General features: G+C 40.3%; 1 long non-coding RNA gene across 7 annotated transcripts; it reads right to left on the reverse strand.

Annotated features, from left to right (window-relative positions):
* Positions 1 to 40,518: 40,518 nt before the first annotated feature.
* LOC149127452 (uncharacterized) lies at positions 40,519 to 118,362 on the reverse strand. Of its 7 annotated transcripts, none has more exons than XR_016231203.1 (4): positions 118,244 to 118,362; positions 85,391 to 85,460; positions 83,102 to 83,233; positions 40,519 to 40,719 (listed from the first exon to the last, which is right to left on the reverse strand). It is a non-coding gene; the product is annotated as an uncharacterized LOC149127452 (long non-coding RNA). The 7 variants fall into 7 exon arrangements; XR_016231205.1 differs by lacking the exon at positions 118,244 to 118,362 and adding an exon at positions 117,502 to 117,576; XR_016231206.1 differs by lacking the exon at positions 118,244 to 118,362 and adding an exon at positions 116,452 to 116,817.
* Between the last annotated feature and the right edge of the window lie 25,817 nt (positions 118,363 to 144,179).

Consider the following 144,179-nt stretch of genomic DNA (forward strand, 5'->3'; position numbering starts at 1 on the left):
AATAAAAGTTAAAAAAAAGATATCCTTTCCCTGCAATAAACATACTCTGAGTCTAAGAGCTTTCAGCGAATTCTATCTTTCTAGCAAATTTTCAAAGCTTAGAATGGAATCCTCATTATGTGCAGAACTGTGTCCAACCTCCTATACTCATATACTGAAATCCCAGCATCTCGTATTGTACCCTTATTATAATGTAATTAAAATGGGATCATACTGGAATAGAGTGAGCCTCTTATGTGACATGACTGGCATCTTTATAAAAAGGGGCAACTTGGACACAAACTCACACACAGGAAAGCAAGATATAAAGATGAAGGCAGAGATTGGAGTACTGTGTCTGCAAAATAAGAAATAGCAAAGACTGACAGAAAACCACTAGAAGCCTGAATAGAGGCAAGTTACAGATTCTTCCTCACAACCATCACAAGGAAACAACCTTCCCAACACTTCTATCTCAGAATTCTCACCTCGCAAACCGAGAGACAATAGACTTCTGATGCTTAGGCTACCAGGTCTGTGTACTTTATTCCAGTAACCCAAGGAAACTAATATTCCCCTTTCCCCCAGTCTCGCAGTTGGTGTCAGAAGCTTCAGGCAGACTAGCAGCAGGGAATATTGTGCCCTTAGCCCCACAGTCTGGCTAACTCCAGGAGATGTCTAAGCCAGATACAGAAGGAGATGATAGCACATAGAGAGACAGACAGCTACACAACAGTAGGCAAATCGATTAAAAGCTCCTGTGTGGTTAAGGAACTGTTACACTTGGAATATGAAAGAAGTGAGATGGGGAAAATGGCTACTGATGCCATAAAGATTTTGGCAATGGTGGAGTTGCTGGTGATTACAAGGTCAACTTAAGACCTGGAGAAGGGGTGGATGAAAGGGAGTGCAGGAAAACTTTCTAAAGGAGAGAGAGTAAGCCAAAGGCTGTGATGTTGACTAGGATTCTCCACATCGAGGCCAAAGTTCCTAATAACAAAAGCAGAAATAGTAGTGAATAAGGGAAAGGCCAGACACTGTTTCTAATGAGTGAGCAGAAACAACTCTGCTGTCCACAGGTGAGAGGTGGGAGAAAGGGCATTGGGTAGGAAAGTCTGATGTCACAGATGTTGGTGGAACTTGAGCAATGACTGAAGGAGGAGTTACAATGACTTGAGTGTTTCTCTAACCTGTCCCTCTCCTAGTCTTAGTGCACAGGAGGCCTGCCCTCAGTCATGTATTCATTCAACTGTGTTCATACCTTGTACACGAGGGGTAACCAAAGTGCTATTATCCAAAAGATCCCATCTTTCCTGATCAGAAGGGCTATGTGGAGACCTCAGATATCCTATATGCAAAACAGGGAAAGAATGACACCTGCTACATAGTCAAAAAGAGAAGAAGCTTAAATTCAAACTGTTCTTTGTGACACCACATATAACACCTGTCATAGTGTGTTCAAGCTGCTGTGACAAAAATACATTAGACTGCATAGTTTATCAACAACAGTATTGATCACAGTTCTGGAGGCCGGGGCATCAAGATGCCAGCAGACTCAGAGCCTGGTGGACGTCCATTCCTCACATGTGGCACCTTCCATGTGTCCTCTCATGGTACAAGGAGCTAGCACACTCCCTTCTGCCTCTTTTGGAGCCTTCGTGACTCAGTGACTTTCCCAAAGGCCCCAGCTGTTAACCTATTTACTTTGGGTATTAGGTTCTAACATGTGAATTTGGGAAGGACACCAACATTCAGTCCATGGTGATACCTTTACAAATAGAAATAAATATCATCTGGTGCCGCCGCTGTGGCGCAGCGGGTTAACGCCCTGGCCTGAAGCGCCGGCATCCCATATGGGCGCCAGTTCTAGTCCCAGCTGCTCCTCTTCCCATCCAGCTCTCTGCTATGGCATGGGAAAGCAGTAGAAGATGGCCCCAAGTGCTTGAGCCCCAGCACCCACGTGGGAGACAGGAGGAGGCTCCTGGCTCTTGGCTTCAGTTCAGCACAGCTCGGGTCATTGCAGCCAAATGGGGAGTGGACCATCGGATGGAAGACCTCTCTATCTGTCTCTTTCTGGCTCTCCTTCTCTCTCTGTGTAACTCTGACTTTCAAGTAAATAAATAAATCTTTAAAAAGAAAAGAAATACATATCATCCTTTCCTGGGGAGATTTAAACTTCCCTATGTCACTGATGTCAGGCTTTGGCCAACAATATATGACCACGACCTGCCTGGGTGTGAACACAAGTGGTTGCAGAGGAAATTTTAGGGTCTCATGTGTGATCACATGCTCTTTTCCCTCTACCCTAAGACCAGTGATGTTCCAGACAGATGCGGCTCTACCACGTTCAGTCCTAGACAAAGACAGTCTGGAGCAGAGACTCAACCAACTGCAAGTGGCAAGTGGCAATCAGCATACATGTAAAATAAACATTGGTTGTTCAAAGCCGTGGAGACTTTGGGATTCTTTATTACTGCTTCAGAACCTCACTTACCCTAACTGAAACATGGAAGGAAAAAAAATCTAAGATTACCTGAGGTTTCAGGTTGGGTTCCTAGGCAGAAAAAGGTGCCATTCACAGGGCAAGAAATGTTCTGCCCTGTAATTCTGTCTCTCCCATCCTCCACCCAGCCTGGGCTTCCTGACAACCATTTCCAAACCTTTCCACAGCTCAGTCATTCTGTGAATGAGATTTGCAGTAATGATGCTCCTTACTGGAAGTAGCCTTAAGAGTGTCCCTTTACATGCTAGCACATAGGCAGTCTTCCAGCTTTACCAAGATGGGGTGGAAGGGAGCATAGCAGAATCGCAGGAAAATGTCTTACTGCATTCCAGACGGATGGTCACAATATTCACATAACAAAAAGTGACTTTCTAGTAGCTCAGTATTATAAAGAGAAAATTCCAATAACCTGGAATAAGCTGTTGTAAGACATGCATTGTTTAGACTCAGTTCTTGACAACTTTGCTTGTTTATACTTTACTTGTTTATTCCTGTTCAATAGCCCTAAAAATAATGTGAACAGAACAATGTCTCATTTCACCTAGAGTTAGCTTCTCTTTCTTAACATTTTCCCAGCAACCATTTTCTGGTATCCTTCAGGCAAGAGTTTACCAGATTAAAGCCCCGCAAGCAGAGCCCTTACACAATGTAGCATCACCCCAATCCGTTCCTGAACTCAAATGATAGCTGCTCCTTCATTAAACTTATCTCCCAGGAACAGGAGGGAGGAACCTGGTGGTCACCAGCATATTCGGTCTTTGCTCCTGTCAGCCTCCCTTTACTTTGTTTCTTTATCAAAGGCCTGCTGGTGGAGTTGAACAGTCAAGTCCAATGTGCAATTGCTAACTGAGTTATTCCTTCTTAAATGTGGGACAGCCCATGCAGATACTGCAGCAAGAGACCAGTGGGGGCAATCCGCTCTTAGAATCCTCATTACAGACTCAGGAAACAGTTCCTTGAAGTCACTTCAGGAACGAGCTGCAGGACGCGTCAGTTTAGACTTCTACTTCCCCTGCCCTGTTCTACTGCAAAGGTAGAGACCCGACTAGTACCTACCTTTTCTACTGTAGGCATCACCCATTTCAACCTATCTGACCATCCAGACCAGAGCAAGACAGCTTATTGTCAAATGTAAATCAATAATGCTTTTCTTCTGCTTAAAATCTTCCCATGCATCCTAGTTAGGGAGAAAATAGACTACACTTGTTAGCCCTGTGAACCATACATGATGACTTGAACTGCACCATGTTACAAATGGTGCACAAATGGTGTTGTCTCCATCCCTTTTTTATATTCACAAGAAATGGAACTGTCTTACCTGAGTGCTAGTGTGCTAGTGTAGTATCCAACCTCTAAGTGATTTCATTTCTGTTCTACAGGTGTTTATTGTTCAGGGTTAGGAATTACAGGTAAGAGAGACTCCACTCTTGCCACCTGAGAGTAGGCAGAAATCTAGGGCAAACAAGCACATTCACAAGTCATCGTGCTGGGCTGATAAGCTACTTTACAGGAGGCTCATAAATCTCTCTTAAAGAAAACATCAGGCACATGAACTAGAAAACAGTTTTCTTGAGGCTATTTCTTCTTTTGTATACTCTTTGCTTCAGTACCTACTGTAGCAGCAGCAATAATGGTAATATAGTGTTGCTTAGTCAGACCATGGTCTCTTAAACAAGATGGCATGGGTATAAGTCCCAGCCAGCCCTGTGGCCTTGGATAGGCTGTTCAACCACGCCAACACCAAATTTCCTCAACTGAAAAATGTAAGAGTGAAGCTTACTTCACGGGGCTGTTAGGAGGTTCAGATTAAATGAGCAAATGCACAAAAAAGAGCATAGGGCAGTAGTTAATGTGTATTATACATGCATTAAACACTAATGGTCAGCATTTTCAGACATCAGCATTTATAATTCAATAAAATGGCAGTGTGCCACCTGCTTTACACACACAGGCATGTGAAATCTTCACCACCTGACTACACAGATAATCCTATTGTTTCCAATGAACGCTGAAGAGGGGCAAAGCAGTAGATCTCTGGGGTTCCAAATCTGAGTTTCCATCCATGGGACTACAGGAATATTATTTAAAAACTCAGTTTCCAGGGCCAGCATTGTGGCATTGCGGTGCCAGCATCCCATATAGTTGCCAGTTCCAACCGGCTGCTCCACTCCCAATCCAGTTCCCTGCTAATGCATCTTGAAAAGCAGTCAAAGATAGACCAAGTGCTTGGGCCCCTTCACTCGTGTGGGAAACCAGGAAAAAGCTCCTGGCTTTGCATCAGCCCAGCTACAGCCATTGCAGCTATTTGGGGAGTGAACCAAAAGATGGAAAACCTCTTCTTCCCCTCTCTGTCTCTGCCTCTGAAATAAATAAATAAGTCTTTAAAAAATTCAGTTTCATTCCAACAGAACTGATTTTATAAGGTTGTTTGAAAGATTACACATGATACAAAAAGTTTAGCATAATGCTGATGACATATTAAGTACTCTGAAAATGTGTTTGAAAATACTGCCACTATAAAGATATTATTACAGATTAGTATGATTACTGAGAGAGTAAGTCCCCAGTGACAGGGAAGCTGACATGTGAGCTGTGGATGGTCTGGCTAACTCAAACCTCAATTTCCAGCCCATGGCCTGCCCTCCCTTCTCAGACCAGCTCAGCCCATTCTAGAAGCCAAGGCTTAGAACAGTGTTACAGACAACAAGGCCTCTGTGGACAAGGGACCACAAGACAGCAAATCAGAAAGGCAACTCAAAAGCAGCATGCTGGGGGCTGGCGCTGAGGTGCACTAGGTTAATCCTCTGCCTGCCGTGCCGGAATCCCAGTCCCAGTTGTTCTTCTTCCAACCCAGCTCTCTGTTGCGGCCTGGGAAAGCAGTAAAAGATGGCTCAAGTGCTTGGGCCCCTGCACCCACATGGGAGACCAGGAAGAAGCACCCGGCTCTTGGCTTCAGGTCGGCACAGCTCCGGCCATTTGGGGAGTTAATCAATGATGGAAGACCTTTCTCTCTGTCTCTCCCTCTCACTGTCTGTAACTCTACCTCTTAAATAAATAAATAAAATCTAAAAAAGGGAGCACGCTGAAAGCCTTTTGCTGCCTCCATGGTGCTATAGTAAGATCCAACACCTTTCACCTCTCAACCCCATTTCATTTTCACAGTTCTGTTTCACAAAAGTTATACCAATGTTTCTTATGATATTCGTTATTCTTCTTCCGTAAAAATAAGAAGACATACAAAAAAAAATACCCCACCAAAGAGATTCCTCATTTTTGCTTACTTAAATGTTTTTCTTTTTCCTTAAGCATTAGACAAATTAAAGCATGCCCCAAGCATCCACTTCTAGACAATGCTCCCAACATTGTTTCTGTCCTGGAATTGCCATCCCTATACTACAGACTATCCCTGGGGATCCCTGGAAGATTCAAGACAATGGGGTGATCTGGCAGGTGCATGTGGGAACATGTGGCTCCCCACGGTGTCCTCAACAAGGGTTTTCAAAGTGATTCTCACAGATCTATTTTTAAGGGCCACTCTCCTCACCCAGCTACGTCCCTGGTCTTACAGCTTCAAACACCAGCTTTGAGCTATTTTTACCCTCCTGATGATGGGCTTTGGCTAAAGCCAAACTTGTCACTTGTGTGGGTGCTTTCTGTGACAGCCAGAGCTTGGTGGGCAGCTGACTATCTCGGCAGCCCAAAGGAAGCTGTCGACTTCAGAGAATAGACCTGGCACTGGAGCCTCATTAGCCTGAGGCCAGGAGTGGCAGGAGCGTGTGCCCTGCCTGCCCTACCTGCCCTGCTCCTGCTCACCCCGGCAAGAACAATTGAGATCACTTTGTGGCACCATCCTGCAGCCTTCTACCTCTCCCTAACGCTCCCAATCTTTCTGTGCTCACTCTCCATTTTCCTCTCCCCAAAGGCTGATCATAACACTACCACCTAGCAGGCTGCCACCTCAACTTGCAGATTTTCAAAAGAGCAGTTAAAGCCTCTATCAGTCTTTTTTTTTAAACTTTTATTTAGTAAATATAAATTTCAAAAGTACAGTTTATGGATTACAATGGCTCCCCCGCCCATAATTTCCCTCCCACTCACACCCCTCCCATCTCCCACTCCCTCTCCCGTTCCATTCACATCAAGATTCATTTTCAATTATCTTTATATACAAAAGATCAATTTAGTATATATTAAGTAAAGATTTCATCAGTTTGCACCCACACAGAAACACAAAGTGTAAAATACTGTTTCAGCACTAGTTATAGCATTGCTTCATATTGGACAACACATTAAGGACAGATCCCACATGAGAAGTAAGTACACAGTGACTCCTGTTGTTGACTTAACAACTTGACACTCTTGTTTATGGCGTCAGTAATCTCCCTAGGCTCTACTCATGAGTTGCCAAGGCTATGGAAGCCTTTTGAGTTTGCCTACTTTAATCTTATTCAGAGAGGGTCATAGTCAAAGCGGAAGTTCTCTCCTCCCTTCAGAGAAAGGTACCTCCTTCTTTGATGGCCTATTCTTTCCACTGGGATCTCACTCACAGAGATCTTTCATTTAGGTTTTCTTTTATTTTTGCCAGAGTGTCTTGGCTTTCCATGCCTAAAATCTCTAAGCTTACATCTAAAGTGTTTACCATATGTTTAGTAGCTTAAAAATATGTGATTTCCAGGCTGTATATTGTGTGTGTTAAATATACTTCCACTAAAATCCTGGTTGCAGAAGTAGCTGACAATTCCTAGCATATGCCTGCTATGTAACTCAATAGGCAAGGTGGTCTTTGTTGCCCAACCAATCAGCCAAAATGTTTGCATTCTGACACATAGTGTGACTTATTTTTTTAAAAAACTTCAAGCCAATACCTTAACAAGTTTCCCAAAGATCGCATTTTTGATTTTTATGTGGAAGACAAAGAAGACAGATGAGTGCCATGGATCCATCAAAGGAAAAAAAGATGTCCAGCTATGAGTTTGGAGCCAGAACCCTTGAACACTTCTTAGCTAGCACCCCTTTTCCAGAGATTCTTCCATAGATGTGTTCACTCTCAGATGGTCCCTCTGGTACCCCAGAAGTTTTCTATACCCTGGAGAAAGGGATGATAGTATAATTCAGTGCAGGTCAAGGATGTGGTCTTCTTTTAAAAGGTGGACGATGACAACTTGGAGAAGAAGAGTGGACTCTCAGGCAGAGTACCTCTAACAAAGAGGCCATGTAGAGGCTGAAAATCTAAAAAGCAGCTCCTCCAGGACCCAAATGCCCAGGTTCAAGACCTGCATACTCCCCCAGACACTTGCTGGAGCATTTCTGACCCTGTGGCTCTCCCCATGACAGTGAGATTAATTTGGGCCATTTCTTTGCTTTTTCAGGTCTCAATTTACTTTAAAGCAGGGATTATAAGACCTGCTCAGATGCTGACTTCTTGGCAAAGATTTCTGTTTTATAACCCTATAGCCCTCCTTTTTCCTTTCTGTCTTATATACTCCTACCCTCCTCCCTAGCCTGGCGTGAAGAGAGATTCACCTAACCACAGGATGGAGGAATCTGAAGCCAGACAGTCACGTGCTAAATGTCACTGTAGCCTCTCCCTCCCTCCTTCTGTCTCTGATTCTTTGCCCACTGATGGAGAGAGGTGAGCCATGCTCTTCTCCATGTTTGGGTGGGAAAAGGTCTTCTTTGTTCTACTTTAGGCCAACCATCTGAGGAGGAGCAGAGTAGGACCATCTGGCCTTGACTCTCACCAGCATCTTGCAATCCAGTTTACCTGATGCAGAATGCTCACAGGCTTCCTTTAGGGAACAAGTAAAACTAGGGTTTCCTTTCTCTCCCCTACACCCTTGCAAGTTATATTGTACCATGTTTCTTGCTTTACACCAAGTTAAATATAAAGAACAGCTTTAAATGTCATTGAGTTTTCCAACTGCTTCCATCCTCAGCTGCCATAGTCATGGCCACACATGTCAAGATGACATGTCCATCAGTCTGGGTCCCTGCTGGACTGCAATGGACATAGAATTCCTAATGGACTGCACTGGATATAAAGTAGAGGAAAATATTCTTTTCTATTAAGCCATTGAGACTTTGAAGGTGGTGTTCATCAACAAAAGGTAACTTAACCTATCCACACACACACACACACACACACACACATATATATGCTACTGTTCAAACTGGGCCCCTACCTGTCCCTGTCTATGCATTTTCATCGATGAGAAACTCATCAGTTAGTACAGAATAATTTACTGTTCAATCTGCCCCCAAATCTGTCCAAATTTTATCTACCCATCAGGAACAAGATTTCCCATACCTGCCTTAATATCTTCTTTTGCTCCCCTATCTCAAAGTTTTCTTTTTCTCCTGTGAACTATGCATCTACCAGAAGATGCAACTTGAATGCCTCCAGGAGCTAGGCAAGGAGCCTAAACATGTAATTGGGAAAACTGGGAAGGACTTCTCTGCCCTGAAGATATTCCAATTTAATTAAAGAAAAAATTCATCCTGTCAGACAAATAAATATAGCTCTGATCTTTGAGGTTATAACCTTTGTAGAATTCAAAAGAAATGCATTCATTCTCCTGGTGTTTAAAACTATTATTTTGAGCTTCTCCTTTATCCTGGCATCCCCTGGTACATAGAAACAGCAAAATATAGAGTAATGAATAAAATGTGCCTAATTGTTATGTGGATTCCTGCTTACCTCTCCAGCAAGAATATATGCTCTCTGCAGATAAGAATTGATTTGATTAAACTCGTGTTCCACATAAATTCATATACAGTGCCTTCATAAGAACTGTTAAAATTTTACTTTTTAAAAAGTTATTTGGAGATTAGATTAAAATGGCAAAGTAGGAAGGGAGCTTGCTGCTCTAGTCTAGGGGAAGATAGCTTCTAAAAAGTAGTAAGAGTGCAGCCTTAGGGAAGAGTTAGGGAGAAAATGACAGAGGAAGCTACACAAACTGGAGGGGCACAGTGGACCCACGTAGAAGGCAAGGACATGCACAACTCAGAAGAGCCTCCACAGCAGTGTTGAAGAGTGAGGTGAGACCAGACTGCAGCAGCCGAAGCCATTGACAAAAAAGCTGCAGGAAGAGCTTAGAGGGATTCCAGGTTGGAGCCCCATGGGAGATAGGGTACCTACCAAACTAGAGGAGAAAAGACAAAGGTGGGGTATGCTTTCTCTCTCCCTGATCACCCTGCAACAGCATCCTGTAACAAGCTGATATAGAGAAGGCACTATTTTGGACATATGTAACAGCTGCGCCAGCTTGTTATCCGTGCCCAGCAACCAGCCAAGTGGAGACTCCTGAGTCCGGTTGGGAGAACAGATGGGGCTGGATGCTTATGACTGTGGGAGGCTTGTGTGCCAGGATTGTGAAAACACTGAGGCTGCATGGGAGGACTCAGGGTGTGGCTGGGACTTTGGGCAGTCACTGTAGGAGGATCCACACAGTTGCCTGGAAAAGGACATTGCTAGAGAATCTGAATTACACTGAGGACTGCAAAGATCATTTGTGTGGTCCCTGGGGAAGACCAGACAAATAACACACCCACTGGAGTTAGCACCCAACCACTGGTCTCCTTTGAGGAGAGGAGTTCAGCTGAGCCTATGCCAACAGAAAAGAACAAATCTCACCCCTGATAACTAAGAGAGAGAGAGAGAGAGAGAGAGAGAGAGAGAGAGATTGATTTACCATGCCAAACCTGGGTGTGTCACCTCAGATACACCCTTCACCCTGGAGCACTGAACAGGGCTCCCTGGCCACACCCACTGCACACCTCTAGATATTCCCTGAAAACAGATACTCCACTAATCCACTCAGACATAGTCCAAAGATAAACGCCACCACAGGGAAAAAAATAAAGAAACCAATGAGTATCTCCACAAATTCCAAATAACAAATGCACCAATTGAAGAACAAGAATAAGGATTAGACAACATGACACCCACAAAAGAACACAATACTTAAATACTAGGTTGTGAAGATGATGAGACTGAAGAATTTCCAGAAATGGAATTCAAATAATTGATCATATGATTACTTAAAAATCTCAGAAGCAAATGCATGAACTAATGAAATGCATACATGACATGAAAGGAAATTTCTCCCACAAAATTAAGATCTTAACAAGAAATGAAAATGAATTCTTGGAAATGAAGAATTCAATAGAACAAATAAAAATGTAGTGGAAAGCCTTAACAACAGAATCAGTGAAGCAGAAGAAAGAATATCCAACTTAGAAGACAAAGCATAAGAAATTATACAGCTATACCAAACACAAGAAGAACTTAGAAAACTAAAAAACACTGTTGGTAATCTACAGGATACTGTCAAATGACCCAACTTATGAGTTTCAGGAATTCCTGAAGGCGTGGAAAGAGAGAAAGGATTAGAAGGCCTTTTTAGTGAAATAGTAACAGAAAGTTTCCCCGATTTGGAGAAAGAAAGGGACATCCAAATACAGGAAATATGTAGAACAACTAATAGACAAGACCAGAAAAGATCTTCACCATGACACACTATAAACAAGCTCTCAACACTAAAACATAAAGAAAAGATTCTAAAATGTAAAAGAGAAAAATGTCAGATTACTTTCAGAGGATCCCCAATTAGAATCACAGCAGACTTTTCATCAGAAATCCTACAGGTTGGGGCCAGCACTGTGGCGCAGTAGGTTAATCCTCTGCCTGTGGCATCAGCATCCCATATGGGCACAAGTTCTAGTCCCAGCTGCTCCTCTTCTAATCCAGCTCTCTGCTATGGCCTGGGAAAGCAGAAGATGGCCCAAGTCCTTGGGCCCCTGCACCCGTGTAGGAGACTAGAAGAAGCTCATGGTTCCTGGCTTCAGATCGGCCCAGCTCCGGCCATTGTGGTCATTTGGGGAGTGAACCAATGGATGGAAGACCTTTCTCTCTGTCTCTCCCTCTTATTATATGTAATTCTACCTCTAAAATAAATCATTTTTTAAAAATCCTATAGGCTAGGAGAGAATGGCCAGATATATTCCAAGTCTTAAAAGAAAAGAACTGTCAATACAGAATACTATATCCTGCAAAGCTCTCATTTATGAACAAAAGTGAAATAAAGACCTTCCATGACAAACAGAAATTGAAAGAATTTGTCACCATGCATCCAGCCATGCAGAAGATGCTTAAGGATGTGCTGCACACAGAAACATGGTATAACCAGGAAAGAAGGTAAAGGAAGGAAATCTCTCAGTAAAAGTACAAAGGAAATCCAAAGTTATAAACAGGAATATGTGTGGAAAATGGCAGGGCAAAGTCGTTAATTATCAATAGCAACCATGAAAGTAAATAGCCTCAACTTTCCAGTGAAAAGACACAGACTGGCTGAATGGATTAACAAACAAAACTCATCTATTTGCTGCATAGAAGAAACACATGCATCAACAAAGATAAACACAGACTGAAAGTAAAAGGATGGAAGAAGATATCCCATGCTAACAGAAACCAAGAAAGAGCTGTTATAGCTATCCTAATATCAGACAAAATAGACTTTAACACAAAAACTGCTAAACGAGACAAAGAAGGGCACTATGTAATAATTAAGGGATCAATTCAACAGGAAGATGTAACTATTATAAATATATATGCACCTAATTACAGGGAACCTGGCTATTTAAAAGAAATGTTAAGAGATCTAAAAGGAGATATAGAATCAAATACAATAGTGATGGAGGATTTCAATACCCCACTTTGAGCAATGCATAGATCAACCAGAGAGAAAATCAGCAAGGAAACAGTACAATTAATTGACACTACAGACAAAATGGATCTAACAGATATCTAAAGAACTTTTCATTTTACAGTTGCAGAATACACATTCTTCTCAGCAGTACATGGAACTTTCTCTAGAACTGACCACATACTAGGCCACAAAGCAAGTCTCAGCAAATTAAAAAAATAGAATCATACCATGCATCTTCTCAGACCACAAGAGAATGAAGCAGGAAAATTAGCAACTCAGAAATCTCTAGAACATATGCCAAAAATGGAGACTGAACAACATGTTCCTGAATGAACAGTGGTTCATAGAAGAAACCAAAAGAGCAATCAAAAAATCTCTAGAAACAAATGAAGATGAGAATATACCATATTAAAACTTATGGGAGACAGCAAAAACAGTGTTAAGAGGAAAGTTTATATCAATTGGTGCTCATATCAAAAAATTGGAAAGGCAGCAAATAAATGAGCTATCAATTCATCTCAAGGATCTAGAAAAAACACAGTAAACCAAATCCGAAACTAGTAGGAGAAAAGAAATTATTAAAATTAGAGAAGAAATCAACTAAATTGAAACACTCAAAAATGAGGTCAGCAAAATGAAGAGCTGGATTTTGAAAAAATAAAATTCACACAACAGTGGCCCAACTAACCAAAAAAAAAAAAAAAAGGAGAAAGAAGACACAAATCAATAAAATTAGAGATAAAAGGGAAATGTAAGAATAGACACCACAGAAATAAAAAGAATCATCAGAATTTAAGACAACAAGCTGTATGCCAACAAATTGGGACACCTAGAAGAAATGGATAGATTTCTGGACACATACAACCTAGCTAAATTGAGCCATAGAGACATGGAAAACCTAAACAGACCCATATCCAAGACAGAAATTGAATTAGTAATAAAGACCCTCTCTATAAAGAAAAGCCCAGGGCTGGATGGTTTCACTGCTGAATTCTACCAGACATTTAATGAAGAACTAACTCCACTTCTTCTCAAGTTGTTCAAAACAATTGAATAGGAGGGAATCCTCCCAAATTCTTTCTATGAAGCCAGCATCACTATAATTCCTAAACACGGAAAAGATGTAACAGAGAAAGAACTACAGACCAAATTCATTGATAAACATAGATAAAAAAAAATCCGCAACAAAATTCTAACCATTGAATCCAACAACGTATCAGAAAGCTCATTCAGCCAGACCAAGTGGGATTTATCCCTGGTATGTAGGAATGGGTCAATATTTGCAAATCAATCAGTGTGATACATCACATTAACATACTGAAGAACAAAAATAGATATGATTATCTCAGTAGCTGCATAGAACACATTTGATAAAATACAACACCCTTTCATGATGAAAACTCTAAGAAAATTGGGTATAGAAGGAACATTCCTCAACACAATCAAGGCAACTTATGAAAAACTCATGTCCAGTGTCCTACTGAATGGTAAAAATTTGGAAGCACTCCCCCTAGATCTGGAACCAGACAAAGATGCCAATCCTCATTATTACTATCCAATATAGTCCTGAAAGTTTTAGACAGAGCCATTATGCAAGAAAAGAAATCAAAGGGATACAAATTGGGAAGGAGGGAGTCAAACTATTCCTATTTGCTGATGACATGATTCTATATATAGGGGATCCAAACTCTACCAAGAGACTATTGGAACTCATGAAAGTGTTTGTAGAGTGGAATATAAAATCAATAAACAGAAATCAACACCATTTATAAGCATGCAATGCCTAGGCTTAGAAAGAACTTCTAAGATCAATCCCATTCACAACAACTACAAAAAAAAACAAACACCTTCAAATAAATTTAACAAATGGTGTCAAAGATCTCTATGATGAGAATTACAAAACATTAAAGAAATAGAAGATATAAAAATGGAAAAATCTTCCATGTTCATGCATTAAAAAAATCTATATCATCAAAATGTCCATTATCTCAAAAGCAATTTACAGATTCAATGTGATACCAATCAAAATACCAAAGACATTCTTCTCAGATCTGGAAAAAATGATGCTGAAGTTCATATGGAGACACAGGAGACCTCGAATAGCTAAAGCAATCTTATACAACAAAAACAAAGCTGGAGGTATCATAACACCAGATTTCAAGACATACTACAGGGCATTTGTAATCAAAACAGCATGATACTGGTACAGAAACAGAGCAATGACTAATGGAACAGAATAGAAACACGAGAAACCAATCCACTCATCTACAACCAACTTATACTTGATCAAGGATCTAAAACCAATTCCTGGAGCAAGGACAGTCTATTCAACAAATGGTGCTGGGAAAACTGGATTTCCACATGCAGAACTATGAAGACCCCTACCTTACACCTTACACAAAAATCCACTCAACATGGATTAAAGATCTAAATCTATGTACCAACACCATCAAATTATTAGAGAACATTGGAGAAACGCTTCAATATATTGGCACAGTCAAAGAGTTCTTGGGAAAGATCCCCAAGGCACAGGAATTCAAAGCCAAAATTAACAACTGGGATTACATCAAATTGAGAAGCTTCTGTACTGCAAAGAAAACACTCAGGAAAGTGAAGATGCAAATACAAAATGGGAGAAATTATTTGCAAACTATGCAACTGATGAAGGATTAATAACCAGGATATATAAAAAGATCAAGAAAAAAACACAACAAAACAAGCAACCCAGTTAAGAAATGGGTAAAGAACTTAGACATTTTTCAAAAGAGGAAATCCAAATGGCCTACAGATACCCTTTAAAAATGTACAGGATCACTGGCCTTCAGGAAATTGCAAATCAAAACCACAATGAGGTTTCACCTCACCCCAGTTAGAATGGCTTTCATACAAAAATCACCAAACAATAGATGCTGGCAACGATGTGGGAAAAAGGTACCCTAATCCACTGTTGGTGGGACTATAGACTGGTAAAACCACTTTGGAAGACAGTTTAAAGATACCTCAGAAATCTGAATATAGACTTACCATATGATCCAGCCATCCCACTCCTGGAATTTTACTCAAGGGAAATGAAATCAGCAAATAAAAAGAGTCATCTGCACCCCCATGTTTACTGCAGCTCAATTCACAATAGCTAAAACATGGAATCAACCTAAATGCCCTTCAACTGAAGACTAGATAAAGAAATTATAGGATATGTGCTCTATGGAATTCTACACAGCAGTTAAAAAAATGAAATACAGTTATTTGCAACAAAATAGATTAATCTGGAGAACATCATACTTAGTTAAATAAGCCAGTCCCAAAGGGACAAATACCGTATGTTCTTCTTGATCTGTGATAACTAATAGAGCACCTAAAAGAAAATCTGTGGAAGTGAAATTAACACTTTGAGAAGCAATGACTTGAATAGCCCTTGTCTTGACTGTCAAGGAACAGTTTTTTCTCTTCATACTATTTGTTGAACTCTTTACTTAACATAGAATTAATCATAGGTGTATTAAATCAATTGAAAATAGATCTCAGTAAAAAGTAAGATTAGGAATGAGAGGGAGGAATAAGTTTGTAATTGTAAAGATATATATTTCTGCACACATTTCCATAGAATTACTTTTAAGGGTATATTTTAAAAAATTGCCATGGGACCCCAAATCCCATTAAGCTGGGTGGTAAAAATGCCATCTTAAGTGTTGAAGTGACCATATTAATTGTTAAAGTGATCATATTGATAGGATTCAGTGTTAAAGGGATCATATAAATAAGATCAAGTGTCTGGTAATAATAATAGATAGGCTTAAAAAGGAGATAAATTTCCAATATGGGAAGCAGTCCACATAGCAGACTCATAGAATGACAGTTGCTTTAAATAGTACTCTTACCTCAGAATCAGCCCTTAAGGAATTCTGATCTTGCTGAAAAGCCCGTGAGATCATTTAATGCGTGCAAACCAAGACATTGAAGCAAAAAAAAAAAAAAAAGTCTGAGGCTGGCGCTGTGGCACAGCAGGTTAACACCCTGGCCTGCAGTGCCGACGTTCCATATGGGTGCTGGTTTGAGACTCAGCTGCTTCACTTATGATCCAGTTCTCTGCTAAGGCCTTGGAAAGCAGTGGAGGGTGACCCAAGTCCTTGGGCCCCTGAACCCACGTGGGAGACTCAGAGGGAGCTCCTGGCTCCTGATCAGTGTAGCTCCGGACATTGTGGCCAATTGAGGGTGGACCATTGGATGGAAGACCTCTTTCTCTCTCTACCTCTCCTGTCTTTGTGTAACTCTTTCAGGTAAATAAATAAATCTTTCAAAAAATGTCCTACATGAAGAATTTCTTTGTGAGAGACCCCAGTGGAAAGAAGAGTCCATCAAAGAAGGATGTACTTTTTCTGAAGGGAGGAGAGAACTTCTACTTTGTTCATGGCCTTGTCTACATACTGACGGAGACTATGGATTAAAAAGGCTTCCATAGCCTTGGCAGCTCATGTCAAGAGACTCAGGTGATCACTGTCGTCACACATAAGATTGTTAATTGTTAAATTAGCAACAGGAGTCAATGTGTACCTACTCCCCACGCAGGACTTCTATCCTCAATGAGTTTTATTATGAGAATTAACTGTAAAACTTGTTCTCAGTTGTGTGTGTGTGCGTGTGCAAATTGTTGAAATCTTTACTTAGTATAGAGTTGGTCTTCTGTGTATAAAGTTAGTTGAAAATGAATCTTAATGGAGGATGGGACTGGGAATGGAAGAGGGAGGAGGAGGTGGGCTGGGATGGTGGGTACGTTTGGAAGAATCATTATGTTCCTAAAGTTGTACTTACGAAATTTGTACTCATTAAATAAAAGGTTTATTTGGGAAATTATTGGAAAGAGAGAGAAAGATATATCTTCCATCTGATGGTTCACTCCACAAATGTCCACAAAAATCTGGGCTGGCCCATGCAGACACTTCGAGCCAAGAACTCAATCCATACCTCCAAAATGGGTGGCAGGGACCTACTCCTTGAGTGATCAGCTACTGCCTCCTAGGATCTGCATTAGTAGGATGTTGGAATCAGAATTGATTCCTGGGTGCCAGTGTTGTGGTACACCAGGTTAAGCCACCACCTGCAACACTGGCATCCCATATGGGTGCTTGTTTGAAATCCAGCTGCTCCACTTCTGAGTCAGCTCCCTGCTAAAACACTTGAGAAATTCTGCCTTTCAAATAAAGAAATACATCTTTAAAAAGAAAGAAAAGGAAAGGAAAAAAAAAGAAATAAAGAGGAGCCAGGACTCAAATCCAGACACTCTGATGTGAAATGCACGTATCCCCATCAGTTTCTCAATTACTATATCAAAAGAGTGCTCCCATAAATATTTTTATATAATCTACCCATCTATCTTTGATGGGAATAGAGATTACTTAGAAAATACTTCATAATTGGCATAGCATAGAAAAACATAGTTGGTCAGTGTACCCTAGCCACTAAGTCCATTTCCATCAAGGCAAAGAAATGTTCCATGACAATTATGCAGTTATCCTCCACATGCATTACTGGCCCCACCTCTTGGTGAACCAGGGTGACACAGCTGATCCCTGGCTGATGTGAACCCTCTACACATTAATTTCTTTGGGGAGTCACTGGACTTGAGCTGACACAGCATGGGCCTCCACCCAGCATAGCAGCACTTGCTGACTGACGGTGCCTCTTTGGAAACAAGAACCCAGCCTAGTCCTTATGAATTCCCTCTAACAGCAGACTAAGAAGCTTCTTTTTTGGAGGTTTTGGGAGTTCACATCTGCCTTAGTGCCTTTACCTGTCACAATCTCACTCACTCGTTTCTCCCTACCCCCCAGATAAGTAAGACACCCTTTCTTTGTGCATGCAGCCATTCTTCAGTGCTCCCCTCAACTTCAGCCAACTTTTAGTTTGTCCTCTTCCTCACCATACTACGAACAAATGAGAGTATTTACTTATTCTTTATCATTGTGTGTCAACCCTGTGTTGAATGAAGGAATGAATTAGTGAAATTCTCATGTGTTAAGAAAATAAAGTTTCTGTTATTATCCTATCATATCATAACAGCTGATTTCTCTTGGACTTCAGCAAAGTACTTTGGAAATATTTCTGAAAAACCACACACATGAAAACAAAAATCTTAAGAAAAAGGATAATTGGTGAATAGCTGAAGTCAATTGCCTGTTTCTAATTAAAAATCCCTTTAGTTGTATCCTTTCTATTGCAGAATCTTACCTCTCCCAACTGCCTTTCAAAGAACAAAACACTGAATCCCTGGGCCTGGGATCTGACAGCCTGTGAATCTACAGAGGATTCTACCTTTGGGGGTCAAAGTATTGGTGGGAAATCATTTGCTTTCTAAACCTCTATACCACAACACAGGCTCCTTTATTTATGTATTTTTTTAAATTTTTGGAAGAGTTACAGAGACAGAGGGAGAGATGGAGAAATCTTCCCATTTGCTTTTTAAAGTCACTACCAACAACACACAAAGATGCTCACAAATCTCAAGGGTCTGGCCAACCAGCAAACTGAACCACAGCAGATTTTGGACAACAGAGTCCAAATAAAAGGGGCAGTGAATGTATTCTGAATGTTACTCCTCAAGCAAAAGACTGTTTCAACTCATCTGAAGATAATCTAGACTTTGGATCATAGTTGAAAATTATCCATGGCCTTCCTGGAGCAAAAGTGCCCCCAGAAAGTCATACACTTGAATTGCAAGCAACCTAGTTAATGGGAATGGCCTCCAGCTGCAACCCAAGACCACTAATAATAGGTATCACCTTATTTCACAGGTTAGAGTAATGAGATTAATGAGCCACTTCCTTGAAGACCAGACAGTGAGGCAGAAATGAGAATACTCATATATTCTCTACTGTGGGATGCCTTCAATTTGTGTCACAGGCTGAAATAGATAAAATGGTGGTATGATGATCTGAAATGCTCTCTCCAAAACTGAAAAAATACATTATATTATCCAAAGATGCACTGAATAATCTCCTGCGTGATCACACTCGATTCTAGACAAGAAACTGTACCACGTGCCAAGTACTGCTACATCAGATACAAGGGATACAGAGGTGGGGAAGAAGGTACAAATTAATAATTATTGACAAAATATTACTAACAATGTAAATTCAGAATATTCCTAAATAAAAAATAAATAAGCTAAGGAATTTATTAAGAGATGAAATAAAATATCCATTCAAAACATCAGGCAAAGCTTTACATGGGAAGTAATTGAGACGAGCATTTGAAGAATTAATGGGGGTTTTCTAAATGGAATGGTGAGAGGGCATTCTTAGCTGGGTGACATCATGGACAAAGGCAAAGAAGTTTGAAATATTACAGTGTGTCCAGCAAAACTACAAGACTTAAAAAATTAGAACAAGGCTAAATAGAAGCTTTTTGTTCCCTTGCCTTTGGGGCATCCACAGTTAAACACATCAAATGTATAAGTGCTTGACTGGACTGCCTTGGGCCTTTGCGGCAATGAGGAGAGGAATCACCCATTTAAGAAGTTGTCGCTGTGCCTGTTCGCACAGCCATTGGATTAATGACCATCCTTGGAGAGAAAGTCCCAGAAACAGGCTAATCTAAGGCTGAGTTTTGGAGAAGGGATGAGGACTCATGATTCATCACAATGAGAGCAATAACTGGTCAAGTGGCCAGAGAACCCACTGGTGTAGGCCTATAAAAACAATGTTTCCGAGTCACCCTTCTCAACAGGAATAGTCATAGGAATTCTAGCTTATATGTGTCCTCTGTGCAGGTGGTCTATGTATACTGTACTGAAAATTTTATTTTAACCATTTTCTTTGGCTTCTGCACCAATGCCATAAAAAGATGTGCATTATACATCATTCAGAGCACCTAATCACCGAGCACTGCAATATAAGCAGAGAATATGCAATTCGCCATTATCTTTCTGATGACACGTAAGCATGAGATTTGTATGCAATAGCAGAGTCTACAAGCAGAGCCTGTGACAGGTACTATATCACCCATATGTGTGTGTATGGGTTCAAACATACTCCACAGGTAGCTCTGGGGGGTACCAGCAAACACACACATTTTCCACCATATATAATGATTTTTATTATCACTTTTAATAGGTACTAAAGAGATTTTATGCCTAAAATTGGCAACAAAAGCAGATCCACATCCGTCACCATCTCCCCCTTTGCATAGAGACCACAGTTTTATAAATAAAGAATGGTGAAAATTGCTTGCACCAACCCAGGATTTAATATTGTGTACTCTAAATCAATTGATTCACTTCTTTTTAAAGTTTTCTTACTGTCTAACTCAGCCAGTTCTCTGGAAGGGAATCTTTCTTTAGTAAAATTACAAAATGTATGCTATATTTCTAATTAATTGCCTCTCATTTTTGCTAGCCACTAAACTCAATTTTTACCTCGCCAGGTTTTCTGAGAGTTGACTGGCTTGTTATTGAATCCTGAAATTGTACCTTCAAGGGAATTGGGAGACAAGAAGGTGCAATTGGTGTATTTTTCATGAAGTGGAAAATGGTAATGGAAAAATCTCACCAAATAACAAGCTGTATTTCAAAAGAGAAGAGGAAGAAGAATGACCTTAGCCTTGCAAAACAGCTTTCTAAAAAATATGCTCTGATGTTTTCAGAAAACTTGTTTGGTTGGGAAAGGTAAGACTATGCCTCTTGCTTCTATATGCGCCTACTTTTCATCTCCTTCTGCTTCACCTTGCCTCATAAGACTAAATGAACACAATTATTTATTTATGATTATAAAAGATACACATTTCCATTTCAAAATATACTTCAAAATAAAAGAGAAATTTAAAAAAACATTAAATTTATTTTAGGCCACTGATCTTTTTGTTAAGCCAACTTGAATATTTTGGGGGTTCTGGGTTATATTATACAAACACATAACCATATCTGAGATTTGTTGCTATTTTTTAAGATGCAACTGCAGACTGTTTAACTGAGTAGTATGTAACTAGTAAATTCATAACTAAACAAAGAAAATCAACCTATATGATGCCAGAGCAACCTCAGAGACATTTTTTCTTCCAGAGGAAAACACCCTGCAGTTGCCTTCAAGCACATATTGAAATACCTTCATGCACCTGCCAAAGAACCACATGGAATTCTCTGAGGTATTTCATCTGTTTGGACTCTTGGACCTGAACCTGTGGTTACTCAATTTCAGCCATGCTTTGAATAACTTCCCAACTGGGATCTTCTGACCCAACAAGGACAATTGAACTTCATTTACATGCTAAACAGAGAACAGGGTAAAGAGAAAAAAGAGAGAGAAGGTGTTATAAGAACTCAATTTTGAACAAGAGGGCCTAGTGAGAGGGCACTGGGGTAAAGGCAAAGTACAAGGTGCCAGAAATCAGCCAGTCTTGCTGGACAACAGCAGCAGTGGTAGAATCTGCCTGATGGAACTAAGCTTGAGCTCTGGAGTCTATGGAAGGTTCAAAACGTTTAGGGAAGGCTTGAATGGTAAATAGTAGTTCATGTTAGTCAATTTCAGCTTTAATATAGTAGCAGCTACTCTTTTCCCTTGGGCAGGCCACCATGGTTCTAGAACTTTTAATATACAGCTTACAGGGCACAGAGTGAACAGAGTCAGATCTTCCACACAATGGTTATTTGCTTTCTTCTTCATGCTTCTAGTCACACAGGTGCAGAGAGAGAAGTGGGAAGCCACTGTTGCACTTCCTCTCACTACTGCAGACCCTTTCCACTCTAGCTGAATTTAATTCCAAAGGAATTAAAGAGCAAACATCCTTTTTTCCCTAAATCTGTCTGCTTTACTCTTTGGGTAGCTAGATATTAAAAACTAAGACATTTAAAAGCAACCATGTACACAGAAATTAGAAAGTCACAATGCAAGACCAGGGAAAGGCACAAGTTCAGAAAAGACTAGAAGGGACCTGAATTGATATCATAGGCTGATCACTGGCAGACAGAGAGACTGAAACCATAAAAACTAAAACAAACAAAAAGTCCAGCAAGCCCTGAGAAAGGAGATAATTTAGTTTCCAGAGTTATCACTTTCTTAGATATAAATGTCCAGTATTCAACAAAAATCACAAGGCACACAAAGACACAAAGCACGGCCCATTCTAAGGAAAAAAAATTCACAGAAGCTGTCCATGAAAAAGACTTGATGGCAAATCTATTATACAAACCTTTCAAACAGCTGTCTTAAGGGTACTCATAGGTGGGACTAGTCGTGTGGTGCTGCAGGTTAAGCTGCCACCCATGATGCCAGCATCTCTTATGAGTTCCAGTTCAAGTCCAAGCTTCTCTACTACTGATACAGCTGCCTGCTAATGCATCTGGGAAAGCAGCAGAGGATGGGCCAAGTACTTGGGCCCCTGACACCCACCCATGTGGGAGATCAGGATGAAGCTTCTAGCTCTGGCCTGGACCAGCCCTGGCTGCACAGCCATTTGGGGAGTGAAATGGAAGCTCTTGCACCTGCACATGAACTCCGTCTCTCCCTCCTCCTTTCAAATACGTAAATAAATCTTTTTAAAAAAGAATACTCAACAACTAAAGGAGAACTTGAAGAAAAACAAGAAAAAAATGTATGAACAAAATGGGAATATCATTAAAGAGGAAGCCAAAAGAAATCCCGAAATTGAAAAATTATAATAACCAAAGTGAAAATTTCACTAGAGCAATTCAAAGAGAAATTTGAATAGACCTAACAAAGAAACAGTGGACCTGAAGCTAGGACAATGAAAATCACTGAATCCAAGAAACTCAAAGAAAAATGACTGAAGAAAAGAAATCTGTAGGATAACACCCAACAGACTAACAAATGCTTTTTGTAAATTCAAGCATGAAAAAGAAAGTGGAAGAGAGAATATTTGAAAATACAGTGACCAAAACTTTCTGTGTGGTGCTGAAACCCATGAACATATTATCCAAGAAGCTCAAAAAATTCTAAGTCAGTTATACCCTAAGGCCTCAACAAGAGTCAATATAATTAAACTATCAAGAGCCAAAGCCAAGGAGGTTACAAAATTGTAGAATAGGGAGGGTGCTTGCTGATAGTCCAGGAGAAGGTAGTTTAATAAAAGTGAAGATAGTGTAGTCTCAGGGAAGAGTTAGGGAAAAAATGGCAGAGGAAACTCTTCTGTAATTAGAGGGACATGGTGGACCTACATGGAGGGCACAAGTGCCCACAGCTCAGGACTCTAGCTGCCAAGAGCCTCCGCACCAGTGCTGGAAAGAGAGGTGAGATGAAACCACAGTAACGTGAGACACTGGCAGAAAAGTGGCAGGAAGAGTCTAGAGGGAACGAGGTTTGAAGCCTTGTGGGGGAAAGTACACCAGCCTAAGTTAGAGGAGAGAATAAATAAAAGGGATGGTACAGACACAATTCTCTCTCTCCACTCACTTTACAAAGGTGAACGAGCTGGTAAAGCAGGCACCATATGTAAGAACTGCGCCAGCTTGGGGCTGCACCCAGCAAACGGCCAAACAGAAAAATCTGACTGTGGTAGGGAACAATAACAGGAGATTAATTCATAGTGTATGTGTGGAGCTCATGAACTGGGGCTGTGGAAAAAAAAAACTGAGGGTGTTTGGGAGAACTCATGGTGTGGCTGAGACATGAGTAGTCCCGGTGGGAGACATCACAAGCTCTGGTGGCCCTGGCTACCTGATGAGAGACATTGCAGGGGAATCTGAGCTTACACTGAGGACTGGACAGATCATTGTGTGGTCCTTGGGACAGAGCAAACAAATATTATACCTACTGGGGCTAGTGCTCAGGCACTGATTGCCATTGAGAAGAGATCAGCTGAGTAGAATTACTTCCCTTTTGATTAGAGAGAGAGAGAGAGAGAGAGAGAGAAGAACCTGGGTGCATCACCTTAGGCACACCCTTAACCCTGAAGTCCTGAACAGAGCTCTCTGGCCACACACACCATAAGCTTCTGGAGAGTCACTGAAAGCAGACAGTCCACTTATCTACAGAGCCATAGTATGAGAAAAGCTGCCACAGTGGAAAAAAAGAAGAAGAAGAAACCAACAAGTATGTCCACAAATACCAAACAACAAACGCAACAACCAACGAAACAAGAACAAGGAAGACAACATGACGCTCCCAAGAGAACATGACACTTTAATACAAGATTATGAAGATGATGAGATAGAAGAAATGCAAGAAATGGAACTCAAAAAAATGATGATAAGAATATTTAGAAGTAATCAAAACAAATGCATGGACTACTGAAATCCATGCAGGACATGAAAGATAATCTCTCTCATGAAAATGAAATCTTAAGGAGGAATCAAAATGAAATGAGGAATTTAATAGAACAGGAAAATGAGATATTTAAGAGAAATCAAAATGAAATGAAGAATTCAATAGAACAAATAAAAATGCAGTTGAGTGCCTTAAAAATAGAATCAGTGAGGCAGAAGAGAGCATATTGGACTTAGAAGACAGCGCACAGGAAAGTATACAGTCAAACCAAATTTTTCTAAAAAATATTGTTGGGAATCTACAGGATACTATTAAAGAAAACCAACATTCGGGTTCTAGAAGTTCCTGAAAGAATGGAGAGAGAGAAAGGATTCGAAGGCCTTTGTAGGGAGATACTAGCAGAAAACTTCCAAGATTTGGAGAAGAAAAGAGACATCCAAGTAGAAGAAGCACATAGAACCCCCAATAATCATGACCAAAAGAGAGTCTCACCATGACACATTGTAATTAAACTCACCACAGTGACACATAAAGAAAAGATTCTAAAATGTGCAAGAGAGAAACGTCAGATTACTCTCAGAGGATCTCCAATTAGACTCACAGCTGACTTCTCCTCAGAAACCATACAGGCTAGGAGGGAATGGGGAGGTATAATCCAGGTACTAAGAAAAAAAAACTGCCAGCCCAGAATATTATATCCTGCAAAGCTCTCATTTGTGATTGAAGGTGAAATAAAAACCTTTCATAGCAAACGGAAATTGAAAGAATTTGTCACCACTCGTCCAGCCCTGCAAAAGATGCATAAAGATGTGCTACACACAGAAACACAGAAACACAGCCATCAATACGAAAGAAGATAAAGGAAGAAACTCTTTCAGTAAAAGATCATAGGAAGTTCCAAGTATATATTAGAAATATCTTTGGGAAAATGGCAGGGCAAAGTCACTGCTTATCAATGGTCACGTTGAACGTGAATGGCCTCAACTCTCCAGTTAAAAGACACAGACTGGCTGAATGGATTAAGGAACAAAACCCATCTATTTGCTGCCTACAAGAAACACATCTCTCCAACAAAGGTACATGCAGACAGAAAATGAAAGGTGGGAAAAAGATATTCCATGCTAACAGAAACCAAAAAAGAGCTGGTGTAGCCATCTTAATATCAGAGAAAATAAACTTTAACACAAAAACTGTTAAGAGAGACAAAGAGGGCAACTATATAATGATTAAGGGGTCAATTCAACAGGAAGATGCATCTATTATAAACGTATATGCACCTAATTACACAGCACTGGCTTATTTAAAAGGTATGTTAAGGGACTTAAAAGGAGACTTGAATTCCAATACAATAGTACTGGGGAACTTCAATACTCTACTGTCAGCAATGGAAAGATCAACCAGACAGAAAATCAGCAAGGAAACAGCAGATTTAATCCACACTATTACCCAAATGGATCTAACAGATATATAAAGAACTTTCATCTTACAGCTGAAGAATACGCATTCTTCTCAGAAGTGCATGAAACTTTCTCTAGGATCAACAACATACTAAGCCATAAAGCAAGTCTCAGCAAATTCAAAAGAATCGAAATTGTACCATGCATCTTCTCAGACCACAATGGAATGAAGCTGGAAATTAGCAACTCAGGAATCACTAGAGCATATTCAAACACATGGAGACTGAACAACATGCTCCTGAATGAACAATGGGTCATAGAAGAAATCAACAGAGAAATCAAAAACTGTCTGGAAGCAAATGAAGATAACAACACAGCATATCAAAACTTATGGGAGACAGCAAAAGCAGTGTTAAGAGGAAAGTTTATAGCAATAGGTGCCTACATCAAGAAATTGGAAAGGCACAAAATAAATCAGCTATCAATGCATCTCAAGGATTTGAAAAACTACAGCAAACCAAACCCAAAAAGAAAAGAAATCATTAACATTAGAGAAGAAATCAACAAAATTAAATCGCCCCCAAAAAACATTATAAAAGATAAAAAAAAACAAAGAGCTGGTTTTTTGAAAAAAATAAATGAAATTGATGTACCATTGGCCAAATTAATTCAAAAAGGAGAGAGAAGAACCAAATCAACAGAATCAGAGATAAAAAAGGGAATGTAACAACAAGCACAACAGAAATAAAAAGAGTCATCAGAAATAACTACAGAGAGTTGTATGCCAGCAAACAAGGAAATCTATTAGAAATGGATAGATTCCTGGAAACATACAACCTACCTAAATTGAACCATGAAGACATAGAAAACCTGAACAGTCCCATAACCGAGTAAGAATTTGAATCAGTAAAAAAGGCCCTCCCAATAAAGAAAAGCCCAGGACCAAATGTATTCACCACCTAATTCTACCAGACATTTAAAGAAGAACTAACTCCAATTCTTTTCAAACTATTCAAAACAATTTAAAGAGAGGGAATCCTACCAAATAATTTTTCTTATTTTTGACAGAAATTCTTTCTATGAAGCCAGCATCACCTTAATTGCTAAACCTGAAAAAGATGTAGCAGAGAAAGAGAAATACAGACCAATTTCCCTGATGAACACAGACATAAAAATCCTCTATAAAATTCTGGACAATAGAATGCAACAACACATCAGAAAGATCATCCACCAAGACCAAGTGGGATTTATCCCTGGTATGCAGGGATGGTTCAACATTCTCAAATCAATCAATGTGATACACCACATTAACAAACTGCAAAAGAAAAACCATATGATTATCTCAATAGATGTAGAGAAAGCATTTGATAAAATACAACACCCTTTCATGATGAAAACTCTAAGCAAACTGGGTATAGAAGGAACATTCCTCAATAAAATCAAAGCAACTTATGAAAAACCCATGACCAGCATCCTATTGAATGGGGAAAAGTTGGAAGCATTTCCACTGAGATCTGGTACCAGACAAGGATGCCCACTCTCACAATTGCTATTCAATATAGTACTGGAAGTTTTAGCCAGAGCCATTAGGAAGAAAAAGAAATTAAAGGGATACAAATTGGGAAGGAAGAACTCAAACTATCTCTCTTTGCAGACGATATGATTCTTTATATAGGGGATCCAAAGAACTCTACTAAGAGACTATTGTAACTCATAGAAGAGTTTGGCAAAGTAGCAGATATAAAATCAACGCAAAAAAAAATCAACAGCCTTTGTATACACAGACAATACCTACATGGCTGAGAAAGAATTTCTAAGATCAATCCCATTCAGAATAGAAACAAAAACAATCAAATACCTTGAAATAAACAACCAAGATGTGAAAGAAAGAAATACAAGAGGATACCAAAAAAATGGAAAAATCTTCCATGCTCATGGATTGGAAGAATCAATATCATCAAAATATCCATTCTCCCAAAAGCAATTTATAGATTTAATGTGATACCAATCAAAATACCAAAGACATTCTTCTCAGATCTGGAAAAAATGATGCTGAAATTCATATGGAGGCACAGGAGACCTCAAATAACTAAAGCAATCTTATACAACAAAAACAAAGCTGGAGGCGTCATAATAGCAGATTTCAAGACATACTACAGGGCAGTTATAATCAAAACACCATGGTACTGGTACAGAAACAGAGCAATGACCAAGGGAACAGAACAGAAACACGAGAAAGCAATCCACTCATCTACAACCAACTTATATTTGATCAAGGATCTAAAACCAATTCCTGGAGCAAGGACAGTCTCTTCAATAAATGGTGCTGGGAAAACTGGATTTCCACATGCAGAAGCATAAAGCAAGACCCCTACCTTACACCTTACACAAAAATCCACTCAACGTGCATTAAAGATCTAAGCCTATTACCTTCAAATTATTATAGAATGTCTGAGAAACACTGCAATATATAGGCACAGGCAAAGATTTATTGGTAAAGATGCCAGAGACACAGGAAGTCAAACCCAAAATTAACAATTGGGATTATATCAAATTGGGAAGTTTCTGTGCTGCAATAGAAATAGGAAAGTGAAGAGAAAACCAATAGAATGGAAAAAATATTTGCAAATTATACAACTGATAAAGGGTTAATAACCAGAATTTACAAAGGAGATCAAGAAACTACAAAACAGGCCGGCTCCGTGGCTCACTAGGCTAATCCTCCGCCTTGCGGCGCCAGCACACCAGGTTCTAGTCCCGGTCAGGGCACCAGATTCTGTCCCGGTTGCCCCTCTTCCAGGCCAGCTCTCTGCTGTGGCCAGGGAGTGCAGTGGAGGATGGCCCAAGAACTTGGGCCCTGCACCCCATGGGAGACCAGGATAAGTACCTGGCTCCTGCCATCAGATCAGCGCGGTGCGCTGGCCGCAGCGCGCCGGCCACGGCAGCCATTGGAAGGTGAACCAATGGCAAAAAGGAAGACCTTTCTCTCTGTCTCTCTCTCTCTCACTGTCCACTCTTCCTGTCAAAAAAAAAAAAAAAAGAAAAGAAAAGAAAGAAAAGAAACTATGAAACAGCAAAACAAACCACCCACTTAATAGATGGGCCAAGGACCCAAATAGACATTTTTCAAAAGAGGAAATAAATGGCAAACAGATACATGAAAAAATGTTCAGGATCAGTAGCCATCAGGGAAATGCAAATCAAAACCACAATGAGGTTTTACCTCACCCCTGTTAGAATGGCTCACATACAGAAATCAACTAACAATGATGCTGGCGAGGATGTGGGGAAAAAGGGACCCTAACCCACTGTAGGTGGGACTATAAACTGGTAAAGCCACTATGAAAGACAGTTTGGAGATTCCTTCCGAAACCTGAATATAGCCCTACCACGTGACCCAGCCACCCCACTCCTTGGAATTTACCCAAAGGAATTTAAATTGGCAAATAAAAGAGCTATCTGCACCTCAAAGTTTATTGCAGCTCAATTCACAATAGCTAAGACATGGAATCAACCTAAATGCCCATCAGGACTGGATAAAGAAATCACGGGACAAGCACTCTATAGAATACCATACAGCAGTAAAAAAAAAAAACAATGAAATATGGTCATTTGCAACAAAATGGAGGAATCTGGAAACATCACATTGAGTGAAATAAGCCAGTCCCAAAGGGACAAATATCATATGTTCTCCCTGATCTGTGACAACAAACTGAGCACCTAAAAGGAAACCTGTAGAAGTGAAACAGACACTATTAGAAACAATGACTTGATAAGCCCTTGTTCTGACTGTCAAGGAAGAGCTTACTATTTTATTCCTATTAGTATTTTTTGTTCTACTTAATACCATTGGTTGAACTCTTTAATTAACACACAATTATTCTTAGGTGTTTAAATTCAACTGAAAAGTGATCCCTGTTACATATTAGAGTGTGAATAAGAGAGGGAGATGTATAATTTGAGACATGCTCACTCGGACTTACCCCTAATGGTAGAGCTAGATTTGTGCCATGGAATTCCAAATCAATTCCATCAAGGTGGCATGTACCAATGCCATCTTACGAGTCAAAGTGATCAGTTTCAGTTCATAATTGATCATAAAGATAGGATGAAATGTCAAAGGGACCACATAAACAAGACTAGTGTCTGCTAATACTAACTGATAGAATTAAAAAGGAGAGAACGATCCAACATAGGAAGCAGGATACACAGCAGAATCATAGAATGGCAGATGTCCTAAATAGCACTCTGGCCTCAGAATCAGCTCCTAAGGCATTCAGATCTGGTTAAAAAGCCCTTGAGAGTTTCTCAGGCATGGAAAGCCAAGACACTACGCAAAAAAATGACTTAAGTGAAAGATCTCTGTGAGTGAGATCCCAGCGGAAAGAACAGGACATCAAAGAAGGAAGTACCTTTCTCTGAAGGGAGGAGAGAACTTCCACTTTGATTATGGCCTTCTCTAAATAAGGTCGAAGTTTGTGAACTCAAGAGCCTTCAATAGCCTTGGCAGCTCAAGACAATAGCCTCAGGTGATTACTGACGTCATAAATAAGAGCGTCAATTGTTAAATCAACAACAGGAGTCACTGTGCACTTACTCCCCATGTAGGATCTCTGTCCATAATGTATTGTACTATGCGAATTAACGGTAAAACTAGTATTCAAACAGTACTTTATACTTTGTGTATCATTGTTGGTGCAATCTGTTGAAATCTTTACTTAGTCAATACTAAGATGATCTTCTGTATATAAAGATAATGAGTCTTAATGAAGAATGGGATGGGAGAGGGAGTGGGAGATGGGATGGTTGCAGGTGGGAGGGTGGTTATGGGGGGAAAAATTTCTATAATCCAAAAGTTGTACTTTCAAAATTTTATTTATTAAATAGAAGTTTAAAAAAAAGAGCCAAAGCCAAACAATCTTGCAAGCACCAAGCAAGAAATGATTGTTGCATACAAATAATATTCAATTAAGATTACCAATGGGGGCCGGCGCCATGGCACACTTTGTTAATCCTCCGCCTGTGGCACCAGCATCCCATATGGGCACCGGATCTAGTCACAGTTGCTCCTCTTCCAGTCCAGCTCTCTTCTGTAGCCCGGAAAGGCAGCAGAGGATGGCACAATTGCTTCGGCCCCTGCACCCACATGGGAGACCAGGAAGAAGCACCTGACTCCTGGCTTCGGATCTGCACAGAACCTGCTGTAGTAGCCATTTGAGAGTGAACCAATGGAAGGAAGACCTTTCTCTCTGTCTCTCTCTCTCACTGTCTATACTTCTACCTGTCAAATAAAAAAAAATTCTTTAAAATATTACCAATGGATGGGGGCTGGCACTGTGGTGAAGTGAGTTAAATCCCTGACCTTAAGTGCCAGCATCCCATATGGGCGCCGGTTCTAGTCCTGTCTGCTCCTCTGCCAATCCAGCTCTCTGCTATGGCCTGGGATAGCAGTGGAGGATGACCCAAGTCGTTGGGCCCCTGCACCCATGTGGGAGACCAGGAAAAAGCTCCTGGCTCCTAGCTTCGGATCAGCGCAGTACCAGCCCTGCGGTCATCTGGGGAGTGAACCAGTGGATGGAAGACCTCTCTCTGTCTCTACCTCTCTCTGTAACTCTGCCTTTCAGATAAATAAAATAAATCTTTAAAAAAAATTAAAAATTAAAATAATTACCAATGGATATCCCATCAGAAAATAATATGCTGATGCATTCAAGTGGTTTTTTAAAAAATAAAAACAACAAACTAACTAATAATCCTATATACAGCAAAAGTGAGAGGGTAATTGAGATGTTCTCAGCAAAATCTAAGCTGAGGACTTTTATTACCACTAATCTTATCCTATAAGAAATGCTTAAGAGAATCCTCCAGATTGAAGTGAAAGTATGGTAGCTGGTAACTTGAAATGATATGAAGAAATAAATATCTCAGTAAAGGTACATACTTGAGCAACGATACAATCTATTATTGTAACAACAGTTTGAAATGCTACCATTTTATTTTACATATAATTAGTTATTTTTAAACATCAATAAATAAAATTTTTAATTTTTTAAAGTTTAAAAAGCAGCTATTAGTGCATAAGATTGTATTATATAACTTCACATTTGGTTTTTTACATAATTCAATAGACTAATGTTTTCATTAGTATTAGTTTATGGTTTGGGATATACAATGGGTAAGTACAATTAGTGTAATTAATTGCAGGAAATCAACAACAGAAAGGAGTGAGGACAAAGATGTAAAAGAGCAGAGTTGGGGCCCGTGTTATGGTATAGCACATTAAGCCTTGGCTAGAGACACTGGCATCTCCTATCAGAAGAGCTGGTTCAGGTCGCAGCTACTCTGCCACTATGCCTAGGAAGGCAGTGGAAGATGGCTTCAATGCTTTGGTCCCTCCCACTCATGTCCAGCACCGGATGGATTTCCTGGGGTCTGGCCTTGGGCTGACCTGGTTGTTAGAGCCATTTGAGGAATGAACCAAAGCATGGAGGAGAGATTTTTCCTCTACCTTTGCCTCTTTCTCTTTCTCTATCCCTCTCTTTACTCTGCCTTTCAAATAAAAAACAACAAAAATCTAAAACAAAAGAGAGCAGAGTTTATGTATTTTGTTACACTTGTTTAAATTCAAATTAGTGTTATAACGTTAGAATCTTTATTGAAATCCCCAGTAACTAAAAAAACCTATAGAATACACAAAAAAGGCAATGAGATAGAGCCTTAAATGTTTTACTATAGAAAGTCAATCAAACATGAAAGAAGAAAGCAATGCAGGAAATGAAGAACTTTAAGAAAACTATGAGGCATACAGAAAATAGCAAAATGACAGAAGACTTTCTTTATTAGGCTCAAAAAGGAAAGAAACAACCCTGACATATGTGTCAACATGTATGAACCTTGAGGACATTTTGCTAATTGAAACAACTCAGCCACAAAGTGACAAATACTATGTGATCTCACTTACATGAGATACCTGGAATAAATAATCAGAATCATAGGAACAGAATGGTGGTTTCCAGGGTGTAGAGAGAGAGGTGAATGGAGAGGTACTGTTTAACAGGAAAAGTGCTTCAGTTTTGCAAGATGAAAACTTTTGGAGATGGCTTCTAATGACAATTGTACAACAAGGTGAATGTACTTTATACTACTGAAGTACAGGCTTAGCAATGGTTAAGATGGTAAATGCCATGGGTTTATGTACAACAATTTTTTTAAAACAGAAGAGGGACTACATACTCTGAAAAAAAATTGGGATCCATATTGGATAAGTCACAACACAAAAATTTTTTTTAAATATTTTTAATTATTTTGGAGGTTGAGTTACAGATTGAGAGAGGGAGAGACAGAGAGAAAGATTTTCCATCCACTGGTTCACTCCCCAAATGGCCATAACAGCCGGAGCCCAGCCGAACAGAAACCAAGAGTTTCTTCAAGGTCTTCATGTGGGCGCAGGGACCCAAGGACTTGGGCCATCTTCTGCTGCTTTTTCAGGCCATAAACAGAGAGCTGGATCAGAAGAGGAGCAGCGGAACACGAACCAGAGCCCATATGGAATGCCAGCACCACAGACGGAGGCTTGGCCTACTACGCTGCAGCGTCAGCCCCACAACACAAAATTTTAAAGAGTGCTTAGCTCACAAGAACCCAGTTAACAGGGATACAGGAGTGCAAAACAAACCCACATAAAAACAAGCAACAACAACAGAAAGGGGGACAGGGTTAACAAGCCTATCTAAAATCAGAGTGTCTAACCATCAAATCCCTTCACCAAGGACCCAGCATTTCAAAGCTGACAATGGCTCAGGCAGGCAACTGGAGGCTGAGAATGCCCATGTTTCAAAGACCTAAGATGCTCGCTAGCCAACAGTCATAGGCAAAGCCAGAGCCTTGAACGCGAAAGTAGGCTGGCAAAAATTCTTCTGCCTTCAGAAAAAAGAGAGGACAAGGAACGCTGCCCCATGCTCCCATAATTCTGTTAGAAATGGTGATGGTAACAATCACATTGTCTTCCCCATGTTATGAAGTGAGCATTTGCACCCCCACCCCCAAATCCAGAAATTGCAGCCCTAACCTGCAACGAGACTGGATTTTTTTTTTCTTTTTTGACAGGCAGAGTGGACAGTGAGAGAGAGACAGAGAGAAAGGTCTTCCTTTTGCCGTTGGTTCACCCTCCAATGGCCGCCGCGGCCGGCGCGCTGCGGCCAGCGCACCGCGCTGATCCGATGGCAGGAGCCAGGAGCCAGGTGCTTTTCCTGGTCTCCCATGGGGTGCAGGGCCCAAGCACCTGGGCCATCCTCCACTGCACTCCCTGGCCACAGCAGAGGGCTGGCCTGGAAGAGAGGCAACTGGGACAGAATCCGGCACCCCGACCGGGACTAGAACCCGGTGTGCCGGCGCCGCTAGGCGGAGGATTAGCCTAGTGAGCCGCGGCGCCGGCTTGAGACTGGATTTTGAGATGGAGACAGTGGAAGGTGAGTAGGTGCAGGTTAGGTCATGAGGCTGGGGTCCTGAGATGATAGGACGAATGCTTTTCTGGGAAGAGACACTGAAGACCCCAATTCCTCATTCTGCCATTTGAGAATGCAGCAAGAAGGGAGCTGTCTACAAGCTCTGAAAAGAGCCAGCCCTCCAAAGAAATCAAATAGGCTGGCTCTTACATCTTGAACTTCCCAGACTCCAGAAGTGTGGGAAAATAAATTCATGTTGTGTAAGCTGCCCAGTCTATCACAGGTAACCATTGACACACACACACACACACACACACACACACATATATATATATACTTGTATGAAATATTGACTGTTATTTCATTTTAAAAATATTAATGATAGATGCTTTAGATCATGGAGTAATGAAAACTAGATATTCAACAGCAATAACTTTTTCTTCTTGCTATCAGCCAATTGCATTTCATTGAATGACATTTAGACACTGTAATTCTGCAAAAGGAAAGACTAATAGGGGAATACATATATACAGACACACACACATTTGAGCACTCAAATTCAACTGCTTACTTAGCTTTTCCATATCTGTTTGTGTATCTATAAAATATCCCTTTCCTTAGATTAATGTATGAATTAAACAGTGTAAAAACATGTTTTGGGGGCCAGTGCTGTGGCATAGCAGGTAAAGCTGCAGCCTGCAGTGCCATATAGGCACTGATTCAAGTCCTGGCTGCTCCACTCTCAATCCAGCTCTCTGATATGGCCTGGGAAAGCAGTAGAAGATGGCCTAAGTCCTTAGGCCCCTGTATCCATGTGAGAGACCTGGAAGAAGCTCCAGGCTCCTGGCTTCGAATCCATGAAGCTCCAGCTGTTGTGGCCAACTGAGGAGTGAACCAGCAGATGGAAGACCCCACCCCCGGCCCCACCCCAGCCTCTCCTTCTCTCTCTGTGTAACTCTAACTTTTAAATAAAATAAATCTTTAAAAAATGTTTTGGAAACTATAAAGTTTAATACAAGCATAAAGGATTATTTTAACAAGAGTAGAGGTGCAGCAAGGAATTTTTATAGATTTAACTACTGTGTCATTTGCTAACTATGTGACCTTGGGGAAGTTAATAATATCTCTGGATCTCCATTCCCTCATCTATACAGCAGAAATAACAGTATCTACTTCAAAGGGTTGCTGTAAGGATTAAACAAGATAAAGGATGTGAAGAATCTAGTTTTTGTCAGGAGCCATTTCCCTGAACATTTTAAAAAATTACTCAGACTTGCTTGAACAAAAAAAAAAAGGGAATTTATTTTAAGGATCAAGGATTTCACTTAACCCCAAGAGCTATGTATGCATTTGGGCTTCCTGTAGGACTAAAACCAACAACTAGAATCAAGGTGGTACTTGTGTCAGTTCCTTTCTTTTTCTGGACCTGCACAGGCTCCCCCCTTGGCCTCTTTCTGATCCTGAACTTTTTCCTTTGCCTTGTCCCTCAGGTAGGAGAACACTGCCTCTCTCCTAAACCATGCAAAATGTCTTCCAAGATCAAGAATTAATAATTACTGACTATCCATTCACAGTCACAATTCCAAATGATCAGAGTAAATTCAGATTTAGTCAGGTGTCCATTTACCATCCAGCCATCTATGGCCAGGGACACAAGGACACAAAGTAGAAACATGGCCACTCTTTTATCCTAGTAGTACCTGACACTGCTCAGGTACTCAATAAATGAATTTTATAGTTATTACTCCCCAAAATGCCAGGACAAATAAATACCATCCAGTTCATTCCATAACCTTGCCTTCTTATACATGTGAGATTTATCTCCCTAAGATAATTACAGAAAAACCAAAGGAAATGGGTTGTTTATCATGTCCTGTAATACACTGTTGAATTCCAAAGAGTTATTCCTTTGGATGGAGTTGGAAGGCTGGATTGTGAGAATGAATCACAAACCCAAATTTGTCTACAACCTCTGAAACCACAAGACCTGCAGCAAATGCAGTTGTTGAATAGGAAGTAAATTTGCCTCACTAGGACCCCTGGAAGGAAGAAGCACTCATTGAGGAGTTGTCAATATTGTCTTCATGCTCATTGTTGGAAGGTTTTATTTGATAAACTTATTTACAGAAACATGTTGTGGAAGAAAATCTTTAGAGATGTTGCTTGGGCTGCTTAAACAAGAGTGGATAAACTCAGCAGGAACAGCAAGCAATGCAGGTTCAATATTTTCTGGGATCCTTTGGGACAATTAGAACATGTGGTGCTGGCGTGACCTGTCCAGGGACTCTGCACCACCTCCCCCCAACCCCAACCCCAACCCCATTCTCTTATCCTAGCTATCAACATCAGAAATCAAGGCCTGTTCAGGATCTACATGAAGGGATTTATCCAAAATCAATTCTGCAGAGCTACTTCTTCACAATCAGAAATGAGATGTGCAAACGGAGAGTATGTTATGGAAACAGGGTAGCTTTTCAGATACAGACAAATACAGTTTTCATTGTTTGCTCTACCACTTACAAGTTGTGTGACTTTGCATGCATTAATTAATCTCTTTAAGGCTCAGTTTCTTCATCTGTAAAATGCAGTGCATAGAATTCAACCGTGGATGGGTAGTTGTAAGGATTCAATGAATGGATATTCAGCTCCTGAGTCACTATAGGCCAGCAAAAAGAACAAGAGGGTGACACAAAGAAGCAAAGCATAGTAAATATAAGGCAATAAAAATGATGAAAATGGTGTTGGACTGGCAAATTGTATTTTTAAAAATTGTGTTTGGGGAAAGAAAATCCCACTCAAGCTCTAAGCTTGTGAACTGCCCCCTGGATCCCATCATGTCAGTTTCCTACCCTCTCCATTGCCTCATCTCTTCCTCACACATTATGCTCTCCATTTCTTCAACCATGCTAGTGATTCCTAAGAGGCTGAGCTTCAAAAACCTATAGAAGCATTTTTGATACGGCAAGAAGAGAAATCGACAGAGGTGGTGCTGGAGCCAGTGTTGTAGCTCAGAGGGTTAAGTCACTGCCTGTGATGACAGCATCTCCTATGAGCACTGATTGGAGTCTCTGCTGTTCTGATCCAGCTTCCTGCTAATGCACCTGGGAAAGCAGCAGCAGATGACTCAAGTTCTTAGACCCCTACTATCCATACGTGAGACCCAGATGGAGGTCCAGGCTCCTGGCTTCAGTTGACCTAACCCTTGCCATTGTGGTCATTTAGGGAGTAAGTCAGTGGACAGAAGTAATCGCTGACTCACTCTCTCTCTCTCTCTAAAAATCTGCCTTTCAAATAATGAAGAATCCTCCCATCCCTTCAGGTCAAATATTTCTTACAATGACCTGCATTGTACCTAGAAACACAGTATTTCTACATTTCTTTAAAAAAACATACACTGAATTCCTAACAGTGTAACTAAAAAGGGAGTTTCAGAGAAATACGCTTTGTTTTATTTGGAATTTTACCAGAAGTTCATTATTTCAGGAAAATCACGTGAATAAAATCAATGCCACTTGAGTAGCTAAGTTCCAAATGGAACATATCAGGTGAATTTTGCATTCAGTGTGATCCTTCCTCAAAGTGTAAGCATTTGACAGTTTCATTATATTTTTCAATACAGTTCTAACCAAGCATTTGCATTTTTAAATACATGTTAATTATAGATTACTTACCTTTCGTATCTTCTTTTTATTACAGGTAAACTATTAAATCAATATTTTAATAGTAGATAGATTATAGTATCTACAAAAATTTTTTTATGTGGGCCGGCACTGTGGCTCACTTGGTTAATCCTCCGCCTGTGGCACCGGTATCCCACATGGGCACCGGATCTAGTCCCAGTTGCTCCTCTTCAAGTCTAGCTCTCTTCTATGGCCCAGGAAGGCAGTGGAGGATGGGCCAATTGCTTGCACCTCTGCACCCGCAAGGGAGACCAGGAAGAAGCACCTGGCTCCTGGCGTAGCTCCGGCCATAGCAGCCATTTGGGGGGGGTGAGCCAACGGAAGGAAGACCTTTCTCTCTGTCTCTCTCTCTCACTGTCTAAATCTATCTGTCAAATAAAAAAAATTTGTTTGATGGTGGTGAAGGGGCATTACAAATAAGTTTTTATGAAAATTGGGTGTCAGCATTATTACTGAGAAATCAGTGATCTAGATTGTGGCTTCAGAACAAACTATGGAAACAGCTGCTTCAACCCCAAATGAGTAAGGTTCAAAGTGACAAAATCTTCTGCAAAACCATAAAGGTAAAGGAAATCTTTCATGAGGTAATATGGTTGAAGTGAAACAAAAGTATTAAAAGACCATTGTGTATGATTGGAAAGAGTCACCAATGCAAGGAAATAAAGATAATAATCATACCTTTCCCCATGGAATGGGGGGAATGTAAGTCATTAAGGTGAGGGATTTGTCCATTTGCTGCCTATTTGCTCTTTCTTGGAATCTCTCCTACAGCATTAATGTTATTTTAATGTCTCTCTTCCTCGATCAATTTTGAAGCTTAAATTTTTATTTAGTTATCACCTTTCTAACTAACTGCCATAATTAAAGAAAATTATATATTTAATTAAAGCAATCTGCTTATTCATGGACAGTGGAACAAAAATTGGCCACCTGTGCAATGCCTGTGTTTAATGCAGAGGCTCCATGTAATGATTCTGTAAAATAACCTTTTGAAACTGGGATTTTAATACAAAGTAACATTTATCAGTGGCACAACACATTAGGTTAAAGAAAAGTTGTTCTTTATAGGCACAAGATATGTAAGCGAGGTTCTACCACCTGGGTGGCAAGAGAAAACTTTTATCAGCACAGTAGTTATTTGGGATGCAGACTCTGAGGCTTTGCTGAATTGAGCATACTTTTGGCTTGGCTGAGCGATGCTTTGATGGATTCACCAGTTTTGACAGTAGGGCCCATCCTGGGTCCACTACAAATAGGCTGCACCTGACTTCCCATAATGGAGTCATAGAATTTGCCTTTTAATAAGTTTCCTAGATGTATGTATTCCTTTCCTAAAAACATACTGGTTGACAGGCACAGAGGATGTATAGGCTTTGCAACATTCCCAAGGGTGACATCCCTGCTCCTGGTCTTTGCTCAGAAATGTCAGCTCCAGCATCCTGTTACTAATCAAGCCCTATGTATATTTTCATAAATAATTCTTTATCAGTCACTATGGTAAGTGCTTCATATACAAAATCTCTTTTTATCTTCATAGCAATTGCATCCCATTTAAAAGATATGAATACTGAGGCATAGAGAGGCCCAGTCACCAAACTATAAAGATAGAACAAAGCTTTGAAGTTGGATATCTTTGATGCCAGAACATCCACCCATTGCTCTCTGTTGCCCTGAAGCTATGCTCTGTTCCTCCTTTCCACTAACTGAATTCCTATTGTATTTTCTCCTGCTCAAGCTCCTGGTTTGATAATCTTTCCAGAAGCACTGAAATGAGGATCTACCCTTCACTTCCTCCTCTTTTCCACAGTCCCTGATCTCTACATTGTCAGGTCCCAACCCTGTCACCTTGCTCCACCCACCTGCCAATGCAACCAGTGCTTACTGATTCTCCATAATGCAATACACCTGCCTTGGCTTTTATTTGATTTATTGTAGACTCATTCATTCAACTGACATTTAATATGTCTCACCATTACCTGGCTGCCAGGCACTAGAATGTGAAGGCATTGACCCTGTTCCAAGTTGCAACATTGCAAGGAAAGCATGAAGTATAGCCTGTGTAGAGGCTGTGAAGGGGTGGGGGCCCAGTGCCATGGGGGTGTCAGGGAAAGGTGACAGTGACCAGAGCCTGGCTTGGTATTTTACTGAGTTATGGTCTCCTCTCTTCATCTGGCCTTACCACAAAACAAAGCTGGGCCCCCATGGGCACTTGATTCCCTGACCTGAGGACTCTTCAGGCTGGTACTGTAGTATCTACAAAGTTTCACACTTGGAACAGTGATTGGATTGCTATGCAGGTGGACACTTCTTCAGGGATTACCTTTCTCATTAGTCATCCTGCCTAGAGAAAGTGATATTTTCAAATCTTATTTCACTGTTTACACAAGAATTTCACTGTAACTCTCCACAGTAGAAATCTGTAGGGTATAAATCCTTTCCTCAAGGGGATTTATTTAGTGAAGTTCCTAAAGACCTCATTATTAAAGTAGTCTTTCCTTTAAGCCAGTTGTCTACCACGAACCACATGAAGAACAAAACAGATAGGTTTCCCTGGATATTTTGAAGTTTGATTATTTATTTAAATCATAATCAATATTTCATGTTAATACCATATGAAGAAAAATGTCTTCATAAAGGTTTCTTCCTGCTGGGGCACCCACAGCATTTCTGAGATTCTTGTTTTACTTTCATTCTGGTGTGACAGAGCTGAAGTCTGTGGATTTCACCACTTCACTGTGAGTCCCTTCAGGAGAGGGCTGCTGCCTCACTCATCTTGATACTGTCCACAGCCTGGTGCCTAGCAAAGGAAACATTCCACAAGTTGAAAACAGCAAGCTGCTTGTCCCTGAGAAAGATTCTGTCCATGGAAGTGAATTTTATAACTCAGGCATTATTTTAAATTTTTGGATTTCACAGAAGTCTCCAATTTTCTGGTGAAGAAAAATCAAACCTAACAACACTGGGCCTGAGCTCCTAACTGCTTATGCCCCCTTTTAATAGTTTCTGGTAGATCCCCTCCCATTTTCCTGTATGACCCCCTGCTGGGCCAGCTGCCTTAGAGGCAACTGTATTTGTGATCACTGCTTTCAGTACTGGTTACAATGAATTATCCCTACACCTTACTCCCCTGAACCAAACCAGGCCCCAAAGCAAGAGACTATCCCAAAGAAATAGACAAATGAGCAAAATTGATTGGGAACTAGGAGGCAGAAATAGGATGAGAAGATACAGCACAGGAAAGAAGAGTCCAAACTACAACAGAATGAAGGGAAGATGACACCAGCCTTCTCCCCTTATGAGGATTACTTTCCCACCCAAGGGGCATCATCTCCTCTGCACTTTCTTGCTGTACCAAAAGATGTGGGGCTTTAGGTACAGATTTGGGAATCATCATTACATAGGGAGTAGTTGAGTCTGAGAAAGCTTAAGGTGAGTCAGCATGATGGATTAGAGTTAGGAAAGCAGTGGACTGGAGGTGGGACCTTGGGTCTCTGACATGCAGTGGGTACATAAACAATCTACAAAAGAGATGAGAATAAAGCAAAGAAGTTCAAAGGGGAACCAGGAGTTAAGGGTAAGGAAGAGCAAGAGAGCAAAGAGCTTCAAGACAAAGGTAGTTATCAAAGTTGTCAAATCAAACTAAAAATAAGATTGAAAGGAATCTACCAGAACCAAGCTCCCATTTCTTACATCAACAAGTTCAATAAGGCATTATGAGCTCAACCTTCATATTGACTTTTCTCTCAGTTCCCTCACACCTCTTCCTAGGAATCACACCCAATATGCCACCTGCCCCCAAGGCTAAGTCTCAAGGTTATGCTTTAAGAGGAAGCCAAACTAAAATGGTGGGAGAGAAAGAAGGAAGCAATAAATAAATCACTTTACATTTATGAATTGAGTAATGGAAGTCAGCTCACAAGGAAGAATTCTACCTATACTATGAGTTGCTCAGCTGAGAAAAGCAAATGCCCACAAAATGATCCCTGTGCCTACCAGACACACACACCACTCTCCTCTCAGGTAATAATTTCTAGACCTTTGAGAAAATAGCAGCAAAAATTTGATATTTGACCAAACACAGTACTGATATGATGTGGATATCCCAAATCCACTTTTAATATTTCAGGCATCAGATGAAGGTGAGCCCTTTGCTAGACAGACAGCTTCCTTTGGGTGCTTGTGGAAACCAGGGGAGTGGTGCTCCAAGGATTAAGACAGGCAGTGTAGGGTATCGATGCCACCCAGCAGCTATACAGTTTAAAACCAGCTGATGTGTGGAGTAAACTGATGTTCACAAATGAAAAGAAAGGTCTCAGAGGGCCATGGGGAGAATTTGATCATGTGACATCTGTCCTGAAGAAAGATACTGAGGACTTTAGGGAGTTCTGTAGCTTTACAAGTCTTAGTGTATGGTGGGAGAAGTTTCTTATTGCTTCTTATCTCCCATATGTAATAGGTATCAGATCAAAATTCAAAGAACTAATTGAACTAGGCATTTATTGCTGCTTTCCCATAATACTCAATTGTGTAATTGTGATGACAGTGGTAGCAGTGATGATGGCTGCCATTTATTAAATGCTTGCTCTATAATTCCCTCATTTGACAATTAAGGATAAAAAATCCCAGGTTGATTAAGTATCATGTCCAAGGTAAACAGCTGGCTGTTGACAATGTTGGAACTTTGTCTCCCAAGCCAATATTTGTTCTAATATTCTTTGCTGCTTCTACTTGCTACATGCAGATGAAAATTTAAAACTAGGGATTGTCATGACCCACACCATCTTAACACGATATATATGGGATCTAAAAATTATCCAGTCTCCATCACACAGTTATTCTTAAGTGTTGAAAATTAACTGAAATGTGATCCCTGTTAAACATAAGAGTGGGAATAAGAGAGGGAAGAGATGTATAATTTGGGGCATGCTCGGGCTGACTTGCCCCAATTGGTAGAGTTGGAAACATACCAGGGGATTCCAATTCAATCCCATCAAGGTGGCATGTGCCAATGCCATCTCACTACTCCAAGTGATAAATTTCAGTTCACAATTGATCATAATGAAAGGACTAAGAGTCAAAGGGAGCACATAAACAAGTCTAGTATCTGCTAACACCAACCGATAGAATAAATAAAGGGGAGAGTGATCCAACATGGGAAGTGAGATACTCAGCAGACTCATAGAATGGCGGATGTCCTAAATAGCACTCTGGCCTCAGAATCAGCCCTAAAGGCACTCGGATCTGGCTGAAAAGCCCATGAGAGTATTTCAGGCATGGAAAGCCAAGACACTCTGGCAAAAAGATCTCTGTGAGTGAGATCCCAGTGGAAAGAACAGGTCTTCAAAGAGGGAGGTGCCTTTCTCTGAAGGGAGGAGAGAACCTCCACTTTGACTATGACCGTGTCTAAACAAGATAAGAGTCGGAGAACTCAAGGGGCTTCCATAGCCTTGGAAACTCATAACTGGTGCATAGGGAGATTACTGATGCCATAAACAGGAGTGTCAACTGGTAAAGTCAACAACAGGAGTCACTGTGCACTTACTCCTCATGTAGGATCTCGGTCCTTAACGTGCTGTACACTGAGGCTTAATGCTATAACGAGTACTCAAACAGTATATTTCACTTTGTGTTTCTATGGGGGTGCAAACGACTGAAATCTTTACTTAATGTACACTAAACTGATCTTCTGTAAAAAAAAAAAAAAAGAAAAGAAAGAAAGAAATTGTCAATTCCCAACTTGACTCTCACTGGGATTAAACATGACAATAGGTCTGATCTGATTTCATCATCATTTAAAAAAAATCATCTATTATTTTTCACTTTATGTTTCTGTATGGGAGCAAACTGTTGAAATACTTACTTAAGGTATACTAAGCTGATCTTCTGTATATTAAGATAATCGAAAATGAATCTTGATGTGAATGGAAGGGGAGAGGGAGTGGGAAAGGGGAGGGTTGTTGGTGGGAGGGACGGTATGGGGGGGGAAGCCATTGTAACCCATGAGTCGTACTTTGGAAATTTATATTCATTAAATAAAAGATAAAAAAAAAAAAGTTAATAAAGAAAAAAAAAATTATCCAGTCTCCTTTAAAGTTCACTGTTGAATTAACCCTGTTCACTCTGAACTTACACATTGTAAAGCAATACCCCAATCCATGGTCTCTTGTCTTCAGAACTCAAGGCAGAGCCCAAGAAGGTGACTGAAGATCCTTAGCCAATCACCTTGAGTAATCTCCATGGGCAAATAGCCTTTTTTGTTGTTTGCTGAGCTATATCTTACAAGTGTAATCATAATTTTCTATTCTAGTGTAATGTGGAAACTGTGTTGAAGGCCATCTTAACAGCTATATGAGTTTACTGAACATTCAGGACAGTCCCAATAGACTTCAAGAAAGAAAGTTTTATTTTTCTCCCCAGCCATGGTCCTCTTCTTTATCTGCCAAATCAATTCTTGATAACTGTTCAGTTTGGGCAGATCTAATAGTTTTCCATGCACTTTCACATAAAGAACGAATAATCCCATTCTAGAATCCCCCTTTTAAATTTGAAAAATAAAGTTCAGTGTAAATTTTAACTTACATCTCATTAGCAAGTCAAAGCTTCAACCTATGCCCTTCTCAGGCCCAATCCTTTTATCAAGACCAAAATTGAGGAAGAGGATGTGGTCTATTTTTTCCTTTTCCTTTGTCTCTATTACTCTCTTCCTTTTCTAACTTCCACTGGGTATGTGGGAAGGGGACAAAATAAAGGAAGCAACTATTTTACTTAATGGCACCCACTGTTTTGGTTCTCTCATGGCCTGTCCATTCATGCCCTTGCAGGCAGAAATGATGGTCTGCTTGTAGGCTCAGGAGTGGCTTCCTCAGAGGCCCTACCAGTCTTCTCACATGGTGATACACTCTCTAGCTGGCTTCTTAAATACCCCCCTTCATTCCTACTCTGGAGAGCACATCCATATTTATATTATCTTCTCTTGGCCTGAGAGGGTACAGTAAGATATCATCCAGCGTTTTCTGCAATAAGAAGTGGACCCACAGAAAACTCACTCATCCTTATTGAATGTACACAATGTGTAAACTCCCCTACTGCCCTCTCTCCTCATTTTACAATAGGGCTTTTCCAAACAACATCTAGACTTTAGGACGACTCCCTATGCCATCAAAATACTTGATTCTGTTCTCAAATGCCCCCAAATTTCCAAGACATAAATCAAGTTGCATAGGTCTTTCTCACTGGACCCCACTCCCTCAAAATTTGACTCAATGCAGACTCATCAATCCTGTAACCCTACATGCACCCAGCTATGTGGGGAGAAAGGTGCTAGTCTTCCCTTTTTGCAGGCACCTGTCCAGTCTCTACAAATTGTGTTCTCATTTGGCTTGGAAGAAAACCACCTCAGGAGAGCAGGGGAAAAATACCTCCCCTACATCTGTAAATCAAAAATCACAGCATGTCCATGTTCATAGCTTCTTTTTATATAGGCTGGAGGAGATTCTGGGGACTCTTTCGTTTTCTGTATTGCCCTCTTAGGTTCAGAAAACTATGCTCGCTGCTCTCTTTGGAATATGATGTTATTTATTGCCTGTTATTCTCAATGCTGAAGCTTATATCAAAATCTGACATGAAGATAATGCCTTCTTTAAATCCTGTTAGCAGGAAATTTATATTTACATGTATATAAAAAAGAGCATTCCTAAAGGGGACATTACTCTTTAGGAAAAAAAAATTAGATAACTGAGACAGACAGCATTCTCTATCATATACATTCCAAGTACCTTGAATAAACCTACGTTATCCAGCAAAGCATACAACTGAGGCACACAAAGCCTACCAGAAGAATGGTGTTACATGGCAAGTTTTTAGCTTCACCCTTAGGGTTAGGTCTGTGGGAATGTGTGCTGACCTGTACAGTTCCTCCTTCTCTCATTTCCACTCTTATTTTTAACTGGAATCTATTTTAAATTGACTTAATACATCTCTCTCATTAATTCTATGTTAAGTAAGGAGTCCATTTAGCTGGGTGGCACTAATCCTATCTTATGTGATAAAGTGATCATATTAAGTATGGAATTGATCGTATACATAGGGCCATCAAGATCACATACGTAAGATCACTTACATAAGGGATCACATACATAAGACCAAGTGCCTGGTAATAACAAAAGATCGAATTACAAAGGAGAGACAGTTCCAACATGGGAAGCAGTCCACACAGCAGACTCATAGAATGCCAAACACCCTAAACAGCACTCTGACCTCAGAATTAGCCCCTAAGGCCTAACTGAAAACACCATGAGAGTATTTCAGGCACGGAAAGCCAAGACATAGTGGCAAAAATTGTTCTGCATGAACGACCTCTGTGAGTGAGACCCCAGAGGAAAGAAGGGGCCATCAAAGATGTACTTTTCTCTGAAGAGAGGAGAGAACTTCCACTTTGCATATGGGCCTATTTAAAACTGGACAGAGTTTGTGAATTCAAAAGTCTTCCATAGCCTTGGCAGCTCATGTCAAGAGCCTCTTGTGATCACTGACATCATAAATAGGAGTGTCAGTTGTTAAATCAACAACAGGAGTCACTGTGCACTTGCTCCTCATGCTGGACCTCTGTCCTTAATGAGTTGTACTATGAGAATTAATGTTAAAACTTGTCTTCCTTTGTAATTTGTGTGTCTGTGTGGGTGCAAATAGTTGAAATCTCTACTTAATAAAGAGTTGGTCTTCTGTAAATAAAGTCAATTAAAAATGAATCTTAATGGAAAATTGAATGGGAGAGGGAGCGGGAGGTGGGATGGGAGTGTGGGTGGGAGGGCAGGAAAGGGGGAAGAAACATTATATCCCTAAAATATGTACATATGAAAATTTGTATTTATTAAATAAAAACCTTCAAAAATAAAAACTGTGGTAGAGTACATTTAAAATAAGTTGGTTAAAAAAAAGAATGGCTTTCTTGAGTCCTGAATGCACACCAATGGCTTGCCTTTGCCTGTTTTCCCAAGTTTACCAGACTCTCATAGTCTCCACAGTTGAGCCCCAGGATGTCATTCAATGGCTACAGAACAGGAAAACCCACTTCAAACACATTTCTGCAGCTGAAAGTTGGCAATTTTCCACAGTTTTCTTGGTGTCTCCAAGCCTAGGGGTCTGACCAGCCAAGATGTCCACCACCCCCGCCCCCAATCTCTACAAGATATTTGGCTGTTAGTTTTCTCTATATATCAACTCTGAAACTGAAATTCAGGCAAAATGCAAAGGAGGTACCAGACTTACTAACTGCCAACAAAGCAGCTTTTGCCTGACAAACTCTGGAATAAAAAGAAAAAAAAAGCCAACATCAACCAACCAAATTTTATGTCTCCAAATTGTCACCACATTGTTGCAACTGCGCATCCAGTGGGGCACTTGCTACAGTCTTATGATTCAATTTTATTACTGAACTTGACTATTTATCCATACTCTTTTTAATTTTTTTATTATTTTCCTTTCATTTGAAATGGAGGGAGGAGAGACAGAAAAGGAGGTAGAGAGAGAGAGAGAGAAGGAGGTAGAGAGGGAGGGAGGGAAGTTTTTGAGGGAAGGCGGGAGAGGAAAAGGAATAGACAGAGATATTCTATCCACTGGGTCACTCCTCAAATTCTCTCAACAGCTAGGCTCATGCCTGGCCAAAGCCAGGAGTCTGGAACTCAATTCAGGTCTCTCACATGTGTGGCAGGAGCCCAACTATTTCAGTCATCACCTGCTGTCATGCAGAGTTGAGACTCAAGCCCAGTCACTCTGATTTGGAATATATGGGATGTGGATGTCCCTCGTGGAAACTTAAGCACGGTGCCAAATACTCCTAAGACTGTACCAGGCACTTGCACGCTCTCTCATGGGGACCAAGGAGGAAGACTCCCCCTTTTTATCCATTCTCAGCTTAAAGCCATTTCCATTTTTCAAGTATTTTAGGTATTTCATACTAATGCTCAGGCCTCATCAGAAACACAATGCCAACTTTAATTTTTTGGTTGTTGAACCTGGCTGCAAGACCTAGCCAAAAGGAGGCTACAAGTCATGTTTTATTTATGCAGAATAATAAAAATACACTCATGCGAGTGAAGGGTGAGATGCAACACAAGGCAGTGCATTTTTACAAGGCAAGCGGAAGCCTTGATTTACTCCCTGTTCACTAAAACTTTATGGCTTCCTCATCAAACGAGACAGGTTGCTTTCAGTCTCTTAGATGGTAAATACGGTTAATGTGCTGAGAGGTGGCACACCCACTCTTGGGCTGGTTATTATGAACAGGAGTTATTTAGTGACTCTTCCTTCGTCATGGAGATGAGTCCCCAAGAGATCATTGAGAGCCTTAGAAATGATGCTCAGCCTAATGCACCGTTATCTGGGGATCCCACTGGATAAAAATGGTACAGGACGAGGCATATAGGACATTCCTCATTTCCATAATCCCCCCTATTCTGTAACTAGAATATCTCCAAGGCTTTCAAAATCAAAGAGGTGATTATTCATTTCAGCTTGTTAACATCTTCTGAATCCACAAAGGGGCACAACAGCAGTACTAATAACAAGAAGTAAATGGCATTGGCCCTTATAAATAACATTATCAGGGTATAGTAAAAAGTGGACCGAGGGTACGCACAGAGCAATCAGCATTCTAGGGATCCCACGCTCTCAAGAAAAGCTGTCCAATTAAAACTTAATGTGGCCACATACTAATTTAAAGTTTTCTTCTATGCACATTTGAAAAAATCAAGAGGAACAAGTATTTATCCTACTGGACAAGACAGCTACTCCCATACCAGAGTACTTGGTTTCAATTCTTGGCTCCAGATTCTGATTGTAGCTTCCTGCCAATGCAGACCCTAGGAGGCAGTGTTGATGCCTTAAGTAACTGGGTTCCTGCCATCCATACAGGAGACCTGGACTGAGTTCTCAGCTACCAGTTTCAAAAGTGCCCCAGTCCCAGCTGTTTTGAGCCAGTAAATACAAGCACTCTCTTGCTCTCACATACACACTCAAATTAAAAGCATTGAAAGAAACAGGTTAAATTCATTTTAATACATTTCACTTCATACACTATCATATTGACATGCAGTCAATTTAAAAATTAAATAATTACATTTTATTCTTTACTAACTATTCAAAATTTGGTATGTACTTAATGTACCCAGAGACCATGTCAATTCAAGTTAGCCACATTTTAAATGCTCAATAGCCATGTTGCCTATTGGTTACTGTATTGAATATACGGCTCTTCTCAAACCTTAATGTGCAGATAATCAGCTGAAGATCTTGTGAAAATGCAGGTATCTGAGTCCATAGGCCAGCATAGGGCCTGAAATTATGGGTTGCTAAGAAACTCTCAAGCAGTTCCAGTGCTGATAACCCATGGCCTACATTTTGAGTGGCAAGGAACTAGGCGTTCCAAGTCTGGTAAATGGGAGCCTCCTGAAAGCATCTTTTCCCAACTCCATATTATCTTAGGAGCTCAGTCAGCCATCAGTCAGAACAATACGTTTTCTTGAGAGCCACTTGTTAAAGATTGACCAGCACATACCAATTCAAGGTCCAATGGGGAACCCTCAAATTTGTGGTTCTTCTGAGTAATGGAATAATGGGTAACTCTCTTCTGATTCTGCTTACCTGTAATGTCTTATTTGTAGTTAACATTTCCTATTAACAAACTTTTTGAAAAATCATCTTCTAAACAAAACAAGTACACAATATTTAGATATAGGGAGTCTACTTCTCATCATTGATACACCATGCATTAACTTTATAATCTGAACAAGTATTTGACTTCTGCTACACATTGTCCTCACCTACATAATGGGTATAAGCATATTTGACCTATTTCAGGTGCATGTTTGAAGAAGTGAGGGGATACATTTGATTTTCAACGTGATGTGAAAACAAGTAAAACAATTAGACTGACCAACTCCCTAACTAGCAGCACAACACTCTGAGGTGGTGAGGTTCTCCTCTAGGTTACAGCAGTTATGGAGGGCACAGAGAAGGTTTTTAGTTCTTAGGGGGACACAGCTATCTTTCTACCAACTTGCTGAACTCAGATTTATGACCAAGTCTTAGTCATCCCCTGTTGGTTAAGAAAGTTCCATTGAACAATCTTGAGAAAATAACAAATTCAGGGGAATAGATTTGTTGATTCAAAAACTTAATACAAAGCTTATAGTAATCAAAGCAGCATGGTACTGCCATAAACGAAGATGTATGTATATAGACCATATAGACAAATGGAAAATAACTGAGAGTCTAGAAATGAACCCTCACATCCATCTGTAGCCAACTGATCTTGACACAGGGTCCAAGACCATTCAAAGGAGAAATAGTCATTTTTCCAACATACAGTGAGAGTGTAATTAAATAACCACCTATAAAATAATGAATCTGAATACCTACCTTACACAGTATACAAAAATGAACTAAAATATATTGAAGATCTAAATATAAGGACTAAAACTACATCAGATTTGGGAAAAAACAGAAGTATAATTCTTAGTATAATGTTAGATTAGGCAGTAGTTTCTTAAATAGGACAGCAAAAGCGCAAGCAAAAAATGTATAAAACTTCATAAAACTTAGGAAATCTTGAACATAAAAGGACATGCTTAAGACAGTGAAATAAGGGGCAGGTGCTCAGAGCATTAAGTCATCACTTAGGATACGCATTTAGTCCTGGCTATTCCATTTTGGATCTAACTACCTGCTAATGCATACCCTGGGACACAGCAGAACATGGCTCAGTACTTGGGTCAACATCACTAACACTCTGGGAAATGCAAATGAAACTATGATGAAATACTAACTTACGCTACCTAGAACAGTTATTTTAAAAAATAGAAAATTGCAAATATAAGCAGCGAAACAGAGAAAATGAAATTAGAAACTTCTTGCATAGCCAGTGAGAATGAAAAATCATGCAGACAATGGGGAAAACAGGTTGATATTTCCTCCATAAGTTAAATGTAGAATTGCTATATCACTTAGTACTTTTATCCCTAGGTATAGACCCAGGAGAGTATTAGTATATGACTATCACTAAAAAGCTCATACATAAGTGTTCACAACAGCATTATTTATAATAAAAAAGACCTCAAACAACCCAAATGCTTATCAGCTGACGAATGGATAAACAAAATGTGGTATATCCATACAAGAGTACTATTCAGCATTAAAACCAAAATCAAGTACTAATATTTGCAACACTATGGATAAATCTTGAGTACTTTATGCTAACTAAAGAACCAAAACATGAAACACCACATATATGATTCTATTTAGATGTGATACCCAGAATAGGCAAATCCAGATAAAGAAAATAGATTGGCTGCTGTAAGGGACTGATGGGAATTGGAAGTGAGTAATAAATGAGGATTGAGCTTCCTGATGGAAGTGATAATAATTTTACTGGTCAAGACCTTTAATCCATTCAAAAACAGGACCAAAACTAAGCAGATATTGTATTGATACCAGCTATAAAATGTCAAGTACAACAAATGCAGGCCCTTTCCTCAGGATTTGTCTTGTCTACATCATCTACACATGGCCCACCACCAGCTCAGCCTACAACTGTAGTTCCAGTAGCTCTACTCCCTTCCATAGCCATGCTTGTACTGATCTGAGATTAGAGGTTGCTATTGACCTTAAATACCCCAAGGCAATCTGTGTGTATGTATCTGTGTGTGTATGTGCACACATGCATGCACATGTACTTATAGGCACATACCATATAATTTTGCTAGGGCTGCCATAACAAACTGAGTGACTTCAGCAATGGAATTTACTGTCTCCTGTTTCTGGGGGCTAGATGTCCAAGATCAAGGTGTGTGTTCTGTAGGCTCTAGGGAAGGATCTGCTCCAGGCCTCTCTTACTTCTCTTCTTGTACCTTGTAGGCTTGTAGCAATGTCACTCACACCTTCACACTGGGTTCTCATTGTGTGTATGCCTGTGTCCACATGTCCCCTTTTCATAAGAATACCCATAATATTGGATTTCAGCCACCCTTCTCCATTATGACTTCATCTTTACCAATTACATCTGCACCAACCATATTTCTAAATCATATTCTGATGTCCTGGGGGTCAGGACTTCTACATAAGAAATTAGAGAGACACAGTCCAACCTATAAAACACACACATGAATGATGTACACCAAATCGCCCTTAACATCACTCAGGGATGGGAAAAGCAGCTTATTTTTGTCTTTATGTTCTAGAAAACACTGCTGAAGCTCAGAGAAGTTATGGAATTATTGGAGCCCGTTTCTAAGGCTGTCTCTGGACACACTTTCTCTCCTTGGGGAGCAACACATCTCTTCTGGTGCCATTATTTCTTCTGTTGCCATCAACAAGCCGTCAAATTCCAGAAGATTCTGACCTTGCCTAACCCAGTGTCAAGCTGGTGGGCAGCCCCTAAAGCATTTCTCAGATTTTGCTGACAGCATCCTGGCAGCACAGTTGGCATCAGGAAAAACTCCTGTTCCAACACATGGAACTCCTTTGGCTGCCTGATACGCCTGCCTTCCTCAGCAGCTGAGAGCTGTTGGCAGCTGTGGATGCAGTAAGTCTGCAAGTTGAGCCCATAGAGAACCCAGGCCAGCACATTTCCAACCAGAAGGAAAAATCTTCCCAATCAACCTAATCCCACTTAAAACTTGCTAATCAGCACATGTTTCTGTGTCTTCAAAATCTTCACCAGTCCCAAATTTAATTATTGAGGCAGTATCTGAAAATGTGATATAATCTACTATTTAAGCCAGTAGAGCCATCAAATCTTCCTCTAATATATTCCAAGGCCAAAATTATTTCCTTTAAAATAGCACCTGGAAAAAAAGAACAAGATTGTTCATTTGAAAAACTTGGGAGAGGAGTTATACCACATGGCATGTTTATGTCACCTCCCAGACATGGTTCATAGAAACATGAACATCCAGAAAAATCAGCTGAAAATCAGAAGCAGAAAAACAGGATTTCTACCAAAACCAACTGTTAAGAAGCAGTGGTTACAGATATGCTAAACGGGGACCAGGGGACCAAATAGTCACCCCTGCCTCAAGCACTAACAGTGGAGCCTCAGCTGGGTAACTTCATTTCCCTGAGCCCAGCTTTCCCCAGTTGTGAAATGTGAAATCAAAGGGTGAAATTTGGGGGCTGGCACTGTGATATACCAGACAAGGCTGCTGCCTGCAGTGCTGGCATCCCATATAGCTGCCAGTTCGAGTCCCGGCTGCTCCACTTTCAATCCAGCTCTCTGCTATGGACTAGGATGGCTCAAGTCCTTGGGCCCCTGCACCCACGTGGGAGATTCAGAGGAAGCTGCTGGCTCCTGGCTTCAGATTGGCACAGCTCCGGCTGTTGCAGCCATCTGGGGAGTGAACCAGCTGATGGAAGACCTCTCTCTCTCTCTCTCTAACTCTGCCTTTCAAATAAATAAATAAATCTTTTTTTAAAAAGGTGGAATTTAAAAAGATCTCCAATGTGCCTTTTGGTTCTAGCACTGCACCTGGGAAAGAAACCAGGTAAATAAAGTACCAACGTGTTCTGTAAGTGAAAAGCAGATTCTGAAGAGGCACATCGGGCCCATGCTGCTGTAAGCCACCACCCCTCCCCAGAGCTGCCTTGGGCACAGTGGAGATAAGCTATGAAGGTGGAGACTGAGAGACACTAAGGCAGCAAGCAGTGCTAACTCTGCTTCTGAGAACACAATTCAGCTGCCCTAAGTTCCACTGATTCAGACAATGTTGAATATGGAGAGAGCATGGTCTCTCTCCAAAAGACGGACAGAGGACATCACCACAGACAATATGGGTCAAAGCATAATGCTTACCACTGTAAAGCTATATCAGAGCTTCACAGTAGACATTCAAGGAGCTGAACCCTAGGAAGGTAGAGACCAGGCAGTGGCAATAGCTCAAGTGACTGGGATCCTATCACCCATGTGGGAAACTTGAGTTCCTAGCCTCTGGCTTTGCCAATCCAGCCCTGGTTGTTATAGCATTAGGAAATGAACGAGCAAAATGGAAATATATATATATATATATTTCAAATGAAATAAATTAACTTTAATTTTTTTTAATCAACAATATCTATGCTTCAGACTGTAGTCTGGCCATCAAGTGGATCCTAAAATTTAGCCAGGATACTTGTTTGTTTAGCATGTGCTGTGTTTTACCCAAATTTTAATTAGTTTCCAATCTTTAAAAATTTGGGATTTTTTACTTAACAACATGGATTTCTAATTTCTCTTGAAAAGTAGAATATTTAATTATACTGAACATGCACAATTACCTGGCCACCAGCACCTGTGGCTGAAGAACACCTGCCTGCACTTGCAATAGATGAGACAGGGCTCCCCAGGTCACAGCCTGAGCCATCACCTTTACTACTTTATGATTGCTTTCCAGGCTCATCCAAGAATAAACTGAATGAAACCCAGTCACAGCAATGTTATATTTGGAGAAATACAAGCTTGAGTTTTGTCTCTTCCAGGTTTTTAGTTTCCAAAATGATACCTAGGGACCAAATCATGAATTCAATAGGCAAAAGCATCAGTGGAAACAAATTTTATGGCCACAAGGAAACAGTGAGTGGCTAAAAATTGGCAGATCCATACTGTGCAATATTACACAGGAATCATAAAGAGCTCAGTCAGTGGCTCTCAACCAGGGCAGATTTTCTTCCAGAGGAATTTGGAAATGTTTGGATATACATAGAGGGGCAGGGGCTGGGGAGTGAGAGTTGGGTGCTACTGATAACTAGTAGGCAAATAGTGGTGTTGTTAAACCTCTGCAGTGCATAGGATAGCCCCTTCTGAACCAAGAATTATCAAGCCCACAGACTCAGTAGTGCTGGTGTTGCAAAACCATGCATTAGATCCATATTGGTTAACAGAGAAATTTCCGAATACTGAGAAAAGATGCAGATGAATATATATATATATACCACTTTAATATGATCAAAAAACTCTGCCTATGAATTTAATAAACATCATTTTAATATGTTCTTCATTGAACTTAGATATTTCTAGATCTATATGCATAAAAATGCATGAAGGAATAGGCTACCAAATGTTAATGGCAGTAATCTCAGAATGCTGACATCCCAGGTGATTTCTGCTTTCTCCTTATGTTTCTTGGTATTGTGTTAATAATTTTTAAATGAACACGGAATTTACCTAGTCAGAAAATGCAATAAAGGTGTCTTTCACTGTGTAAAAAACCAATTCGCCCACATTTAACAATAGATTTTGCAGCCATCTCACCAAATCTTGACCCTGTACCTTACTAAAAATAATCGTGATGGATTGGCAACTCCCTCCCCTCCTTTCCCTGCTTGACCTCGAGGGGGCCTTGCTCACCAAGGCCCAAAGAAAAGACAGGTGTTTCTTAGCAAAAGAAGCTAGAGGGTGAATCACATCAAGAAACAGCACTTGACAGGCAGGGTCAGGTGGCGATCAATGACTGACCAGCTTACACAGCTCCTCACCCTTCCCTGGCCCGAAAGTTCCCTCTGAGTACAGAGGACTCCCTGAGAGACAGAAGAATAAGAGCACACGGGCCTTGCCCCTAACAAGCTTCCACGCTATTTTGGAGACCTACAAAAACACATATAGGACTTTGGTGAAGGAGTGAGAGTCAACAATAAATCCTAGGGCTCTCACAACCCTGCTCTGCCCAGCATCAAGTTAGCCTCCATCATCCTTATTTCATGCCAACCACTCTGTGGTCCAAAAAGCAAGGCTTTCTGCAGTGTCAGCGATTCCAAGGAGATGGACTTCAGCACAGGACACCTGTATCTGCTGGAACGGATGCCAGTACAGGGCCAAAGACTGCACCTCTAAGTTCTCAGCTTAGCTTCCCTGGCCTTGTGTCCTAGCACCATCATCAATGGGTTGAGTGAAGGTAGCACTGGATTTTCTGCCCCATTTTTCATCTCCTTATGTATGTATCTTTTTAGTGGGTTCTAAAAAGAGAAACAGTGTATCCCTAAAGTGATTGATTTGTACATACAAAGTTCTACCCTACAAAGGGTAGAACTGATTTTTGTGGGAACATGGCTAAGACTTTCAACTATGCACATCCATAGCCAAGCTGTGGAATCAAAGGAAGCTGTGGGGTCATGTAAGAATGTTTATTTAGCAATGATTATACTTACTAGACAACAAGGAAAGTTTCAAGGTAAAGAAGTTACCCTGTGCTTATAAAATAAAAATGAGTTTCCAGATGTTATCATAGGGGTTTCTCAAGCATGTCTGTAATACTAAAAAAACACCTGCAGAGAAGTCTCACTATCTTCATTTGATAGATGAGAAAACTAAGAATCAATAAGTTTAGATGCACCACCGAAGTCTAACCAGCAATTAAATATCAGAGCCAAGATTCAGACCCACGTCTATTTAAATCCATATTGCTTCCATTACTCCATGTTTTCTCCATGTTTACTCCTCTTAACAAAGATATCCCAAATGAAGTTCCATTTGAAAGATCAATTAGAAGAGCTAAACACAAAAGCCAATGATTTCTGGAGTTTATACTTCTTCAAAAAATGTGTGTTCCATTTATTGGGTAATAGTCAAAGGGCTATTTATCAGGTAGGTAAGTTGTAATATCCAAAGTATCAATATCTGGGAGAGTCACCTGAGTAAAACTATAGAATTTAATAGTTATGAGAAAAACAGTAGTGTTTCCTTTTTCTCTAAGTCTGATAAAATAGCCAACAATGGTAAATGGGAAAATTCAAGGGAGGTTATCATCAATATCATATCTACAGTTCACACAGGGATTGCTAAGTCTTTTTATTGAAGTACAAAGTAGTGTTGATGAAGCTAGAGACCTCATGTGAATTTTCTGTGATGGGCAAGTTAGAATCAAATTAAAATGTCCCAGAGGGCAGGTACTGTGGCACAGGGGGTTAAGCCACGGCTTGGGAAACCCACATCCCCTATCAGAAAGACTGGCCCGAGTCCTGGCTCTTTTGATTCTGATCCAGCTTTCTGCTAATGCACTGGAGGCAGCAGCAGATGGTTCTAATACTTCAATCCCTGCTACTCATGTGGGAGACCTGGATAGAGTTCCTGTCTCCTGGCTTCAGCCTGGCCCAGTACTAGTTGTTGTGGTCAGTTGGGGAGTGAGCTAGCAGGTAGAATATTTCTTTCCCTCTAGCTTTCGCTTCCTGTCTCTCCCTCTCTTTGTCACTCTGCCTTTCAAATAAGTAAGATTCAAAAAAATTAAAATGCCCCAAGCAAATACAATGGGCATGTGTGTCTCAGCTGGCTTCTCTTTGACTAACTTTTCATTAAACACAGAAACAGGGCTCCTATGAACCTCCCAATCAGCCAGTCTCACTTAGGTTGGGATGACTGTTTTACTAACTTCACAAACAGTGTTTGACAGTTCTTTCCTTTGTAAAAATCTGTTTTCCATTTGGTGAATATTCTCATGCAGGTCTTTCTCAAAGAAACATGAATATCAACTGGATATTAAACTTTCTTATTAATAATCTCTATTATTCTAAAGATAAAGTCTATCTCCAGAGTATTTTCAAAAAGAAAGCAATGTTGACTTTTCTAGTTTATTTGTGCAGTTTTATTTAAGAAAATAACAATATTATGTTTGATTAGACTTGGCTTGGCTTTGACTAACACTGTATTATAAAGGTAAAAATCCTTTTCAAACTGCACACAACCCACCTGCCCCTTCCTCAGAGAAATTCCAATTTATCCCTCTAGGATGTCCAGGTACCCTGGTTGAGAATTGCAGCCTTGAAATTTAACTCCAAAAAATGAAAGAGGAAGCTAATTTGAGCACAAATTGTGTATTTTCTCTTGTGCTTGATGAGAAAGGAATGCTTGTGACAAGGGCACCGCTCATGTTGGGTGAAGGTGGTTGTAGGCTTACCAAAGAGGAGCAGTCCAGGGCTCCTTATGCAGCAGGTGGGAAGGGAGGAAGGCAGGCAAGGCCTCAGAGCTTGGCCCTGCTTACCAAGGAGGCTGAGCTAATGTCCTGCTTAGCATTAAAGTGGTGAAGCTCTGGTGGACCACACAGATTCTGCTCACCCTCATTCCCTCTTCATGCCGAGAAAGCAGAATAAGTCCTCCTCTCTAAGAAAGGATTTATAAGACAGACTAAAGAAAGAGAGGGAAATTTTAAGAAAGGAGACTGATAAAGAGATAAGGGAAATAGAAGAGGAAAAAGAGAATAAATGAGCAACCATTGGAGACACCGAGCACATTTAAGACTATAAAAAGTAGATCATTACAATAATTTTTGCATTAGTAACAATGATTACTATTCACTCAGCTTTTGCCATGTGAAGTAAGGATGGATGGAGGAGTGGGGGGTGGCTGGTTGGGTGGAATAATAAATAGCTATACGTATATACTCATGTATGCATATATTTCATTCAGTTTAACAGAATTCCTGTTAATTTAAACCTAACAAAGAAAATCTATGATATAGATATTTCAATTCCTATTTTAATCTATAATATTTGAGACTCCCATAACTAGTGAATTCTCCAATTCAGTGTGTCTGGCTCTAAATCCCATGCTATTGAACGCCACAGGAACAGAATATGTACACTTTGTTGCATATTTTCATGTTCAAGTATGTCATCTCCAAATGTGACACAGTTCCAACAATGTTGCTATTAACGGCAATTACTTGGGAATCCACTTTCAAAATTTCCATTCCAGCCCTGAGCACTCTCTTTTGATTATCTTCAATGATGACATACTCACAGGATTTCAGAACAGAAGACAACCAGAAGACAGAGCAATGCTGGTAAAATACTGTGGGTGATATCACTGGAGGTTAAGGAGTAAACATTGATTATTTTGTGTGATTTAACTACTATCTTATATCAATTCCTACAGGAGTCTTGTTGGCAGTTTCTGATTAAAAGTCCCATCAGTGCAACAAATAGAGACCTAAGATAGCCCTGTCAAACTTCAACACTGAACTGTTTCATATCTGAAACACCAGGCTTAAGACAATGAAGTCATATCATACCCATCTTTCAAGCCAAATCAATTTGATGTTGTTTAACTGCTGCTGAATGGACATTCCATAAAAAAGAAAAAGAATTGGTAAAGACCTAATAGTCTTTGATGTTAACATTGTGCCCTAGCTTTTTGCTGAAAAGTCTAAAGAGAAATGATAATGCCCTTGGGGCATTATTGTTTTTAAACTTCAAACTTCTGATCACTTTAAAATGAGGAGCACTTGGGATAGAATGGTATTCCCATCTCCTGCTCTGAAAATGGATGACCTTTGGGCATTTAAGGAGGCTGCCTCTCACACAGATAAGAACAGTGTCGTATCTGGCTTGGAGAACTTCCTCTGCTGTTCATGGTCCATGTAGCAGGTGCCCTCCTCTGAATGGTTACTGCTTTTCTCAAGAACTGCCAATTTTCATTATAACAATCTACTGGAGGAGTGCTGAAATGTCATAGGAAAGAAAATTACTGGGCAGCCCACTCTTTTTTCCATTAGAATTTCAGCAATGCAAGTGAGGTAAGGGCAGACAGGATAATAAAGGGGTTACATAGGCATTTATTTAACTTTTATTTTTCCTTTGAGAAAGTGTTAATAAAATTAGCAGTGTTCCAATAACAGCAAGGATTATAAAAGATACATTTATCAACAATGTACAATTTTCCTACTGGAATATATAATAAAACTTTTCAAATGCAAATCTCCTATCAATGAACATACAAAGGGACAAGATAAAGAAGGAAAGAAAATGACATGAAGTTAATTCTCTGTCATCCCTGAAAACTAGAAGGATTAAAAATTTTAAAGTTAACTGATAAATATCCCAAAACTTAATCTTACACTTTCATTCAGTGTTGTCTCTATCAAGGCTTAAGCCAAAGCTTCTTGCAAAGAATCATGCTAATTCTTTTGAATTTCTAGGATTGGGTCAAAATCATCAATATCTCCTCATCACCTAGTACACAAAGACAAAATTCTCTTACATCTGCCTCCAATGTCAGACCCTTCCAACAATCAAAGTCCTCCAAAATCTTATCCATTCTTTCTCCAAACTCATTTCTTCATATATCCCAGGCTGAAAACAAGTTCTTTGAATATCTGTGCTGCTTTTTGTCTTCTCTCTGGTCTCTGTCCAAATTCTCCCTCCCATCCACTACAGGGTTTCTACCTCAAAATGCTGCCTCTCCTCACCTTGCTTTTCCCTTCTAGGTTTCACCAACTTCCTGCTTATCTCATAGCATAAGACACAAACTCAGAATCTGATAACAAGCCATCCTGGCAAGTCATAACTTGTTCATGGACTCTACCTCTTCAGAAGAACAGCAAATTGCAACAACATCAAAACTGTAGTGTGCGTTAACACACGATTAGCATTGATTGATAGAATGATAGATTCTATGGCCCAATTTTTGCTTCTACAAAGATACAAATCAGGCAAAAGACAGGCAGAGAGAGAGAGACACTAAAAACAAAGATGAGAGATAAGAAACCTAAATCATATTCTAGATAATCACCATTATAAAAAGAGTTTACTGTACCCATAAAGTAAAAATAAATAGATGCCCAATACAATCTACATTAAAAGTGTTTTGAAAGGTTGATGATTTGTTAAAGTTGATTCAGCTTCCTCCAGGAAAGTAAACATAAAATATTTCCTGAAATCATACTCTAAAATCATAAATATGCTAAGGAATAATTCCCCCCAAACCACTCTAAATTCAAAAGGGTAAATTAAATTCATTGTTCTGATATTCAGACATGCTGAAGGCATTGATCACCCTTTCTGGTAAGAAATGAAAACACAGCAATCTTCTGGGAACATGAGAAGTACCATTTTCACAAAATCATTTGAAGTCTCCATTTTTGTTTCAAAAGGCAAAAGCTATACTGTGTCTTGTCCTTCACGAAAAATTCAAGAATGATGCCAACATTTATACCAAACTAAAACAATAACAATTACTTGAAAATTCCAAGTATCACACTGGAAACTGAACTGGTGCTAATCTGGAGATGTCAAAATCTATGCTATTTTGTATGATACAATGATATACACCTTGGAGCCGGCGTTGTGGCATAGCAGGTAAGGCCACTGCCTGAAGCACCAGCATCCCATATGGGCGCCGGTTCAAGACCCGGCTGCTCCACACAGAAACACGGACATCAATATGAAAGAAGGTAAAGGAAGAAAAATTCCCAGTAAAAGATCACAGGAAGCTTAAAGCATATACTAGAAAATATCTTTGGGAAAATTGCAGGGCAAAATTACTACTTATCAATAGTCACATTGAACATTAATGGCCTCAACTCTCCAGTTAAAAGACACAGACTGGCTGAATGGATTAAGGAACAAAACCCATCTATTTTCTGCCTACAAGAAACACATCTTTCCAACAAAGATGTATGCAGACTAAAAGTGAAAGATTGGAAAAAGAAATTCCATGCCAAAAGTAACCAAAAAAAGAGCTGGTGTAGCCATCTTAATATCAGACAACATAAACTTTAACACAAAAAATGTGCAGAGAGACAAAGAGGGACACTAAATAATGATTAAGGGTTCAATTCAATAGGAAGATGTAACTATTATAAATGTATATGCACCTAATTACAGGGTGCCGGTTTATTTAAAAGGTTTGTTAAGGGACTTAAAGGGAGACTTAGATTCCAATACAATAATACTGGGGGACTTCAATACTTCACTCTCAGAAATAGACAGATCATCCGGACAGAAGATCAACAAGGAAACAGCAGATTTAATTGACACTATTGTCCAAATGGATCTAACAGATATCTACAGAACTTCCAATCCTATATTTAAAGAATTTACATTCTTCTCAGCAGTGCACAGAACCTTCTCTAGGATCAACCACATACTAGGCCATAAAGCAATTCTCAGCAAATTCCAAATAATTAGAATCATACCATACAGCTTCTCAGACCACAGTGGAATGAAGTTGGAAATTAGCAACTCAGGAATCCCTAGAGAGTATGCAAACACATGGAGACTGAACAACATGCTCCTGAATGAACAATGGGTCATAGAAGAAATCAAAAGAGAAATCAAAAATTTTCTGAAAGTAAATGAGGATAACAACACAACATATCAAAACTTACGGGATACGGTAAAAGCAGTGTTGAGAGGAAAGTTTATAGCAATAGGTGCCTAAATCCAGAAATTGGAAAGTCACCAAATAAATCAGCTTTCAATGCATCTCAAGGATCTAGAAAAACTGAAGCAAACCAGACCCAAATCTAGTAGAAGAGAAATAATTAAAATCAGAGAATAAATCAATAGGACTGAATAAAAAAAATTACAAAAAATCAGCCTAACGAGGAGCTAGTTTTTTGAAAAAAAAAAAAAAAGAATAAAATTGACATACCATTGGCCCAACTAACAAAAAAGAAGACCTAACTCAATAAAATCAGAGATGAAAAAGGAAATGTAACAACGGACACCTCAGAAATAAAAAGAATCATCAGAAATTACTAAAAAGAGTTGTATTCCAGCAAACAGGGAAATTTATAAGAAATGGATAGATTCCTGGATACATGAAATCTACCTAAATTGAGCCATGAAGACATAGAAAACCGAAATAGACACATAACTGAGACAGAAATTAAAACAGTAATAAATGCCCTCCCAACAATTTGGGAGATGCTCAAGCTGACTTACCTCAAATGGTAGAGTTAGAAACATACCAGGGGATTCCAATTCAATCCCATCAAGGTGGCATGTACCAATGCCATCTCACTAGTCCCAGTGATCATTTTCTGTTCACAATTGATCATACTGATAGGACTAAGAGCCATAAACAAGACTAGTGTCTTCAAATACTAGCTGATAGAATAAAAAAGGGAGAGAACAATCCAACATGGGAAGCGAGATACACAGCAGACTCATAGAATGGCAGGTGTCCTGAATGGCACTCTGGCCTCAGAATCAGCCATTAAGGCACGTGGATCTGGCTGAAAAGCCCATGAGAGTATTACAGGCATGGAAAGCCAAAACACTTTGGCAAAAAAAAAAAAAAAAAACCAACATGAAAGATCTCTGTGAGTGAGATCCCAGTGAAAAGAACAGGTCATCAAAGAAGCAGGTACCTTTCTCTGAAGGGAGGAGAAAACTTCCACTTTGACTATGACCTTGTCTAAATATGATCAGAGTTGGTGAACTCAAAAGGCTTCGATAGCCTTGGCGACTCATGACAAGAGCCTAGGGTGATTACTGATGCCATAAACAAGAGTGTCAGTTTGTTAAGTCAACAACAGGAGATACTGTGCACTTACTCCTCATGTAGGATCTCTGTCCTTAATGTGCTGCACATTGAGATTTAATGCTATAACTAGTACTCAAACAGCATTTTTCACTTTGTGTTTCTGTGTGGGTGCAAACTGTTGAAAGCTTTACTTAATATATGCTAAATTGATCTTTTGTATATAAAGAGAATTGAAAATGAATCTTGATGTGAATGGAAGAGGGGAGGGAGAGGTAAAGGGGAGGGTTGCTGGTTGGAGGGAAGTTATGGGGGGGAGCCACTGTACTCCATAAGCTGTACTTTAGAAATTTACATTCATTAAATAAAAGTTAAAAAAAAAAGAAAAGAAAAGCCAAGGACCAATGGATTCACTGCTGAATTCATCCAGACATTTAAAGAAGAACTAACTCAAATTCTTCTCAAACTATTCAGAACAATCAAAAAAGAGGGAATAATTCAAATTGTTTCTATGAAGCCAGCATCACCTTAATCCCTAACCTGGAGAAAGAAGCAGCATTGAAAGAAAATTACAGACCAATATCCCTGATGAACATAGACTCAAAAATCCTCAATAAAATTCTCACCAATAGAATACAACAACACATCAGAAAAATCATCCACCCAGACCAAGCGGGATTTATCCGTGGTATGCAGGGATGGTTCAACATTCTCAAATCAATCAATGTGATACACCACATTAACAAACTGCAGAAGAAAAACCAAATTATTATCTCAATTGATGCAGAGAAAGCATTCGATAAAATACAACACCCTTTCATGATGAAAAACCCTAAGCAAACTGGGTATAGAAGGAACATTCCTCAATACAATGAAAGAATTTTATGAAAAAACCACTGCCAGCATCCTATTGAATGGGGAAAAGTTGGAAGCATTTCCACTGAGATCTGGTACCAGACAGGGATGCCCACTCTCACCACTGCTATTCAATATAGTTCTGGATGGTTTAGCCAGAGCTATTAGGCAAGAAAAAGAAATTAAAGGGATACAAATTGGGAAGGAAGAACTCAAACTATCCCTCTTTGCAGATGATATGATTCTTTATTTAGGGGACCCAAAGAAATCTACTAGAGACTATTGGAACTCATAGAAGAGTTTGGCAAAGTAGCAGGATATAAAATCAGTGCACAAAATCAACAGCCTTTGTACAGAAGCAATGCCATGGCTGAGGAAGAACTTCTAAGATCAATCCCATTCACAATAGCTACAAAAACAATCAAATACCTTGGAATAAACTTAACCAAGGACCTTAAAGATCTCTATGATGAGAATTACAAAATATTAAAGAAAGAAATATAAGAAGGTCGGCGCAGCCACACCATAGGCTAATCCTCCACCTGCGGCGCCGGCACCCAAGGTTCTAGTGCCAGTCGTGGTGCCGGATTCTGTCCCGATTGCTCCTGTTCCAGTCCAGTTCTCTGCTATGGCCCGGGAGTGCAGTTGAGGATGGCCCAAATGCTTGGGCGCTGCACCCGCAAGGGAGACCAGAAGAAACACCTGGCTCCTGAATACAGATCAGTGTGGTGCTCATGGATTGGAAGAATCCATATCATCAAAATGTCCATTCTCCCAAAAGCAATTTATAGATTTAATGTGATACCAATCAAAATACCAAAGACATTCTGCTCAGCTCTGGAAAAAATGATGCTGAAATTCATATGGAGCACAGGAGACCTCGAATAGCTAAAGCAATCTTATACAACAAAAACAAAGCTGGAGGCGTCATAACAGCAGATTTCAAGACATACTACAGGCAGTTATAATCAAAACACCATGGTACTGGTACAGAAACAGAGCAATGACCAATGGAACAGAACAGAAACACGAGAAACCAATCCACTCATCTACAACCAACTTATATTTGATCAAGGATCTAAAACCACTTCCTGGAGCAAGGATAGTCTATTCAAAAATTGATGTTGAGAAAACTGGATTTCCATGTGCAGAAGCAATAAGTAAGACCCCTACATTACAACCTTACACAAAAATCCACTCAACATGGATGAAAGACCTAAATCTATGACCCGACACCATCAAATTATTAGAGAACATTGGAGAAAACCTTCAAGATATTGGCACCGGCAAAGACTTCTTGGATAAGACCCAGAGACACAGGAAGTCAAACCCAAAATTAACATTTGGGATTGCATCAAATTGAGAAGTTTCTGCACTGCAAAATAAACAGTCAGGAAAGTGAAGAGGCAACCGACAGAATGGGAAAAAATATATGCAAACTATGCAACAGATAAAGGACTAATAACCAGAATCTGCAAAGAGATCAAGAAACTCCACAACAACAAAACAAGCAACCCACTTAAGAGATGGGCCAAGGAAATCAAAAGACACTTTTCAAAAGAGGAAATCCAAATGGCCCACAGACACATGAAAAAATGTTCAAGATCACTAGCAAGGCCGGCGCCGCGGCTCACTAGGCTAATCCTCCGCCTAGCGGCGCCGGCACACCGGGTTCTAGTCCCGGTCGGGGCGCCGGATTCTGTCCCAGTTGCCCCTCTTCCAGGCCAGCTCTCTGCTGTGGCCAGGGAGTGCAGTGGAGGATGGCCCAGGCCCAGAGGATGGGCCCTGCACCCCATGGGAGACCAGGAAAAGCACCTGGCTCCTGGCTCCTGCCATCAGATCAACACGGTGCGCCGGCCGCAGTGCGCCGGCTGCGACGGCCATTGGAGGGTGAACCAACAGCAAAGGAAGACCTTTCTCTCTGTCTCTCTCTCTCACTGTCCACTCTGCCTGTCAAAAAAATTTAAAAAATTTAAAAAAAAAAGATCACTAGCAATCAGGGAAATGCAAATCAAAACCACAATGAGGTTTCACCTCACCCCAGTTAGAATGGCTCACATACAGAAATCTACCAACAATAGATGCTGGAGAGGATGTGGGGAAAAGGGACACTAACCCACTGTTGGTGGGAATGCAAACTGGTTAAGCCACTATGGAAGTCCGTCTGGAGATTCCTCAGAAACCTGCATATAACCCTACCATTCAACCCAGCCATCCCACTCCTTGGAATTTACCCAAATGAAATTAAATTGGCAAGCAAAAAAGCTGTCTGCACATTAATGTTTATTGCAGCTCAATTCACAATAGCTAAGACCTGGAATCAAACCACATGCCCATCAACAGTAGACTGGATAAAGAAATTATGGGACATGTACTCTATAGAATACCATACAGCAGTAAAAAAACAATGAAATATGGTCATTTGCAACAAGATGGAGGAATCTGAAAAACATCATGCTGAGTGAATTAAGCCAGTCCCAAAGGGACAAATATCATATGTTCTCCCTGATCAGTGACAACTAACCGAGCACCACAAAGGAAACCTGTTGAAATGAAATGGACACTATGAGAAATGGTGACTCGATTAGCCCTTGTTATGACTGTTGATGAACCACTTCATACTTTATCATTTTTAGTACTTTTTTGTTCTACTCAATACTATTGATTGAACTCTGTAATTAATACACTATTATTCTTAAGTGTTAAAACTTAACTGAAAAATGATCCCTGTTAAATATAAGAGTGGGAATAAGAGAGGGAGGAGATGTACAATTTGGGACATGCTCAATCGGACTTGCCCCAAAAGGTAGAGTTAGAAATGTGCCGGGGGATTCCAATTCAATCCCATCAAGGTGGCATGTACCAATGCCATCTCACTAGTCCAAGTGATCAATTTCTGTTCACAATTGGTCATAAAGATAAGACTAAGAGTCAAAGGGATCACACACACAAGACTAGTGTCTGATAATACTAACTGATAGAATTAAGAAGGAGAGAACAATCCAACATGGGAAGCGAGATACACAGCAGACTCATAGAATGGCAGATGTCCTAAATAGCATTCTGGCCTCAGAATCAGCCCTAAAGGCATTCAGATCTGGCTGAAATGTCCATGAGAATATTTCAGTCTTAGAAAGCCAAGATACTGTGGCAAAAACAAAATGAAATGACTTAAATGAAAGATCTCCACGACTGAGATTTCAGTGGAAAGAACAGGTCATCAAAGAAGGAGGTACCTTTCTCTGAAGGGAGGAGAGAACTTCCACTTTGACTATGACCTTGTCTAAATATGATCAGAGTCGGCGAACTCAAAAGGCCTCCATAGCCTTGGCAACTCATGACTGGAGCATGGGGAGATTACTGAGGCCATAAACAAGAGTGTCAGTTTGTTAAGTCAACAACAGGAGATACTGTGCACTTACTCCTCATGTAGGATCTCTGTCCTTAATGTGCTGTACATCATGATTTAATGCTATAACTAGTACTCATACAGTATTTTTCACTTTGTGTTTCTGTGTGGGTACAAACTGTTGAAAGCTTTACTTAATATATGCTAAATTGATCTTTTGTATATAAAGAGAATTGAAAATGAATCTTGATGTGAATGGAAGGGGAGAGAGGGAGAGGGAGAGGGGAGGGTTGCGGGTAGGAGGGAAGTTATGGGGGGGAAAAGCCATTGTACTCCATAAGCTGTACTTTAGAAATTTACATTCATTAAATAAAAGTTCAAAAAAAACCCCCAACTTATTTACCCATAACACAGATGTCACAATCAAGTTTTTTTTAATGTATAGGCCAATTTTACTTGGAAATTCACTATAGGAGTCAAATTACTATTGATCAGAGCTATTTCTACCTTCCCCTGAGTGAGTAATGGCTTGATCTTCCATTGTGTTTTGTTGACTTGGGCCTCTTCTATATTAAAAATGTGTTTATTCAAAGGCAACCACTTCTATAATTCCTGTTGCATTAGTCAAGTATTTTGAGCATGTGATGCATTCCAGATCCTGTGAATAAGGCAGCATCCCTTTTGGCCCTCATGAATCCTACAACTCAGCAAGCATAGGAACCACCACTTGAAAATAAGAGTTGAGCTACTTCAAGGAGTAATAGCTTGTAAGAACTGAAAGGCAGAGATCCCAGTGTGCACAAAATCACCAGAGATTACTCCACTGAGGAAGTGAAGTCTAAGCTGAATTGTAAGTGGAATAGCAGCTGGCTAACTCTATTGGTCAGCTTCCAGCTTTCAGTCCCACAATGAAGGCCTGAGTCAGGCTACTTCACAGGTTTTTGTTTGTTTGTTTTTGCTCATGGTTCTAGATGTGCTGTCTTGAGACTACATTTAGTGGTGACCTTCTTGTTGGCAGAATCCCAAGGTACTACAGAGCATTGCATGCAAGAGGCAGAGAAAGAACACTTGCCTCTCTCTACTTAGAAACCTTCAGGGTCCAATCATGTGGGCTCCACCCTATTGATCTTATCTAACACTCATGGCTTCACAAAGGCCCCACCTGTAAACATCATAGTTGGATTATGTGTCCGCATGCGTAATTCTTCACAAGGGGAATTAAATTTCCACACACAAAGCGTGGGGGACTCTCTCCCACCGCATCCAAACCATAGCACTCAGTGAATGGGGAAAGGAGGGATGAGAAAGTGTTCCAAGCAGAGAGATGAAAGGCAGGAAAGGACTGGGCACAGGCTGAATGGAGAACAAAATTTGCAGCAAGGCTCTTATGGTGGTCCGGGATAGACAGGAATAGTTCACACTAGGCTGACGGGAATTAGAAAACATAGCCAAGCAATCTACTTGAGAAGCAGAAACAAGACAACTTCAAAATGGACTGGATGGACACAGCCATTCAGGGAGAGAGGGGAGCCCCTCTGATGTGGTGGAAGGGCCACATCCTTGAGTGTGGGAGCTTAGAAGAGAACCAGATTTCAGGGCTGGGACACACAGAGGTTATAATGCCCAATACCAGATTTACTGTTCTGCAAACAGGGCATGTTTTCAGTTCACTTAGACCTAAAAATGAGTTCACAGAGAAAGTTATAAACTTTTGCATCCATCAGGGACATGCAAAGTTTTAGACCAGTGAGGATTCATGCAGAGCTTCAAACTGAAAGAGCCAGTCTATGGGAAGTAGCCACTCACTTGAGGGAAGACTGTTCGTTTTAATATTTTCTCAATTGTTATTATCAGCATTAACACTTCTAGAAACAAGGGATGTATCTCCTTATGTTCTGGGAACATAGTCCGAGGACTTTTTAAATACAGAATTCACAATTCCAGCATTCTGGAGCAAACAAATCCATCAGTCACCACAAAATTTATGTGTGGATTTCAGAAAGCAGAGTACTGCTTGTGTGAATGCCGGGGGCCTTTTACATTTATTTATAGAACAGGAACCCCTGGAGTTTGTATTGATTGGACAAGATCAAGCAGAAAGCTTTCATTTCTCATTTCCTCCAAGTGTCTACCTCTCTGTCATAGTCCTTAGAAGATAATTCATTTAATTATTTCAGCCCAGGTAAAAAGCAGGTGATAATAACAACTCTTATATGGCTTTTTCTTAAAAAATTCTTTCACATAAAAATTATCAGGCCGGCGCCACGGCTCAATAGGCTAATCCTCCACCTAGCAGCACCGGTACACCAGGTTCTAGTCCCGGTCGGGGCGGCGGATTCTTTCCCGGTTGCCCCTCTTCCAGGCCAGCTCTCTGCTGTGGCCAGGGAGTGCAGTGGAGGATGGCCCAAGTGCTTGGGCCCTGCACCCCATGGGAGACCAGGAGAAGCACCTGGCTCCTGCCTTCGGATCAGTGCAGTGCGCAGGCCGCAGCGTGCCAGCCGTGGCGGCCACTGGAGGGTGAACCAACGGCAAAAGGAAGACCTTTCTCTCTGTCTCTCTCTCTCACTATCCACTCTGCCTGTCAAAAAAAAATTATCAATTACTGACACTCTTCGATCATATTTTCAATAATGCCCCAGGCCTCTGTCACCACTCTGGAGAACTTTTCTCTCAACTGCCAAAATGCTCAACAGTCCCCTCCCACTGCAGCCCTGGCTATTATATTTTTTTTTTAATGGCACAGGTTTCAACTCCAAGTAACACTGCCAAAATGCTCTCTAATATAATCTATTTTCTGATTTGAATGAACATTTTCTCTTGGGCATATTATAAATAACACAAGGGAGCAGCTGGGAAAGAGAAATGGGTATTTCATGGGTGATTTGGAAATTCAGAGAAACACAAAAACCCTGGACAGAGAGAGGTACACTAACACAAAAAGGAGGTTAGAAATATAGGACAGGGCTCACTATCTATGGCCTCTAACATCCCTGAGATACATAATTTCTTGCTAACAGGGTTTAATAAATCCAGGCCAAAATGATAGGGATTGTGTTCACAGCAGAGAAGAACTGTAGTGCCTTGGCCCCAAGATACCTTACCTGCGGGGAAAGAATGGGACAGAGAGAGGTGCAGTCACTGGCAATGTGCTCCCATGGAGCAGCAACGATGGACTGGCCAGCAGATGCCAAAAACATTCTGTCAAGTGGAAAAAAAATGCAAGGATGTCTCCCTGCCGTGAGCCCATCTTACTGTTTATATGCCTGATATTAGTTTTTTTTGGAGATAGCCTGCTTTGTTCTGCCAGGGTTCTGGGATTCTGCACATAATTTTTTTTTGTGCTATCAAGCATTCAATTTTCAGAGGCAAACAGACGGGATATCAAGGTATTATTTTTAAGTATCCTTATGAAAGAGATTTAAATAACATCAATTCAGCTATTCAACAAGTAAATTAGCTCCAGGAGGACCAAGAACGCTTGATTCCAATCAATTTATAGGTGTGACATTAGCCAAAGGAGTTAGAGAGAGAAAGCTTCACCATGCTTTGCCTTGATTTCTGGCCCTGAAAAACTCATTTCTTCTTATTTCAGGGTCAATGACTCTTAATTGGGAGACTAGGGTCCATTCCGACCAAGAACTTTAGTCTGAGGGATATAGAATTTAACCATTTGTGTTGGTTCTGATAAACAAATTCCACAACCTCATCTAACCATTTCTCCACCAATGAATGGCATCTTGGCTATTGTCTAATGTGTGGTTGGTGGAAATACACTACAGACGCAGTTGGAGACCATGTCCATTCAACAGATAGTTACTGAGCTCCCTCTGGATTCTGTTGTAGACACTATGGAAAGATACATCTACAAAGTTATAGACTTACATTCTCAGAAGGAAAACAGAAAACACGTCACAGATATAGATAGAACACATTCAACGGCAAAGAGAGAAATTTATGGAACTGGACCCAAAAAGTAACACAGGAGATTCCTACGTGGAAACAAGAGCCTCAAGTCCCCACAGATATGTTCAACCACTGGTGATAATACACATAATGAGAGAGGATGCTGGAAGGAACAATGTGGCTTCCTTTGCCTTTTACCTTAGCCCTATACTGCCATAGGCTTTAGCAACAAGCCTGCATTCTCAACAGGTACAAGTAGAAACACCTATGTGTATGAAGAGACAAAAGCAATCAAAATCAAAGGTACTTCAAAAATGCATGGAAAGTGAAATTAAAAGATGAGTTGATTTTGATACAAAACATTTTGAAGTTCAGGCATTATTTTTGAATAACACGCATTTCTGCATGAGCATTTTGAAGACCCCTCTCATATGCATATACTTCAAATTTTTTACACTAAAATGAACTTATCTTTTTAATTGCATTTTTCCCACTCACTTTATGAAGTACCCTCATAGTCCTCAGCAGACCCTAATCACAAGTCTGATTGGAATTCCTTTTAAAATGGGAATTTCCCAATTGTCTTGTGATCACTGCAGAAGCAAAGCGGGAAGAACAACTCAGTGTCCCTGAGTGAAAGCATGTTCCACTGCATGTTGTGATGACTGTTCCACTTTAGAAGTAACCCTACTCTCATTAGGGCTAGATCCTGAGTTTTTAATATGGTTTAAAATATATATGGAATCAGAGAAAATGTAAATGAATCAATGAAGCTACATCAAAACAGGTTTTGATTCATGGAATTCATTAAATTATTTTCTAAAACGATCAGCTAGGAGTGTTTAGCCTAGCAGTAGGAAAGATGAGTGCCTGCGTTTGAGTTCTAACTCTGGACCCTGACGCCCAAACACAGACCCTGGGAGGCAGTAGTAACAGCTCAAGTAACTGGGCTCCTGCACCCAGGCTGGAGACCCATATTGAGTTCTGGCTCTGTCCTCAACCACAGCAGGCATGTGGGGAGTGACTCACCCGATGATGAGGTCTCTCATCTCTTTCTCTCTCCCTCCCTCCCTCATCTCTCCCTTCGCTTGACCCTCCCTCTCAAGTAAATAATGTTTAGAAAATAAGACAATGTAGCCAATGCAACAACTAAACAACCATTATTCTGTTTTATGAGTAAGTAAACTAATGAAATAACTCATTTTTTTTTTATTTTTGACAGGCAGAGTGGACGGTGAGAGAGAGAGACAGAGAGAAAGGTCTTCCTTTTCCATTGGTTCACCCTCCAATGGCAGCCGCGGCTGGCACGCTGTGGCCGGCGCAGCACGCTGATCCAATGGCAGGAGCCAGGTGCTTCTCCTGGTCTCCCATGGGGTGCAGGGCCCAAGCACTTGGGCCATCCTCCACTGCACTCCCTGGCCACAGCAGAGAGCTGGCCTGGAAGAGGAGCAACCGGGACAGAATCTAGCATCCTGACTGGGACTAGAACCCGGTGTGCCGGTGCTGCAAGACGGAGGATTAGCCTAGTGAGCCGCGGCGCTGGCCAAGAACTCATTTTTGCTTCTGAGAAGGAGTGGGCAGCCTATTTTTAAGGACAGGAGTCTCAAATCAACTCATCACAGACCAATCTATTGAGGACAGCATACTACACCTATCCTTTTCAGATGACACTCTTGCAGGACAAACCAGCTCTTCCCTCTTGCTTGCCATGCTGAGTTAGCAGCTAGCAAGAATGCAACATTCTGAGATAAGGCAGAAATATGTGAGACAATCTGTGCTATGTTCTTGTTCTTCCTAGAACATGATTTTTGTCTTTGTGAAGTTTTAAGGATGTTATTCAGTGAGAGAAATGCATAGGAGAGTGAAGGCTTGGTCTAATAAAGAAAGGAAAGTCTAGAGACTAAGTTGAGGTCCATACAGAGCAGAGAGAAGGCCAGGAGCCACATGCAGCAAGTGATTGGTCTTGAACAGCCACAAGTAGCTTAGCATGAGCAATGAAGCATTGGCAGAGAGAGCAGGCAGCCTAAAGGCCCCACACCCCAAAGGTGGGAAGCAACAAGGGAAGGGCCCACCATGCTTCAGGCATTTTATTACTCCCAAAGGGAGTGGTTATGTAGTCTGATTGGCATGTGGGCAATCAGATCACACAGATGGCAGGGGAAGACATGGTCTTTCAGCTCACAAATCTAATTAATTTTATCCTATCGGCTTGCCTACATCATTCTCCCCTCAGAGACTCCATTCCCTTTATCTTAAGGGATGTTGAAGGGTGTCAAATCATCCTGTCTTCTATAGCTGCTTCCTGCCTATGAGGGGCATAGTACAGGCCCTCCCAGTCCTGGGTCTGGAAGTCTCTATCTCATCTAAAAAATTCACTTTATAAGCTGGAGCATTTTCAGTCACCACCAATGGCTGTAGGACACGATATTCTGCAATGCTTGCACTCAACAATGCTGGTGGTAAGCCAGGCATATAAATCCAGGTTGGGGTACCTGTGGCGTCTTGTGGCTGTAGTGCAATATGCAGCATCCACAGATAAGACTCTATTCAACCTGGACAGATACCCTGAGCCTTGGGAAACTGACTTACCTTGGATCCTAACTTTTGTTTTATCTGCTGTCTAACTGTAAACCAATCTGTTGCACCTGACTTGATAGATCTGTGGCAATTGGTAGAGAGCCACTACAACTTTGAGGCTACCACAACTCCTCTAAGTTGATTTCTCAAGGGAACACTCATAGTCAAGCTGTACTTCCGAACTCCGCACATGGTACACTGGCCCCAACTATCCCCAGAAGAAAAAAGCTCCATTTGTCCAGGTTTGCTTTTGGAGAAACAGGGGTGGGAGAGAGGGAAAATGGGAAGCTTATGCCACTGTATAATTCCAAAATAATCAATAATTAAACCTCCTTTTCATTGGTCAAATGTCTAAAGCCAAGAGTGCTCAATTTGGTTAGAACATGACCCAGTTAAATTTTGATCAAAGCCTCCACAAATCTCCACTCTGGTTTGAGCTTTCTCCTCTAAGAATATTACCTGCCTGCCCCAGTATCTTTAATATTATCTCTCCCAGTAGCCTCATTCCAGAATGTACACAGCTGGTTTGACCACCTTTGGCCTGTATGTGGATTCTTAGAACACTGATTTTTTTTGGACACATTTCTCACCTTTCATTTGCTCCCAGCTAGTGAATTGTCCCATATCCATGTGAATCTCCTTTCAGAATACTTGTTCATGTAGTTATTTTACATATTTCCAAATATGCCACTTGCTATGATTGCAACATTCAGTTTGTCTGTATTCCTATAAGCTTTCCACCTCTACAACTCATTTTGTAATTTGCATCAACTACTTCATGGTCTTACCTTTCCACTTATTTGCATATACATGCAAACATCCTTCTTTTCCAACTAGATTCTATGCTTAAGAACAGATCATAATCCATATTCTGCATTCTCATCTTGTATACTCCTGTCATAAGTATACCACAATATACACTACCACTGGTGGACAACAGCAAAGATTGTTCAAGATTATCTTAGTGTCTCAGTGCATAATAAGTATTGAGACAGTTGTACTTGCCATAAGCAAGTTACAGAGATGAAGGGAAGAACTGATCAACAGTGCAAGCATCAGATGAAAATAGACCGTGGACATTTTGAGCAGGACTTGAAACAAGATCAAAAATACCTCTGGCTTCATTTCTTTTGGATATATACACATGAGTGGGATAGCTGGACTGTATGGTAATTCCGTTTTTTAATTTTTGAAGTACCTTTATTCTCTTTCCCCTAATGACTCCACCAATTTGCATTCCCAACAGTGCACGAGGGTTCCCTCTTCTCCACAGTCACCAACATTTATCATCTTCATGTTTTTATAATAACTATTCTATAATATGTGAAGTGATATTTCCATGTGGTTTAGTTTGCTTTTTTTGATAATCAGGTATGCTGGCCTTCTGTGTGTCTTCCTCTGACAAATGGCTTTTCTGATAATCTCCCCATGTTTATATTAAGTTGTTTTCTTTCCATTTGTATGAGTTCCTGATATATTCCATATATTAACATTTTATCAGATATGTGGTTTGTAATATTTTCTCCAAATCTGTAAATTATTTCTTCTCCTATGTTCAGTGCAGCATTGTTTATAATACAGACACCATCTAAATGTCCATCAATATATGAATGAATGATAAAATGTGAGATATATATATATATGTAAAATATGTTCAGTCTTCAAAAGGAAATCTTGTCAAGGTTGCAATATGCATAGGCCTAAAGAACATTATTTTAAGTGAAATAAGCCAGATACAGAGGGAAATAAATTGCATGACCTCACTTACATGTGTAATCCTAAGAAAGTCAAACTCATAGAAGCATAGTAGAATGGTAGTTAATAGGATCTGGGGGAAATCAAAGAACACTGGTCAAAAGGTACAACATTTCAGAAGTTCTGGTGATCTACCATACCACATGGTAACTGGTTAACGATATTGTATTGCTATTCAAAATTTACTAAGAATGTAGATCTTAATTGTCCTCACACAAACACAAAGATAACTATGTAAGACTATGGACATTTCAAAATGTTGACTGTGATCAACATTTCACAATATATGTGTTAATAAATCAGCATGCAATACAACTGAAACACATACAATTTAATTGTCAATTATACCTTAACAAAGCTGGCAGAGGGAGTATAATGCTTTTGGCATGATATAAACTGATTAAATGAATGAAAAACAAGAGGTAGTCAATCCTATAAAAATTACATTGCATACTTTGGAATTATTCCAAACTTATGTCTAATTTGATAGAAGTAAAAGAACTGTAGAAGACCAGGAATATTACTGTAAGTATGTAGAAGAGTTCTGTGCTTTTAAAAATTCACAGTGTTTCCTCCATCAAAAGAGATAGAAACTGGATACTGCTGGCAATGTGCATATAGGAGCAGTTTATCCTTTCTTGACCCTATACCAAAAGCTTGGTAAATGGACGTGCAGCAGCAGGTTGCAGAAATGAAATGAAATGTTTATGTTATGTAAGCATCATTTTTCAGATTCCCATTTCTATCCAAATCTACATTAAATCAACTACCAGTGCCACTGTCATACTGGATAAAAAGATTCCTGCCATCCAGCTACCCCTGCATTATCCTCAGAGTTCAATCAGGAAATTATTCAAAACTTAAGAAACCAAAAGCACTGGGAGTTGTCACCTGATTTGTGACAGAAAATGTAGCAAACAGGTCCACACTAAGGATTCTCTTCCTTTCAGCTAGTTTTCAATTTCAATCTTAAAAATACCTGCACACACATACACACACATCCAAAGTGCTTGTGAAAGTTTCTGGGACTATGCAGAATTTTTTTATAGAAACACAGTACATAATTGAAATCAATAGCAACAAATAAGAATCATAAATCAGCTGCCAAGCTAAGCAATTCACCTTCAGCAGGTCACCGCATGGATTCAACACAGTCAAGCTCTCAAATGGTCAGTTAAGCAAACAGCATGTGTAGGATTTGGAACCAGGGTTCTGGAGTGATACACAGAGGAGTTTAGACATGGTCCCTTTCCCTGCAGAGCTTACAACTCAATAATCAAACGGGGTCATCAAGCTGCATTCAGTTCTTCATAATGAGAGCAAGGCAGGATTAAAGTGGAAAGAAGGGAGGAACAGAGCCAATTTTGTGCTTCCCTCCTTCAGTAATTCCATGTTCACTGCCAAATGGATATTGGAAAGTATAGAGCATGAAGGTAGAAATACTTTGTAGAAAATGACTGTAGAAACATTTTTCTTAGATTCAGAAAAATGTTAAAACAGAAAGAAGGATCTTAGAGACATTATTGTTTAACTGTCTTATTTTACAGATACAGAGATGGAAACAGAATCAGTTGAGTACACTAACTTTCAAGAGAAAGCCTGGGAGCAGAAATCAGGTATTTCCAGAACACTGTGTGGCACTGGTCCTCATCTTTCTGTTTAGATCCTTTCTTCCTTACTCCAAAGCTACCCAGAATCCTGAGATTGGTCAGAAATCCTGAAAGCTCATTTCTAAACAAAATCAAGACTCTCAGACATTTAAATTTTTTACCAGGTTGAAGAAATTGTCAACCAGAACAAAAGTGTATGCTAATTGAGTAGCTTCATGTAGACAAAATATTTAAAGTTCTGAGAGCATTATTAATTGAGCTATCTAACTTCAGTCCCCAAATCTGAATTATCTAGAAGAAAATCCAATACAAAACCTGAATTTCTTTCACTCAACATATACTCCCTCCCCTCAAGAAGAGTTAAGTTAAGCTGCCCAGAGTTATTATAAGAGTTTACATTGCTTTCTGAGATGCTGGTCTCTAAACTACTCATTCAGCAATGATGTCACAAATGCCTAGACACTAATGGAACACGGCGCACACCACTGTGACATGTTCTTCTGCTCAGTCACCAACCTCTTAATTAATTTTTTTAGCCTCTACTTAAGAATTACAACTGTTCACACAAACTTCTCTAATGTTATCCTAGTGTCTCAATTCAACTTGCATTTTTGCTCCTGACCCCAAATTATCCATTTGCATACCCTGTTGACATTGACTGTCTTGATGGCTCTCACTATGGCTCTCCACTCTGTCTCTCTCTTTCCCTGACAGTTCCTTCTCAACCTGCTTGGTTTCAGCAGTTTCTTGCTTATCCTTATCTTGTTTTGTTTTGTTTATCCTATGAATCCTACCTGGATATTTCACCATCACTATGGCTTCAACCCCTAATTTACACTGACACTGATGTGCAAATTTAAATTTCTATCTCCATCTTTCTGAAACTCCAAACTCATTTTGATTACCATTTATTGAAATAAAAATGTGGGAATCCTGTAAACTCTTTATACCCGGCAGGTTGAAATCTAATGCATCATCTTTCTCCTAGAGCTTCCTCATACTCTTATGTTCTGTATGTTTACATAAAACTCTAATGCAAGCTCTGACATACTTCCATATCTTTCTATATTCTATCCCTAATGTTAGGGATTCCTCTTTGCATATTAATTACTAAGAAAAGTTCACCCTTAAATTATTAATGTACATGTCACCTCCTCTGTGATAGCCCAGGAGACAATGGGTACTCTAGAAAAACAACAGCTCTGGCTTTGAATCACAGCCCCAATATTTATTATGAAGTCATACAGAATTGGCCTCACACAGCCTGCCTTTCCTTAGCTATAAAATCTACATCAGAGGATCGTAAGCTTCAACTGAGATGATGTGTATGAAAAGTCTAGTGCAACAAATGGTACCTATGAGGTCTTCCATAATTACTTGTCATGTTGCCCTTCTTTCCTCTTCTGGTTACTGGAACACATGTATTTTATGACTGCAGCTCTGGTTATACCTCATATTGGTGCTCTTGTTCTAATCCTCTAGGCCCTAAGCTCTTCCATAAGAAAAGCCTAGAACCTAGCACCAACAGTAGGTACCTATGCATATTTTTAATTTTTTTGTTTATTATCATTTTATTTGAATGGGAGAGAGAGAGAGAGAAAGATACAAATCTTCCTTCCCAAATGCCTACAATAGCAAGAGGGGGACAGGCAGAAGGCAGAAGACCGCAACTCAATCTAGTTCTTCCATGCACAGGGTAGGAATCTGAGTACTTGCATCAACTGGTGTCTCCCAGAATCGAACAGGAGATGTTAACATTCCAAGTAGCCTCTTAACTGCTATGCCAAATGCCTGTCCTCATGCTTATTTAACTGCAGTGAGACTGGAGACAGTGCAGCCTCCAACTCTAGCACTTATGCTATAAAGCCAATGTCACTGAGGAAATGATGGTACCATTAAGATAAAGAGAAAAACCAGGGCTGACCACCTCTGCAGAATAATGTGAAGAATCCTGCTCATGGCACATTAGGTCTTAAAGAGCATAAGGAAGGCAAACAGCAGGAAACTGAAGCTGTGCCTAAGTTGGGGTAACATTTAGCAAAGGAAGGAGTGGGAAAATGTAAGGACAACACAGTGAAAAATGAAAAAAAGGAAGGAAGATAAGGAAGAAAACAGAGTTTTGAATTCATAGTTTTGAATGAAAAAGAGTTTCCCAGGATTAGAAAATTAAAATAGGTTCTATGGTATTGGTCAAAGAGGAGAAATCAGTTTTAAAAGAAACGTGAAACAAAACATATTTCAAGAGAATAAGAAGTGAGTTGCAAAATCTTCCATCAAAGAAAATCTCTGGACTACACAGCTTCACTAAAGAACTCCACCAAACATTTAGTGAAGAATTAACACCAATTCTTCTTAAATTATTCCCAAATATAAAAGAGAAGGGAATCCTTCCAAACTCATTCTATGAGGCCAGCATTGTCTTGATACCAAAACCAGTCGAGGACACAACAACAAAGCAAATGGGGCCACTGTATATTAATCAAAGAAACTACTCCAGGAACAGATAACAATCATTAAGTTGTACATAGAAATGCAGGATGGAAGAGACCTCATTTAATAGTAGTTCATGTGAAAATGATGGTGTTTTGCTTTCTGAAGCTTAATAATGGCCAAAGGGTTAACACAGTTGCCTTTAAAAGTTGCCGCAATATTTGCTAACATCCAAGTGTGTCAAAGAGTTCAGGTGAAGACCCGCTTTGCCTGCACTGTCAATACTCATTGGGAGTGGAGTGATCAGGTCCGAGGATGTCATTCTGAGACAGATATTGTCAAACTGAACAACTTCCAGCTGAGATTAACCCAAGCAAAAACAGCATGAAAAAGCATTACATAAGAAATAGCTGAAGGACAAGATGCATCAGGCAGGGAAAGAGCAAAGTTGAAAGACACATGTCAACCAAGGTGTTACAGGATCCAGAACTGTGTACCAGGGACAAAGTAGCTCTCACTACAAACAACAACCACCATTCTAATCTACTCCCTGCTCCAAAGACTCTATAAAAATATAAGAAAATCGGAGCTGGTGCTGTGGTGCAGTATATTAATCCTCCACCTAAGGCGCCAGCATCTCATGTGGGCACCGGTTCTAGTCCCAGATGCTCTACTTCTTATCCAGCTCTCTGCTATGGCCTGCGGAAGCAATGGAAGATGGCCCAAGCACTTGGGTCCCTGAGCCCTCATTGGAGACCCAGAAGAAGCTTCTGGCTCCTGGCTTCAGATCACCCCAGCTCGGGCTGCTGCAGCATCTGGGGAGTGAACCAGCAGATAGGTGGAAGACCTTTCTCTCTGTCTCTCCCTCTCGCTGTAACTCTACCTCTCAAAAAAAATGTTTAAAGAAAATATAATATATTATTTTTTAATTTTTTAAAAAGATTTATTTTATTTATTTGAAAGACAGAGTTACACAGAGAGGTAAAAACAGAGAGAAAGGTCTTCCATCCACTGGTTCACTCCCTAGATGGCCACAATGGCTGGCCGATCTGAAGCCAGGAGCCAGGAGATTCTTCTGGGTCTCCCATGTGGGTGCAGGGGCCCAAGCACTTGGGCCATTTCTACTGCTTTCTCAGGCCATGGCACAGAGCTGGATTGGAAGAGGAGCAGCCGGGACTAGAACCGGCACCCATATGGGATGCTGGCGCTTCAGGCCAGGGCTTTAACCTGCTGTGCCACAGTGCCAGCCCCAAGAAATTATTTTCATAGTGTGAGTTATAAAGACTCTTCTAATCACAACATGAAGATCACTATCATAGATTTTGACAAAGTAAATATTTGAAAGTTTGCACAGAGAAACATAAAATAAACAAAGACTAAAAAAAAAAAAAAAAACCGCCAACAGAGTAACAGCACCAAATGCTGGTGATAATAGAGAGATACTGGAATATTTACACATGGCTAGTAAGAATGAAAAATATTTTTAAAAAATGATACTTCTTTTATAAGCCAGGCATCAATTACTGGCCATACAACACAACAACTGGTCTCTTGGACATTTATCTCAAAGAAGTGAATACCTATGTTCATGTGCATTACTGTTTATAGCAGAATTATCCATAATAACCAAAAACTGGGAACAGCCAAGATGTCCTCCAGTGGGTAAATGCTTACACAAATCCAGGTATATCCTATCACACAGCACTACTTTGCAATAAAAAGGGGAGGAAACGGTCCATTCATACAACAATTTGAATTATGCTGAATCAAAAAGGTCAATCCCAAAAGGTGACTCGGCGTACAACTCCTTTTATATAACATTTCTGAAACGACAAATTACAGAAATAGGGATCAAATTAGTGGCTGTGGAGGTGGAGAGAGGAAGGGGAGGACTGATGCAGAAAGGAGGTGGATGTGGTTACAAAAGGGCAGCATGAGGGATTTCATGGGGATGGAACTGTTCAGGATCTTGACTATGATGGTTACTACATAATAAAAGTGTGTACAACTACCAAAAAGACAGACAATAACATCTTTTGATAAGGTAGTGGAAAAGTACAACCTGCCAACTCTGCCGGAAGGAATGTAAAATGGTGCCACCACTTTGGAAAACAATTTGGTAGTTATTGAAAATATCAAACACACAGTTACTGCATGACCCAGCAACTACACTTATAAGTACATACTCAAGTGAAACACAAACATGTCCACACAAAAATGTGTACATCAAGCTCAGACAGTTTTCATAATAGCATTTTAATTTTTAAATTAAAATTAAAATTATTTTAAAATGTATTTAAAATTAAAATAATTTTAATTTATTTTTACAAATAAAAATTATTTGTAAAATTGAATACTACCCAATGCCATCATCTGATGAGTAGATAAAATATCTATACCATGGAATATGATCCTACAAGAAAAATGGATGAACTATAGGTAGATGCTGAAACATGAATGACCCTTGAAAATGTTACACTAAATGACAGAGGTCAATCACAAAAGACCCTATATTATGCTATTCTAATTATATGAAAAGTTCAGAACAGACCAAGAAAGCAAGCAAGCAGATTACTGGCTTTGTATGACTGAAGGGGAGAATGAGGAATTACTACTAATGGACAGAGATTCTTTGGGGGATTATATAAATGTCCTGGAATTAGGCAGTGCTGAGCAGGCATAATTCTGAATATCCTAAAAACCAATGAGCTGAATACTTTAATTTGATGATTTTTATAGTGCTGTTTCTTAGTCCACCCGAACGAGGATGGACTGGGTCAGAAGAAAGGTAAGTGCGCCGCTCGCCCGTTCCCCAGCCTCCAGATCCCGGAGACAATCAGATGCAGCGGGGAGTCAAGTCAAGCAAGCAAGAACTCAGTTTATTGCACGTGTAGCAAAGCCTTTTAAAGCACAAGACCGCAGGATTACTGGGGCAGGGCATAAGGACCAACCAATTACTTAAAAGGCCATTTTACAGGGTGACTTTTTACAGGACCAGCCATATGTCTGTACACTCATCATCAGTTGTCACTTCCCCTGATGCTGTGCGGCCAATCAGCTTTGGTGGTAAACAACTTTGGGTACTACCCACCTTACTTCCTTTGGGCGCTATCTTTGAATTGCCACGTGTGCCTAATTTCCCTGCAGGCGCCATCTTTGAATTGCCTCCTATGCCTAATTTCCCCACATTATAATATATGAGTTACATCCCAACAAAGATGTGAATAAATTGTCAAGAATTAAAAACACATACCAGTGAACTAAGCTACACCATGGAATTCTGAGTAGCAGAGGTGAATTGTATCCATGCCAGTATCTTTGTTGTGATATTACACTGGAGTCTTGCAAAAGTATTATCACTGGGGGAAATTACAGAAAATATATCTAAGACTTGTTTGTGCTGCCTCACAAAGTCAGCAAATCTACATAATCCACTGCTAAAACTCACCTGCATCACACACTAAGCCCTCACACTCACCCAGCAGCACTGAAGGAAGAACACCACAGGGTGCCTTCCAGCCATCTGTGAGGGGTCCTCTCATGCACAGAGTCGGAACTGCATCTGCAGCCAAACGATTCTGGTAAATGTTGTTCCAGGCTTCCAACCTCTCTGAGAGGAGAGATACAGAAAAGAGAGGAGGGCATGTTTATACATAAAATATGAAAAACTTAAAGCACATATATTCTAAAACATAAATTTGTATGTAGAGAAATTTGTATTTATATGTTATTAAATTTGCATATATATACACATATATTCTAACTCCGGCACAATATTTAACAAAAATCTGTCCGATACTATACCTTAGCCTGTGTTTCTCTGAAAGTAACATCTGCCATAATGTTTGCTCTGAGTAGCTTTTCAGGATGATGATCCCAGGGAGGAAAAGAGGAAGGTAGGAGGACTGAGCAGAGGAGCAGGAAGAGTGAGGATGATGATCACCACAAGGGGTAACCGATTTCTCCATCTCTTTATGAGAACCCCAGGGAACAAACAGGGCTCTTTGGTCAAAGGTTTGGGTTACATGTGCTGAGCAGTTATCTCAGATATGTCACACTGACAGTACCAGATCAGGGAAGCAAGAAGTACATGGCATGTGCTTAAGGTGAGGCACTGTAGAAAACTAGTTGAATCCTATATACCTGTGGCTTCTGACAACGAGAAGATTTGAAGCCATGTGTAAGTGATAGCTGATAGATTTTGGATGATCCCAATCACACAAAATATATTAGTGGACTGACAAAGTCGGGAAGGAAACTTAAGGATATGTTAGCAGCATTTATCTCTGAGTTAGAGAAATATGGGTAATTTTTTTCTTTTTTATATGTTGTATTTGTATAAATATATGCTATATCTGAATTGCAAAATGAAACAAATTATTTTTAGGGAGCTGAACTATATGGTTTGAGGATGAATGCTTATATGAAGTTCAAAGGACACAGAGGATTCTTTTACTGTATGGAAAGGTATGGTATGTGATCTCTTGCATCACAGACTAGGAGTCTCTGATAATCCCGAGTACCAGGGACAAAGCAGACACTCAACTCACATTTGTCAAACAACGAACACAGGTATATAAAAGCATAAGAACTCAGAATGTCTTAAATGGAAAAAAATTCAGTGATTCTTCACAGCAATGAAACACATATCCACACAATATATATTCATACCTATGATCACAACAGTGCTATTCAGTCTAGCCAAAATAGTGAAAGCAATCCACATACCCATCAACAGATAAGCAGAAAAACGAAATGCTATCCTTTGCTCATTTGTTAATTGAGTTATTTGTTTCCTTGGAATTGAGCTGTTTGAGTTCTTCACGTATTTTGGAGATTATAAAATGCATAGTTTGTATTTTCCCCTAGTCATGGGCTAGCTCTTCATGCTGTTAATCATATCTTTTGCAGATGCTTTTTAGTTCGATATAATCCCATTTGTTTATATTTGCTTTTGTTATTTGTGCTTTTGGAGCCTTGCCCAAGTCAGTGTCATGCAGATTTTCTCATTTCTTTCTGTAACTTTAGATTTAGGTCTCATGTGTAATTCTTTTATCTGTTTTAAGTTAACTTCTGCAGTGTTCACATCATATATATAATTGTCCAGTTTCATTATTCTGCATGTGGATATCTAGTTTTCCCAACACAATTTACTGAAGAAACTGTCCTCTTCTCACTGTGTGTTGGCAGCACTTTCCTCACATATCAATCGACTATAAACACTTGGTTTATTTCTAGGCATTCTATTCTGTTCCATTGCTTAATGCTTCTGTTTTTAAGCCAGTAACATGCTATTTTGATTAAAAAATAGCTCTTTATTTTGCAATCTAGATGTGTGCTGTCTCCAGCTTTGTTCTTTTTGCTCAAGACTGCTCTGTTTGTTTGGGATCTATTCTGATATCTTACAGGTTTGGAGATTACTTTTTCTGTATCTGTAAAATTTTCATTGAATCTGTGGATCACTTTGGATAGAATGAACACTAACAATCTCTTAATTATTCCAATGAATAAGCATGAAATATGTCTTCCTTTTGTGTCTTCTTCAATTTCTTCCACCAGTGTTTTATATTTCCAATGTATGAATCTTTCATTTAATTGGCTAAATTTATGAATTGCCATAAAAGACATGAAAAAAATTCTCAACATTTCCAATCATCAGGAAAATGTAAATAGAAACTACAATAAAATATCACATCACAGGTATTAGAATGGCTATTAACAGAAAGATTAATAGTATTTGTTGGCAAAGATGTGAAGAAAAGTCTACCATTTGAGTGGCAGGAACCCAAGTTCTTGAGCAATCACCATTGCCTCCCAGGGTCTGCATTAGCAGGAAGCTGGAATCAGAAAGACAGAGCAAAGTATCACACCCAGATTCCATAATGCAGGACACAGGCATTGTAACCAACATCTTAACTACTAGGTCAAACACATGCCCCTTTTCAGTTTTCTTTACTTCTAATTATAGAAACAATATAAAACGAGGTACTCTGGTACAATCATTTAAAGGTCCTGTGTTTTTTAGATGATCATGTTGCAGAGCAAAGACCGTAGAATTTTTGTGGCTTCCAACAGTAATAGTTCATTTCTTGCTCATTCCATGTGCTCATTTTGGATGGGCTGTAGTTATGCTACATCTCATTTTCACTCTGGGACCCAGGCTACCTGAGTAGCCTCTGCCTGTAACTGTCATCATGGCAGAGAACAAGGCAAACTACATACTGATCTTAAAGCTTCTGTTCTAGAACATCCCTTCCACCCTCTTCTCACTGGCCAAAGTGAACCATGTGGTCACGCCTGTGATCAATTTAACAGGAAAGGGGCATCATGTATTTGTGACCAGAAAAACAGTCCACGGGGCCAGCACTGGGGCATAGCGGGTAAAGCCGCTGCCTGCAGTGTCAGCATCCTGTATGGGTGCTGGTTCAAGACCCAGCTGCTCCACTTCCAACCCAGATCTCTGCTATGTCCTGGGAAAGCAGTAGAAGATGGCCCAAGTGCTTGGGCCCCTGTACCCATGTGAGAGACCCGAAAGAAGCTCCTGGCTTCTGGCTTCACATTGGCTCAGCTCTGGCCATTGCGGCCGATTAGGGAGTGAACCAATGGATGGAAGACTTCTCTCTCTCTCTCTACCTCTCCTTCTCTGTGTAACTCTGACTTTCAAATAAATAAATAAATCTTAAAGAGATGAAAAGAAAAGAAAAACAGTTCAAATACTTGCCTTGCTACTTAATAGCTTTGGACATTGTTCCTTATATCCTGTGATCTTCAGAGTCTTCATCTATTAAATGAGGATAAATATTCCAATGACATGAAATTTTTGTGAGGACTAAATGAGGTCACATAAGCACTTGAGGCAATGTCTGGCACATGGTGTTTTCAGTTAAATGAAATGCTCTATGGGGTGTGTGCCATAGTACAGTCAGATAAGCCACTGCTCAGGATGCCTGAGCAGCTGATCCAGCTTCCTACTAAAACACCCTGGGAGGCAGCAAATGATGGCTCAAGCAGCTGGGTTTCCACCACCCACATGAAAGACCTGGATGGAGATCCAGGATTCCGCCTTGGCCTGATTCAGTTCTCTCTCTCTCTCTCTCTCTCTCTCTCTCTCTCTTTCTCTCCCCCTTCCCTCCCTCCCTGTCTGCCTGTCTCCCTTCCTCCTTCCCTACTAAATGAAAATAAGCAGTTTAAAAAAAAAATGAACTGCCCCACCAATTGACGATCTCTTTTTGAGGGCAGATATTTCCTACTCACAGTTTACCATAGCATAGCACTGCAAGTACTTCAACAGATTAGGGAAAAGTGAATTACTATGTGCTTATTAAAGGAAATTTAGAGAGCATGAAAAAAATATTCTAAAGAAAATAAATTAAACCAACTCTTTTCAATTAGCTGGTTGTCTTCATCATCACCAATGAGCAAGATATGAGATATTTTTAATTCATATCATTTCTTTCCCTGGCTTATACCTGATGCATAGATTTTGTCTTGCACAGGGTAAGCACTACTTCTGCAGGTGTTTCCTAGCTCAGCAGAAACCTGGCAACAAACCATCTTTACAGAGCTCAGTGTCTGCATAGGGCACTGGGATGTGTTGGGAACTCTAGAAACTAACAACAACTAGAGACAGGAAGTAGAAATTACTATCCAACCTTCTCCTTTCTGGGACAGGGTCTCCAAAGAATGGGATTCTTCTATTCCAGGATTCTAGCTACATATCACCTATTCAGGTAACAAAGAAGTTCTTTGGGGATTTTTACATTCTCTTCTCATTTAAAGGCTCATAATTTTTTTTTTTGACAGGCAGAGTTAGACAGTGAGAGAGACACACAGAGAGGAAGGTCTTCCTTCAGTTGGTTCACCCCACAAATGGCTGCCATGGCCAGCGCATTACGCTGATCCAAAGCCAGGAGCCATGTGCTTCCTCATGGTCTCCCATGCGGCTGCAGGGCCCAAGCACTTGGGCCATCCTCCACTGCCTTCCCGGGCCACAGCAGAGAGCTGGACTGGAAGGGAGCAACCGGGACAGAATCTGGCGCCCCAACCAGCACTAGAACCCAGGGTGCCAACGCTGCAGGCAGAGGATTAGCCAAGTGAGCTGCGATACTGGCCTAAAGGCTCATAATTTAAATGTGTATCAGTAGAGTAGAAAAGAGGAAATGCAAGTAAAAAATCATAACTAAACTCCACCTTGCCTACATGTAAAATAATATCTACTCTATTCATACTCTTCTTTCAAAAAGTTGAATTCCATATTAAATCTGCTTTTGTAACATAAATACTTCTATTCCTTAGAGACCTCCCCATCAGCCTGGTCCATTAAGAGTTTACTACAGGTAAGATAATGTCCCCAAATGCACATACACTGTAAAACCCACAAGACATATAAGATGAGTTATAATAGCTATCAGGTCTAAGGGCTGCTCTAAGGAATAGAAATAGAAATCCTATTCTTTGTAGACTAATTGGTATAAGTCACAAGGAAACATTTTTCAGTTAAATGGAAGGGAGACTTCACCCAAATGGTCTTGAAAGCCCTTTACCCTTGAGATATGATGATATCGATAATGGCCTAATTGAAACTGAAGAGCCCATCAGGCAACTGGTCCATTGTATTGGCTTTTTCCCATTCTCTTTGGGTCTGGTGACAAACTTACATGAGCAGCTGTGTTCTACAACCAGTCTGCTAAGAGTTGGGGGGGACACAAGAACCAGAACTACAGTCCCCCTTTCCATCTTATGGATTTACCCCTACTCAAGCAGACCACAAACATTAAAGTCCATCGACATGGCCAAGAAGGACACAACTAATCACAATGTCACAGGGAGGAGTGAGACTAATTCTGGAGGAAGTTCTACAGACAATCAGCACTATGGAAATTAAACAGACGGGTGGATAAACATACCACAACTTCCTATGGTTGCTTCCTAATCTATGAATTTAGATTAAATATGCCATCAAACAGTTTTCAGTTCCCTCAGTAGGCTTCAGAGAAACCTTCCCCTACCCCTGACACAGCTATGTACACACACATTATTCCAAGGTGGGCAATGTTTCAGTAGGAGGCTCCTACACTGTGAATCCACACCACATTTATGTTTCTCCTCATTTTTCCACTTTGTTCTGACCACCTGTTCGTTCCTCACAGCCAAATCCTTCCTGAAGCTTTAGAATGTATTTGAACAGTCAAAACACTATATTTGTTCCTCTTATAGAATAAAGGGTTATCTGAGAGAGATTCAGAGTTCTAAATATGGAGAAGCATGAGAAGATGGAAGAAACAGCAACTACTCCTTAAACGTTGAAAAGGGAAAAGGAGACTTGATCCACTTGATCTCAAAAGGGAGATGTTAGGATGGGGTTAAACCAATGATAGAAGTCTGAAGGGTGAATGCAGTCTGCTGGTAGCATTAGGCATCTTAGGAAGGAATGAGATCTTCTGTTGTCAGGGTTCAAGCAAAGGCCTGGAAAATGCCATAACAAGTTTGATCTAGGAATCTGAAAGGCTGTGGGGACTTCTCTCAACCCCAAAGTCTCTTGTATGAAATCCTAGGAATGTTCCAGTCAAGGAAAATAGATTGCAGCTGGGCTATGACCACTGAGGAGTAGTTAAGAATGATTGTTCAAAGTCTGGGTACAAAGGGAGGAGAAACAGCAGCAGTGAAGCCCATTTGAGAAGAATGGGAGGATTTGGGTTATGTCTGAATGAGAGGCTTTAGAGGGTGGTGACTAGGAGATGAGATGGAAAACTAGTCCAGGATCCAAGCTTAGGTGACCACGAATGCCATGAGAAGTAATAAGAATTTTTTCTTCTTTTTTCTTCAAGTCAGAGTTACCGAGAGAGAAATATTTCATCTGTTAATTTACTTCCCAAATGGCTACAATGACTGCAGCTGGGCCAGGCCAAAGCCAGGAGCCAGAGCTTTCTCCTGGTTTCACACATGGGTGACAGAGGCCCATGTACTTGGGCCATCTTCTGCTGCTTTCCCAAGTACATTAGCAGGGAGCTGGATTGGAAATGGAGCAGCTGAGGCTTGAACCGACGCCCAAAAGGGATTCTGGCACTGCAGGCATTGACTTAACCTGTTGCACCACAGCGCTGGATCCCAGATTTCTTTAGAAAAGCTATTGGTTGAACTCTGGTCAATGACTGTCACCTTTTTGCTTGGAATGCCAATGTTATAAAACACACACTATCACAACATAAGCCACTGAGTTTCTAGGGTCGTACCTCCAACAAACTTCACACATTCATATTAAGCCTGTCACTGTTAATTCTGCTCCCACAGATGATGAGAAATCTCTCCAGATTCTGCATAGGGGAAGTGAAATAGAGTCAGAGAAATCAGTATTGCAGGAACACACAGCGTAGGTTTGAGCCATAGGAGTGCAAAAGTCTTTTCCATTTCAATGGCCTAGGCTGTGACAAACTCTTAGGCCTAACCCATGAGAGTAGAAGTCAGAGAGAAAAAAGGAAAACATACACACAAAGGGATCTGCAAGAAAATGTAACCAGAGAGAGCAGCTTCCACAGTGGAAAAAGTCCGTGCTGTGTTTAAATCACTTCCTTTCAGCCAAGATAGGCTATAAGGCTTTAGTAGTTACCTGACAGTTCTAAGCTCTATATCCCTAACATATACAAAGAAGACCAAAGAGTCTACCCTTCAAGTCCATTGTAAGAATTTGCAATAGTCTACATAAATCTCCATAAAAGTTCCTAGCACAGGTCCTGTCCCACTTTAAGATTCCATAAATGACAGAATTTTCTATGATTATTAAATTTTGTGACTATGTATGTACATGATGTGCTAACAGATTGGAAGCATGAAAAGTCAAGCATTCCTATTTCTAATAAGAATTTGAGATAGATTGGAGGATATTATGAATTTGAAACCTTTAAACAGCATGAATTTGAAAACTGATGGTATATAGGACACATCTAGTAACATGTGCTAGCTGCATACTGAGAATACATGCATGCATGTGAGAAAAATAATCAACTGAAGCTTAAGATTAACAAGTGAGGTTTGGATGCCAAGCAACCAAATACTCAAACTCAACTGGCTTCAATACTGAGGAAAATATATGAGCTCCCATAATTGAAATTCAGTTCAGGATTATTTGTTTTAAGGGCTCTGTGGGATCCTCAGGGATCCAGGTTCTCTAACATCTTCCCTCCAGCAACCTAAACATCTCAGCTTATCTCCGGGTGTGCTATCTTCATGGCCACAACAGGGCTGCAGGCATTGCAGTGGTCACATTAAGATATGACAGTGAGGCTACTCCTTCTTAGGGAGGAAAAACTTACCAGACATCTCCCAACAGTTACCCTCTTTTTTCTTCGGCTAAATTTGGGATAAACGCCACTTCCTAAGTCAGCCACTGCTAAGAATTGGACTCCTAAATTTAGCTTGGATTGATTCTATTTATCCTAGGACCGAGAAAGGGAGTGGAACTTCAAATAAAAGACAACTGGGAGCATGCCTGTGGCACACCAGGTTAAGCCACAGGTTGGGATGCCCACATTCCATGTTAGAATGCCAGTTTGCATCCCTGTTCCTCCACTTTTGATACAGCTCCCTGCTGATGTATCTGAGAAGGCAGCAAATGATAGCCCCAGTGCTTGGGTCCCTGCTACCAAAACTGAGTTGGTCAATTCACCTTTACATGCCAAACATACCCACAAAGCAAGCACACAGATCAAGAAATGGAGCATCTACAGCACCCTTGACTTCCCTGCCACCCTCCATTAAGCCCTATGGTGGCTTCCAATAGCTAATTTCCCCTCGTTAGACTTGATGAAAACAACTCTGACTGTATGTATTCTGTGTTGAGCCCTTTTTCATTCAATATAAAGATCCATATTAAACAGAAAACCATTTATTCTCCATTCTCAACACATCCTGTTATATAAATATATTGTAACTTTTTTATCAGTTCCACTGTTGACAGACATTTAGATAACATCTTAGCCATTTCCAATAGTGCTGCTTTGAACTTTCTGGCATGCATGTTTTGGAGAATATATGTGTACCTTCATGTATTTAGTGTACATATCTAGTGGAGAAATGCTACAACCTAGATTATATCTACCTTCAGAGGCAAGAATATGTCAAAGTGGTTCCACTAGAAACTAGATGTTTCCACTTAATAAAAGGTTTCTGAAAAAAATAGACATTTGCAAAATGCAAAAAATAGCTTATGGACCCCACTACTGCCTTCATGGATACTTCAGCAGTCTAATGACACCAGTTAAGAACTTCTACTTAAATGTATTCTCTTATTCTGTCCCCCAAAGAAAACAGGCAACACTATTCCTCATAATATGCACATCAATGATTTTGACACTGGGATGGAATTCTCTATAACAGTTAACTTTACATGTTAACTTAACCAGGCTAAGGGTCACCTAGAGAGCTGATGCAACTAGTTCTGGGAGGGTCCCAGAGGACTCTCCTTCTAGAAGAGATCAGCATTTGAATCAGTAGACTGTAGTCCTCCTCCCCCAACCTCAGCAATTCAGACAGGCATCATCCAATCCATGGAGGTCCCAAACAGAAAAGAAGGCTGAGAAAGGGTGAATTCATACACACTCACTCTTTCTCTTTCCCTCTGTGACATCATTTTCTTTATCCTCAGGCACTGGAGCACATGATTCTTGTCCTTCAGACTCAGATTGAATGACATCAACAGCTTTCTTGCATCCCTAGCTCTCGGATGCCAGACCATGGTAATTCTTGCCCTCTTTAATTGTGAGAATTCCCTTTACAAATCTCTCTTATATATCTACATACATCCTATTGGTTCTGTTTCTCTGAACAACCCTAATGACTATCTCTCAGTTCTATTACCCCTGAGCTGTTATAACCTTTCTTGACAGGTAATGGCCAGAAAAGGACTTTAGGTTCACCTGAGGCCTTTTTGTGTGATGAGGACACTGTCTCAGAGTGTTATGTGGCCACAGGTAGCTGACATCAGAATGAGCCCCAGAGCCACATCTTCTGTAACACATAACCCCTCCCTTCAGTGTCAGGAAGGGAGGTAGAAAGGGCCAAAGAGACACAGGCTTCAGAGTAAGATAGACCTACACCAGCACACAGATCTGGCCTCTCCCTACAGCAAACCTGGGACATGTGACTAAAAAGGACAACAGTTTGGCTCCACCCATGGACCCAGGATTAATATTGTTTTTCTAAATCCAGTGTCTTCCTTCTTGCTGTCAGCTGAAACATGCAATTAGAATAAAATCTGTTTGTCATCTCTTGCCCTCAACGCCCTAGCTGAACCCAGCATCTTCAATTCTCTCCATTGTTCAACATGCTCTAGCTGCGTGGCTTTTAAAGCCTTCACATTTGTTCTCTTCATCTCCACATAGCCGCCTCTTTCTGGTGACTCAGGTCTCAGCTTACTTAAATATCACCTCCTTACAGTACCCTTCATTACCCAGCTCTCAAAGTGAAGGAAGCCCCTCTGCCATTTTCTCTGTGCCATTAACCTATTTAACATTCTTTGTAGAACACAATCAACTACTACTTAAAAACAGGAATACATGGTGACTTGGTGCTGTGCTAACACTAAAGTATACTTACACAAACTTACCTGCTACTGGTTAATCGCTCAACATGAAAATCAAGGAACAAGGAAAGCACAGGCTACTACTGATATATACATTGTGGGTAGAGAAGAAACATACTTCAATACAATCAATGCAATACATGACAGACCCACAACCAGGATCATATTGAATGGGGAAAAGCTAAAGGATTTCCACTAAGATCCAGAACCAGACAAGGATGCCCACTCTCACCATTACTATTCAATGGGGTTCTAGAAGTTTTAGCCAGAGCCATTAGATAAGAAAAAGAAAACAAAAGGATACAAATGGTAAAGGAGGAAGTCATATTACTCCTGTTTGCTAAGGATATGATGTAATAAATAGGGGGTCCAAAAGACTCCACTAAGAGATGATTGGAACTCATACGAGTTGGGGAGATCCAAGGTGGCTGAATATGGTGTAGCCACACAAACTTCAACTGCTCTGGGATATGAAAAGAACAAAGGGAGGATGATGTTTCCAGGGAACCGATTGACACAAACTTTTTGGCAAAGAACTTAGAAAACAGTGAAGACTCTGTAGGGCCAGAGGAGAGAGGATCGGGACACCACTGCAGCCAGCTGTGAGTCACTATCACACCATGACAAGGTAAGAAGAAATTACTGCACTCCCTGCAGCTGGTAGTTTTAGCTGAGAGGGAATTGCACCATCACCACTAACTTTTGTTTCAGCGTGGGGAGCTGACTGGGGTCTGAGCTACTGCCAGGCTCAGAGCAGGGAAGCCAACCGTCTTCCCCTCCCTGACTCCCACAGAGCATCATACTCAGCATTGGAGAAGCCCTGCAAGGTACAGGTACCAGTAAAGACTTCTTGGATAAGACCCCAAGGCACAGGCAGTCAAAGCCAAAATTAACATTTGGGATTGCATCAAATTGAGAAGTTTCTGTACTGCAAAAGAAACTGTCAGAAACAGAAGGGGCAACCGACAGAATGGGAAAAAATATTTGCTAACTATGCGACAGATAAAGGGTTAATGACCAGAATCTACAAAGAAATCAAGAAACTCCAAAACAACAAAATAAACAATCCACTCAAGAGATGGACCAAGTATCTAAATAGACATTTTTCGACAGAGTAAATCCAAATGGCCAACAGACACATGAAAAAATGTTCAGGATCACTAGCAATCAGGGAAATGCAAATCAAAACCACAGTGAGGTTCCACCTCACCCCGGTTAGAATGGCTCACATTCAGAAATCTACCAACAACAGATGCTGGCGAGGATGTGGGGAAAAAGGGACACTAACCCACTGTTGGTGGGAATGCAAACTGGTTAAGCCACTATGGAAGTCCGTCTGGAGATTCCTCAGAAACCTGAATATAACCCTACCATTCAACCCAGCCATCCCACTCCTTGGAATTTACCCAAAGGAAATGAAATTGGCAAACAAACAAGCTGTCTGCACATTAATGTTTATTGCAGCTCAATTCACAATAGCTAAGACCTGGAATCAACCCAAATGTCCATCAACAGTAGACTGGATAAAGAAATTATGGGACAAGTACTCTATAGAATACCATACAGCAGTAAAAAAAAAAAATGAAATATGGTCATTTGCAATAAAATGGAGGAATCTGGAAACCATCCTGCTGAGTGAACTAAGCCAGTCCCAGAGGGAAAATATCATATGTTCTCCCTGATCGGCGGCAACTAACCGAGCAGCAAAAAGGAAGCCTGTTGAAGTGAAATGGACACTATGAGAAACAGTGACTTGATCGACCCTTGTCCTGACTATTGATGAACAACTTAATGCTTTATCCCTTTTAGTATTTTTGTTTGTTCTACTTAATACTATTGGTTGAATTCTGTAATTAACACACAATTATTCTTAGGTGTTTAAATTTAACTGAAAAGTGATCTCTGTTAAATGTAAGAGTGAGAATAAGAGAGGGAGGAGATGTACAACTTGGGACATGTTCAATCGGACTTGCCCCAAGAGGTAGAGTTAGAAATGTGCCAGGGGATTCCAATTCAATCCCATCAAGGTGGCATGTACCAATGCCATCTCACTAGTCCAAGTGATCAATTTCAATTCACAATTGATCATAATGATAGGTCTAAAAGTCAAAGGGATCACATAAGCAAGACCAGTGTGTGCTAATACTAACTGATAGACTAAAAAAGGGAGAGAATGATCCAACATGGGAAGCGGGATACACAGCAGGCTCATAGAATGGTGGATGTCCAAAACAGCACTCTGGCCTCAGATTTAGCCCTTAAGGCATTTGGATTTGGCTGAAGAGCCCATGAGAGCATTTTAGGCATGGAAAGCCAAGACACTCTGGCAAAAAAAAAAAAAAAAATGACCTAAATGAAAGATCTTTGCAAGTGAGATCCCAGTAGAAAGAACGGGCCTTCAAAGAAGGAGGTACCTTTCTCTGAAGGGAGGAGAGAACTTCCACTTTGACTACGACCTTGTCTAAATAAGATCAATGTCTGCGAACTCAAAAGGCTTCCATAGCCTTGGCAACTCATGACAAGAGCCTAGGGAGATTACTGATGCCATAAACAAGAGTGTCAATTCGTTAAGTCAACAAGAGGAGTCACACTGCACTTACTCCCCATGTAGGATCTCTTTTCTTAATGTGTTGTCCAATGTGAATTAATGCTATAACTACTACTCATACAGTGTATTTCACTTTATGTTCTGTGTGGGGGCAAACTGTTGAAATCTTTATTTAATATATGCTAAACTAATCTTCTGTATATAAAGATAATTGAAAATGAATCTTGATGTGAATGGAATGGAAGAGGGAGCAGGAGTTGGGAGGGTTGCGGGTGGGAGAGAAGTTATGGGGGTTTGGAAAAAACCATTGTAATCCATAAACTGTACTTTGGAAATTTATTTATTTACTAAATAAAAGTTTAAAATACAGAAGGCCTGTTAAGTGAAATAAAACAGAAACTTTCCTAATTTGGAGAAAAAAGTGATACCCAAGTACAGGAAGCATATACAACTTCTAATAGACATGACCAGAAAAGAGCTTCATGACACACTATAGTCAAACTTTCAACAGTAAAACATAAAGAAAAGATTCTAAAATGTACATGAAAGAAATGCCAGATTACTTTCCAATTAGACTGAAAGCTGATTTCTCATCAGAATCCCTACAAGCTAGAAGAGAATGGAGAGACATAGTCCAAATTGCAGAAAAAAGTCAAGCCAGAAAACTGTACCTTGCAAAGCTCTCATTTATGAATGAAATAAAGTTGAAATAAAGACCTTCATAACAAACAGAGATTGAAAGACTCTGTCACCACTCATCCAGCCTTAAAAATTATGTGTAAGGATGTGCTACACACAGAAAAACAGAAATATTGTCATTATTATGAAAGAATATGAAGGCAGAAAATCTCCTAGTAGAAGTACAAAGGAAATCCAAAGTAAACAATAAGAATATTGACGGGAAAATGACAGGGCTAAGTCATTACTTATCAATAAAAACCCTTAATATAAATGTCCTAAATCCCCCAATTAAAAGATACATACTGGGGCTGGAACTGTGGTCTAATCGGTTAAGCTTCTGCCTCTGGCACCGGCATACCATATGGGTGCCAGTTTGAGTCCCAGTTGCTCTACTTTTGATCCGTCTCCCTGCTAATGACATGAGGAAACAGTGGAAGATGGCCCAATTGCTTGGGCCCTTGCACCCATGTGGGAGACCTGGAAGAATCTCCTGGCTCTTGGCTTCAGATAGCACAGCTCTAGCCATTGCAGCCACTTGGGGAGTGAACCAGCGGATGGAAGAACTCTCTGTCTCATCCCTCTCATTCTCTGTAACTCTGCCTCTCAAATGAATAAACAAATATTTTTTAAAAAGAAAAAAGATATATTGGATGAATAGATTAAAAAACAAGACCCAACTATTTGCTGCATGCAAGAAATACACCTCCCGAACAAAAACACACAAAGACTGAAAGTGAAAGGATGGAAAAAGATATTCCATCCTGACAGAAAGCAAATCAGAGCAGGAGCAGCCATCTTATTATCAGTCAAAATAGACTTCAATACCAAAATTGTTATAAGACACAAAGACAAGCATTATGTAATGATTAAGGGACTAACTCAATAGGAAGACATGACTATAGTAAATATATATGCACTCAGTACCAAGACACCTGATATTTAAAAGCAACGTCATTGTATCTAAAGGGAGACATAGACTCCAATACAATATTAATGGGGGACTTCACCCTACTTTCATCAATGGACAGATCAACTAGACAAAGAAATCAAACAACAGAGTTAATCTATACTATGGATCACATAGACAGAATGTTCTGTTATCTACAGAACCTCGGATCCCATAGTTGCAGAATACACATTCTTTTCCTCAGCACATGCTATTTTCTATAGGATAGACCATATGCTAAGCCATAAAGCAAGTCTCGACAAATTCAAAAAAATCAAAATCATACCATGCATCTTCTTTGACAACAATGGAATGAAGCTAGAAATTAACTCAAGAATCTCATTTACATATGCAAACACATGGAGACTAAACAACATGCTTCTGAATGAACAATGGTCACAGAAGAGAAATTTAAAAATTGCCAGATATGAATAAAGATGACAACACAACATAACAAAAACTATAGGATACAGCCAAAGCAGTGTTAAGAGGGAAGTTTATAACAATCAGTGCCTACATCAAGAAATTGGAAAGGCATCAAATAAATGATTTATCAATTTATCTCTAAATGATTTATTAATTCATCTCAAGGACCTAGAAAAACAAGAACAAGACAAACCCAAAAGTATGAGCAAACAAAATTAAAATTAGAGAATAAACAAATAAAATTAAGACCAAAAAAAAAAGACATGAAAATCTGTGAAATGAAGAGCTGATTTTTTGAAAATTTACACAAAATTGGTACACCACTGGCATAACACACCAAAAAAGGTAGAAGATCCAAATTAATAAAACCAGAGATGAAAAAGGAGATATAACAAAGGACACCACAGAAATAAAAAGAATCATCAGGAATTATTACAAATAGTATATGCCAACAAGTTGGAAAAATCTAGAAAAGGTAGACAGTCTAGTAAAATTGAATCATGACGACACAGAAAACCTAAGCAGACCAATTACCATGATGTGGATTGACTCAATAATGAAGAACTTCCCAACAAACAAAAGCCCAGAACCAGGTGGAAATGAAATCAATATACTAAAGAGATATACATAACCCAATGTTTATAGCAGTTCAATTCATAATAGCTAAGATACAGAATCAACTGATGACTGGCTTTAAAAAAATGCAGATATATACTATGGAATACTACTCAGCCATAAAAAGGAACGAACTCCTATTTTTCACAACAAACTCGATGTAACTGGAAACCATTATACATAGTGAAATAGCTAGTCCCAAAAAGACAAATATACTATGTTTCTCCTGATATGTGGTAACTAATAGAATACAAAAAAAAAAAAAGTAACGTGTAAGAGATTTGGGCAAAGTTGCAGGAAATAAAATCAAAGTACAGGAGTTCCAAGATGGCTGAATAGGGTATTGCCACACTACCTTAGCCTGCTGTGGGATATGAAACAAACAAAGGAAGGACTACCTTTCCAGGGGTCTGACAGGAATTTTCAGTGAAGAAGTGGAAAATTTTTAAAAAGACCCTGTGGGACAAGAGGAGAGAAGAAGACAGAAACATTGCTGCAACAAGCTTGGTGCCTGTGAGTTGCCATCTTAACACACCAAGGTAGGAAGAAATTACCATGTACCCAGCTGCCTGCAGTTTTAGCTGAGAACTCTATAGCCACCCACTGACTTTCACTTCAGCCTAGAGAGCTGACTGGAGTCTGAGCAATTATGGGCTTGGAGCAAGGAAGTCGACTTGCTTCCTTCCCCTCACCCAATCCTGTGGAGCACCAAGCACCATGCTCAGCAGTGCAAAGTTTCCCAGCATGCCTCAGTTAATCTACCAGCATCACAGGCAGTCAGGGCAACAGTGGAGCAAAATATTCTGCATACTGCAAATGTGGGAGTTTGGGGGCATTTGCCCTGAGCTACATCCACACACTCTGCATGAGCGAGGGGGCTTGAACTTTGCTTCTGGGGCTAACACCAGAAGCAGCCCACAAAAATTCTGCTCCCACCCTGAGAGATCTGGATAATGACCACACTATACCCTGCAACACCAGGGCTGTAACAATTCCTTCTAAATTTCTCAGTGCCACTGGAAGTCACCCAGCAGACACAGGGTAAAAGCTACCTCTATTCTACCTCTCTTTTTTTTTTACACTTTATATATATATATATTTTTTTTTAACTTTTATTTAGTGAATATAAATTTCCAAAGTAGAGCTTATGGATTACAATGGCTTCCCCCCCATAACGTCCCTCCCACCCGCAACCCTCCCCTCTCCCACTCCCTCTCCCCTTCCATTCACATCAAGATTCATTTTCGATTCCCTTTATATACAGAAGATCAGTTTAGCATACATTAAGTAAAGATTTCAACAGTTTGCTCCCACACAGAAACATAAAGTGAAATGCTATAACTAGTACTCAACAGTATTTTTCACTTTATGTTTCTATTCTACCTCTCTTTACTCATACCCTCTGAAGTATATCTTGTGGTCACCCTGGGGAACTGGAACAGGGTCCAGTTCATATCCCCGAGTCCTAGGACAAAGGAAGTTGGTATTATAAGCCATACCACCAGTTGGACTCTCCTGGAAAGACCTGAGGAAAGGTCCATCCATAGCACACAGTCTTAGAGCCACAGCAATTGGTGCCACAAGCCCTGACATCACTCAAGTTTACGAGTAAGACGAAGGAGGTGGCTACCCCGTCCCCTTCAGCACCAAAAAGAAGGCTGTGGCTATCACATTTTCCAGGGAGACTCACCCTGAACTCTCTGTAGACCAAAGATAAACACCCAAGGAAACTCCTATTTATCTTAAACACACACAAGACACACACACACACACACACACACACACACACTTTTACCTCTGTGAACTGCTGCAGACTAGTCCACTGTGTAACTTATAGACACAGCTGACACTGATGAAGACAAAACAAATCACTCAGAGACTACATCCCAGGCTCACATAGAACCAAAGCCAAAGCAACAAGACAAATGATACTCTGCCTTTCAGCTAAACATAAACGTTTTTTCCTTAAAACCTGCCCCATATGCATAGGGAGATTACTGATGCCATAAACAGGAGTGTCAATTTGTAAAGTCAACAACAGGAGTCACTGTGCACTTACTCCTCATGTAGGATCTCTGCCCTTAATGTGCTGTACATTGAGGCTTAATGCTATAACGAGTACTCAAACAGTATATTTCACTTTGTGTTTCTATGGGGGTGCGAACTGTTGAAAGCTTTACTTAATGTATACTAAACTGATCTTCTGTAAAAAAAAAAAAAGAAGAAATTAGCAATTCCCAACTTGACTCTCACTGGGATTAAACATGACAATAGGTCTGATCTGATTTCATCATCATTTAAAAAATCATCTATTATTTTTCACTTTATGTTTCTGTGTGGGAGCAAACTGTTGAAATCTTTACTTAATGTATGCTAAACTGATCTTCTGTATATAAAGAGAATCAAAAATGAATCTTGATGTGAATGGAAGGGGGGAGGGAGAGGGAAAGGGGAGGGTTGCGGGTGGGAGGGACGTTATGGGGGGGAAGCCATTGTAATCCATAAGCAGTACTTTGGAAATTTATATTCATTAAATAAAAGTTAAAAAAATGAAAAAAATTAAAAAATAAAAAAAACCTGCCCCATAAATAAGAAGGGACAGATACACCAGATGGGCAGATATCAATGTAGAGACACAGGAGACACAAAGAAGCAAGGAACCATGATACCTCCAAAAGAACACAATCCTCCTCCACAATTATATCCTGAACTAAAGCAAATCTATGAAACAGCAGATACAAAATTCAAACTAACGACTGTAAGGAAACTCAGTGAGATGCAAAAGAAATGAGGAAATGAATGAGTCACATAAATGAACATATTACTAAGGAGATAAAACTCATTAAGAAGATCCAAACAGAAATTTTGGAGATGAAATTGTCAGCTAGTGAAATAAGAAACATGACTGGGAGCTTTACCATCAGTATAGACCAAGTGGAGAAAAGAATTTCTAACTTCAAGGACAAGAATTATTAAATATCCCAACCAGAAAAAAAATAAAGAGAAAAGAATTAAGAAAGTCTACACAAAATATGGAATACCATTAAGCTACCAAATATGCATATTACAGGGATTCTTGAAGGAGAAGAAAAGGAAAAAGGCACTGAGAATATGCTAAATGAAATTATAGTTGAAAATAACCAGGTCTTGAAAAAGACATTGACAAGCAGGTGCAGAGAAGCTCAAAGAACTCCAAGCAAATTCTAACAAAAGTCTTCTCTGAAGTATATCATCACAAAATTGTATAAAGTTAAGACAAGAAAAGAATTCTAAAGAAAATAAGAGAAAAGCATCAAGTTACATACAAAGGAAAACCAATTAGATTAACATCAGACTTGTCTATGGAAACCCTACAGGCCAGAAGAGAGTGGGATGATATATTCAAGGTCTTAAGAAAAAAACTTCTAGGGCTGGTGCTGTGGCATAACAGGCTAAGCTTCCACCTGCAGTACCTGCATCCCATATGGGTGTTGGTATGAGTCCTGGCTGCTACACTTCCAATCTAGCTCTCTGCTATGGCCTGGGAAAGTGAAGAAGACGGCCCAAGTCCTTGGGCCCTGAACCCACACGGGAGACCGGGAAAAGCTCCTGGTTCTTGGCTTCAGATCAGCCCAGCTCCAACTGTTGTTGCCATTTGGGGAGTGAACCAGCAGATGGAAGCTCTCCTGCTCTCTGCCTCTGCCACTCTATAACTCTGCCTTTCAAATAAATAAATAAATAAATATTTAAATAAAAAAGAGGAAAGTCTTATGTCATTAAGTGCTTAACATTTAAAAAAGAGAAATGTTTCAATAATCTAATGATGCATCTTGAAGACTCAGACAAGCAAGAACAAACCAAACCCAAATTCAGCAGGTGAGACACTGTCTGTAACTCTACCTCTCAAATAAACAAAATCTTTTAAAAAATGAAAAACATTTAAAAATAAAAACTTATCAAATATTTTACAAAAGAAGTGAAAGATCTCTACAATGAAAATTATCAAACACTGATCAAAGAAATCATCAAGGACACACAAAAAATGTAAAGATATTCCTTGCTTGTGGATCAGAAGAATTAATATCATTAGAATGCTATAATACCTAAGGCAATCTAGAGATTCAAGGCAATTCCTATCAAAATACCAATGATGTGCTCTACAGAATTAGAAAAAGCAATCCTAGAATTCAGATAGAATCACAAAAGACCCCAAAGAGACAAAGCTGTCCTGAGTAAGAAAAACTAAGCTGGAGGCATCACAATACCTGATTTCAAAGCTATTGTAATTACAAAGCTATAGTAATTTAAACAACTCAGTACTAGCATAAAAACTGAAAGAAAGATAGATCAATGGAACAGCATAGAGAGCCCAGAAGTTAATTCACATACATACAGCCAACTTATTTTTGACAAAAGGGCTCAGACCATACAGTGGATTAAGGATAATCTATTCAAAAAATGAAGCTGGCAAAACTGGATGTACATACCTAGAATAAAATTATATCCATATCTTTCACCATATGCAAAAGTCAACTCAAGAAGGACTGAGGCTGGCGCCGCAGCTCAATAGGCTAATCCTCCGCCTGTGGTGCCAGCACCCCGGTTCTAGTCCCAGTCAGGGCACCAGATTGTCTCCTGGTCGCTCCTCTTCCTGTCCAGCTCTCTGCTGTGGCCCGGAAGTGCAGTGGAGGATGGCCCAAGTGCTTGGGCCCTGCACTCCATGGGAGACCAGGAGAAGCACCTGGCTCCTGCCTTCGGATCAGCACAGTGCACTGGCCACAGTGCACTAGCCACAGTGGCCACTGGGGAGTGAACCAACAGAAAAGGAAGACCTTTCTCTCTGTCTCTCTCTCTCACTGTCCACTCTGCTTATAGAAGAAGAAGGAGGAGGAGGAGGAGAAAGAGGAGGAGGAGGAGGAGAAGGAGAAGCAGAAGGAGAAGGAGAAGGGGAAGGGGAAGGGGAAGGGGAAGAACTGAAGACCTAAATTTAAGACCTAAGAAGTTTTTGGAAGAAAATGTAGAGGAAAACCTCAAGACATTGGTGTAGGGGATGGCTTCTTAGACAAGAATCCCAAAGCACAGACTACAAAAATGAAACTAAACAAATGGGATTATATCAAACTCAGCAACTTTCGCACAGCAAAGAAAATGATCAATTAAGTGAAGAGACATCCAACAGAGTGGGAAAAATATTTGCAAACCATCTATCTGATAAAGGATTAATATCCAAATATATCAGCAACTTTAAAAACTTAACAAAAATCAGCCAAGCCAGTTGAGAAATGGACAAAGGACTTCAACAGACAGTTCTCAAAAGGAGAAATACAAATGGCCAACAAATCTATGAAAAACTGTTCAACATCACTAGCCATCAGGGAAATGTAAATTGAAACCACAATGAGATATCACCTCAACCCTGTCAGAATGCCTAAAATACATAGAAAGTAATGAATGCTGGCAAGGATGTGGAGAAAAGAGAACACTTATGCACTGTTGGTGGGAATGTAAATTAGTGAAGCTACTGTGGAAAATAACGTGGAGATTTCTTTTAAAAAAAAAAAAGAAATAGACTTGCCATATGACCCAGCAATCCCATTACTGAACAGAAGACTTGAACACAATGAATCAAAGAGATACCTGCACTACTATATTCATAGCAGCACTGTTCATAATAGCCAAAATTTGGAATCAACCAAGGTATCCATCATTAGATGAATGGATAAAGAAAATATGGTATATATACATGATAGAATTTTTTTCAGCCATAAAAAAAGAAGAAAATACTACCATTTGCAGAAAATAAGGGACACAACTAGAGGACATCATGTTGAGTGAAATAAGACAAATACCACACATTCTTCCTTGTATGTAGTAGCTAAAATTTTTAAATCGACCAAAACAGAAAAAATAAGGAAATGTCTGTGTGCATCAGTATTGCTGAAAATGCAATTCTGTAAAACTTTGTTTTTATCTTTGTCAAACCCATGGTTCAGAATGTATACTACTGGGTCCGGAGCTGTGGGACAACAGGTTAAGCCACCCCCTGTAGTACCTAGTATCCCATGTAGGCAACAGTTTGAGTCCTGGCTGTTTCACTTCTGATACAGCTCCCTGCCTGGGAATGCAGCAGAGAATGGCTGTAAGTCCCTAGGATCCTGCCACACAAGCTGAAGAACCAGAAGAAACTCCTGCTCCTGGCTTCTGCCTGGCCCAGCCCTGGTCATTTCAGCTATTTGGAGAGTGAACCCGAGGATGAAGATCTGTGTCTCTCCTTCTCTTTCTATAACTCTTTCAAATAAATAAATAAATCTCATTTTTAAAAAAGAAGGTAGGGGCTAGCACTATGGCAAAATAGGTTAATCCTCCACCTGCTGTGCTGGCATCCCATATGGGCAACTGGTTCTAGTTCCGGCTGCTCCATTTCCAATCCAACTCTCTGCTATGGCCTGGGAGACAATTAGAAGATGGTCCAAGTGCTTGGGCCCTGGACCCACATGGGAGACCCAGAAGAAGCTCCAGGATCCTGGCTTCGGATGGGCCCAGCTCCGGCCATTGCAGCCACTTGATAAGCTATATGAATGGATGGAAGACCTCTCTCTCTGTGTCTCCCTCTCACTGTCTGTAACTCTACCTGTCAAATAAATAAATAAAATCTTTTAAAAACATGTATACTACCATAGTTTTAATAATATGTGATTACTTTAAAACTCATATACTATAAAATGCATACAGGTGAAATGGTCATTTTTCCATTCAACTATGGTCTACAGATATTGTCTACATTCCCACTAAACTAGGATATTTTTGCTTTTTAGTTGTGAAACTTCTCATATGCTGAAATATTAAGCCGTTTTATGGTAATGTAATTTTAAAGTATGTTATCTCAAAAACTAAAAAGGGGAGAAGGAAAGAACATACGATAGGGGGAATGAGGGAGAGAAGAAGGGAATATAATTATGTTCTTAGAATTGTATCTATAAATCACATTGAATCTGTTAAATACTAAAAATGTTTTTAAAATATTAAAAAATAAACAAAATCAACACATGAAAATAGCCTTTTATACACCAACAATGCTGTAGTTGATAAAGAACTTTTAAGATCAGTCTCATTCACAATAGCTTCAAAAAATTTAAATACCTTTGGATAAATGTAATCAAGAATTTGAAAGATTGATACAATGAAACTTTAAAATTTAAGAAATAGAAAAAGGCCACAAAAATGGAAAACTCTTCCATGCTCATGAGTTTGAAGAGTTAATATTATCAAAATGTCCATATTGCCCAAAGCAATTTGCAGTTTCAATGCAATCCCAATCAAAATACTGAAGAAATTCTTTGTAGATCTGGGAAAAAAAATTATACTAAAGTACATATGGAATCACAAGAGACCCCTAAATAGCTAAAGCAAACCTAAACATAAAAATAAAGCTGGGGGCATCACAATACTAGATTTAAAGACATACTACAGGGTTGTTATAATCAAAACAGCCTGGTACTGGCACAAGAATAAACATGTAGACCACTGGAACAGAACAGAAACCCCAAAATTAATTCCCACAACCACAATCAACGAATCTTTGAAAAACAGGCTGAAATCATTTCCTGTTGAAAGGACAATCTCTTCCACAAATGGTATTGAGTAAATTTGATCTCTGCATACAGAAGTATGAAACAAGACCCCTACCTTACACCCTACATAAAAATTAATTCACAATGGATAAGGGATCTAATTCTAAGACCTGAAGCCATTGAATTAACAGAAGAAAACATAGGGGAAACACTGAAAGACATTAGCATAGGCAAAGACTTCTTGGGTAAGACCCCAGAAGCATAGACAATAAAAGCAAAAATAAACAAATGGAACCATATCTATCTAAGAAGCTTCTGTACAGCAAAGAAAACACTCAACAGAGCATAGAAACAACTGACATAATGGGAAAAATATTTGCAAAATAAACCTCTGATAACATATTAATAAGCAGGATATATAAGGAACCCAAGAAACTCAGCAACAACAAAACAAGCAACCCAATTAAGAAAATGACTAAAGATATGAACAGGAATTTTTTAAAGGATGTAATTCAAATGGCTGTCTAATGGAGTACCTAAAAGGTATCTAAACGGCGGCTAAAAGTTAATCTGTGAAATTGACACTTTGAGACATAATGATTGTCAACAGCCATTGTCCTGACTGTTGAAGAGGTTTTTTTTTTTCTTTCATACTATTTGTTGAATTCTTTATTTAGTATAGAGTTTATCTTATGGGTATAAATATAATATAAATATTATATTTATATATATATAATTATATATTATAATATATAATATATATTAATATTAATATATTATAATATATTATGTATTATGATTTTATATTATAGTATATTATATTTTTATATATATTATATTATTATAAATAAATATAAATGGGTATAAAATAGATCTTTGTAAAAAATAAGAACGGGAATAGGAGAAAAAGGAGGAGGAAGTATGGAAGCACGGGTGGGAGAGAGGGTAGGGTGGAAAGTATCACTATGCTCCTGAATCTTATATGAAATTTATATACCTTAAACAAATATTATTAAAAAGAAAAAATGAAACTCAAAAGGCCAGCAGATATATGATAAGATGCTCAGGATCATGAGCCCTCAGGGAAATGCAAATGAAAACCACAATAAAATCTGACCTCATCCAAGCTAGAACAGCCATCACTGAAAAATCAAAAATAACAAATGCTGGCAAGGATGTACAGAAAAGAGTACCCTTTAACACTGTTGGTGGCAATGTAAACCTGTACAACTAGTTTGGAAGACAGTATGGAAATTCCTCAGAAATCTGAAAATAGATCTACCATATGACCCAGTCATTCCACTCCTGGGAATTTACTCAAAGGAAATGAAATCAGCATATGAAAGAGTTATGTATACCACATTTATAGCATCTCAACTCATAATAGCTAAGATATGGAATCAACCCAGATATCCATCAGTTGATGACAGCATAAATTGTGCTATTACGGCTGGTGCTGTGGCAAAGAAGGTTAAGCTGCCCCTTGTGGTGCCAATATCCCTCAGGGGCACTGGTTCAAGTCCCAGTGCTCCATCTCTGATCCAGCTCCCTACTAATGCATCTGGGAAAGTAGCAGAGAATGGCCCAAATACTTGCACCCCTGTAACTCACATGAGAGGCCGGGATGAAGTTCCTGGCTCCTGACTCCTGGCTTCAGTCTGGCACAACCCTTGCTGTTAGGACTATCTAGGGTGTGAACCAGAGGATGGACAATTGCTATCTCTCTTTCTCTCTCTAATCTGCCTTTAAAATAATTAAATAAATACTCAAAATGAGAAAGTGTGGTATACATAAAACAATGGAATACACTCAGTCAGAGAAAAGAATGAAATTCTGTCTTTCCTGAAAGTGAAAGGTTGGAAAAAGATATTCCATGCTAACAAAAACCAAAAAAAAGCAGGTGTAGCCATATTAATATCAGACAAAATAAACTTTAACACAAAAACTGTTAAGAGAGACAAAGAGGGACACTATATAATGATTAAGGGTTCAATTCAACATGAAGATATAACAATTATCAATGGATATGCACCTAATTACAGGGCACTGGTCTATTTAAAAGATATGTTAAGGGACTTAAAGGGAGACTTAGATTCCAATACAATAGTACTGGGGGACTTCAATACTCCACTCTCAGAAATAGATAGATCATCCAGACAGAAGATCAACAAGGAAATAGCAGATTTAAACGACACTATTGCCCAAATGGATCTAACAGATATCTACAGAACTTTCAATCCTACATCTAAAGACTTTATATTCTTCTCAGCAGTGCATGGAACCTTCTCTAGGATTGATCACACACTAGGTCATAAAGCAAGTCTCAGCAAATTTAAAAGAATTAGAATCATACCATGCAGCTTCTCAGAACACAGTGGAATCAAGCTGGAAATTGGCAACTCAGGAAACCCCAGAAAGTATGCAAACACATGGAGACTGAACAACATGCTCCTGAATGAACACTGGGTCATTCAAGAAATCAAAAAAGAAATCAGAAACTTTCTGGAAGTAAATGAGGATAACAACACAACATATCAAAACTTATAGGATACGGCAAAAGCAGTATTGAGAGGCAAGTTTATAGCAATAGGGGCCTATATCAAGAAATTGGAAAGGCACCAAATAAATGAGCTTTCAGCACATCTCAAGGACATAGAAAATTTGCAGCAAACCAGACCCAAATCTAGTAGGAGAAGAGAAATAATTAAAACCAGAGAAGAAATTAACAGGATTGAATCCAAAAAAAACATTACAAAAAATCAGCCAAGCGAAGAGCTGTTTTTTTGAAAAAAATAAAATTGACACCCCATTGGCCCAACTAACTAAAAAAAGAAGAGAAAAGACCCAAATCAATAAAATCAGAGATGAAAAAGGAAATGTAGCAACAGACACCACAGAAATAAAAAGAATCATCAGAAATTACTACAAGGACTTGTATGCCAGCAAACAAGAAAATCTATCAGAAATGGATAGATTCCTGGACCCATGCAATCTACCTAAATTGAACCAGGAAGACATCGAAAACCTAAATAGACCCATAACTGAAACAGAAATTGAAACAGTAATAAAGGCCCTCCCAACAAAGAAAAGCCCAGGACCAGATGGATTCACTGCTGAATTCTACCAGACATTTAAAGAAGAACTAATCCCATTTATTCTCAAACTATTCAGAACAATCGAAAAAGAGGGAATCCTCCCAAATTCTTTCTATGAAGCCAGCATCACCTTAATCCCTAAGCCAGAGAAAGATGCAGCACTGAAAGAAAATTATAGACCAATATCCCTGATGAACATAGACGCAAAAATCCTCAATAAAATTCTCACCAATAGAATACAACAACACATCAGGAAAATCATCCACCCAGACCAAGTGCGATTCATCCCTGGTATGCAGGGATGGTTCAACATTCTCAAATCAATCAATGTGATTCACCACATTAACAGACTGCAGAAGAAAAACCATATGATTATCTCAATAGATGCAGAGAAAGCATTCGATAAGATTCAACACCCTTTCATGATGAAAACTCTAAGCAAACTGGGTATGGAAGGAACATTCCTCAATAAAATCAAAGCAATTTATGAAAAGCCCACAGCCAGCATCCTATTGAATGGGGAAAAGTTGGAAGCATTTCCACTGAGATCTGGCACCAGACAGGGATGCCCACCCTCACCACTGCTATTTAACATAGTTCTGGAAGTTTTAGCCAGAGCCATCAGACAAGAAAAAGAAATTAAAGGAATACAACTTGAGAAGGAAGAAGTCAAACTCTCCCTCTTTGCAGACGATATGATTCTTTACTTAGGGGATCCAAAGAACTCTACTAAGAGACTATTGGAACTCATAGAGGAGTTTGGCAAAGTGGCAGGATATAAAATCAATGCACAAAAATCAACAGCCTTTGTATACACAATCAATGCCATGACTGAGAAAGAACTGCTAAGATCAATCCCATTGACAATAGTTACAAAAACAATCAAATACCTTGCAATAAACTTAACCAAGGACGTTAAAGATCTCTACAATGAGAATTACAAAATCTTAAAGAAAGAAATAGAAGAGGATACCAAAAAATGGAAAAATCTTCCATGCTCATGGATTGGAAGAATCAACATCATCAAAATGTCCATTCTCCCAAAAGCAATTTATAGATTCAATGCAATCCCAATCAAGATACCAAAGACATTCTTCTCAGATCTAGAAAAAATGATGCTGAAATACATATGGAGGCAAAAGAGACCTCGAATAGCTAAAGCAATCTTGTACAACAAAAACAAAGCCGGAGGCATCACAATACCCGATTTCAGGACATACTACAGGGCAGTTGTAATCAAAACAGCATGGTACTGGTACAGAAACAGATGGATAGACCAATGGAACAGAATTGAAACACCTGAAATCAACCCAAACATCTACAGCCAACTTATATTTCATAAAGGATCTAAAACCAATTCCTGGAGCAAGGACAGTCTATTCAATAAATGGTGCTGGGAAAACTGGATTTCCACGTGCAGAAGCATGAAGCAAGACCCCTACCTTACACCTTACACAAAAATCCACTCAACGTGGATTAAAGACCTAAATCTACGACCTGACACCATCAAGTTATTAGAGAACATTGGAGAAACCCTTCAAGATATTGGCACAGGCAAAGAATTTCTGGAAAAGACCTGGGAGGCACAGGCAGTCAAAGCCAAAATCAACTATTTGGATTGCATCAAATTGAGAAGTTTCTGTACTTCAAAAGAAACAGTCAGGAAAGTGAAGAGACAACCGACAGAATGGGAAAAAATATTTGCAAACTATGCAACAGATAAAGGGTTAATAACCAGAATCTACAAAGAGATCAAGAAACTCCACATCATCAAAACCAACAACCCACTTAAGAGATGGGCCAAGGACCTCAATAGACATTTTTCACAAGAGGAAATCCAAATGGCCAACAGGCACATGAAAAAATGTTCAAGGTCACTAGCAATCAGGGAAATGCAAATCAAAACCACAATGAGGTTTCACCTCACCCCGGTTAGAATGGCTCACATACAGAAATCTACCAACAACAGATGCTGGCGAGGATGTGGGGAAACAGGGACACTAACCCACTGTTGGTGGGAATGCATACTGGTCAAGCCACTATGGAAGTCAGTCTGGAGATTCCTCAGAAACCTGAATATAACCCTACCGTTCGACCCAGCCATCCCACTCCTTGGGATTTACCCAAAGGAATTTAAATTGGCAAACAAAAAAGCGGTCTGCACCCTAATGTTTATTGCAGCACAATTCACAATAGCCAAGACCTGGAACCAACCTAAATGCCCAACAACGGTAGACTGGATAAAGAAATTATGGGATATGTACTCTTTAGAATACTATACCGCAGTAAGAAACAATGAAATCCAGTCATTTGCAACAAAATGGAGGAATCTGGAACACATCATGCTGAGTGAAATAAGCCAGTCCCAAAGGGACAAATACCATATGTTCTCCCTGATTGGTGACAACTGACTGAACACCAAAAAGGAAACCTGTTGAAGTGGAATGGACACTATGAGAAACGGTGACTTGATCAGCATAGCCCTGACTGTTAATGTACAACTTAATACATTATCCCTCTTAGTAGTTTTTTTTGGTCTGCTCTACTTAATATGACAGGTTTAATTCTGTAATTAATACACAGTTATTCTTAAGTGTTGAAATTTAACTGAAATGTGATCCCTGTTAAACATAAGAGTGGGAATAAGAGAGGGAAGAGATGTATAACTTGGGACATGCTCAGGCTGACTTGCCCCAAATGGTAGAGTTAGAAACATACCAGGGGACTCCAATTCAATCCCATCAAGGTGGCATGGACCAATGCCATCTCACTAGTCCAAGTGATCAATTTCAGTTCACAATTGATCATAATGAAAGGACTAAGAGTCAAAGGGAGCACATAAACAAGTCTAGTACCTGCTAATGCTAACCGATAGAATAAATAAAGGGGAGAGTTATCCCACATGGGAAGCGAGATACTCAGCAGACTCATAAAATGGTGGATGTCCTAAATAGCACTCTGGCCTCAGAATCAGCCCTAAAGGCATGCAGATCTGGCTGAAAAGCCCATGAGAGTATTTCAGGCATGGAAAGCCAAAACACTCAGGCAAAAAAAAAAAAAAAAAAAACAACACCTAAATGAAAGATCTCTGTGAGTGAGATCCCAGTGGAAAGAACAGGTCATCAAAGAAGGAGGTACCTTTCTCTGAAGGGAGGAGAGAACCTCCACTTTGACTATGACCTTGTCTAAACAAGATAAGAGTCGGAGAACTCAAGGGGCTTCCATAGCCTTGGAAACTCATGACTGGAGCATGGGGAGATTACTGAGGCCATAAACAAGAGTGTCAATTTGTAAAGTCAACAACAGGAGTCACTGTGCACTTACTCCTCATGTAGGATCTCTGTCCTTAGCGTGCTGTACATTGAGACTTAATGCTATAACGAGTACTCAAACAGTATATTTCACTCTGTGTTTCTATGGGGGTGCAAACTGTTGAAAGCTTTACGTAATGTATACTAAACTGATCTTCTGTAAAAAAAAAAAAAAGAAGAAGAAGAAATTATCAATTCCCAACTTGACTCTCACTGGGATTAAACATGACAATAGGTCTGATCTGATTTCATCATCATTTAAAAAATCATCTATTATTTTTCACTTTATGTTTCTGTGTGGGAGCAAACTGTTGAAATCTTTACTTAATGTATGCTAAACTGATCTTCTGTGGATAAAGAGAATCGAAAATGAATCTTGATGTGAATGGAAGGGGAGAGGGAGTGGGAGAGGGGAGGGTTGCGGGTGGGAGGGACGTTATGGGGGGGAAGCCATTGTAATCCATAAGCAGTACTTTGGAAATTTATATTCATTAAATAAAAGTTAAAAAAAAAGAAATTCTGTCTTTCACAACAAAATGGTTGCAAGTGGAATCCATTAAGCTTAATGAATTAAGCCATCCCTGTTAAATTTAAGAGTGAGAATAAGAGAGTGAGGAAATGTACAGTTCAGCACCTGCTCAATCAGACTTACCTGTAATCGTAGATTTAGAAGTGTGCCTGGGGATTCCAATACAATCCTATAAAGGTGGCATGTACCAATGCCATCTCACTAGTCCAAGTGATCAGTTTCAGTTCATAATTGAGCATAATGATAAGATTAAGTGTCAAAGAGATCACATAAGCAAGAATAGTGTCTGCTAATACTAACTTATAGAATTAAGAAGGAGAGATCGATCCAACATGGGAAGCGAGATACACAGCAGACTCATAGAATGGCAGATGTCCTAAACAGCACTCTGGCTTCAGAATCAGCCCTAAAGGCATGCAGATCTGGCTAAAAAGCCCTTGAGAGTTTCACAGGCATGGAAGGCCACGACACTGTGGCAAAAAAAAAAAAAAAAAATGACCTAAGTGAAAAATCTCTGAGTGAGATCCTAGCAAAAAGAACAGGCCATCAAAGAAGGAAGTACCTTTTTCTGAAGGGAGGAGAGAACTTCCACTTTGACTATGGCCTTGTCTAAATATGATCAGAGTTGGGGAACTTCCATAGCCTTGGCAGCTCAAGACAAGAGCCTTGGGTGATTACTGACATCATAAATAAGAGTGTCAATTGTTAAATCAACAACAGGAGTCACTGTGCACTTACTCCCCATGTAGGATCTCTGTCCTTAATGTGTTGTACTACATGAATTAATGGCATAACTAGTACTCAAAAGTACTTTATATTTTGTGTTTCTGTGTGGATGCAAACTGTTGAAATATTTACTTAGTATATACTAAATTGATCTTCTGTATATAAAGATAATTGAAAATGAATCTTGGGGCCAGCACTGTGGCACAGTGGGTTAATGCCCTGGCCTGAAGTGCCGGCATCCCATATGGGCACTGGTTCTAGTCCCAGCTGCTCTTCTTCTGATCCAGCTCTCTGCTATGGCCTGGGAAAGCAGTACAAGATGGCTCAAGTCCTTGGGCCCCTGCACCAACATTGGAGACCAAGAAGAGACTCCTGGTTCCTGGCTTCAGATAGGCCCAGTTCCAGCCATTGCAGCCAATTGGGGAGTGAACCAGCAGATGGAAGACCTCTCTCTCTGTCTCTACCACTCTCTGCAACTCTGCCTTTCAATAAATAAAGTAAATCTTTAAAAAAAAATGTATCTTGATGAAGAATGAGAGAGGGAGTGGCAGATGGGATGGTTGCGGGTTAAAGGGAGGTTATGGGGGGGAAAAGCTGCTATAATCCAAAAGCTGTACTTTGGAAATTTGTATTTATTAAATAAAAGTTTTTAAAAAAGAATTAAGCCAGTCAGCAAAGCACCATATGCTTCCCCTGACTTGTGGTAACCAATATTCAGAGTACAAAAAAAAAATGTAATGTGTATGAGCAAAACTGACATTTTGAGATTTGATTACTGTTTATAGCCCTTGTCTATATCTTGGAACAGTGGTTTTTCTACCTACTACTTACTGAATTCTTTATTTAGTGCAGAGTATGCTTGTAGTTATAAAGTAAACTGAAAGTACATCATTATACAAATTAAAAGAAAAAGAAGAAGAGGAGGAGGATGGAAGGTTCAATTGGGAAGTATCATTATGTTCTTAAAACTACATATGAAATCCATGAAATTTGTTCCATTTATAGAAATTAAAAAGTAAAACAAATTTAAAACATATTTAAATAAGTTGAGATACACTCTAAAATAATGTAAATAGCATAGAAAATACATAAACCAGTAGAGTCATTTATTAGATACTGTGTATAATTGTGTATGTTATACCTTTATATAACTGGCAACATTACCACACACACTTGCGTAATACACAGCACTATGTTAAAGTTCTATGTCACTAGGCAATAGACATTTTTAAACCACACTGTATACTTATGGGGCCACCACTGCACCTGTGTGACCAAGATATCATTATGTGGCACATGTCTGTGTATCAGTACATCATTTTCTTATGTGCTTTCTCCATTTTCACAACTAGAATAAAAGACCCAGAAGAATAATGATGATACTGCTTATTTATTATATCCCCAACACATAGTGTAGCCCCTGCCACACAGTAGGTGCTCAACAAATGATTAAGGTCTGATTGAAAGTGTGATTATCCAGAGTCAGCTGTCAGCATTTGCCTTTGCGGAAGAAAAAGCAACAGCTGAGGACTCATTAACCATTGTTTGCTGCTCTCCCAATGTTGAGTCCAAGATAAGCAATTCTGCTTACTCTCAAGGGACATTCATCCAAGGATCCAGCATTTCTCTTACCTTATCTCAACAAAACCATGTTGTGAATTTCTGTTCTATATAAGCTTGCACCAACAACTTGTAGTGAATCCCCAAGACATAAAGGAGACTGTTCAACTCATGAAAAATGAGAACTGTTGGCTGTGTAAAATGCAAACCTGGAGCCTGAAGGCTCTACAAGGCCAAGATGCTGTCCCTCCATTTGGGAGCCAAAACAAGACCGACAGGAAAGCCGCCCAGCAACACAGACCTCACGCTGTCACAGGACGCTACTTCTGCCAAGCCCAGCAAAGCCAAGCAGCAATGATCTGCTAATTAGGCCATGTGGCCACAGGCCAGCAGCTTCAAGGGACTTCTAAGGCTTTGCCAGGAGGAGGAGGGGGCTTTATTTGTTGGAAGTTCTCATATTCAACAACAGTATTTATCACTGGTTTTGTCTTTCCCTGCAAAGTATAAATTCCATGAGTATCAACTAACATGTTTTGCTTTGCTTACTTTAGGGCAGGTCAATACATGTAAGAGGTCCAAATACAATGGAAAATAAAATAACAAGGTGATGACATTAGAAAGACACTTAAAAGCTATAAATAGTCTTCAAACAAAACACTTCAATATACAAGTTTAATCTGATAGAAAATGCACTGAAATGATATAATCAGCTCTACTAGACCAAAGACTTGTAAAATTGACCTTGCCCAAGCCTTTTAAGTGACATAAAAATAGATCTCTATTATCCCCTTATTATTCACAGCTTTGATCATAAACCACCTAGTCCAAACCCACCCATGTAGCAGAACCCAAGCCAGCCTGTCAGGCTTTGGCAAGATTTCTCACTCATCAAAACATCACCTTGCCTCTCCTCTTGATTAAGCTTGGATTCTCCCACCCACTCATCCACCCCTCACATTATATAAAGTCTCTGATGAGTGATGATCCCTCTGTTTATCTCAGACCCAGGGAAAGAACCCAAGTAGATCAGGTATTACATATACCCATACTTCCATCCTTAGCTAGCTGTTCTGAATTCCTCAGCCAACTGCACGAGTCTAGGTCACTGTAGCCATACGCTGCATCTAGTGATGACTGCAAAGGCCCCATGACTGAGTCACACCCAATCTTCTGAGATCTGTGCTTACACTCTGCATTAGTTTCTAGGTTACTATAGCAAAGCACCAGCAAAACCTTATTGCCTAACAGTACTGAAGGTTACACACCTGATGTCAAGGTATCACCAGGATCAGCTCCTTCTGAGGCCTCTCCTTGTTGTTTATATAGATGCTTTTGTCCATGCCTTCACACGTCTTCACAGTCTCCTCAACTTAAAAGGATGCCAGAGGGCCGGCTCTGTGCCATGGCGGGTAAGGCCACTGCCTGCAGTATCAGCATCCCATGTGGGCGCCAGTTCAAACCTGGCTGCTCCACTCCCTATCCAGCTCTCTGCTATGCCTGTGAAAGCAGTGGAAGATGGTCCAAGTCCTTGGGCCCATTTACCACAGGGGAGAAATAGAAGAAGCTCAAGGCTCTTGGTTTCAGATCGGCCCAGCTCCGGCTGTTACAGCCATTTGGGTAGTGAAGATCGAAGACCTCTCTCTATCTCTGTCTCTCCTTCTCTCTTTGTGTAACTCTTCCAAATAAATAAATAAATCTTTGAAAAAAAAAAAAAAGGAAGCCAGTCATATTGAATTAGGCCCTACCCTAATGATGCCACTTTGTCTTAACCACCTTGTTAAAGACCCTAGTTCCAAGCACAGCCACTTTTTGAGGTACTGTAGGTTGGTGCTCCAAAATGTGAATGGCGAGGGGCAGGGATTACAGGCACAACTCACCCCCAAGCAACTTCTTTAGTGTCAATTATCCACCGGAGAAGCAGAGACTGCATTACAAGGCTAGAATCTTCATGTTGGTTTACAACCCAAGGCCTAGGAGATGAAGTTCACCACACAGGAGGAGCAACTCAGGTATCATTCAAGAGGCAGGGAGTGTTAGGAAAGTCACACCTCTGGCAGAGCTTCCGTTTAGGTCAGCTCAGCTCCTTTCAAAGGACACAAAAGGTGCCAAAGCCAAAAGGGGAAACCACTTAGGAGAACCAGGCCAGCCTCCTTTCAGCAAGTAGGAGATCAGGCCAGAAGAGAGAACAAGGGATGTTAAAGCCAAGGAAGAGGGGCAGGCACAATGGCGCAGTGGGTTAACACCCTGGCCTGAGGCACCAGCATCCCATGTGAGCATCAGTTTGAGATGCCCTATGAGAGGTTTTTTTTTCTCACCTCCCCTTTCAGCGCTGGTGTGCAGACTCTGCAGCTCTGGCGGGTCTGGCAGGTCCGGCGGGTCCGGCGGTTTCCACAATGTGGGCGACCTTGCTCTACCCGTAGGTCCTCTGAGTCACAACCACTAGATCTGGAAGAGTTTCCTCTGCAATTTTTCCCTGATCCTTTTCCTGAAGCTACCGTAACTCCATTTTTATTAAGCTATCTTTTCCCGGACTATCAGTGTGCGCCCTCACTATTCCACCATCTTGGCTCCACCCATCTGTTGACTCTCACTGGGATTAAACATGACAATAGGTCTGATCTGATTTCATCATCATTTAAAAAATCATCTATTATTTTTCACTTTATGTTTCTGTGTGGGAGCAAACTGTTGAAATCTTTACTTAATATATGCTAAACTGATCTTCTGTATATAAAGAGAATCGAAAATGAATCCTCATGTGAATGGAAGGGGAGAGGGAGTGGGAAAGGGGAGGGTTGCAGATGGGAGGGACGTTATGGGGGGGAAGCCATTGTAATCCATAAGCTGTACTTTGGAAATTTATATTCATTAAATAAAAGTTAAAAAAAAAAAAACTCTCAGTAACCCGAGACATTGGCGGGGAAAGGCAGAAAGAGCCTGCAGAGAACGAGGCCTGAAACTCCATTGGGGAAGGTTCACCAGGCTGGCTGGAGGAGACAAAAAAATCAAATAAATTAGGGGGACCTGCACGGACATTTAGCCTCTCTCTCCACTCACCTTACAAAGCCCAGCAAGACAAAGGGCAGGCGCCATTTTACGTAAGTAAAGCAGTGAGTGCCATTTTGCATATGTAAAGTGGGTGCCCCTCATTAGCCAAGCAGAAAAACCTGACTCTGGTAAGCAAACGAATACCCAAAGGGGCCAGATTTCATACAACAACTACTCTCAATTCCACTCAGCTGTGTGGAATTACTTCCCAACTGAGTCAAAAAAAAAAAAAAGAGAGAGAGAGAGAGCGAGAGACAGCAAGAGAACAATCAGGGTGAATCACCTTTGGCACACCCTTAACGCTGAAGAAACAAACAGAGCTCTCTGGCCACACCCATCACAGCCTCTAAGGATCCATCAAAAGCAGACAGTCCTCTTAATCTAGAGTCACAGTATAACAAGAAAAAAAAACAAAGAATATCTCCAATATGCCAAACATAACAAACACAAAAGCCAAGGTAACAAGAACAAGGAAGACACTATGATGCCCCCAAATGAACAAGACACCCCAATTCAAGATTATGAAGATGATGAGATAGAAGAAATGCAAAAAGCAGATCTCAAAAAATTGATAAGAACATTAAGAAGTTCTCAAAAACAAATTCTCGAACTACAGAAATCCTTAATGGACAAGATAGAAAATCTGTCTTGCGAAAATGAAATAATAAGGAGGAATCAAAATGAAATGAAACAAGTAGTAGAACAGGAAACTGTGATAGTGATGAGAAATTATAATGAAATGAAGAATTCAATAGATCAAATGACAAACACATTAGAGACCCTTAAAAACAGAATGGGTGAAGCAGAAGAGAAAATATCAGACTTAGAAGACAGAGAACAGGAAAGGATACAGTCAGACCAAAGAAAAGAAGAGGAAATTAGAAATCTAAAAAATATTGTTGGGAATCTACAGGATACTATTAAAAAACCCAACATTCGGGTTCTAGGGGTTCCTGAAGGCATGGAGAGGGAGAAAGGATTAGAAGGCCTTTGTAGTGAGATATTAGCAGAAAATTTCCCAGGTTTGGAGAAGGACAGAGACATCCTAGTACAGGAAGCTCATAGAACCCCTAATAAACATGACAAAAAGAGATCCTCACCATGACACTTTGTAATTAAACTCACCACAGTGACACATAAAGAAAAGATCCTAAAATGTGCAAGAGAGAAATGTCAGATTACTCTCAGAGGATCTCCAATCAGACTCACAGCTGACTTCTCATCAGAAACCCTACAAGCTAGGAGGGAATGGCGAGATATAGCCCAGGTACTAAGAGAGAAAAACTGCCAGCCCAGAATATTACATCCTGCTAAGCTCTCATTCGTGAATGAAGGTGAAATAAAGACCTTTCACAACAAACAGAAATTGAAAGAACTTGTCACCACTCGTCTAGCCATGCAAAAGATGCTTAAATATGTGTTACACACAGAAACACAGAAACACGGTCATCAATATGAAAGAAGGTAAATGAAGGAAACCTCACACCAAAAGATCACAGGAAGTTCAAAACATTTATTAGAAAATATCTTTGGCAAATGGCAGGGCAAAGCTACTATTTATCAATAGTCACATTGAACGTTAATGGCCTGAACTGTCCAGTTAAAAGACACAGATTGGCTGATTGGGTTAAGGAACTAAACCCATCTATTTGCTGCTTACAAGAAACACACTTCCAATAAAGATCTATACAGACTGAAAGTGAAAAGCTGGAAAAAGATATATCATGCCAACAGAAATGAAAAAAGAGTGGGCGTAGCCATCTTAATATCAGACAACATAAACTTTACCACAAAAACTGTTAGGAAAGACAAAGAGGGGCACTATATAATGATTAAGGGATCAATTCAACAGGAAGATATAACGATTATCAATGTATATGCACCTAATTACAGAGCACCGGTTTATTTAAAAGACTTGTTAAGGGACTTAAAGGGAGACTTAGACCCCAATACAATAGTCCTGGCCGACTTCAATACCCCACTCTCAGAAATAGACAGATCAACAGGACAGAAGATCAACAAGGAGACAGCAGATTTAAACAACACTATAGCCCAAATGAATCTACCAGATATCTACAGAACTTTTCATCCTACACAGAAAGCATTTACATTCTTCTCAGCAGTACATGGAACCTTCTCTAGGATTGACCACATACTAGGCCATAAAGCAAATCTCAGCAAATTCAAAAGAATTAGAATCATACGATGTAGCTTCTCAGACCATAAAGGAATGAAGTTGGAAATTAGCAACTCAGGAATCCCTAGAGCATATGCAAACACATGGAGATTGAATGACATGCTCCTGAATGAACAATGGGTCATAGAAGAAATTAAAAGAGAAATCAAAAATTTTCTGGAGGTAAATGAGGATAACAGCACAACATACCAAAACTTATGGGATACAACAAAAGCAGTGTCAAGAGGAAAGTTTATATCAATAGGTACCTACATCAAGAAATTGGAAAGGCACCAAATAGATGAGCTTTCAATGCATCTCAAGGATCTAGAAAATCTGCATCAAACCAGACCCAAATCTAGTAGGAGAAGAGAAATAATTAAAATCAGAGAAGAAATCAACAAGATTGAATCCAAAAAAAATTACAAAAAATCAGCCAAACGAGGAGCTGGTTTTTTGAAAAAATAACCAAAATTGACACACCCCATTGGCCCAACTAACTAAAAAAAGAAGAGAAAAGACCCAAATCAATAAAATCAGAGATGAAAAAAGAAACGTAAAAACAGACACCACTGAAATAAAAAGAATGATCAGAAATTACTACAAGGACTTGTATGCCAGTAAACAGGGAAACCTATCAGAAATGGATAGATTCCTGGACACATTCAACCTACCTAAATTGAACCAGGAAGACATCGAAAACCTAAACAGACCCATAACTGAGACAGAAATTGAAACAGTAATAAAGGCCCTCACAACAAAGAAAAGCCCAGGACCAGACGGATTCAATGCTGAATTCATCCAGACATTTAAAGAAGAACTAATTCCAATTCTTCTCAAACTATTCAGAACAATCGAAAAAGAGGGAATCCTCCCAAATTCTTTCTATAAAGCCAGCATCACCTTAATCCCTAAGCCGGAAAAAGATGCAGCATTGAAAGAAAATTACAGACCAATATCCCTGATGAACATAGATGCAAAAATCCTCAATAAAATTCTCACCAATAGAATGCAACAACACATCAGAAAGATCAGTCATCCAAACCAAGTGGGATTTATCCCTGGTATGCAGGGATGGTTCAACATTCGCAAATCAATCAATGTGATACAGCACATTAACAGACTGCAGAAGAAAAACATATGATTATCTCAATAGATGCAGAGAAAGCATTCGATAAGATTCAACACCCTTTCATGATGAAAACTCTAAGCAAACTGGGTATGGAAGGAACATTCGTCAATACAATCAAAGCAATCTATGAAAAACCCATGGCCAGCATCCCATTGAATGGGGAAAAGTTGGAAGCATTTCCACTAAGATCTGGTACCAGACAGGGATGCCCACTCTCACCACTGCTATTCAATATAATTCTGGAAGATTTAGCCAGAGCTATTAAGCAAGAAAAAGAAATTAAAGGGATACAAACTGGGAAGGAAGAACTCAAACTATCCCTCTTTGCAGATGATATGATTCTTTATTTAGAGCACTCAACGAACTGTACTAAGAGACTATTGGAACTCATAGAAGAGTTTGGCAAAGTAGCAGGATATAAAATCAATGCACAAAAATCAACAGCCTTTGTATACACAGGCAATGCCACGGCTGAGGAAGAACTTCTAAGATAAATCCCATTCACAATAGCCACAAAAACAATCAAATACCTTGGAATAAACTTAACCAAGGATGTTAAAGATCTCTATGATGAAAATTACAAAACCTTAAAGAAAGAAATAGAAGAGGATACCAAAAAATGGAAAAATCTCCCATGCTCGTGGATTGGAAGAATCAATATCATCAAAATGTCCATTCTCCCAAAAGTAATTTACAGATTCAATGCGATACCAATCAAGATACCGAAGACCTTCTTCTCAGATCTAGAAAAAATGATGCTGAAATTCATATGGAGACACAGGAGACCTCGAATAGCTAAAGCAATCTTGTACAACAAAAACAAGCCAGAGGCATCACAATACCAGATTTCAGGACATACTACAGGGCAGTTGTTATCAAAACAGTATGGTACTGGTACAGAAACAGATTGATAGACCAATGGAACAGAATTGAAACACCTGAAATCAATCCAAACATCTACAGCCAACTCATATTTGAAAAAGGACACAAAACCAATCCCTGGAGTAAGGACAGTCTATTCAATAAATGGTGCTGGGAAAACTGGATTTCCACATGCAGAATCATGAAGCAAGACCCTACCTTTCACCTTACACAAAAATCCACTCAACATGGATTAAAGACTTAAATCTATGACCCGACACCATCAAATTACTAGAGAGCATTGGAAAAACCCTGCAAGATACAGGTACCGGCAATGACTTCTTGGAAAAGACCCCAGAAGCACAGGCAGTCAAAGCCAAAATTAACATTTGGGGTTGCATCAAATTGAGAAGTTTCTGTACTTCAAAAGAAACAGTCAGGAAAGTGAAGAGACAACCGACAGAATGGGAAAAAATATATGCAAACTATGCAACAGATAAAGGGTTGATAACCAGAATCTACAAAGAAATCAAGAAACTCCACATCATCAAAACAAACAACCCACTTAAGAGATGGGCCAAGGACCTCAATAGACATTTTTCACAAGAGGAAATCCAAAGGGCCAACAGACACATGAAAAAATGTTCAAGGTCACTAGCAATCAGGGAAATGCAAATCAAAACCACAATGAGGTTTCACCTCACCCCAGTTAGAATGGCTCACATTCAGAAATCTACCAACAATAGATGCTGGAGAGGAAGTGTGGAAAAAGGGACACTAACCCACTGTTGGTGGGAATGCAAACTGGTTAAGCCACTATGGAAGTCAGTCTGGAGATTCCTCAGAAACCTGAATATAACCCTACCATTCAACCCAGCCATCCCACTCCTTGGAATTTACCCAAAGGAAATGAAATTGGCAGACGAAAAAGCTGTCTGCACCTTAATGTTTATTGCAGCTCAATTCACAATAGCTAAGACCTGGAACCAACCAAAATGCCCATCAACAATAGACTGGATAAAGAAATTAAGGGACATGTACTCTATCGAATACTATACAGCAGTCAAAAACAACGAAACCTGGTCATTTGCAACAAGATGGAGGAATTTGGAAAACATCATGCTGAGTGAATTAAGCCAGTCCCAAAGGGACAAATATCATATGTTCTCCCTGATCGGCGACAACTAACTGAGCACCAAAGGGGAAACTCGTTGAAGTGAAATGGACACTATGAGAAACAGTGACTTGATCAGCTCTTGTCCTGACTGTTGATGTACAATGTAATACTTTATCCATTTTAGTATTTTTTTGTTCTAGTACCATTGGTTGAACTCTGTAATTAACACACAATTATTCTTAGGTGTTTAAATTTTAATTGAAAGTGATCCCTGTTAGGAATTTGGAAAACACTATGTTGAGTGAAATAAGCCAATCCCAAAGGGACAAATACCACTTGTTCTCCCTGATCGGTGACAACTAACTGAGCACCAAAAAGGAAACCTGTTAAAGCGAAATGAACACTATGAGAAATGGTGACTTGGTCAGCCCTTGCCCTGACTGTTGATGAACAACTTAATTCGTTACCCCTCTTAGTATTTTTTTTGTTTGTTCTACTTAATACTTTTGGTTGAATACTGTAATCAATACACAGTTATTCTCAAATGTTGAAACTTAACTGAAAAGTGATCACTGTTAAATATAAGAGCGGGAATAAGAGAGGGAAGAGATGTGCAATTCGGGACATGCTCAAGCTGACTTACCTCAAACGGTAGAGTTAGAAACATACCAGGGGATTCGAATTCAATCCCATCAAGGTGGCATGTACCAATGCCATCTCCCTATTCCAAGTGATCAATTTCTGTTCACAATTGATCATAATGATAGGACTAAGAGTCAAAGGGAGCACATAAACAAGACTAGTGTCTGCAAATACTAGCTGATAGAATAAAAAAGGGAGAGAATGGTCCAACATGGGAAGCGAGATACACAGAAAACCCATAGAATGGCAGATGTCCTAAACAGCACTCTGGCCTCAGAATCAGCCCTTAAGGCACGCGGATCTGGCTGAAAAGCCATGAGAGTATTATAGGCATGGAAAGCCAAAACACTCTGGCAAAAAAATAAAAAAAACAAACACACAAAACCTAAATGAAAGATCTCCGTGAGTGAGATCCCAGTGAAAAGAACAGGTCTTCAAAGAAGAAGCTACCTTTCTCTGAAGGGAGGAGAGAACTTCCACTCTGACTACGACCTTGTCTAAATATGATCAGAGTTGGTGAACACAAAAGGCTTCCATAGCCTTGGCAACTCATGACAAGAGCCTAGGGTGATTACTGATGCCATAAACAAGAGTGTCAATTTGTCAAGTCAACAACAGGAGTCACTGTGCACTTACTCTTCATGTAGGATCTCTGTCCTTAATGTGCTGTACATTGTGATTTAATGCTATAACAAGTACTCAAACAGTATATTTCACTTTGTGTTTCTGTGTGGGTGCAAACTGTTTAAATATTTATTTAATATATGCTAAACTAATCTTCTGTATATAAAGAGAATTGAAAATGAATCTTGATGTGAATGGAAAGGGGGAGGGAGAGGGAAAGGGGAGGGTTGCGGGTGGGAGGGAAGTTATGGGGGGGGAGCCATTGTAATCCATAAGCTGTACTTTGGAAATTTATATTCATTAAATATAAGTTAAAAAAAGAAAAAAAATAAAGCCAAGGAAGAATGCAGAAGTTGGTATTGAAACTTGATATTAGCATAGAAGCCACAGCAATGAGTGTGGTCCCACTGGTGAGCCCTGCTCTCCTGGTTACCTCTTGAGGTGGAAATGGCCTTATATTGGCTCTTAGAGACCTCTGGTACATAAAATTTTTATTATATCTACTATCCAGTGATCGTAGAGTTTGGTATTGTCATTATATGCTGTTCACTCAGTGGCCTAAAATGGCTAGGTTAGTGATTGTGAAAAACAAAGTGTATAAAACCTACAGATGAGGGCTGTTCTTTGTTGTTATTGTTAATGTGAATGACTTGCTAATATTTTTGCACTAGGATGTTGCACATAAAAATCCAGATTTATAATTTCTCTTGAGAAATACAAATTTTGAAAACATGAAACTGCAGTACAGCATGTCAACATTTGGCAGAAGCCAAGTAGCTCTTTCTACTTAAGTGAGGCCACAATCTCATGGTTCATTTCTCTACACCTGGCCTTTTGCAAACCCTGAGCTCAGCACTCACTGCACCAAACATGGAGTTCTCTGTGTGGTGGGGTCTGGGTTAGCCGTAACCATGGTGGTGGTAGCTGATGTAACTTCTACTGTCCCCATTATTATTGTTGAGGGTTTATTGTTGAAGAGTCTATTGGTATCATGTCCATTTTGGGGAAGATCACATAGACATAGATCTTCATTGTAGGAGCTTTAAACCAATGGAAAGATCAACACACGTGATTTTATAAGACATTTTAAAAAATTCAAAGTGACAATGATTGATGTGCTATATGAACAGAAGCACCATTAAGAGACTGAGAGATCATAAATTTGAGTTTCACTCCTCATTGTCACATAGGGCAGGAAAGATTCAGCCAACAGCCCAGATTAAGATGGGACATCAGTCTCATTACCGGGTTTTCTTTGTAAATTCATGCCTTATCCAGAAGCAGAAAGGGAACCTCTGACAGGAAAGCCTGATCTTTTCAAGCCAGAATGTGCCTAGAGGGGGCAATTTTTGAGCACTTGCTGTGTTCTTGTATGTAAGGGATTGTTTCACCTACTTATGTTCTTAGGAGAGGTAAATGGTGCTGACTTTGACTGAGGGCTCATAATTGGCTGAAAAGATTCAAATACTGACTCCATGCCTCAAGTGAATTTGGATATCTAAGTTCATTAAAATTTCCTTTTCCTGACATAGAAAAAGGTAATTAATATTACCTACCATGTTGTTGTTAGAGATTAAATTTAAAGGTTTAGTATAGTAGCTGACTTATAATGAAAGTATTATTGTTGTTGTTATTATTTTATTGCTAAGTCTCCTTTTATTAGGTGAGGAAACTAAAAATCAAAAATGACAAGTCACTGCCCAAGATCGTCACATAGTAACAGACGCAACACTGAAACTCAGGTGCACCTGCTTAGCAGTACCTGTGATTCTGGTTCCTTCTTTCCAATAATGTCTCAGGGCTTTCTGAACAAATAGTAAAGGGCCTCAAATGAGAAAGACAGACTCGGGGTAACATCTTCAAAGTACAGTGTCATTCATAGTGTCTGAAATGTTTCCCCTAAATCCCATTGTCTCACTTATCACTGAGGCCATCTTCCATGCACACAATAAGTCCAACTCTCCGTGGAAAGAATGTCATCTACCCTATTCATAAACATACTCTTAATAAAGAATGGCAGGACAGGGTTGCCAGCAAAGCTGCCTGGATCCCTGCCAGTCCTCCCACAGGGAAAGCAAATCTGCGTGTTCTCTAGCAATGAATGACAGCCCTCACCATGTGGACATTCAAAGGCGTGAGGGCTGTGGAGATAGACTGGGATATGGAACAAATACATCAGGTTTAAGCAAAAATCAAACAGATGGCACAGCCTCACTGCAGGCAGCTCAGGAACCACAGCAGCAAGCTGACTTTAAGAGCAGACGGACAGCTGAGAGGACCAGAAAGAAGTCAAGTCCCAGAGGCGCCAACCTTAGCACAGAACAGCAGCCAGGAACAAAGGAAGAACTAGTAAAGAACCAAACCTCAGCAGTGTGAGGAGCTCATCTGGGATCAGTGTGGAGGGAAATATGGGGCATAAGCAGAATAAGCAGCAACACTGAGCAGGCAGCAATTGAGAGCAGCAGCCAGAAGCCAGCCTGCCGAGACCTGAAAATCAGAAATAGGGGACCACTAACAGAGATGGTGGGCCGAGTTAAAAAGTCTAGGTGGGCTGACATCAATGGATCTTCTGACATCACAAGGTGAGTGTTTCCCTTAAGAGAAGGTACCACCCTGCCCCCCAGGATGCACATACATACAAACACACATGTCTAAATGCACATATTTGCACAGATAGGCACTTATTTGTTTTCATATATTCAAAATGAGATTATTGTCTTATATGTTATCCAATTGTTTTTCACTTAGCTGGGCCAGGAACACACTTCTTTGTCTATGAATGGATCGCTACAAGATCATTTTAGTGGCCACGCTACATTCCATCCTGTAAACAAGCCACGGTCTAGAAGGGCATGTGTGGTACAGTGAGTTCAGTTTTTAACTGTTACAAGATGTACTTACAATCAGCTTCCTCTGGATTCATTACTGAATGTAGAATTGCTGCAGCAAAATGTGTAACAGCCATTTAAAATATTTTACTAAGTAGGAAAAAGATTGAGAGAAAGAAGGAAGGAAGGGGAAAAAGAGTCGTTTATAATCTCCCTAATGGTTGGTATTATTATTATTATTTTGCCAATTTGCCAAACAAAAATGTCATATCATTTCCATGTCTGCATTACTATTTATTAAAGAGTTTGAACACCTCTTTAAGTGTATCCACAATGCCTAAGTACAAGATTAATCACCCAAGAGGACAGACAGCTTGGAAGCTAGTGGGTGACCCATCGCCCAGCTCTTCAGACTTCACATCAGAGACGCCACGCTCATGGCTGCAGGTTCTACCCACAGTCCCTGGGGCTACACACCTGCTTACAGATACAAGGCCTACCTTCCTCTGTCACCCAAGTGTGCTGTAGCCCTGGGCATTGATGTTTGTTAAGAAAATTCACAGGATGGGTGGGCACTGTGGTACAGCAGGTAAAGCTGCTGCTTGGGGCACCCTCATCCCATATCGGAGTGCCCAGTTTGAGGCCCAACTCCTCTGCTTCTAATCCAGCACTCTGCCAATATGTCCAGAAGGCAACAGATGATGGCCCATGTACTTGGGTCTCTGCTACCCACGTGGAACACCTGGGTGGATTTCTTAGCTCCTGGCTTTGGCCTGGAGCTGTTGAGGTATTTGGACAGTGAACCAGTTGATGGAAAAATCTTTCCCTCTCTGTCTCCCTCTGTCACCCTGTTTTTCAAATACAGAAATCTTTCTTTACAGAAACATAAAGCTCACAGAAGATAGGTTGTTAAACTATAAATTAATTTACCAAATTACAGTTGAAAAAAATATAAGCTTTCCAAGAGTGGGCATATTCAGGTGCAATATCTAGGGTGCCCTGTATAGGAAAACAAGAATGAGAATAAGAATGAAACTAAGAATGAGAATGTGCTTGATGAGTACAAACTTACCCCTAGAGACAACAGAGAGCAGTGAGAGAACAACTTAAGAGACCAGAATCTATCAGCAGACAGGCTGCCTGTGCTGCCCACTGAGAATGCTGGCTCCAGCCCACCCTGTCTTGAGGACACTCTGAACACTCTCACCAAACCAATCCAGAGACTTACCCCCTGCACAGATATGGCCGAGAGAGGGGTCTTGTTATGGATGATCTACATGATGATCAGACTAACAGCTTCAGTATCGGCTACTTTCAGTTCTAATATAAAAAGATCATCAGCTCCACAGCTATAAAAACAAAAGCCTCAGGTTCCATTAGCACCTGTTCTACACTTCTGGGCTAATAGGTCGGTCAATCAATCTCAATCCCTTTTATAAACACACACACAATTCCCTTGTTTCTTCATATATTAATAAAAATGTTTTCTATTTGCTTTATCCTTCTTTTAAAAAAATTCATGTTTTATGTCTCCAAGATTTGTACCTGGCTGAGACCACCTGCTGGCTTCATTTGGGATCTGTATAGCCCGAAGGTTCACTAAGGCTTATCAAGGGATAGCTGGTGCCAAATGATAAAAAATGGGCTGTTCAAGAAAATTCGTTTTTCTAAATGTCACATCATTTAAAACATTTTAAAAGTAGAGAAAATGGAAAATATGTACCATAATAAAAATATATGCTTTCATCCTATCAAATGCAATTTTTAAAAAATTAAAATGAAGCTCAAAGAAATTACAAGTCCCCTATAGTGTCTGAAGTAACCCTCCCAATCCTCTGAGGGGCATCTATGCTCTGAGCTCTTCTGTCTCAAAAGAACACTTTGGTGGAACTCTTTGGGATGCATAAATGATCCATCAGGAGGAAGGCTAAGAATAAAGTTCAGGTGGACCTACCTTTGAAAACAATGCCATCATCTACAGGATGAGTGTCTTTGAGTGAGTTGTATCACATATTTAAGCCTTAATTTCCTTATTTGCTGAATGGGATAATAATAAAACAGATAATAGAATGATTGGTAGTCAGGAGAGTACACAAAGTTTGCAAAATTTATAGCAAATCTCATCCCTCACTTTTCTGATACTGGAAAACTTTCAACATTCAATATGAGGGGTCTTCAAAAATCTCACTGTTTGGGGGTGGGCAGTGTTGTTAGGCTGTGGGTGTTGTGGCACAGTGGGTTAAGCTACTGCTTTGGGATACCTGCTTCCTATGGCAGAGTGCTGGTTCAGTCCTGGTCACTGCACTTGCAATTCTTTACTTTTAATCCCAGCTTCCCTGGTGCATAATCTGGGAGGCAACAGTTGAGTCAAGAACTTGGGTCCCTGCCAGGCATGTGGCAGAAGCAGATTGTTCCCAGCTCCTGGCCTCATCCTAGCACTGCCCCACCTGCTGCACGAGTTAGAGGAGTGAACCAGTGGATGGACACTCTTAGTCTCTCTGCCTTAAAAACAAGTGCATATGTGAGCAAAGCCAGATAGGATAAAGAACTTTACATCAGATCTTTTTGATGGGTCTTGTCCCCACCTGGCAACTGAATGCCAATCTGATTATCAAGGTTTTTTTCTTTCAAAATTATACTCAGAAACCCCAGTGCCATGGGATCCTTTGGGTTTTTTCCTCTCTTGGAAGCTCCCCTCCAATGCTATTCTGGGGAGGTTTTTGACTCTAATAATTTTTTTTAAATCTCAAAAAAATGAAAAATGAAAAAATTTAAAGTTCATAAAAACGTATATTATGAAAAATCTAGGCATGATTTCAAACACCAAAATAAACATCTTTTCATTTAATTTTACACAAACTTTATGAAATTTCATCATATAAAACACCTGATCCTTTCTAATTCAATACTTACTTGGGGAATAAATAGTTACTGAATTTAAAGATTCCTCCTTCAAACTTCTCCATCCCTGGAAGGCATCTGGGGACAAAGGAATTCCTTCCTTACATGTGGTACTGGGATGGGAGAAGCATCTCCCTGCTCAGTTCCCACTTCAGGAGACATATCCATTCTAGGCCACATGTTGGACATGCCCACACAAGCCCATAGCCACAGCCCAGGGCCAGCAGGGTGGTCTCTGCTGTTCTGCCTCACCCTGGGTGGTGTGCTTCTCTGGCCGCCTGCCAGCTTCCTGGTGTACAGCCCCTTAAAGGACCAGTGGAGGCTGCCTGTGGCTACTGCCAGTAGCACACCTGCACTAAGATGCCCTCCACTACTCTGCCTTACTGCCAAGCATCTCCCAGGGCAGCATCCACTCCTGGACCAATGCTCACATTTCTCAAAGAGTTGAGGTGGAGGTGGGGAAGGTTTGGGATGGATGTCCTGGAATATTCTGAGTCCTGAATATTCTCCCAAGGGTTAAACAGCAGAACCCAGAACCATTTGCCTTTCATGAAGCAACTTCCTGACTTTGCCCCTGCTGCTGCACCTTCCTGTAATAAACTTATAGATCTGAGGAACACGGCCAGGCAGGATCTAGGAGCTTGGAGGTCACCTTTGAGCCAGAAACTTTTCAAAATAACTGCTGCACATCAGACAAAAGTCTTCTGTGCTATCCACAGAGACAGAAGTAAACTGTCCAAAAATCTTCTTCCAATCCAGAAAGACAGCAGTAAACAAAATTAAGTTGAAGTCTTAGTGATGGAAAGAAAAATAACTACTGACAAAAAAAGCAGGCAGAGAACTCTTAGAAGCTCAAGACACATACAAATCATGACTTGAAATGACACTTATTTCTAAGTACCATGAAAATTAACTAATGTTGAGTTCCTGCAAAATATAAGTGATATATAAATGCTAAACAATTTACAGTTTGCTGAGCCACTTAAGATGCTTACTGAAATACCACACAGTACTGATAGTCTAAAAGATTAATCCCTCCAAAAAGCAAATGAATTCCAAAGTGGCTTGACAAATGACAAGAAAATAGCAGTTTTATGAATCCAATACTGATGTTCTGTGCAACAATGGAACAAATATTAAAAGAGGAAAATCTATCAATATCTGGAGGATGATATTTGGGGTCTGGCAAGCCATCCCAACAGCTTTTCCCACAGGCACCAGCACATGAAGAAAATGATTGGCTATTTCAGGGATGGTTTTTTTTGAGCCTTTAGATGCTGGTACTACGCAAGGCATTGGGGATGCAAAGTATTGCCCCTGCCCTAAGGTCACTCACTCCACCGCTATCACCCCTATGCCCTCTGTTGCGACTGTCAGTACCATCCCAGTAACTTCCCCAGTCTCCTTGGCCTCAACTATCTGCCAGCCATCCCATCCTCCTCCATCTCCTTCAAATGCAAAACCCTAGGAGTCACCAAGACCCAGGGCCATTGTCCCCATTTCACACTGATTGAGAACTGCCCCATGGGGACATAACTCCACTGCCCACTGGGGCTACACTTACACAAGGTCAGCTGCTACCTCCCTCAAGAAGATGTTGGAGAGGCAGAGAGGGCTAGGAGGCCTGAGCCTGTTCTCCATACCTGAGACTGCAGTCACAGGTGGGCCCAGGACTGAGGCAGGGGGCACCAAACATGTGTTCTATCAGTCGTACCAGGCAAGGAGGCTCACAGAGCAGAAAGTAGAAGAATCGAGTGTTAATGGATAGTGATAAAGGAATAGAGAGGGGTGGAAGAAGAGAAAGATGGTGGGAAGAGGGACAGGAAGGGGATGGGTAAGCAAGACAGGAATGCAGAAACCAATGAGAGAGAACTTGGGAGAAAAAAAAGAGAAGTTCTCTCCACCTATGTGGGAGCACTGGATGAAGAACAGAGAGGACATCCTAAAGAAGGAGACACTGGGATTGTGACAAGTGGTGCTGTAAGAGACCTCTGCTAGGAGGACTCTCCCCAGATGGGGCAAGGGTCAGCAGACCATCATGAAACATAGCTGAGAAACCAGAGACAATGATACTGGACTTCACCCTAAAACATAGACATATTCTGAACAGAAGGATCTGAGAACTTTAAGTCGGAAATTTGGAACTTCAAGGAAGGGACAACCAAAATCAATTACCTAGTCCCTATGTCTCCCAGTGATTGGCAACATTTACTGCTGGAAAAAATGTGCTCCTGACACTGGTCTGAGATTCCTGATTATAATGTGATTGAGAGCAAAACCAGGGGTTGGGACCTGGCACCTAGATGACCCCTCATCTCTAAAACTACCTATCTGGGCTGCTCTCTTATGCCTAAAACTCCACAGAGTTTTTAATTTGGTAGAAGGAAAGAAATGAATGACCAGGGATTGAGAGCCCTTCATGTTTCAGCTCTATGCCAGAGGATTTCTATACATTATCTCATTTAATCCTCATGACACTTTCCAAGGTAAAGACATTTCATTTGCATTTTATTTAAGAGAAAATTAAAGCTGGGCATGGTTAAGAAACATTCCCAAGATCATAAAGGTAGTAAGAGGCATGGCCAAAACCCAAGTTATAGCATTCTGCTCTCAAGACCACAATGTCTTCCCCCCATTGTACATCCACTGGGCTTAAACTTTCATCACAGAGTTACAATGCAATCAGCACTAAAAATAAACACACACTTTTCAGATGCCACTAACTTCTCTCAATAACACACAACTATCAAGCACACTGTTGGATTCACTCACTCGCCAGTCAGTCACTACCAGGTGCCATGTTCTGTGCTAAGCGTAGCAGATATTTTAACACATCTCAGTGGGAGAAAGAGATAGACATCAACTAAGTAAGATAATGAATTGCAAATTCATTATGGAATTTGCTATGATGGAAATAAATGGGAGACTGGGATGGAATGGACTAGGGGAAAAAGGTCCTCCTTTAGAAGGAGATACTCAAGATGAGAAAGAAGAATGAGAAGTACAGCCACAGAAGCTGAGAGAAAGGACTTCCAACAAACAGCAACAACTATCAAAAGACTCCAACACATGAAACAAGCTTAAAGAAGGCCCTGCATGGGGCTGGCACTGTGGTGAAGCAGGTTAAAGCCCTGGTCCGCAGTGCCAGCATCCCATATGGGCATCGAGTGGAGTTCTGGATGCTCCGCTTCCAATCCGGCTCTCTGCTATGGCCCAGGAAAACGGTAGAAGAGGCCTAAGTGCTTGGGCCCCTGCTTTTGTATGGGAGACCTAAAAGAAGTTCCTGACTCATGGCTTTGGATAAGCCCAGCTCTGGCGCCTGCAGCCATTTGCAGAATGAAACCAGTGGATGGAAGACCTCTGTCTGTTTCTGCCTCTCTGTAATGGTGCCTTTCAAATAAATACAAAAACCTTTTTAAAAAAAAAAGTAAGGAAGAAGGGAGGAGGAGGAGGAGAGCGGTGGGGAGGGTAGGGGAGGAGGAGAAGGAGAAGGAGGAGGAGAAGAAGAAGAAGGAGGAGGAGGAGGAGGAGGAGAAGGAGGAGAAGGAGAAGGAGAAGGAGGATGAGGATGAGGATGAGGAGAAGGAGGAGAAGGAGAAGAAGAAGAAGACGACGATGACGATGATCCTCTTACCTGGAGAAGGAAGGCTCACCTGCCTTACATGAAGGGAGGACATGAATGCATGGATGCTTGAGAAATAAGGCCAAGCCCCTGCGGGCTTTGGTAGGCTTCTCTGAAGACTCTAGACTTTACACTACATGCAAGGGCAAATTATGGATTTCAATTGGGGTGTAGAGATGTACTCCAGTTTGAACTGGATTTCTCTGGCTACGCATGGGAAATGGATTGTCAAAAGTCAAGGATAAAGATGCAGGGAATAATCAAAGGGCTACCTGGAATTCCAGGAAAGAGATGAAGATAGCCTGGGGTAGAATGGTGGCAGGAGAGGTGGCTTGAAGTTGCTGGCTCTGAGATATTTGAAGGATTTGCTAACTGAGCAGCTATCAGGAGTGGAGAACACAGAGACTACCAGGCTTCTGCTGGATAAACCAGATATATGAGGGGCCATATATTCAGGTGATCTGATAAGTGAAGAAGGGGAGCAATATTCTGATTTTGGACTACTATCTTCAGAAACTCGACTCATCCACAAGACATCTGAATGGAGTTGTCTAAGCAGAGATCTGGCTCTGTGAGTCTGGGACTCAGAAAAGCGGTCCACTCAGAGGGTACCAGCATCAGGGTTGGATAATGAGTAAAGAGAGGAGAAGTCCAAGGAAGTCGCCAACACTTACAGAACTAGCAGAGGAGAGAGATTCAGAAGAAAAAAATCTGGGAAGGAAGAGCCAGTGAGACAAACTGGGAGAGAACTATGTCATGGGAGCAAGAGGAGAGACCATCACAAACCTGTTCTGAGGTTGCAGAGAGGTGCAGCAAAGAGTGAGAAGGAAATGATGAATCAGACAGAATTCTCATCCCCAGAATGTCGAGTTTGATGGGAAAGACTGCTATGACTGATGGAAGAATAAAAAACTAGTACAACATTTATTGAGCACTTACTATGTGACAGGAACTGAGCTAAATGATTTACATGAGTAATCACCAAAGCCCTCAATGAAGCAGGAATCATTATTATCCATGTTTTATAGATGAACCTGGGAGAGACTTAGAAGCTCATTGCAGCTCGCAGAGATAGTAAAAGGGAGCATCAGGATTTCAACATGGGCAGTGGGACTCTTAAGGAGCTCCTCCTAATTACAAAGGTGCCAACTGGGGACATAGACCAAACCATTACAAGTTTCCCTTGCTCTTTCTTGCCTAACTTAATTATCTCTCTTGCTCTCACATATATCATGGTGCGAGACAGCTCTTCTCCCTCACAATAACTTGGCACAACAAGAGGAAGACGCTGAGAGAAGCAGCCTGGAATTGGAACTCTCACTGCATGGAGCTTGTACATCCCCTCCACTTCCCCCAGCTATAAAGCTCATCTTTCCAGGATATTGCGCTCTTAATCAAGACTCCCAAAGAATCCAAAACTCTAAGACCTGGACTGTGGCTATTTAATCTTCATTTTAAACCAGAAACCAATTAGATCAGTCTCAGGCACTTTGGACATGGGTTGACACAGCAGAGCCACTGGAGCAGCAAAGAGAATAATCATTGCTGATAAAACTAAGAAAAATGGAAGAAAAAGCTATTTTAGCTTAAATTGCTTCCTATAAAACAGCTTTGAAGGTAAAAGGTACTATCTTCTTGTCAGTGTCAAATTTTTCTCACTGGTAAGTGAAATTATGTTCCTGTCAATGACTGAATCTCTCCAACAGGGAGATGACATTTTGTTGGGTTTGGGGAGAGGAAATATTAGGTCTGATGAAACTGCTAACAATCTGAACACATATAGGACATTTGCATAGAACACAACTGCACATTACCATGTTTCTAAAGCAGCTGCTTTAGACAGAGTCTATTCTCTGCTGTGAGTACATGCAAGGAGCTCTTAAACCTTACCTACAATATTTTGGCTCATTCGATTTGATGAGTGTTTTTCACTGAATTTTTGCCAGTTGTTTGTGTGACAGCTATAGCCGGAGACTGTGTACGAGCGCTTTCTCTCTGTTATCCCTACTCATCACTGATTTATAGTAACCAATAACCAGATAGATGTCTTGAACATGCCACCATAGCCTCTGGCAAGCAGTACCACCTTGCTCTGCTACAGTCTCACCACCTGTTCATCAGAAAACCAAAATGAGCCTCAGAGAATCCTGGTCCTGCATTACAACGCAACATCAAGCTCCTGACCGGAGGGTGTCAGGCACTGGTGCTTCCAGCTTCACTTCTTCTCCATCTGTGTGATGGATGACATGCCAACTCAACTCATGATGGTTAATGCCCTTGCTTCTAAGTGGAAACCCACAAGACCTTTAGCTGTGGAAAGGAATAAAAGGAACTGCATGGAAGGGTCAGGAACAATTCCCTGTGTGGGAGACAGCCAGGACCCTGTATTTTATGGTTGCTGGGCTGAAGCTTGCAGCTGCTTGCCATTTAGCATAAAAATGTACACAGAAAAGCAGACATCCATGTTGAGAAATGAAAGCTGACGCAGCTTGGAGGGCATACATCACTGTGTTTGGACCTAGCACAGGTGCTACTCCGTGACATGCTAAGGGGAATCTGTCCCACTTACAGAACAGACCCAGATGCTGCTCTCTTCTCTTGTCGTGGCTGACTCTTTTCAAAGTCATAGTTGATCTAAGTCACATATACCTTTTGGAAACCTGTAAAAGTGGAACTCAGCAAGCCTAAATCACAAGTATTCGAGAAGCAGAAGAGTAGGAGAAAAAAACTAAGGAAGATTTGGAAGAAAAAGCTTAACAATATTCATGGCTCCATCTACAGAATGTAAGCCAATGTGACTTTTATCTCCGAATAGTCTTAAGTACATTTTCTCTTCCTATTACAAATACTTCAGGCTGGGTATTTTAGAAAGAGAAGGAGTGGGGCTGGCGCTGTGGCGCAGAAGGTTAATGCCCTGGCCTGAAACACTGGCATCCCATATGGGCACCAGTTCAAGTCCCAGCTGCTCCACTTCCAATCCAGCTCTCAGCTGTGGCCTGGGAAGGCAGTAGGGGATGGCCCAAGTCCTTGGGTCCCTGTACCCGTGTGGGAGACCCAGAAAAAGCTCTTGGCTCCTGGCTTCGGATCAATGCAGCTCCAGCCGTTGTGGCCAATTGGGGAGTGAACCAATGGAAAGAAGACCTCTCTCTCTCTCTCTCTCTCTCTCTCTGCCTCTCCTTCTCCCTCTCTCGCTCGCTCTCTCTCTCTCTCTCTCTGCCTCTCCTTTCTCTGTGTAACTCTGACTTGCAAATAAATAAATAAATCTTTAAAAAAAAAAGAGAAGGAGCTTTTTTAGCTCAAAGCCTGGATGCTCAAAGTCCAAGATTAGGTTGCCCCATCACTTCCGCCCATGGTGAGGGTCCCTTGGCTGCCTTACAACTTGGTGGATGGTATGTGGAAGTCTATGTGAGGGGAGAGATCACACAATGAGACTGGAAGCAAAGAGGATTCAGAGGTCAGACTCCTTCCTATTTTAAACAACCCACTCTCATGAAACAACACACTCTGAGACCAGAATTAAGCCATTCCAAGGGCAATGCCTCCAATGCCCAGCCAACTCCCACTAAGCTCCACCTCTTAAAAGTTGAACCACTGGGGACTAAACTTCCAAAATAGGAACTCTTGGGGGAAAGACCACATCCAAACTACAATAGAGTCAGACAAATAAACAGGAAGTTTAAAAAAATTTTGGCAAATTTTCCCACTATATAGAATACCACATTTTTTCCCATTTCTTTTCTATGATTCCTGTTCCTCCCCACCACCAAGTAAATAAAAGTTACTCTCTAAGATGTGATTGATTCTAACACATAACATTATTTTGTGAACCTTCAAGAAAGAAATGCTGCCATTTAAACCCTGATAAACATCTTAGTTTGAGATGTTAAAAGAGTTTATCATAAATTCTACATACTACTGCTCACACATGCACATGCACACACACTCGCTCTCTCACACATACCACCCACACCCATCCATGAAAACGGCCATCAAGAACCAATTCTCCAAACAAGTTAGATTTTGCCACACTAAAACAGAGGAGTTTGAAGTTTCTTTCATGGTATGTATTTGCCCTGTGAAGACAACTCAGAGCACCGCTGACAGATAATGGACCACATTTCATATCTGAGAAATGTGTCTAATTTTTAAAACTGCAAGCAGAGGTGGTCATTAGATTCGCTTTTACTCTGGCCACTGAATGACACAGTAATTTCAATCATACCTGTCCTTTTTGTTTTCTTCCTTTTCTGTCTTCCTCTTTAGATTCATCTTTCACTACCCCACCCCCATCTCCTGTTCTGTTTTGGGTGATTTGTTTTGTTTATTAACTCAGAATCTCATTCAGTGGTCTCCATAGCTCATTAATGTGGACTACCTCACAGGTCCTTAATAACTTCTTGTGCATGTTTATTATACTTGATAGCAAGTAATTTTGTTGAAGCCCCCTTTGTCTCATTTGCAAGTAATCTCATGTCTTCATGCCTGTAATAATGCTGCTAAGAAAGGTGTATTTTTAGCATAAACGTGTTTGTTATAATCAAGGATATAATAATGCAGATTCATGATGCTGAAAAGCAAGCACAGTGACTCTGACTCCTAACCATAAAGAAGATGACTTGGATTTATCCAGCACAATGTTCCCAAGGTCTAATAGTACCATCTTCTCTTCAAAGCTAAGAATTTGTTTAGATCAGCTTACTTGTTGCATTACTTCTTTGTCAAAGGCTCAACTAGGTTGCTCATACAAAACATTGGAGCCAATTCATTAAAACATAATTATTTAACAAGTTAACATTTATTAAAATTCTCAGCCTTTGTTCCAACATTCTAGCAGGAACTGAAGATAAGTCAACAACCAAGACACAGCCTCCAGTTTAGCAGGAAAGGAAAATACAGTAGAAATCAATGTGGCCCAATGCACCTTGATCAGCACTGCCCTTCCTGTGCTAGCCAGTCCTCATGTATTAGCCAATACCACCCCCTTCCCCTTAGCTAAGACAACTCCAGACTGTATCTACAGCATTCACACCTCCTAAACCTATATTCTTGCACTATAATCTTAAGAAAGGACATCAGTGAGAATCAGAGCCTATTTTAGTGTTTATGTTCAGCAATTTATTCCTCTGAGATCTTCAAATAAAACCTAGAATGATCTTCAATTACAAATAAGCCATTTATTATGGAATTTTCCAAACATGTACCAAGTAGAAAGAACAGAATATGAAACTGTCTTTTTTTAAGATTTTATATATTTTAAGATTTATGTATATATTTGAAAGGCAGAGAAATAGAGAGAGGGGAAACTAATCAATCTTCCATCCACTGGTTCACCTTTCAAATGGTCACAACGGCCCAAGCTAAGCCAGAAAGGAGCCAGGAGCCTGAAAGCTTCTTTCCCAAGCACATTAATAAGAAACTGGCTTGGAAGTGGAATAGCCTGAACTCAAATTGGCACCCATATGGAATGCCAGCATTGTAGGCAGTGGTTTAACCTGCTGCAGCACAACACTAGCCCCCAATTACCACTTCATATCCCCCTGTTTCAATAATCATTAACAATTTTGCCATTCTGATTTCATCTCTACCATCCATCTTTCCTTCCTATAGCACAAAAATAGTTTGAAAATTGTCCAGGCCAATGCAATGGCATAGCAGAAAAGTTGCCACCTGCAGTCCAGCATCCCATACGGGCACTGGTTCAAGTCCCAGTCGCTCCACTTCCCATCTAGCTCTCTGCTGTGGCCTGGGAAAGCAGTGGAGGATGGCCCAAGTCCTTGGGCCCCTGCACCCAGATGGTAAGATCTAAAGAAAGCTCCTGGCTCCAGATCAGCGCAGTTCTGGCCACTGTGACCAGTTAGGGAATAAACCTAACTGTGACCAGTTAGGGAATAAACCTTTCTCACTTTCTGCCACTCCTTCTCTCTTTGTAACGCTGAGTTTCAAATAAATAAATAAATAAATCTTAAAAAAAAAAAAAAGTTGTCCAAGATAGAATTAAAAGAATTGTTTTGGTGAAAAAAAATTTTTGAAATCCATGCTGTTTTTTCCTAATATGCATTTCTATGAGCTTTTTGAAGACCTTTCACAGGCACAGATTTTATAAATTTCTGCACCAAAATAAACTTAATTCAATTTGTCATAAGTATTTTGAAGTACACTTACAGTCAGTCAATCCTAGAACCCCTACCATTTTATCCATAAGTAGATCAGTATCTATTACTAAGTATTTGAGACTAATTTTTATTTTATTACAATATCATTATCTCACTCGAAAAAATCAAGAATTTCTTATTATTTCCTAAAAATCTGCCTTGATCTTCCCTGAAAAATCCCTCAAAATTCATTTATGTAGTTAAATCAGGATCCAAAGATCCCTTTGTTTTGTTGGTATTTTAAGCCTCTTAATGCAAACAGTTTCCCCTTTTTTCCCCATGTCCTGTTTTTGTTGAACAAAATTATTCATTTGTCCAATGACTGATTCCATCTTTGGAGTGTCATCCAATATGCTCCCCTTTTCTCTGCATTTCCTACAATTGATAGTTTCATCTAGAGATTTGATTACATTTGAGGTTCAATATTTTTAGCAACAAAATGACAAAGATAATGCTGTGACTTCCTTTTGAGTCACATCAGAAGGTACAGAACGTCTGGTCATCAAACTGGCAATTATGATCACTGTGTTAGGTGATTTCAGCATGGTCCAATCATTTTATCTCCCAAGGGGCTGGCACTGTGCCCCAGCAAGTTAAGCTGCTGCCTATGATGCTGATGCCAGAAGCCCATATGGATGACTGTTAAGAGTACCAGTTGCTCCATTTCTAATTCAGTTTCCCACTAATGTGCCTGGAAAAGCAGAAGATGATCCAAAGGCTTGGGCAACTGGAAGAAGCTCGTGCCTTCAGCATGACCCAGTTCCAACCATTACAGACATCTGGGGAGTGAACCAGCAGATGAAGATCTGCTGAAAACTGTACACATTTATCTTCAAAATTAAAAGTATCAGCTTTCAACCTATATATGCCCGCACCTAGTTTATTAAACAAAAACTTCATTTTTTTTCTTTTTATTATTATTATTATTATTATTTTGGACAGGCAGAGTGGACAGTGAGAGAGAGAGACAGAGAGAAAGGTCTTCCTTTGCTGTTGGTTCACCCTCCAATGGCCGCCGCGGCCAGCGCGCTGCGGCCGGCACACCTCGCTGATCTGATGGCAGGAGCCAGGTGCTTCTCCTGGTCTCCCATGGGGTGCAGGGCCCACAAAAACTTCACTTTTATGCTAAAAATTTCAGATTCCTTCTTGATTCCTTTCTTTTTGGTATCTGTCACCCAGGAGAATGTAAATGAAGAGATACTTCTATACATTCATGGATCCTCTAACTAGATTTCTATCACATTAATCATAACAGTACTCTATACATACTTCACATGCAGCAAGGCATGTATCATAGGGATGAAATTAAATATTTTAAGGCACGCAGGCTGCAGTCTTCCCCCTTCTTTGTAACATTACTGAGCTGTATGCCCTCCAGAGAGGCAGGATTCTAACTTGCAGGTCCAGCCCTGTGCTGCCCTCTCTGGAGTGCAGCTTGCCAGTAAGAGGCTACTAGGGAGTAGGCAGGCAGAGAGTTGACTCAGCCTAGAGAAATCAAAGAGGCTGAGTTAATACAAACAGTGGAGGGCTTATGGAGAAAGAAAACCTAGTGGAGGGAGATCACACACAGGCAAAGGGTCAAAGGCTAAAAGAATTTACAGAGAGCAAAGTGCAAGATATTTTGGCCAGATACATCTGCTACCCTCTTTCCCCTTCCTTTGGCAATTTTTTTAAAAAAATTTATTTTATTTATTTGAAATACAGAGGTAGAGACAGAGAGAGAGATTTTCCATCTGCTGGTTCACTCCCCAGATGGCTGCAAGAGCAGTACCTGAGCCAATCTGAGGCCAGTAACCAGGAGCTTCTTCTGGGTCTCCCATGTGGGTGCAGAGGTCCAAGCACTTGGGCCATCTTCTACTGCTTTCCTAGGCCATAGCAGAGAGCTGGATCAGAAGAGGAGCAGCAGGGACTAGAACCGGTGCCCATATGGGATGCCAGCGCCTCAGGCAAGGGTTTTAACCTGCTTCGCCACAGCGCCAGCCCCTCCTTTGGCATTTTCAAAACAGACTGTAGGATCCTCTGTGTGCTCTTGTGGTTTTTCTGGATTCTGGGACTTTACGTGATTTGTATATGTGTGTATGAAACATTGTGTTTCATCTGCCATGTTTCCCCTACATAGCTCCTGCCATAACTCTAGGCAGCAGCCACAGATACTTTCCTCCTTACCCCACTGAGGTCTACAATGTAGTAACTGTTCACGGTGGGTACTGCGTGCTTTGGTACCTATTATTTAGAGACTCTATCATCACCCACAGTACTACTCAGAGTATTCTCCATTAAGTACTTAATCTGAATAAATCCTGAAGGCAAGTAAGTACACTCCCCCATGCAAGGAGCCTTTTACACTAGAAGTTGGTCTTCCAAGACCACCTAGACTGCCCAGGGCACCATCAGTTCCAGTGATCTTCAAGGGAATGAATTCCCTCCAGCGGTGCACGCCACAGAGCAAGGCAAGAAGTCACAGAACGAGGAGGGAGGAGCAGTGTCTTTTTATCCAAACACAAGAAAAATAATCACAGGCAAGTGCTCTTGATTCTCAACTCCTAATCACATATAACTGCTTGCTGGAGAATTATTCTCCCACACAGGCCACACACACACACACACACACACACACACACCAACTGCCTGGATGGGCTGGTTGCTCACAGATAAGCTCCTGAGATAACTGGGCCAGCAACCTACACTTGGATGTTTTCAGTACACACCCTCAGGGGCCCCAAACCAGCACTCATTCCTCTCACAACATGACATCGGGCATTTCTGCAGATATGCAGTTGTAGGCATTGTCATCAAGAATGCGTGAATTTGAAGGAACGATGGGATTTGTTGCATGCAGAGTGGGCCTCACAGAGGAGCCCAGCTTCAGCCCATCCACTGGCAAGAATTCCCAGAACTGGGACGAGTCAGCGCCCTGGAGAGAGCGCTCAGAAGAGGGCTGGGGGCAGTGGCCTGAAGAGAAGGGCAGGGCTGCCAGCTGCATGTGACTCCTGCCCCAATCATTTTCTCCAAGTTTCCCTATCAAGTTTTGCTCTAGACATTCGGAAACCAGAAGGGGACAGCTGCTTCCATCCCCTGGCCCAGTATCCCTCTTAGCTGAGCTTTCTGTTTAGAGTTGCTTGAGTAGACTGACTCCTGAAACAGAAATTCGGGGGTAGGGAATGGAAACTGTATCACGTTGACACTGATTCCAGCCTTGAGAATGGAGTCCTGACGAGAGACATGCAACATTTCTCTTAGAGAACCACGGCACCTGCCCCACCCTTCCCTCAAGTGTAACTGGATGGTAATAAAGGCAGGTTCAACCTTCATTCAACAGGCATTTACTGATCACCACTGAGCTGAGGGGACAGAGATGAGCAGGATGGAGTGTCGGTCCACAGTTTCCTGGTCTAAGGAGGTGGAGCAATAACCATCCTGCTAACTTCAGAGCCACACAGCATGATGATGCCACAGCAAAGGTGAGTCTGTCATGCTCTGAGTGCTGCAGACTCATTTTTCCATGGGGTATAAAAGAAAGCTGCGTAAGGGTATATAAGGGTGTGCCTTGGGAACCCTGCTTTCAGAAACTTTTTTTTTTTTTTGCAGCTACAGAGTATGGCCCAGGGATATGAAAATCATAGGTCCTGCTGACACTCCTTCGCCAGAAATTCCATTTCCGCCCTTCTGGAATTTCTGTGGTGCAAGCTCTCATCCAGGAATGGCAGTCACTCAACAAGAACAACTTCTTTAAAAAGAAGCGAGCAGCTTAACTAAAACCAAGATCCCCACTGCTCCCAGGACATCAAGGACAAAGAAGAAAGGTAGCTTTTACCAAATATGTACCCCACATGGGTGAAGGACAGCAAAGACAAGATGAAAAAGGAGCTCTGAGACATTTTTCTTCTATT

The sequence above is a fragment of the Oryctolagus cuniculus genome, chromosome 3 (assembly GCF_051225735.1).
Source record: "Oryctolagus cuniculus isolate XC-2025 breed Fujian yellow rabbit chromosome 3, ASM5122573v1, whole genome shotgun sequence".
NCBI classification, from domain to species: Eukaryota; Metazoa; Chordata; class Mammalia; order Lagomorpha; family Leporidae; genus Oryctolagus; species Oryctolagus cuniculus.